Here is a 139,888-nt window from a genome sequence, read left to right as displayed (position 1 = left end):
TAATTTACAGAAATTTCTATGCAAACCTTTCTGAAATGCATTCCTTTTTTTAAAAACTTTTTTATTTTTTACTGTGGTAAAATACACAAAACATAAAATTTACCGTTTTAACACTTTTAGGTGTACAGCCCAGCGGCATTAAGTACATTCACGTTGTTATGCACCATCGCCACCATGCATCTCCAGAACTTTTTTATCATTCCAAAATGAAAATCTATTCCATTCAGTACTAACTCCCCATTCCCCAGTCTCAGTTCCACCATTCTACTTTCTGTCTCTATGATTTGCCCCCTCCAGGTACCTCACCCAAGCGGAATCTTAATATTTATCCTTTTGTGTCTGGGTTGTTCCAGACACACACTTCCTCGAGGTTCATTCATGTTGAAGTAGGCTTCCACCTTTTGGCCACTGTGAAAAATGCTGCTCTGAACCTTTGTTCACATGTGAACAGGGGGCAAACATCTGTTCGAGTCTCTGCTTTCAATTCTTCTGGGAGAAATGCGTTCTTGAGGACATAAGGGATTCATGTTGGAATTTGGTGTTGAAACAAATGCAGCTTCTCTAAGAAAAGCTGCAGCACACCCAGGAGCGTTAGGACCCGCACCTACCTCACACCCCCGCTGTCCAGCCTGCAGGCCCCTGCCCAGTCACCAGTATCCCAGTACTAGAACGGACAGGTAACTTTTGCTTCTTTTTTGTTTTTCCATAATATCTTTTTCTTAAAAAAAAAATGACCCATCACTCATGCGGTTTAAAAAAATAACAGTGGGCTTCCCTGGTGGCGTAGTAGTTGAGAGTCCGCCTGCCGATGCAGGAGACAGGGGTTCGTGCCCCGGTCCAGGAAGATCCCACATGCCGTGCCATGGCCGCGGAGCCTGCGCGTCTGGAACCTGTGCTCCGCAACGGGAGAGGCCACAACAGTGAAAGGCCTGCGTGCCGCAAAAACAAAAACAAAAACAAAAACAAAAAAAAAACAGTAACTTTTTAAAGTGATGGTGTGAACTGTTTGGGGAACATCTGAGCAGGGCGTCCCAGCAAGCTGGGATGGTGCTGTGCTGATCCGTCTCCTTTCCTCCCCACTCTGCTGGCCCCATCCCGCCCCGAGGTCCCATTGACCCCAGCGAATTTTGAAGCATGTGGCACCCCACAGTACCTGTGTCCATCTCTGTGTTCTCAGCACACAGGATGGAGAACGCAGACTGTACCAGCTGCAGCCAGGGCACTTCCCGGGCTGAGGCCCCAAGGCAAGTATTGCACTTCTGGATCCTGACACTGGAGCGCAGGCACCCCTGGGTTGTTTCTGGCAATCCAGCTCTGGGCACACCTCATCACTACTGGGCTCATTGTGTGATTTCACACAACTCCTACTACAGCTGAGCAGGCCCTGTGACAGGGGACCTGGGAGCTTCAGGCGATGCTAATGGCTGAAGACCATCACCCTGGTGCGGTGTCCTGCCCATGTTTGTCATTTAGGGCCACTAAAAATGTATGACATGGCCAGTTGAGGGTAGAGTGCTGTGCACTGCCTCAAGCTTTAAGAACCTTTGCAGGACTGTTGTTGGGTCCAATTTTACAGACAAGGAAACTGAGGTTTGGGGAAGTTGAGCTTATCTCTGGTTACCGGGTCAATAAGTGGTAGAAACTGATCACTCTGGATGCAGGGCCTCAGGCCCACTGTGCTGCTGCCTCCCTGGATCCACACAGGAGGGCCAAAGATGCATCATGCAATCCATGGGGGCTGTCATGCCCCCATAGGCCCAAGAAGACGGCCTGGGGTCAGAGCAAGGAGGAGTCCAGGCAGGGCCTCTACATAGCTGGAGTTGGCTGGCCCTCCCTGGTGGGCAGGGGGCTCTAGCCCTCCCACCTCCCTCCCAGTGAGGCACCTGTGGTCTCAGGAGTGTAATCAACTGGGAACTCATCCTGCATTTTCCCCACAATCATTTATTGAGCCTCTAATAATGATACCCATGTTCTGTGCTGGGCCATGAGCTGTCTCTGAGCCTCACCTCGTCAGGTGGGGGACCAAAAGATGGTCTGGAGGCCGAGGTCAGAGCCAGAGCCACACAGAGCATGGACCACAGTCCAACCATCCAACCACCCCCCAGGTCTGTTCGAGGCCCTGCCCTGGGGGCCGTGTTTCCTGAGGAGTAGCGTGGGCAGTGCAGGGTGACGACGCATCAGCAGCGGGGTGAGAGGTTTACAGGCAGCTCTTGCTCAGGGCCAGGCCTCTCCACAATCGCACGTCACTGTGGGCCTCGAGGCTTCCGGGTGGGTGAGTGGAGAAAAAGCCTGGGTTTGAGGCCCAGGGTGACAGGAATGCAGGGCAGGGAGTAAGTTTTCAGTGCTTTCGAATCACTGTCACTTTGACCCTAATTTACAGAAATTTCTATGCAAACCTTTCTGAAATGCATTCCTTTTTTTAAAAACTTTTTTATTTTTTACTGTGGTAAAATACACAAAACATAAAATTTACCGTTTTAACACTTTTAGGTGTACAGCCCAGCGGCATTAAGTACATTCACGTTGTTATGCACCATCGCCACCATGCATCTCCAGAACTTTTTTATCATTCCAAAATGAAAATCTATTCCATTCAGTACTAACTCCCCATTCCCCAGTCTCAGTTCCACCATTCTACTTTCTGTCTCTATGATTTGCCCCCTCCAGGTACCTCACCCAAGCGGAATCTTAATATTTATCCTTTTGTGTCTGGGTTGTTCCAGACACACACTTCCTCGAGGTTCATTCATGTTGAAGTAGGCTTCCACCTTTTGGCCACTGTGAAAAATGCTGCTCTGAACCTTTGTTCACATGTGAACAGGGGGCAAACATCTGTTCGAGTCTCTGCTTTCAATTCTTCTGGGAGAAATGCGTTCTTGAGGACATAAGGGATTCATGTTGGAATTTGGTGTTGAAACAAATGCAGCTTCTCTAAGAAAAGCTGCAGCACACCCAGGAGCGTTAGGACCCGCACCTACCTCACACCCCCGCTGTCCAGCCTGCAGGCCCCTGCCCAGTCACCAGTATCCCAGTACTAGAACGGACAGGTAACTTTTGCTTCTTTTTTGTTTTTCCATAATATCTTTTTCTTAAAAAAAAAATGACCCATCACTCATGCGGTTTAAAAAAATAACAGTGGGCTTCCCTGGTGGCGTAGTAGTTGAGAGTCCGCCTGCCGATGCAGGAGACAGGGGTTCGTGCCCCGGTCCAGGAAGATCCCACATGCCGTGCCATGGCCGCGGAGCCTGCGCGTCTGGAACCTGTGCTCCGCAACGGGAGAGGCCACAACAGTGAAAGGCCTGCGTGCCGCAAAAACAAAAACAAAAACAAAAACAAAAAAAAAACAGTAACTTTTTAAAGTGATGGTGTGAACTGTTTGGGGAACATCTGAGCAGGGCGTCCCAGCAAGCTGGGATGGTGCTGTGCTGATCCGTCTCCTTTCCTCCCCACTCTGCTGGCCCCATCCCGCCCCGAGGTCCCATTGACCCCAGCGAATTTTGAAGCATGTGGCACCCCACAGTACCTGTGTCCATCTCTGTGTTCTCAGCACACAGGATGGAGAACGCAGACTGTACCAGCTGCAGCCAGGGCACTTCCCGGGCTGAGGCCCCAAGGCAAGTATTGCACTTCTGGATCCTGACACTGGAGCGCAGGCACCCCTGGGTCACTGGGCAGCTTTGCTGACATGTCATTGATTGCTACATCTGGCATGGCCAACGCAGCCAGACTTTTGTCACTGCTAATACAGCCTTGTGGGTTTCTGCAGCCTTGTCTCCCAGCCTGCAACCTGCGTGCAGCCCAGCAGTTTCTGGTATCGCCCTATGGCACTTTCAGTATTGTTTGGATTACCTCCTTCACGTAACCAACCACCTGGACATGGTAGGGTAAAGAGCAACCCCACCAAGGATTGTCATCTCTCATGATTCTGGGGCTCGTGGGGTGCATTCCCATGGCTCTCACTCAGGGTTTCTCTGGGACTGTTGCCAGCGAGGGCTGGAACTGTTTCAAAGTCTTCTTCTCAGGCTCACACATCTGATGGCTGCTGCCAGCTGTCAGCTGGGGCTCCACATGCCGGGGCCACTAAGCCATGTCAGTGACAAGACACCGAGGTCTCTGCCCACTTGGGGCCTCCAGGGTACCAGGTGACAGGCAGCAAGTGAGATGGGCATAATGGTGGTTTTAGTGGGGGTTCCTACACTGTTTCCAAGGTGGGGACGTCCAGCGGCAGGTCTGTAAGACTATCCCTGCCCATCTCAGGCAGCTACCAAGCGGTTCAGAGACTCCAGGGCAGGCGCCACAGCATTCATGCTACCCCATCCAACTGGCTACTGTGGATGGAGCCACTTAACGGTCCACAACGCACTAGATAGTGGGGCACATTTAATTTCTCTGTACTTCTCCAGTCCCCACACCTCCCCCAGTCCCAGGTTTGGGGCCTTTGATGCTGGGTGGTGGCAGCCTCGGGTGTCAGGGGCCCTGGGTCCTGAGTTCGGCAGCAGGCTCAACTCACCTGGGGTGGGCTCCCTCAGCTCAGGGCTTCTAAAGGGAGAGCTGAGTGGCTGGGAAGACAGGAAATGACAGATGTTCCTTGGCTTCTCCGTGATTACACGTCCCTGGCCTGGGGCATGTCAGAATGAGCCCGGAGCCCAGTCCAGGGGGTTCAGAGCAGCATATCTGGGGGACCCAGCTCCTGGGTGCTGATTACCCCAGGCCAGCATGGCCAGGGTCAGCCTTGGCGTCCTTGTCTGAAACATGGAATGTCACCCACCTTGGTGATTGTGACTGAGCAAGGGTACAAAAGCACACAGCACATCTCCTGGCACATGGGGTGTGTGGGTGTGTATGTACAATTGGATATGTGTTTATATGTATTTGTGCATGTGCATATGTGTGTACACGTGTGGAGGCATGTGTGTGTTTATATGTGTGTATGTTGGGCACCCTTGGACATGTGTTTCCTCTCCCCCAACCCTACCCTAGCCTCCGGCTCTGAGCAGTGTGGAGGGGAGGCTGGAACTGGACTGGCCTGCCCTGCACTCACTTTGGCCTTGGACAGGCAGCAGGGAGACCAGTCCTGAGGTAAGCGAGGCTGTGGGCTGTATCCTGTGGCTTCCCAAATCAGATCAGAGGGTCGTCTGATCTTTAGGAAGGTTGCTCTGCAACGAGGACCTTCCTCCACCACGTACTCTGCTCCCTGGAGGGTGTCTTTATGCTGAGCCCTGGGCTTCCCAGTCTGGCCGAGCATGGTTCAGTTGCCCTTGCACTAAAACCCTTGGAAGTTAAGATGGTCATGGCTAAAGGGCCTCCAGAGGAAAGGCACACTTCCTCCCTTTGAAGGGTATCCAGGCAGGCCAGCCTCCCCAGCCTCTGGGCCTGCCACACCCCTCACCACCCTCCTCTACATGATTCATTGTCCCTTCTGTAACAAGGAAAATGACACTTGGTGAGTGTCAGCAACTCACCAAGTTTGCACAGCTCAGAGGTATCACCTTCCACGGGGTATAATCAACATACAATTAACTGCATATGTTTAAAATGTACAATTTGACGTTTCAACATACACATATACACCTGTGAAAGTGTCGCCACTGCCAAGATGATGAGCATAGCTATCACCCCTTGAGGGCTTCTCTGTGTTCCGTTGTAACCCCCACACCACACCTACCCCTCCTTCCAGGCGACATCCCTGTCTGCTTTCTGGCAGCACCTGTTAGTGTACATTTCCTAGAACTCTATGTAAATGAGAAAAAAGTAGGTGCCTTTTTTTTGTCCGTCTTCTTTCACCTGGCACGATTATTTCTAGATTCATCCATGTTGTTCAGAAGTATTCTCTTTTCCCCTCAATGGTTGAAAGATTTGTGTAGAATTGGTATCAATTTTGGTCATTATTTTTCTCAAATATTTTTCAAGCTCACTCCTTTTTTGAGACTCCACATATATATTCTGGTTACACAGATATTATGCTGCTTAAAGTTTCTCCACATCTCACAATTCATTCTCGCTCTTTCATTTTAGATAGCTTCTATTGTCTCTCTAAACTCACTAATTTTTCTTCTACAATATCTAATCTGCCATCAGTCCCTTCCTGTGGGTCTTGATCACACACTTTGTGGTTTTCATCTCTGGAAGTTGGATTTGCATCTTTTTTTTATTCTTCATGTTTCTACTGACCTTTTAAATATAATGCGGGTAACTGCTGCTGCCTTAATGACCTTGTCTTGTCTGGTAATTCTAACATCTGTATCATATGTGGGTCAATTTCAACTCACTGCCTTTTTCTCCTCACTATGGGTTGTGTATTCCTGCCCTCCGTGTCTGGTAATTTTTGGTTGGATGCCAGACACTATAAATCTTACCTTACTGGATGTTGAATATGTTTGTGCTCTTATAATTGTCCTTAGGCATTGTTTAGGGAGGCAGTTAAGTCGTTTGTAAACAGATGGACTTTCCTGTTAAAATTCATCAGTATTAGGTGGGACCTGAGCAGAGCTCACCATGGGGCTAATTATGCCCCACACTGAGGCAAGACCCTTCCAAGTTCTCTAACTCCCTGTGGATCTTGGGGTTTCCAGTCTAGCTGGTGGAAACAGGCATATTCCTTGCCCTGTGTGAGCACCAGGCGATGTTCCCTTTGACCCTCTCACGTAGATCTTTCTCCAGCATTGCAGTTTCCTCACACATGCACTGAGCCATCTCCAAGGGCCCTTGTCAGCTCTCTGCGCTCTCTCTGTGCAGCTCTCTCTCTAGTGCTCTATCCTGTGACCTTCAGCTGCCTTCATGTTCCTGGACTCCCAGCTCTGTCTCCTTACTCAGAGGTCTACCTGAGATCCCCTTCTCTGGGCAGGAAGCTGGGGTGAGAGAGGGATCACTGCACTTGTACCCACCTCTCAGGAGCACCGCGCTTTGCTGCCTGGTGTAAGGTGTCTCTCAACTGTTGTTTCGTATGTTTTATCCATGATTTGGTTGTTTCCAGGGAGAGAGTATCTCCAGTTTCTGTTATTCCATCTTGACCAGAAGGAGGAATCCCTGAGGTGTGATTGCAGCAGACTCCACCTGGCACCAGATGGCTGCATTGGACACACCAAAGCTGAGCGTGGCCTGCATTCCATCTGGCATATTTTGACTGCTGTGTCATGTCTGATTTCCGGAAACTGGAGTTTATCACCTGTGCTATGAGAAAAATGTAGCAAAGCATGCATTTTCTGTTTAGAAATCTTGATATTTCTCCCCATTAAGCTCTTTAAGAACGTGGCAGTAGCCAATACTAAATGTGCACCCTGCACTGGTTTTAGTGTCCCTTAAAGAAAGGTCCAAGGCTTCCTTGGTGGCACAGTGGTTGAGAGTCCGCCTGCCGATGCAGGGGACGCGGGTTCGTGCCCCAGTCCGGGAAGATCCCACATGCCGCGGAGCGGGTGGGCCCGTGAGCCATGGCCGCTGAGCCTGCACGTCTGGAGCCTGTGCTCTGCAAAGGGAGAGGCCACAACAGTGAGAGGGCCGCGTACAGCAAAAAAAAAAAAGGTCCACTCAGAAGAAATCTGACTGCACTGGAAGGCAAGAGCGTAGGAGACTATCACAGGGGCTGGAGTTGGTGCTTGACTCCTGGGGCCTCGCCAGCGCTCAAGGCCACGCACGCACAGAGGTGGCTCATGTTTCTCTTCTGAGCACACTCTGACCGGAGGCCCTTCTGTTGCATGGGTGGCCGAGGGTCAGGCTTCAGGACACCTTTTTGGTTGTGTGTGTTGCAGAGAGGGGAAACTGCATCTCCGCCGATGGTTCTTTATTTTGTTTAGCAAGGGAGGAAGGGAATGTGTGAAGAAGCCACTGGCCGCAGAGCTGAGTGAGTGCCTGTGTCTGGGAGGGTGCGTGGAGATGCCAGCCAGCTCTCCTCAGATACAGTGGGCACTGCACACTCAAGGGGACCCTTTCTCCCTGAGTCACTGCATGACTGGGGACAAGCTCAGTTCTGGCCCCAGTTTTAAGCCAGGGCCTAGAAGCTGCTGCACGGGGGCCAGGGACTCAGCCATGCTCCATCCACCCGCAGACCTCTATGGCCTGCCCGGGGGTCTCCTGCACTGGGTGGTGGCATGACGATGCCCTTCCATGTTCTCCCTTGAGCATCTGTCACCCACGCTGCTCCAAGTGCCAGCGGAGAAGGTGGTTTTCATTCTCCTTTCACGTTTTTTTTTAGAACCTCCTGAACTGCTCCTCTTCAAAACTGCTGGGCAAGAAAAAGATTTTCAGCAAATCCCCCCCAGCCCTCCAACCTTGTGCAAGGCCTGGACTGGCCAACTCAAAGGACCCGGAACACAGCCAGCAGGGAGCCTGGCACCCACCCTTCCACCTCAGTGTCCTTGCGGAGTCTGACAGCCTCAGGTAACCCACCTATTGGCCAGGAATAAGTGACTGCTGCTCCTGGTCCCTGACCTCCTCTGCAGCTCCACTGGGGTTTCAAGTGGAAGATTTTGGGGAATGTCAATCTCCTCCCAGTCTAGTCTCACCTTTGACCCTCTCTGTGCACCTAGACTGACACTTGAAGGTGCCTTTCCTCCACAAAGGTTTCCAGAAGAGGCACCATGTGAGGGCATGAAGTAGCTCCAGTGGTTAGCAGGAAGAGGAATTGGGAACCAAGATCCAGCCTCCTCAGCCTCCAGGTCTCTGGAAAATGACAGGTCACCTGTCAGACAGAATATCGACAGTGATATTGAGGGAGGGTCTCGATGGGGATCCTGCCTCACCTCAGAGCTACATGGTAGGATAGAGTGCCACGGACACCAAAGCACAGTACAGACCAGATTCACTGTGCTCATGGTGGTCGTTGCTACTCGTTTATACATATATTCTGAATTCACTGAGGGGCAGGTAGCTTCACGCTACAGAATTCATTCCTCCCTCTCCTTTTTTTTCTTTCACTCTCTCTTTTTTCTTTCTTTCTTTCCTTGCTTCTTGCCTCCCTTCTTTCCTTCCTTCCTTCCTTCCTTCTTTCTTTCTTTCTCTCTTTCTTTCTCACTCTCTCCCTCCCTCCTTCCCTCTCTCTCTTCCTTCTTTTTTTAATGAAGAAATTTATTTTTAGAATAAAATGCTTTCCACTTGCCATTGCCCCAAAGCCTGCCTAGTCAGGACCCAGCTGAGGCTGACCAGGGTGTTCACTTCACACTCAGCCCCAGCCCCCCTCCTCCATGTTGATTTTCTCCAGAGGGCCCCACCTGGGGGTTAGTCCATGGCCCAGCTGGCATTGACTATGCTCATTTCTCCCTGACAGGAAGACCCCGGCCAGCCCCTCACAGAGCTCAGAGAACTCAACTTTGAGGATGGAGCCAGGAGGGGTGTCCTCAATGCCCCCAGCCCCCATTGCCACCCGGGGGGAGCCAGATGCTGGGCCTAGCAGCTCCTCCCTGGAGCATCCAAGCACAGACCCGGGGAAGCTCCGAGCGCTCCCTGTTGGGCCTGGAGCCCACTGTGGTGACCCTGCCTCCGGGAGCCCTGGCAGCCAGGCCTCTGCGGGGGACGTGGGCTCTGTGAGTGAGCCCAGCAGCGGCACTAAGATCCCTAACCGGGACAGCGGGATAGACAGCCCCTCCTGCAGCGTGGTCGGCGAGCACTTCTCCTGCGAGGACGGCAGCGAGGCGGGCCCAGGCCCCACCATCAAAGGGCTGCACCTGGAGACAGCCCCAGGTGGCAAGGCCCCACGGGAGGAGGCCGATAGCGATATGGGTGAGGGCAGCAGTGAGGAGCCAGACCCCGAGAATAGCCCCTTGAGGGCTGACGCGGATCCAGCCAAGGTAGGCCACCTTCCCGTCCCAGGTGTCAGGGGCTGCAGAGCTCTCCTCTGAGGGTATTTGAGGTTACAGTGCCATCACCCAGGCCTGGTGCCAGTAGCAGGGTGTACACTCAGACACCATGCTCAGAGAAGCCCCTGCTATGGGTTGATGGGCAGGCTCTGGGGAAGGACCACACAGGCAGGGGTCTCCCTGACACATCAGACAATGATCTCACTCCCAAGCCTTAGTTCCATGGCCCCACGGTGGCACAGGGACCCCACCCCAGGGTGGCTGTGGCGGTCCAACTTAGCGGAAACAGCGCTGCCACCACTCTCTGCCAGTGCTTGCTGCCTGCCTTGCAGAGCCCCCATGAGGAAGACAGCATGCTTGTCACCTTATTTTATGAATGGGGAAACCCCAGGGTTTCCCATGGTGTGTGGCAGAGTCAGGAAGGGAGCCCAGACACGCGAGGGGAGCCCCGTGCAGATGGCTCCGGGAAGCAGGCGTGCCCGCCCGTGGGGGCTCGGCCTTGCAAGTAAGCTCATCTGTGTCCCTTTAGCGTTTTGGGCTCTGGGCTCTACACTGGGACTTGTGGGGACACGGAAGTAAAGCCGACAGCCTCGGCTTAGAGAGACCGCCTGTGCATGGGAGAACAGCGGAGGTAAGCTGCAAGTGACTGGGTCCCAAGACAAGCACAAGTGGCATTTGGCCAGGGTCAGACCTGCTGGCTCCTGGTAGAGATGGTATGGACTAACGTGGCCGCATCAAGAGGCAGGCTTCGTGGGCAAAGGGCAGCCATAGGCCTGCACTGTTGAAAGCCAAATTCTCAGCGAGTGGGCTGGGGGCATGTTTTAAGCTAAGTTTTATTATTATTCAGGAATGGTGAAGCCCACAAATCAGGAGATGACTGCCATTTAAAGACAGTATATTACTCATAGTTCCCGAGAGGAGGGGGCACACCACACCATGGGGAACCAGAGGGAAAAGCACCAGGGTAGGGCAGGAGGCAGAGGGAGTGGAAATTGTGAGCAAGAGTCTTTTTTTAATCATGTAATGATTTTATTCTTTTAATTGAAGTATAGTTTATGTACAAATACTATATAAGTTACAGTAGAGTCTTTATTGTGGTTTCTGAGGAAAGGGATAGGTGAGACAGGGTAAGCAGTCTTAAGATTGGCCAGTTTGAATAATTTCAGTGGGTTCTGTGCACAGGGGCTGTCCCTGGATAGCTTGTGTAATTAGGGCAGGGGAATAGGGGAAAGCAAGTATAAAGAAGGTGGTTGGGTGTGGGCTCTGGATGGGTTGGTTTGCACTTGAAAGACATTCTTGCCGGCGAATCCTTTACATCTCTAGGAATCAGCGAACCCTGGGAGGGACAGTCCCTCCAGGGTCAACAAGGCCCCAAAGTTTTGGTATCAGGATAATGCTGGTCTCATGGAATGAGTTAGGAAGTGTTCCTTATTCTTTAATTTTCTGGGAAAAATTTGAGAACAATTGGTATTAATTTCCCAGTGAAGCTATCTGTTTCTGGGCTTTTCTTTGTTGGGAAGTTTTTTATGGCTTATTGAACCTCCTTACTTGTTATCGGTCTGTGCAAATTTTCTATTTCTTCATGACTCAGTCTTGGTAGGTTGTGTGTTTCTAGGAATTTATCTATTTCTTTTAGCTTATCCAATTGTTGGCATTTAATTTTTCAGAGCCGTCTCTTCTGATCCCTTGTATTCAACTTAGTATCAATTGTAATATTTCCTCTTTCATTTTATTTATTTGAGTTCTCTCTCATTTTTTTGGTAAGTCTAGCTAAAGGTTTGTTAATTTTGTTTATCTTTTCAAAAAACAACTCTTAGTTTTGTTGGTTTTTTCCCTTTGTTTTTCTACCCTCTGTTTCATTTATCTCTGTTCTAATCTCTATTACTGACTCCTGTTTAAGTGCGTATTGTCTAATTTCTACAAATCTGTGGATTTTCCAGTTTTCTCTGTGCTGTTGATTTCTAGTTTCATTCTGTTGTGATTGGAAAAGATATTTTATATGATTTCAATCTTCTTGAATTTGTTAATACTTGTTTTGTGGCCTAACACGTGGTTTGACCTGGAGAACGCTCTGTGTGCACTTGAGAAGAATGTATGTTCTGCCGTTGTTATATGGAATATTCTGCATATGTTTGTTAGGTTCATTTGTTCTACAGTATTATTCAAATCCCCTGCTTCCTTATTGATGTTTTGCATGTCCTATCCAGTATTGAAAGTAGAGTACTGACATCTCCTACTATTCTTCTGTTGCTATCTGTTTCTTGCTTCAATTCTGCCAAAGTTTGCTTCATATATTTAGGAGCTCTGAGGTTTGATGAATAAATATTTATAATTGTTATACCTTCTTGGTGAATTGGTCCTTTTAACATTATATAATGTCTTTCTTTGTACTGTGTAATGGTTTTTTAATTTAAAGTCCATTTGTCTGGGGCTTCCCTGGTGGCGCAGTGGTTGACAGTCCACCTGCCGATGCAAGGGACACGGGTTCATGCCCCGGTCCGGGAAGATCCCACATGCATGGAGCAGCTAGGCCTGTGAGTCATGGCTGCTGAGCCTGCACGTCCGGAGCCTGTGCTCCGCAATGGAAGAGGCCACAACAGTGAGAGGCCCGCGTACCACAAAAAAAAGAAAAAAAAAAGGTCATAAAGTTCATTTGTCTGATGTAAATATGGCCACTCGTGATCTCTTTTGTTTACAATTTCCATGAAATATCTGTTTCCATCTTTCACTTTCAGTCTATGTATGTCCTTAAATCTAAAGTGAATTTCTTGTGGGTAGCATATAATTGGATTTTATTTTTAACCTGTTCAATCAATCCATATCTTTTGATTGGGGAGTTTAATTCATTTACATTTAAAGTAATTCCTGGTAGGGAAGGACTTACTATTGCTTTCTTCATTGTTTTCTGTATGTTTTGTAGCTTTTTTGTCCCTATCTTACTGCTTTCCTTTTTTAAGTTTAATTGATTTTTTTGTAATAATATGCTTGATTCCCTTCTCATTGCCTCTTGAGTATATTCTATATATTTTTTCTATTGCAATTACATAAAATAGTTAAAGTTATGGTATTTTACTTTTTTAAAGATCTTCCATCTGCTTTTTATTTTTTATTGGGGTATAATTGCTTTACAATGTTATGTTGGTTTCTGCTGTACAACAAAGTAAATTAGCTATATGTATACATATATTCCCTCCCTCTTGCACCTCTCTCCCACCCACCCCCATCCCACGCATCTAGGTCATCAGAGCACTGAGCAGAGCTCCCTGTGCTATACCACATGTTCCCACTAGCTATCTATTTTACACATGGTAGTGTATTTATGTCAAACCTAATCTCCCAATTCATCCCACCCTCCCCTTCCCCTCCCCTGTGTCCACATGTCCATTCTCTACACCTGTATCTCTATTCCTGCCCTGCAAATAGGTTCATCTGTACCATTTTTCTAGATTCCACGTATATGCGGTAATATTTGATATTAGTTTTTCTCTTTCTGACTTACTCCACTATGTATGACAGACTCTAGGTCCATCCACATCTCTACAAATGACCCAATTTGTTCTTTTTTATGGCTAATATTCCATTGTATAAATATGCCACATCTTCTTTATCCATTCATCTGTCGAAGGACATTTAAGCTGTTTCCACGTCACGGCTATTGTAAATAGTGCCACAATGAATGTTGGGGTACATGTGTCTTTTTGAACTATGGTTTTCTCAGGGTATAAGCCCAGTAGTGGGATTGCTGGGTCATATGGTAGTTCTATTTTTAGTTTTCTAAGGACATTCCATTCTATTCCCCACAGTGGAGGTATCAATTTACATTCCCACCAACAGGGCAAGAGGGCTCCCTTTTCTCCATGCCCTCTCCAGCATTTAGTTTTTGTGACTTTTTGCTGATGGCCATTCTGACTGGTGTGAGGTAATACCTCATTGTAGTTTTGATTTGCATTTTTCTAATAATTAGTGATGTTGAGCATCTTTTCATCTGTATAACATTTTATTTTAAGCTGAACAAAACTTAACTTCAATGATATACAAAAACTCTACTCCTTTACAGCTCCCCCTCCCAGACACTCTATGTTATTGATGTCACAAATTATGTATTTATATATATAGTATGTACTTTCACATAGATTTATAGCTTTTAAATGTTTTTGTCCTTTTTGTGTTATTTTCTGCCAAAATTATGATAGTACAGGCTACTATATTTGTTCATGCATTTACCCTTATTGAAGAACCTTATATTTTTGTACAGCTTCATGTTGCTATCTACCATCTTTTCACAACTTGAAGGACTTACTTTAGCATTTCTTGTATGGCAGGTCTAGTGGTAATGAACTCTTTATCTTCTGTTTATTTGGGAAAGTCTTAATTTCTTCTTCATTTAAAAAATTTTTATTATTATATATTTTTTATTTTATAAATTGGAGTATAGTTGCTTTACAATGTGTTAGTTTATGCTGTACAGCAAAGTGAATCAGCTATATAGATACATATATCCCCTCTTTTTTGGATTTCCTTCTCATTTAGGCCACCACGGAGCACTGAGTAGAGTTCCTTGAGCTATACAGTAGGTTCTCATTAGTTATCTATTTTATACATAGTATCAATAGTGTTTATATGTTAATCACAATCTCCCAATTCATCCCATCCCCCACTTCCCCCTTGGAATCCATATGTTTGTTCTCTACTTCTGTGTCTCTATTTCTGCTTTGTAAATAAGATTGGCTATACCAATTTTTTCAGATTCCACATACATGCATTAATATACGATATTTGTTTTTCTCTTTCTGACTTACTTCGCTCTGTATGACAGTCCCTAGGTCCATCCATGTCTCTACAAATGACCCAGTTTTGCTCCTTTTTATGGCTGAGTAATATTCCATTGCATATATGTACCACATCTTCTATATTCATTCGTCTGTTGATGGACATTTAGGTTGCTTCCATGTCCTGGCTATTGTAAATAGTGCTGCAATGAACATTGGGGAGCATGTATCTTTTTGAATTATGGTTTTCTCTGGGTATGTGCCCAGTAGAGGGATTGCTGGGTCATATGGTAGTTCTATTTTTAGTTTTTTAAGGAATCTCCATACTGTTCTCCATACTGGCTGCATCAATTTACATTGCCACAACAGTGCAAGAGGGTTCCCTTTTCTCCACACCCTCTCCAGCATTTACTGTCTGTAGTTTTTTTTTTCTTCTTCTTTTTGGCTGCTTTGGATTTTCGTTGCTGTACACAGGCTTTCTCTAGTTGCGGCGAGCGGGGCCTACTCTTCATTGAGGTGTGTGGGCTTCTCGCTGTGGTGCCTTCTCTTGTTGTGGAGCATGGACTCTAAGTGCGCAGGCTTCAGTAGTTGTGGCTCACGGGCTCTAGAGTGCAGGCTCAGTAGTTGTGGTGCACAGGCTTAGTTGCTCTGTGGCACATGGGATCTTCCTGGACCAGGGCTCGAACCCATGTCCCCTGCATTGGCAGGTGGATTCTTAACCACTGCGCTACCAGGAAAGTCCTATTGTTTGTAGATTTTTTGATGATAGCCATTCTGACCAGTGTGAGGTGATACCTCATTGTAGTTTTGACTTGCATTTTTCTAATAATTAGTGATGTTGAGCATCCTTTCATGTGTTTGTTGGCCATCTGTATATCTTCTTTGGAGAAATGTCTATTTAGATCTTCTGCCCATTTTTGGACTGGGTTGGTTGCTTTTTTGATATTGAGCTGCATGAGCTGCTTGTATATTTTGGAGATTAATCCTTTGTCAGTTGCTTCATTTGCAGATATTTTCTCCCATTCTGAGGGTTGTCTTTTCGTCTTGTTTATGGTTTCCTTTGCTGTGCAAAAGGTTTAAGTTTCATTAGGTCCCATTTGTTTACTTTTGTTTTTGTTCTCATTACTCTAGGACATGGGTCAAAAAAGGTCTTGCTGCAATTTATGTCAAAGAGTGTTCTTCTTATGTTTTCCTCCAAGAGTTTTATACAGTCTGGCCTTACATTTAGGTCTTTAATCCATTTTGACTTTATTTTTATGTATGTTAGGGAGTGTTCTAATTTCATTCTTTTACATGTAGCTGTCCAGTTTTCCCAGCATCACTTATTGAAGAGGCTATCTCTGCTCCATTGTATATTCTGGCCCCCTTTGTCATAGATTAGGTGACCATAGGTGCGTGGGTTTATCTCTGGGCTTTTGACCCTCTTCCATTGATCTATATTTCTGTTTTTGTGCCAGTACCATCTGTTTTGATGACTGTAGCTTTGTAGTATAGTCTGAAGTCAGGGAGCCTGATTCCTTCAGCTCCAATTTTGTTTCTCAAGATTGCTTTTGCTATCTGAGGTCTTTTGGGTTTCCAAACAAATTGTAAAATTTTTGTTCTTGTTCTGTGAAAAATGCCCTTGGTAATTTGATAGGGATTACATTGAATCTGTAGATTGCTTTGGGTAGTATAGTCATTTTCACAGTGTGGATTCTTTCAATCCGAGAACATGGTATATCTCTCCATCTTCTTGTGTCATCTTTGATTTCTTTCACCAGTATCTTATCGTTTTCTATGTACAGGTCTTTTACCTCCTTAGGTAGGTTTTTTCCTAGGTATTTTATTCTTTTTGTTGCAATGGTAAATGGGATTGTTTCCTTAGTTTCTCTTTCTGATCTTTCATTGTTAGTGTATAGGAATGCAAGAGATTTCTGTGCATTAATTTTGTATCCTGCAACTTTATCAAATTCATTGATTAGGTCTAGTAATTTTCTGGTGGCATCTTTAAGATTTTCTGTGTATAGTATCATGTCATCTGCAAACAGTGACAGTTTTACTTCTTCTTTACCAATTGGGATTCCTTTTATTTCTTTTTCTTCTCTGATTGCCATGGCTAGGACTTCCAAAACTATGTTTGATAATGTTGGCGAGGGTGGGCACCCTTGTCTTGTTCCTGATTTTAGAGGAAATGCTTTCAGTTTTTCACCATTAAGAATAATATTTGCTGTGCATTTGTCATATATGGCCTTTATTATGTTGAGGTAGGTTCCCTCTATGCCCACTTTCTGGAGAGTTTTTATCATAAATGGGTGTTGAATTTTGTCAAAAGCTTTTTCTGCATCTGTTGAGGTGATCATATGGTTTTTATTCTTCAATTTGTTAATATGTGTATCACAGGAATTGATTTGTGTATACTGAAGAATCCTTGCATCCCTGGGATAAATCCCATTTGATCATGGTGTATGAACTTTTTAATGTGTTGTTAGATTCGGTTTGCTAGTATTTAGTTGAGGATTTTTGTGTGTATGTTTGTCAGTGATACTGGCCTGTAATTTTCTTTTTTTGTGATATGTTTATCTGGTTTTGGTATCATCTTCTTCATTTTTGAAAGATGGCTTTGCTGGATACATATTCTTGGTTGACAGTTTTATTTTTCTTTCAGTACTTTAAATATATCATCCCACTCCTCCCACCCCCCCTTTTTTTTATTATAATGTGTCCCAGTGTGGTTCTTTGGATTTATCCCATTTGGAGTTCTGTGAGCTTCTTGAATTCATATGTCCATTTCTTTCCTCATATTTGGGACATTTTTAGCCACTAATTCTTCAAGTATGCTGTACTTGACTCCCAAAATGCATATATTGGTCCCTTGGGTAGTATCCCATAAGTTTCTTAGGCTCTCTTTGCTTTCTTCATTGTTTTTTCTTTTTGTTTCTCTGATTTATGATTTCAAATGACCTAGCTTGAACTTTTCAGTCTAGTTATTGCAATTTTCAGTTCTAGAGTTTCTGTTTGGCTCTTTTTTTTAAAATAGTTTTTATCTCTTTATTGATATTCTGTTCATGCATCACTTTCCTGATTTCACTTAGTTGTCTGTGTTCTTTTTTAGTTCATTGAGCATCTATATGACAGGTATTTAATAGTTTTTACAGGCAGCTCATAGAGCTACGTTTCTTTAGGTTTGGTTTCTGGAATTTTATTTTGTTCCTTTAATCACACTATGTTTCCCTGTTTCTTTGTAAATTTTTGCTGGAATTTGGGCATCTGAAAAACAACCATCTCTCCAGTCTTTGCATGCTGGCTTTGTGCAGGGAAAACCTTAGCCAATCAGGCTGGAATTTCTAAGACCTATTAAAATTTTTCTGATCTCCTGCTCTCCTGGCATCTGCCTGCAGAACATCAGCTCTAACATGCTGCTTGCCTCTGTTTTCCAACTCTGGCGCTGGTCATGACAGCATTCCAAATCAGGCAAGACAGAAACCAGTCCCTCAGGCAGCTTCCAGATGAGCCAAAATTTTGGATGCACAGTTCACTCCTTTGTTTCCATCTTGAGGGAGGAGCCCTAGCCGGGGCGGGGGGGGGGGGCGGTTCTTCCCAGTTGTGCTGTGCTATGCTGCATGGGGGAGGAACACAAAAGGGTGTTCCAAACATGCCAATTTTCATTCTCTATTTGATAGAATCTCTTCTTAGTTTTACAATGCCTTGGAAGCTGTAGCTTCTCAGCTGGTCTCCAGAGTTTCCACAGAGGTATTCTTGTTTGTATATTGTTAACTCATGTGTGGGGGAAGGAGGGCCTATAACTTTCTTTTTTTTTTTAATATATTTTCTTGAAGTATAGTTTATTTACGATGCTGTGTTAATTTCTACTGCACAGCAAAGTGATTCAGTTATATATATACATATATATTTTTAAAATATTCTTTTCCATTATGGTTTATCACAAGATATTGAATATAGTTCCCTGTGCTATACACTAGGACCTTGTTTATCCATTCTATATATAGTAGTTTGCATTTGCTAATCCCAAACTCCCAATTCATCCCTTCCCCCACCTTTGGCAACCACAGGTCTGTTCTCTATGTCTGTGAGCCTGTTTCTGTTTCATAGATAATTTCATTTGTGTCATATTTTAGATTCCACATATAAGCGATATCATATGGGCTTTCTCTGTCTGGCTTACTTCACTTAGTGTGATAATCTCTAGCGCATGTTGCTACAAATGGCATTATTTCATTCTTTTTAATGGCTGAGTAATATTCCATTGTATATATGTACCGCATCTCCTTTATCCATTAATCTTTTGATGGACATTTAGGTTGTTTCCATGTCTTGGCTATTGTAAATAGTGCTGCAATGAACATTGGGGTGCATGTATCTTTTTGAATTATAGTTTTGTCTGAATGTATGCCCAGGAGTGGGATTGCAAAATTATATAGCAACTCTATTTTTAGTTTTTTGAGGGACCTCCATAGTGGCTGCACAAATTTACATTCTCAGTGTAGAAGGTTTCCCTTTTCTCCACACCCTCTCTAGCATTTCTTATTTGTAGACTTTCTAACGATGGCCATTCTGACCAGTGTGAGGTGGTACCTCATTACAGTTTTGATTTGTATTTCTCTAATAATTAGCAATGTGGAGCATCTTTTCATGTGCCTGTTGGGAGGGCCTGTAGCTTTCTAATCTGCCACCTTGCTGATGTCACTCCACAATATATTTTGATGTGGCTATTGCAGCTCCTCTGTAGTTAAAGCCCCGGGAAGATAGAGTTCTCTCTGGGCTGCAGAAGGTTTGGGGGGGTTGGTAGAAACTATTATGTCTTCCCCAGAAACTTCCCTGGAAATTCCATCTGCGAGAACTGAGCCCCACATCCCAGTCCCAGCAGCTTCCTCTGGTCTTTTGGGGCCCCTGGTCATCCCTGGCATACAGCGGGTAGCCTTTGTCATATGCTGCCTCCCCCAAACTCATCTTCCCTAGGTGAGCTATGGCTCTTCTCTTCACAGTGCGCTGAGCCCCAGAAGCTGCTCCACATTGCCCAGGAGCTGCTGCATACTGAGGAGACCTACGTGAAGCGTCTACACCTGCTAGACCAGGTAGCCCTCCTGGCTTGGGCCTGCCTTTGTCCACTTCCAGAGTTTCAGTGGACAGTTTCAGAGGCAAACTTTCTCTCTTAGCATTGGCTAGGGCTTGCAGTTGGAGTATGACTGGCATGAATACTAAAACTTGGACAAATTTAAGTCTCCTCCAGAAAGTCTTAGTTTTTGCTTTCAGAACTTGTGGCTTTGGGGCAATGGTCTCATCCAGTCACCTTGGGGTTTTTTTCTTCTTGGCAGTTAAATTATCTGAGCATGTAAATGGCCTCTGGACATCTTCCTGCACAAATAGTTGGGAAAGTAGTTGGCACTCTCCCTGTCCACCTGGCAACGTGGGGTTTATGAGCACAGGAAGTAAAACTGCAACAGAAACTGGGTTTTGACAGGTGCTTCTTCTGTTTGTAGCTCACAAAGCAAAGAAAGGAAATCAGGACCATCCATTTCCCTTGAAGGGCAGATGGAAGAAAGATGGCCTGTCCCCATCTAGAGGGGACTGTCCCTGCCTCACCCCCCAATTCTTAGCCATAAGTAAGCTTGCTTTAAGACCATAAGGTTCTTTGAGCCAGTTTGATGAAGTGGAAGGTTCACTAAGAAAACATAAGGCAACAGCAGCCTCTCTTGAGCTCCCATACCTGCAGCAGAAGCATGATCGTAACCATCTGCAGTGACCCACACTCAGTGACCACTGCATGGGCTTCTCCGTGCCCAGGTTTTCTGCACCCGACTGATGGAAGCAGGGATCCCTTCGGAAGTCACCACAGGCATCTTCTCTAACATCTCCTCCATCTATTGCTTCCACGGGAAGTTCCTCCTTCCTGAGCTGCAGACACGGATCATGAATGAGTGGTAAGTGCAGCTCATGGTGCCTGGGAAGTGTAGGGACTGGCATCTCCCAGGGAGTCTGGCTCCAATGCCCTTGGTGGTTGAGGGTCATGGTGACACTATTGCAGTGGTTTTGTTGAATACTGTCTGCCAAGCAGCCTCTAAATCTGGGGTTTGTATGCCCAAAAGCCAGGAGACACCTGGGGAGCCTGTCTCATAGTGCCCTGGGCTCTCTTTCTGTAGGGTCCTGGGCCAACCCTGACCCCAAGCCCTCTCAGTGTCTTAGCTTCTTCATCTGCAAATTAAAAGGACTTTAATACCTGCTCAGGGCTTTGTGGAATTTAAATGAGGTTTGCCATCTGCAAACACCAGTGAATAGACAGTGCTTATTGGTTTATCTTCCCTCCTAGTGTATATTGCACCTCTGCTTTAAAAAATGAGATGTTTTTCTTCCTCAGCAGTGTCCCCAGAGGGCTGTCCCTCTGTCCCTCTGCCGCTTCCGTTCATTTGTGGCAGAGGGACTGCCCAGCTGTAAGAAATGATAATAAAACATTACAGGCATGGCCCCCAGCTTGCCATTCTCCATATTATGTGCTTCCCTCTCTGTTCTGGGTGCTGCTGCAGCTTTGCTTTGGGGTCTCTGCTGTCTCCCCTCTTCACTGGCCTGGCTTGAGCCAGTGTGTGGTTCTGTGGTAAGAGAAGAGGCCATTTCCAAGCTGCAGCCAGGCCAGGGAGAACACAGAGGCCAGGGGGCTTGATTGGGGGTTGTCCCTGCACCTGCAAGGCTCAGCAGGGGTCCAGGGCAATTTGTAAATATTTAGAAAGACATGCTCCACCTGCAGAGCAGGTTATACTGTGTCCAAGGCCATGAGGTTAAAGCTCAGGGCTAGATTGGCTTTCTGGCTGATGCAGTGCACACCTGCTAGATATAAGTTTTCTCCTCAAGGCCCTGGAGTGACTGTCAGCACACAGACACTCCTTGTGTAATAAGGGTGCGAGAGTCCAGCAGCTTGCCCATCCGTCTTCACAGGTGGTGGGCCTCTGAGTGCATGTTCCTAGTAATGCTGCCAAGGATGACTTTATGCATATGTCTTTTTTTCTTCTTTTTGATTATTTCTTTAGGATAAATCCCCCACAGTTCTAAGGTCAAAGGTTATATATTTTCTGCTCCTTGAAATTTATTTCCAAATCCCTGTCCAAACCATTCATTATTACATGGTGCTGCTTTCCCATGACATTGCCAGAGTTAGATTGCCCCATTGTTCCTAATCTTTGCTCATATAGAAGAAGTATAATGGGGTTTTCTTGATTCTTTTTGATAACTGTGGCTCATCATTAAAGTGATTCCATTATTACTAACAACTCCTGGTCTTGAGCAATCGTTCTATGACTGCATGGTTGAAGTACTTTACATGATCCTCTAGGTAACACACTATTTTCCATCCCATGTGATACAGAGAAGGAAAGTAAGGCTTAGGGGAGGTGACCAGTTTGCCCACCATCACACAGAGCTGGGAGTCAGGCCATTGTCCCATAGCTCCCTGGTGAAGTCCCTGTCTCACCCTGGCACTTCAGTGGAGCTGTTTGCCTGACGATCTCACTCACTCCCCCACAAAGGGACACAAACCCCCGGCTTGGAGACATCCTGCAGAAGCTGGCCCCATTCCTCAAGATGTATGGTGAATATGTCAAGAACTTTGACCGGGCCGTGGAGCTGGTGAGCACCTGGACCCAGCGCTCACCGGTATTTAAGGACACTGTCCAAGGCATCCAGGTAGGGCGGTCCCACCTCTGCTTCATGGGCACAGTGCTGGCTTTGTGTTTCAACACGGAGAAAATCAGTAAAATTGTGGGATGTGTCCAGATGCTCTATTGATGCTTTGATCCTTAAAATAACTTCCAGGGACAAATCATCATTCTCATTTCATGGGTGAGGAAATCGTGGCTCAAAAAGTTTGTGCAGGGCTTCCCTGGTGGCGCAGTGGTTGAGAGTCCGCCTGCCGATTCAGGGGACACGGGTTCGTGCCCCGGTCCGGGAAGATCCCACATGCCGTGGAGTGGCTGGGCCCGTGAGCCATGGCCGCTGAACCTGCGCGTCCGAAGCCTGTGCTCCGCAACGGGAGAGACCACAACAGTGAGAGGCTCACGTACCGCAAGAAAAAAAAAAAGTTTGTGCGATCTATATCATCAGAAACTATAATTCAATAGGACCTGGATCCAAACTTGCTGGTCTCCCTCCACAGCATCTCTCAATGGCTAGTGGAAGCACTTAGGAAAATGTTGCATTGATCTTTTCTTTCTCTTTTTCTGCAAACAGCCTGTTCACACCTCTGGTTGCTGTTGTCTACTGCCATGTTGGTCTTTTTCTTACTGATTCATGAGGTTTTTATATGTTAAGAATGTAAGCTGTTAACTGTCAAATGTGTTGCAAATTATTTTTCTCCATTGATGTTTTATTTTTTAACTTTATGTATGATTTTGTTTTCCATACAAAATTTTGGGGTTTTAATTAGCCACATTCACCAGTTTTAAATAAAGTAATTCTTTAAAAAATATTTCAAGTATGTGCCACATGCACATACATGCATACATGTGCACACGTAATACATAGGCACATGTGCATATGTGTACATACATATGTGTTCACACATGCATACGTGCACCTACATTCCTCACTGTACCCTGAAGGGTTAATGGGTACAGAGTCCCTCTGTGCTGAGTGTTTGGAGGCCAGGCTCGGATTTGGGGTGGCCCCTTGATAACTTTCTGTGTTTTCCCCAGATCCCACTGTAATCAAGTCACCCATGATTTCTCAGCATAGGGTCCTAGATCCCCCTGCATCTCTCAGCATCCCTGTCCCTCCCCAGAGAGGATAGCTCTGATACTATCAGAGTGTTTCCTTCTCTCCTTTTGCCTGCACTCCTTGCACGCTCACCCCCTCACTTATGTCTGGGTCCTCCCAGCTGTCCCCACAGAACAGTCTCCAATGAGGATGTGTATAAAAAGGCCAGCGCTGGGTCTAGAGCAGGCCTGCCTGGGGTCCAGCTCCTTACTCCATCATTCAACCTCTCCAAACTTCAGTTTCCTCTGCTGTAAGATGCGGTCTGCAGTCATTTGGGTACAGTACTCCAGGCAGCCTCCTGGGGGATCCACATGTGTGTCCAGGGGTGCCCCACACTGCCTCTATCTCCCCCACAGAAGCAGGAGATGTGCGGAAACCTGACGCTGCAGCACCATATGCTGGAGCCCGTGCAGAGGGTCCCCCGCTATGAGCTGCTGCTCAAGGACTATCTGAAGAGGCTCCCAGAGGATGCCCCAGACTGGAAGGATGCAGAGAGTGAGCCAAGCCGGCCACAGGCTGAGGGGCTCCTGGGCGGTGGGAGCTGGGGCCCCTGCTGAAAACCCACACTGAGAGAGACAGAGAGTCAGAGACAGAAAGAGAGAGACAAAGAGGTAGACAGAGACAGAGACAGAGAGACAGAGAGAGCTCCAAGTGACCCCTAAACAAGGAGGTGACTGAGAGTCTGAGTGTAAGGGAAAACCGCCCCTGCCCCCATTGCAGTGCGAGGGGTGGATGATGGTTCTGTGGAGGGGGCTGCTAAGTGTTGGCAGAGCTTAGGCCTCACGGAGGACCTTATGGGGCTGGCAAGGCTGCTCCTGGTGCATGGGCAGCAGCTGGCAGGCAGCATGGGGCAAGGTCTGCACAGGGGAGTGGCATGCCAGCCCCAGCGGACCCCCAGCAAATGGGATGCATCTGCAGGGTCGCATCCCCACACCCAGGGCCAGGTCTCATGAGCAGCCTGGTACAGCCGTGGGAAAGGGCAGGAGCAGGGCAGAACCTGACACTAAGCCTCGTGGGGCGACTACCTGGGTGGAGCCACCAGGCGCCCTGCAGCTTGACTCTGTCTTCTTCCTGCAGGGTCCTTGGAGCTCATCTCCACAGCTGCCAACCACTCCAACGCTGCCATTCGGAAAATGGTGAGTGTGGGCAACCCTGGAAGATGCCCAAGGGACCAGTAGTTTGGGGCAGGGAGGGCAAAGGGTGGGCCAGGCACTGTCAGCATGCATACTTACCCACCTGTCCCCCAGGAAGACAGAGACTCCACTGAGAGCCAGACAGGCCTGTCCCTTACTAGCTTGGTGATTGCTGGTAAGTTATATAGCACTCCATGCCTCAGTTTCCCCATCTGTAAAATGAGGTCACTGACAGAATCTGTTTCATTGGGCTGTTGTAGGGATTAAATCACTCTACATGAAGTGCTCAGAACAGGACCTGGCATAATTTAGTGTTAGCTCTTGGTGTCAGCATCATTAATTTTTCGTTCATTCACTCACTGAAGCTCTGTCAGCTGGGGCTGCTCTAACAAAGTATTGTAGACTGGACAGCTTAAACAGTAGACATTTACTCTCACCATTCCGGAGGTTGGAAGTCCAAGACCAAGGTGCTGGCGGATTTGGTTCCTGGTTTGTAGACAGCCACCTTCTCGCTGTGTCCTCACATAGCAAAAAGAGAGAGCAAGCTCTCTGGTGTCTCTCTTAATAGGGCTCTAATCTCATCATGCCCCCACCCATCCCCCACCCCATGACCATGACCTCATCTGAACTTAATCACCTACCAAAGGCCCCACCTCCAAATACAGCCTGAAGGTGGAGGAGATGGTGTCCACTTGTTGATCTAACGCCCCCGAGTAATAGGCTCTGCCGATGGGGAGGCCTCCTAGCTCATACCAATGCCTTTTGACCCAGTGGGCCCTGTCTTCAGAGGCCCTTGTTTGGCCTGCACACTGCCTGGACATGGTGTAAGAATTTCTAAATCCTTGTCCAGAATTAGAGATCAGGTCATTTCACAGGAGAATCCAAATTCCTGGCTTTACTGGAAAACTCTGAAAACCCCAGGCCCACACTACAACCTGGGACGAGGCGAGGTGCCCCCTAAGTGGGCCAGCTCTCCAGGACGCCACAGTCCCTACCCAGCCCTGGTTGCCTCAGTCCTGAGACCTATTTACTTTCACATGGGCACTGTTGTTTTTTGAGAGGAAAAAGAAAGTGAAATATTTCTTTGACCCCACATCTCTCAAAAAGGAGAAATGAGAGACGGGCCACCTGTTTTGGGGCAGCTCTTGCTATGTGTGGTCCACGTTCTGTGTCCTCATTACCTGCCTGTCCCCGGGATTGGGTCTGGAGCCCCCAGACCAGATGCGCCTGAGGTCAGGCCCACAGTGGGGCACCCATGGCAACCTAAACAGGTGACATTTCACTCTAGATACTTTTAATCTAATCTCCCCTTTTTTTCCTCCCCAAGACTAAATCTAATGGAGGAGAAAGAGCTGCTTCATGGAACTCTGTGGTCATGAGCTCACACAGAGCCCATGGAGGAGCCCCCATGGGCCTACATCTCTGAGGGGCTTGGGGTGGACTCCTGTCCCACAGTAGCATGTCCACTGTGTGGCAGTTCTCGCTCCAAGTCTGGTGAGGCCTCTGTGACAGGCAGGGGGCTCTGGTCAGGTGTGGGGGAAGGCTTATCAATGTGTGCTCATGGGACCCTCTTCATGCTTCTACCTGTCCATCCCTAATCCCCTCAACCTGGACCACCACCCCTGCCTCCCCACCTCCAATCTCCCTGGTCTCTGGTCTGTACTTCTCTACTCAGAGCTTTCTATAGGTTGCTTATTTTGTCACTCCCTGTCCAGAAGCCTCCTGGCCTGCCACTGCCTCACAGGTACACACATAAGCTCTCCTACATGTCCACTGCACGCCCAGCCCCCAGTACACACAAGGCCCTTTGGCCCTGCCTAGCCTGCTCTTCCTCACTCTCCATGCTGGCTCCCATGCCCACATCTACCACCTGTTTCCATACCAGAGGCAGAAGAGCTACCAAACCAGCCTGCTTCCAAGGAGTGCAGGCTAAGATTGGTCAGGTCCAAGGGCAGTGGCTGCTGTAGCATGGTGGATCCATGCTCCTTGTTGCTGGGTTAAGGTTCCTGTAGGCTCAGCTCTGCCTTTTGCTGAGTTCACTCCTTCATTCCTGGCTCAAGCTTCTGGTCAGGGCCTGTGGCCTCTTGGCCCAGAGCTGGAGCAACGAGCTGCCTACCCTCTCCCCTCACACCACAAGGGTGCTGGTTGGCCATATGACCACACAACCAGTCTTGAGAACAGAGGGCGATGACCTGTGGATAGGCAGAGGTCTGGTCTCATCATGGCCCTGGGCCATCTGAGGGTGGAGCAGGAAACCAGGTAAGGCTACCACAAGAGGGGATGACTGTCCAGGGCAAAAGCTGCAGCTGCCCAGCGTATCTCCTCTGACCCAATGCCCTTCACTGTGGAGGCTAAGAGAGCCAGTCCCAGTTCTCTAGCTGAGACATCTCCAGCAACTCACTTGATTTTTCTGTGCCTCAGTTTCTCTGTCTATAGATTGAAGATAGTAATGGCATCAGCCTCTTAAGGCGGGTGCTAGAATTAAATTAATTAATACCCACATTGTGTTTAGAACAGGGTGTGGCACATAGCAATGGTGCTAACTGTTGTTATTATGTATTACTCTCTGCAAGGTGAACCTCTGTTCAAGGCCCGTGTTTTCCCTCCCACCGTTGTCAGCAGGATCGTGGTCCCTCCTTGGTTCTGGACCACACTTGCAGGGCAGGGTTCCACACACCACTGGGTCCCCAGCCCTGGCAGGCCTCCAATGCCTGTGGTGGTGCAGCTGCCTGAGCCCCGTGTCCCTCTCAGGAGAAAATGCACAAGCTCTTGGAGGTATACGAGAGACTGGGTGGGGAGGAGGACATCGTCAACCCTGCGAACGAGCTGATCAAGGAGGGCCACATCCAGAAGCTATCAGCCAAGAACGGCACGACCCAGGACCGCCACCTCTTCCTGGTGAGCCCCCAATCGGTCACACCCAGCCCTGCCCAGTCCTGCCCAGCCCAGCTGCAGAACCACGCCCCTGCCACGCCACACCCATCCCAGCGGCAGAGCCTGGGCCTACCCAGCCACTCAGCCACACCCTCACCCAGCCCAGGCCCAACCAGCTGCAGAGCTCCGCCCCACCACTAAGCCACTCCCCCAGTCCAACCCCCAGCGTGCCCTCACCACTCCCACATTCAGCCCAGCCCCGCCTAGCCCTGCCCACTCTTGCCAGAGCCACGCCCCACCTCCTCCCTGGGGTGCTCCTCTGTGGAGTCAACCGCCCCTCACCCCATACGTGCCCGTCACTATCGCAGTTCAACAGCATGATCCTTTACTGTGTGCCCAAACTGCGGCTCATGGGCCAGAAGTTCAGTGTCCGGGAGAAGATGGACATTTCCGACCTCCAGGTGGGTGAGCCCCTCCCACCGATCTGTTCCCCTGAGAAAGCACAGAGCAGGTGTAGGGACACAGCGCTTTAGCCACCAAAGTACTCACTGCTGTGCAACTGATTGCCTGCCTACTTCTCTGAGCCTTGCTTCTATCCTGACTCAGGCATGGGGGAACATCTCTGAGGGCGCCTTGGCCTAGCATCCTGGGCTGAATGGGCAGGATCCCCTGTCCCTCCACTTGGCCTACCTGCCAGTGCGCTGCCGGCTTCATGTTGGCAGGATGAAGGGCAATGCCAGGACCTGGGCCATCTCCTGTCCCCTGTGAAGTCAGCCCTAAGGGCCCCACTTACAGACTCTAAGGGAAACTTGGGGTGAATGCAGATGGGGTGCCCATCCTGCCTGTTCCCTTGTCCTTGGTCCATGCTCTCTCCACTCCTGCACCAATTTGGAGCCCAGATGAGGTTCTGCAGGCACTTGTACCCAAGGTCCAGATGACCTGTTGTCCCTGCTGTCCCTATTCCTTGCGTCCATTGATGTCTCGTGCTGTGGGGCTGCTGGAGCTGGAGTTAGTCCCCCTCTTCTGTGGGAGAGTGCTTTGAATTAATGGGCACTCCAAAAATACTGGCTAAATCAAAGTATTTCTTTATTCTAAAAAGTGAAGGGTTGCATTAGTGATACAAAAAAAATCCCTTCTGACAGTGGCCAGCCTGTGGGCCACATCCAGCCAAGGGCTGTGGGAGTAGAGTGTTGAGGGGATGAGGGAAGGCTCCCTGTTGCAGACACCTGCAGATAGAAGGTACCTGCCCATGGGGCCTCAGAAACCCCGGCAGGGTAGTGGAGATCCTCCTGGCTCTTCTCCTAAGATTCCCATCCCTGTGTCGGGAGTGCCTGTGGGTACCTTTGTGGGGAAAGGCACTGGGGCTGACTTCCTGGGAAGCCCTGAGAGCAGGCAGATTTGGCCGGCACAGTTCCAAGAACAGTGAATGAGCGGTTCTAGCCCTGCCTGAGCAGGTCGGTGGTCCACCCTCCACCATGGACTGACTCATGGAGTGGCCCGCAGCAACCATGACCCTAAGCCGAGCACTCCCCTGCAGACTCACTGGGTCACCTCTCCCCACCCCTTCTCAGGGAAAGACCTCCAAGTCTGAGAGTGTGAGTCCACAGTTCAGGACCTGCTAAAAGTGACCTACTGTTTTTGTTTTGTCCTTTGTTGTATGCCTTCAGGTGCAGGATGTCGTCAAGTCAAATGCAGCCTACACATTCATCATAACTGGAAAGAAAAGGTCCCTGGAGCTACAAACTCGGTAGGTTTCAGCTGCCTTGGTGTCTGCTGCTGTGTGAATATGTTTGACCTGAAATTTTAGCAGATGGCTTCCTTTTCTAAACTGGATAAACTTTCGATGTGTTTGTGTTCATTTTACTCGCTTATTTGTGGTTTAAAATGTAACAGTACTAAGGGGAAGTCAATGAAAATTAAGCCTCTGCCCACACCCTGTTCCCCACCCCCAGCAGACATTCTTAACCATCTCTGAAGTATTCTTCTGGAATTTCTGTCCCCATACATATGTATCTATTTTTTATTTTATTTATTTATTTTTTAAAATAAATTTATTTATTTATTTTTGGCTGTGTTGGGTCTTTGTTGCTGTGTGCAGGCTTTCTCTAGTTGCAGCGAGCAAGGGCTACTCTTCGTTGTGGTGCGCAGGCTTCTCATTGCGGTGGCTTCTCTTGTTGCAGAGCACGGGCTCTAGGGTGCATGGGCTTCAGTAGTTGTGGCACGCGGGCTCTAGAATGCAGGCTCAGTAGTTGTGGCGCATGGGCTTAGCTGCTCCACGGCATGTGGGATCTTCCCAGACCAGGGCTCGAACCCTTGTCTCCTGCACTGGCAGGTGGATTGTTAACCACTGTGCCACCAGGGAAGCCCTGTATCTATTTTTTAAATCACAGATGACCATTTTCTATCTAGTCTGTTCTGCATCTTGCTTTTTTCATTTAATTTATCAGAAATCATCCCATATATGAGCACCATTTTCTAAAGCAGCATAATTTTCCAATATGATCGTTGGCTGGTTCCCATTGACGGGCACCTAGGTCCTCTGGGGTCTTGCTGTTGCAAATGGTGCTGCAAGCAGTGTCCATGAACCAAGTTTCGTACATATGTGTCGTTACATCCATCTGGTAGACTCCTGAAGTAAAATTGCTGGCCAAAGGGTAGCATGTCCACTTTAAATTTTGGTGGTTGTTGTCACACTACCCTGTAAGATGGTGCGTGACTTGTGGCGGGGCTTGGGAGAGCCCATCTCTCACTTCCACCAATGACGTGAGATCTTTGCAATGACCCATTGTGGCCCACCAAAGTGTTGGTTTACATCCACTGCAGAGGGCTCTGCATACCAAGCTTACCACATCTAGCCACATCTGACTTCATCTGGCCACACCTGACCCCACCTGCACCCACAAGGCCACACTTAACTCCACCTGGCCACACTTGACCTCGCCTGACTGCACCTGGTGGTACTAGCCACAGTGTTCCAGAGCCTTTGGGGCCGCTCTCCCAAGCCGTGAGTTGCACTTCCAGGCAGTGAGCAGCACAGGCATGTACTTCAGGGCTGAGAGGAATCAGGTGGTTTAGAGTCAGTATCCAAGACTAAATGAATAAAATACTCTTTTGGCTTTTATAGGACAGAAGAGGAAAAGAAAGAATGGATTCAGGTGAAGCTCCTAAAGTTTTAAAGTAACCAAATGACCAAATTCTTGAGCGGTATGGCCATTTCATGTTGGAACAAGGGATGGGATGGCCCCGTGTCCCCCCCAGGTATTACCCACCCATCTATCCACCTTGAAGTGATGGGGTGACCAAGTTTATAAGCACCTTCGGACTCCACAAACCTTTGAATCCATTCTCTTATTTGGGGCTCCCCAGTAAACAAATAAACATAAAGGCCTGGAGGTGGACATGCAGGGAGGTGCCCTCACCCTGGGGAAGATCTCCAGTCTGGCAGCTCCAAGGTGGGTCTGTGTTGTCCTTCTCTCCATGGCTGGCAGGAGCGGTGGGTCTTGCAGGACGAGCAGCTTGACTTCCAGGACGGAGCCTGTGCTTCCAAAGACAGGCCAGGCAGTGTCCTGGGGCAGCCAGAGCAGGCTCAGCTCAGAACCAGCCATGGTAGGGACACAGGTCAGGAGGGCCACGTCAGAGTGGAGGCCAAGGCAGTGACCGGGGTTGGCAGACCACCACCAGGCCAAACACTAACCATTAGTGATGGTTAGCCACCATTAGTGGCTCCCAAATTTCATAAGACAGAAATCTGAGTGAGAAGAGAAAAAGGAAATTCAAACAGATATTAGATGGGAATGCTGTTGCAGGAAGTGGAAACATGGCCTCGAATCCATATAAAATGTTCCAAGAGCATCTGCCCGTGGCTTGGAGTACTGCATGTGGGGTGGCACTGGGACCCATGGAGATTGGAGTGGGGACCTGGTCAGTCACTGATCACATCCCTGAGCCTTGTTTCCTCATCTCAGAGGACATGTGAGGCTGTTGGTCAGGGGAAAACGCAATGACCACGGGACCCTTGTCCTCACCCTCCTGGAATGCTCTCTGAGGGGCCTTGCTCTCTGTGGTTTTGTTTCAGGTCATTGAGGCCACCATTGAGAAGCACAAGCAGAACAGCCAGACTTTCAAGGCCTTCAGTGGCTCCTTCGGCCAGGATGAGGATCCCTCCCTCACTCCAGACCCGCCTGTGAGTGCCAGTGTCCCTGGGGCAACCCAGGCCCTTTGCACAAGGACTGGTGTTTGGGGGGGAAGCTGGTCCCCATGCTCTCCTTATGCCCACCTTTATTGAGCATCCATGTGGGGACGCCTGTACCTTATAGCTGGGGTGGTCAGTGATTGGAGAGGAGGGAGGGAAGGACAGGCCTGGATAAAGCTGCTACATGAGGCATTGTCCTATCACATGCACCTAGGGGCTGTGATCTTATCAGCAGGGGTAGCTTGCTCCCCATGGGAAGCTGTCCCCAGGCCTGGGGGGAGCCAGGAAGCAGGATCCCCACCCAGGGCCACATGGGTCCACCCTAGGCCTTGGCCATCCCCTCTGTCTAGGTATAACCAAACATGACTTCACAGTGAGGGTCCCTCACTCCACGCCTCAGGGACATCCCTGAAGCTAAGGGATACCCAGCCCAGCCTGGCTGAGCAGCCCTGAGTCCCAGACATCAGGCCGGGTTGGCCCTCCCTGTGGTCTCACTGGTCTGTGGGCGACAGGCCACCTCATTATCCACTTAATATTTGCATCAAATCTCCATTTTGTCTGCTTTCTGGACTATTTTAGAAGAAAACTTTGTGTTGTCCCCGGGCAAGGAAAGTACTGTCCCCTACTTTGAAAAGAGGTGACCTGGAAACAGAACCCCCCACCCCACCCCATACCTGCCGTTAAGGTTGGTGCAGGGACAGAGCCTGACCATAGAAGGCAGGGCACCGAGCTCTCCACAGATGCCTGAGGAAAGCCAGATGCCAGGGCCACCTCACGTGGTGTGATGCAGCTGGTTAGGCCTGGTGGGCCTCAAGGAGGTTCATACCTGCCTACTGCCCTCCACCCCAGCTGGGAAATGATAACTCTTCTGAGATGCCTTCAGGCCAGGGAGGACAGATTCCCAAAGTCATAGCAAACACCAGACCCCGACAGTCTTCCTCCTGACCCTGTGACCAGACAGAAGGAATGGTGGCATTCCAACGCTGCATTGGATGTCAGCATGTGGCCACAGAACCTCTGCTCATGCCAACTGTCTTGTCCCCTCCAGATGGTGAGCGCCAACTCAGAGGTGCCTGCAGCGGTAGCCACTGGTGGAGGGGGTGCTGCAGGGGTGAGTGACCCCCCCAGCTTTGACAGGGGTGGGAGGTGGAAGTTGGGGTCAGACCAGGGTGACCTGAGGGTGAGGGTTTAGCCTCCCCCTTCCATGTGACCTGGGTCCTCACAGTGATGGCCTCTGGGGCCTGTTGGTGGAGGGCTGGGGCAAGCCTGCTGGGACCCAAATATCCATTTCCTTGGGTGGGTGAAGGTTACACAGCTGAGTTCTTCTGAAGACTTGTGCTCTTTACCACAGGTAAAGTATGCCTGGATGAAATGTGGATCAAGGCGGTACCTGGCCCTCAGGAGGCTCAGTCAATGTGGGCGGAGAAGGCGTGGTCCAGGGTCAGATAGCCTGTGTGCATGTCCCCACCCTGACAGGGCCAGGCCACGGGACTATGCCCGAGTCCCTCCTGCTCTGTCAGTTTGGGAGATTAGTAACAGGGTAAATGTGTGCGCCTCACATGCAATGAGTATCCAGTACAGGGAAGCATCATTATTAACCACTGGGCCTAATAGTCGTGAAGTCTGATGACAATTATAAGCCTAGACTACCAAGGAGCTGCTGTACCCTGCATCCTGAGAGGGGATTCTCCTGGGCATCTTCGCTTTGCCCTATCCCTGAATTTTCCAGGCTCAGAAGGAATGCGTGGAGGCCTGAGCCCCAGCCTGACCCCTAACAGGGGGTTTGCTCCTAAAGGGGAACTTCTTCCATGGGTAGGTCGGTACTGCCCCCACATTCTCTCCACTGGGCCTGCCTCTCCTTCCCTCCCCCTGACTTCTCTTTCTCACATCCCTCATCTGGGCCAGCACTCCCTTGGTGGCAGGTGCTCCCCAGTTGGACAGCAAAGTCTGCCTGAATTTAGCACCAACTTGCAGAGCTCCTTCTTTCCTGGCTACAAGGGCCACCCTGCTGGTCATCACAGCCATTCTGGGTTGGGACTTGTTAGGGTCAACCCATTTTAGGAATAGGAAACGGGCTTGATAGGTGAGGAGACCTGGCCTTTTGCTCAAAGGCCTTGTGGTGGGACTTGACTTTCCTGGGACAGCAGCAGAGGGAGGGACGGATGTCTAGCTCATCACGGGGAGTAAATGTTCCTGTCCTGGCTTAGATTTTTAGTAAGAAAACTAGTCCCCTCCTCCCACACAATCCATGCTGCTGGGTAGCATTGGGCCCCAGCTGAGGCCCCAGAACAGGTGTGCCCAGATGCTCCAGTCCCCTGCTCTGTTACAAGAGCAGAAGCTTTGCCAGGTCACCACACGACCCCTGACCCGACGTGTCTCTGACTGCCAGGCACTGGGAAAACCTTGAGGAGTTTTTGGGCTCCTATGGAGGGATGGAGCATTTCTAGGGCATGATGGGCTTCAGGGACCAAGTGAGAGGAGGGAACCCCCTTATTTGAGTGCTACTGCTGCCACAGGGCGGCACTGCGAGAACCAAAGGGAGTCTGTGCTAACTTGTTTGAACTCAGTCAGGAAATCTGAAGGCAGCATTATCAGCAGGGGAGACATGGTCTTGTCACAGCCCCTCAAACTCCCTGAGGGGCTCCCTGCATTGTGGCTCTGTCTGGCCCTGCCTTCCTTCCAGTCCACCCTCCCTCACCATGCCCTGGCCTCCCTCACTTGGCCATGTCCCAGGGCCTTTGCGCCTGCTATCCCCTCTGTGCAGAATGCCTCAATTATGCCTACTGTGCCCCAAGGCCTCATCTGTGAAGCCCTCGCAGCTGACCCCAGAGTCACTGACAAGTGTTTCTCACATGAAGCAACCCACCATCAGCTTTCTGAATCACCAAACTGTGCGTGTGAGGCTGGCAGTGTGCTATTGGGCTCCTTTCTGGAACGTCTAGGAACATCATGAAAAGCAGCTTACACACTCAAGCTTCATCTGTGTAACTAACTGCCCAGAGAAAAATGACACATGGGGCCTCTTCAGCTTTCCAGTCAGCTCCAGGGTCCCTTGGCCAGGGTCTCTGACAACCTCCATGATGGCCCTTTGCATGAAGCACTGCTTCTCCCTCTCTCTGCAGAGGAGCTGAGCTGGACCCCCTGCAGGGCCCTCTGCTATCCGACCCTTGGCCTGGGGCATGCCGGAAGGCATCAAGGGCTGTGAGCAACCCCCATTCTTTGTAGGGTGAGTCCACAGGCAGGCCTCAGTCCGTGGATGCGGGGTAAAGTAGAAGTGGCTGTGGGCTGTGTGGTCAGGGAGACAGGGCTGAGGAAGATCCAGTGCCAAGGCAGAGACAGAGGAGCAGGAGATGGGGCTGGCACACACGACAGGCAGTGCCCATCGGAGAATGTTCTAGCTGGAAGGGACCTGAAGGTCACATGTTTAATGTTTTAACACGTGGAGTGGGTCCTGACATGAGGCCTTGGGCAGCTCCTCCCCCTCTACCCTCACCCTCCCTTGGGTGGGGAGAAGAGAGAGAGAAACTGTGTCAGGTGTCTGTTGGCCACTCGGGTGCCCCTCCGATTGGTTGCCCAACTCCTTTGACAGGTAAAAAGGTAGCTGAGAGCCCCTGAGGCACAGGGCCTCAGCGCAGTCCAGGGGTCTGCCCAGGCCAGGCTGCAGACTTGCTGCGCATCGATGGCGACGCTCAGCCAGTGGATATGCAGGCCACCCCACCTTCTTCTACCCAGGGGCTCAGGCTTCCAAGGGCTCTGCAGCATCATTGACTTGCCAGATGCTCGGGATCACAATTCAAGTTCAGGCCTCCTTGTCCCAGTCCCTTTATCCACCCCAAGCCAGACCGAGGCCCTACAACAGACAAACACTTGTCAGCAACAGACTTGCAGCTCCAGCCCCAGCACACATGGCCCGGCCATGGTTTTTCTCATTTGTGTTTCTGACAAGCACAGGTTTTGGTGGACCCAGGAGGGCAGCTCAGTGAAGCTCCTGCCATACAGGGCGAGTCCGAGATGTGCTCAGTGGATATTTGTGGAAAGTACCCCAAAGTGGGTTTTAATTCTGACACTAGAAAGAGTGATCTTTGCTACAACATGCCAGATGTAAGCTTTTGGAGAGGAAATGTAAACTCACTCTTGGTGTGCTCATTTGATTTCCTGGTGTTGTCCTCAGACGCACAGTTCCCACTAGGCCCTCTTTCCTAAGAAAAGCTAAACCCAAACCAGGAAGTTTTGCAAGGGAGTCTTGCAGAATCCAAAGACTTCCCCATTCTGCAAAAGTTGTGTCTCTCTTCACGGAAGCACAGAAATGTCAAGGCCTCCCTGGGCTCCAGAGCCACCATGGCAACATATGGACCCTTCCACGATGTCATGAAAGGCCCCATCCCTGCCACCCGTCGTTCAGCATGCACAAACTTAGTGCTGCCCCTCCACCCCAAGCCCAGGACAGGGCTGCCTGTGAAGGGCAGAGGGCCTGGGCTGCACCCACCACAGGGCCAGGCCTAAGACCCGGGCCTACATCCACACCCTTTAGGACCGATGATAACTGTGTGGCTCCATCTTCTGAGGCTGGTTGTCAGGGCCACTGTTTGGGACCCAATTCTTACCTGTATTTTCCTCCTGCTTCCCTGCTTTGTAAGTGAATCTGCTGAAGAGAAAACGTTGAATAAAACAGGCCCTCAGCACAGACCTCCCAGGCCCACGCTTGTGCATTTGGAGCGCTTTGGGTGAAGTCGCTTGGCTGTTACTAGGGAAGCCACGGTTCCACACCTCCCTGGTTAGACTTGGCCCAGGCCTTTCCAATGTCTCCACATCCAAAAAGAAAATCTGAGCCCCTCCCTTTGGTTGACTTATTCTATATCCTCATCCAAAAAGGAAGTATGGTTGGCCAGGAAGACCTGTCCTCAATGTTGCAGGTGGGCTCACCTCAGCCACCTGGTCACCAGCCCTCGGTGTCGGGAAATGCCTGGGGGAGCTGCATCAAGCATGGGCCATGGTGGCTTACAGTCTTCAGCACCGAGGAAGCTGGTACCCAGCCAAGAAAGCTGGTACTCAGACCCTGTCTGATCACCGAACTGCAGCCTAAAAAAAGGAAGCCAGATGGGTCGCTCTTCCAAGCCCCAGCCCCAAGATGCCCGGCTCTAGGAACTGCCCTCTGGTCCCTCTGGCCAGGACAGGGTCCCTGCTGACCTTCAGCACCTGAGCTCTTGGCCACATACCCCTGACCCGCTACAGCCTCTCCTCCATCTTGTGGGCAGCCCTGCCCCTCAGGGATGCCCCAGTAGCCCCCAGGGCCTCTCTGTGTTCTCAGCAGTTGTGCAGCGCTGTTCGCAGGGTCTGGAGAGCCCAGGTTCTGCAGCACATGTAAGTGCTTGAAGGCAAGATGCGGATCCAGCCACCTGCCACTGACCACTCCCACCTCGAGTGCCCTTGGTGTCCTCACCTGGAAAACAGGCATGGCAGGGTCACCATGAAGGTTGGTAGAGGGCTGAGGCTACTGGGCCACAGCAGACCCAGGGATGGCCCCTCCTCTCTCTTCTCATGTCTGAGCCCCAGCAGTCCTGAGAGATGGTCTCAAGGGGAGGAGCCCTGAGTGGGGCAGACAGATGTGCCTCGGGGCTAGAGTGTGGCTGGCAGCCAAGGCCAGGTGACAGGGGTGGCCTCCAGTAAGGCATGTGGCTGTGGGGAGCGTCAGTATTGCTTGTCGGGTCTGTGCCACTCATTTTCCACCCACAGGGCTCTGTGGTCCTGAGCTGCATGGAATAAACCGAGAGGGGGCCCAAGGTTTTCTTACACCCAGTGTCCATGGGGTCAGGGGTCATGAGATGGAGGAGGAGGGTGATGGGGTCTTGGACAGAGCAAGCGTCCCTATCACCCTCAGAGGCACCAGCTGGTCCCAGGGCTCCTCGTACCAGGGGGCCAGCACTGGCCTCACAGTGGTGGGGCCCACAGTAGGGTCTATGAGCAGAGGCAGCAGAGCTTGGAAGCATAGGCCAGAATTAGTGTGCTCAGGCTACTTAACAAAGTGCCACAGACACTTATTCCCTAACAGTTCTGAAGGCTGGAAGTCCAGGATCAAGGTGTTGGTAGGGCTGGTTTCTCCTGAGGCCTGTCGACTTAAAGAAAAACACACAACTTAGAGTTGAGTTTAAGTTTTACTCAGGATCTTACTGAGGACTATAGCCTGGGAGACAGCTCTGAGGAACTGCTTGTAAGAGGGAGGGGAGGAGCCAGTATATATACAAATTTTTTGGCTAGGAAATACATGTAGTCAAGCATACATTTTGGTAAAAGATTCCTGCTATATCACAAAGAGCAGATATCTTAAGCTAATACTTTTAAGTGATTTTCTCTGCATGGGAAGATGCAAGAATCTGGGGTCACTGAAATTCTTTCTGAGATGTGCCTCTATCTTGGGGCCTGTTTCTCCAACACACAGAATGCCTCATCTTGTTTTTTTCATCCTGAATTCCCTCCCGAGTGCACTGTCATGGGTGACTGCAGTGGGTGCATCTTAACCCTTATATAACTGGATGATGAGTGGCACTCTTTGTTCTTTTTTTGTTCACAGGCCTCTCTCCTTGGCTTGTAGATAGCCATCTTCTCCCTGTGTCCTCACATAGTCTTGCCTCTGTGTGTGACCATGTCCTAATCTCCTCTTCTTATAAGGACACCAGTTATATTGGATTAAGGCCCACCCTAGTGACCTCATTCTACCTTAATCACCCCTTTAAAGGCCCTCTCTCCAAATACAGTCACATTCTGAGGTGCTGGGGGTTAGAACTGCAAACTATGACTTTTGGGGGACACAATCAGCCCGTAACAGCCTCCAATGCCCAAGCCCCTCCCTTCTGTCTCCCTCACCCCCAACCAGTGCATCTCTTTCTCCTTAAACTTGCAGAGTTTATATTAAACATATTTTTAGCTTATTTTGTTCAAATTTTTATTAGGGAAGCTTTGGACACACACAAGTAGAAATAACAGACAGCGAGACCCCCCACACCAGCCTGGAGCAACTTCAACTTTGTGCTGTTCATGTTTTATCTGTCTTTCAACCCCTATCCTCACCCCACCCCCATACACTCTTCTTTCTTCTGGAATATTTTAAAACAAATCTCAGACCTCATTTTATTCTGCTCAGAAACACTAATGTTAAACTTATTTTAAGTGTTTCTCTTTTAAACAGAAAAATTGTCTCTGGGCCTCTGTTTCCCCATCTGTGCAGGGGAGAGGTTGAGACAAGCACTTCCAGTAGCCATTCTAGCTCTGACATTCTGGGGAATTTGATACATATCTGTGACATTTCTTAAAATCTTAAGTTTGTGGTGAATTGACTCTGTTTTCTGCTGGGACCCCAGCGCCCCCTACCCACACAGAGAGGAAATGCTAAGGGGCTGGGGTGGTTCAAAGCTAGAAAGCTGTTTCATCAAACGATGGGGCATTTCCTGAGAGCCATGGTAACATGTAAGGGCAATCAGCAAAACCAGTCAGGATTCTTGTGCTGTGATGGGGTTCAGGGCCAGGGGCGGTTCCTCACCCCACTTTACAGATGAGGAAACCAAACTTGGAGAGAAGTGACTTGTGCAGGGTCTCATGGCTGATGAGGGGCAGGGCAAGGGCCTGGGAGCTGTCCCCCAACTTGCACCACTCCTAATCATATGGGGAAACCTAATCAGACAGCGCTACTGAGCCCCCACCCCAGCCTCACCCTGCATGGTCGGTGCCCACTCCCACCTTCACTCCCTCCTGCCTCCTGCTCACCTCCCAAGCCCTTGCATCTGGTGGGGCTGGGGTCCTGGACACGACTGATGTCACTATGGCCAGGGGTAGGCAGCCAGCGTGGACCACATAGGTTCCCTCACCCAGCTCTCAAACCACTGTCCACAGTGCAGAGGGAACACAGTCCTCAATGGGAATGTGAGGCAGGAGGTGGGGGGGTTGGGGGGCTGGTCAGTGAGTGGCTGGTTTGCTTTTCTACGTGTCTATTGGTTTTCTTCCTCTTTCACAAGCTGTTCTCGGTGAACACTTGAGAAAATCCAGATAAGAGAGTCAGATAAGAGTTACTCTACCCCAAACAGCCAATAAGATCATCAGGTGTGCTTCCTTCCAGTCTTTTATTCATGCACGTACTCTTTTTGGTATAAACATTATACGCTACTGTACATTATTTTGCAACTTGCTTGTTTCCCTTAGCAATATAACTTGACACCTTTGAACAGTCTTCCAACATGTCGCCTTGACATCTACCTCCCATGTATGATTTATATACCTGTTCCTTAGTTTTAGACTGCATTAGATTTTTTAAAATTTGTAAATATGTTTAACTAAAAAAGGAATAAATACTTTTTTTTAAAAAAAAGTAAAGTGATAGAATAAAATGAAAACCTCTCTCCCACTGCTGCCTGCCACTCTCCAATTCCTCTTTGCTCCAAGGAGTTTGATGTGGTTCTTGTAAAACTTTTTGAGAAACCTTACACAAAACAGCTTGTTTAAATGTAAAAGAAAACAAACAAACAAAAAAGAAGTAAAAGCATTTTATAGTGTGTTCTTGTGACTAGTCTTAAAGATCTTCTAACCTCTCTGAACACACACCATGTTTCATGACTTCCCGTTGTCTTGCTGAAAGGACTCATCACTGCCCTCTTTTGTGGGAAATTCAGGCAGCATCGGAGGAGATAGAGAGGGGAGTCCAGCCCCTGACCCTGCTCCCACCCCTGGAGAGTGCTCTCACACGTGTTGGGCGGCAACTGCACACCTCTGAGTGCCTGGCATGGAGCAGGGACCATGCTCTGGGGTCCAATAAAGGGCAGAGCATGGAAGCAAGGGCCACCTGGCTGGATGCTGGGTGCAGACACCCCAGTCCTTGGCGTCTGGGCTCCTGTGCAGAGCAGCCACCGTTTCCCCCAGTGTGGGTTCCGGTTGTTATCTTTGCAGACACGCAAAGTCACTGACCTCCGTGGTGGGACAAGTCATTCCAAGCATAGAGTTCCTGTTCCCCTTGGAATCTCACCCCGTGTGACAGCAGGGCAGCTTCTGGGGAGTGAGGCTGGGCAGGGGGCCATGGCCAGGGTGGCTCCTGCTTAATTCCCTTCTGCACGTCCGGCTTTCTTGCCCTGTATGTGCATTGCCTGTGTATCGCACAGCTGCCACTCCACATGCGCTGGGAAGCTGACTGCAGCCGTTTGCCTCCCACAGCTTGAGCCCAGGAGAGGGTCGTCTAAGACCAGACGTGACAAGGAGAAGCAGGGCTGCAGCAGCTGCGGCGAGACCTTCAACTCCATCACCAAAAGGAAGCACCACTGCAAGTTGTGCGGGGCGGTGAGTCCAGGTGGGAGAAGGCCAGCTGCTGGGACCTCCATGTGCTTAGCTCCTCCTCCAAATCTTCTTTCCATGCACACAGACCCTTGGATCTTGGAACTTCTGAGCAAGAAGGCAGGCTCTGGAGGCCCAGCAGGGGCCAGACTTGGGGTCTTTGCCCTGTGGACAAGGCTCCCGACTCCCATGGCTTACAGACAAGCCCTTCCCCTCCACAGGCCGTTACACCTTTCCTTCCAGCCTCCTTCTGGATAGTCTTCTGTCCCTGGGCATTGGGGTCACAGGTGCCCTTGTCTTTGCAGGTCATCTGTGGGAAGTGCTCCGAGTTCAAGGCTGAGAACGGCAGGCAGAGTCGTGTCTGCCGAGAGTGTTTCCTGACCCAGCTGGTGGCCCCCTCGAGCCCCAGCCTCGAGGAGCCCTTGGAGCCCAAGCAGAGCACAGAGGTGGGTGGGCTGGGGCTGGTGAGCCTTCCAGACACAAGACCCCAGAAGCCTTGACAGACTGTGCTCCTAGTGCTGCCGCCTTCCCTGGGACCAGGACTGGTAGGGCTCAGTTGGGTCCATAGGCCACTGAGAGCAGCTAGCAGTTGAATGCCAAATATCACGTGTGTGCGTGTTGGGCTGTTAGGATCCAGTCATGGCCGAGAGCTTGGGAACCATTTGCACTCAGGAGTTAGATGGTGCATTAGTCAGCTCAGGCTGTATAACAAATACCACAGGATGGACAGCTTAAACAACAGAAACTTATTTCTTCATAGTCCTGGAGGATGTGAATGTGTGTGGTGTGTGATGTTATGTGTGAGAGGTGTGTGTGTGTACAGGGAAATCATCCACAGCCGCCATATTCTGGTTCCCTGCTGTTCCACTTTTTCCTACCTTATCTTTATTTCTGTCCTGACCCTTCTTGTGGTCTCACTGCCTAGAAGGTCCAGCCCAATCCCAAGTGGCCTTGCAGTGACCCTGGGGAAGCTCAGGCTGGCCCAGGCCTTGTCCAGTCTGTCTCCCCCTCCTCTCTCCCCCCAGAGCTTCAGCCTTGGTGCTTCCTGGAGAGTGGCTCTTACAAGGGAGACTCCACCTGACTTGTCCTCTGTGTCCCCAGAAGCCAGCCACGGTGGACCCCCCGCCCAGCCTACTCTGTGGCCCCCTGCTGGTGTCGGATGGCGGCACAGCCTGGAGCAAGGTGTGGGCTGCCATCTCTGAGTCGGACTCCCTGGAGTTGGTGCTGCACCTTCGAGGAGGCAGCCAGGTGTGTCCTCTGAACGCTGGGCCACAGTGGGGGTGGGGGTACACCCTGCTCCGGCAGCCCACAGCCTCAAGCCCGTGGCGCCCAGATAGGCCTGGGCCATGCAGCCTGGGCCCAACCCCACGTGGTGGGTGGCTCATGTGACCCTAGGGCCTCAGTTTCCCCGGCTGTCCAGAATCACCCTTCTGCTGCCCACTTGTGGGGCCATTTAGTGATGCCAGGACTCCAGAGGCCGGAGTGCTGACGCTCTTCTCCTTTCCTACAGGATGGCCAGCTGCTGCATGCCATCCCTCTCTCTGGCTGCAGGGTGAGTGTGCCAGACCCCGCAGAGAGGCTGGATGCTGGACACATGTGGCAGCTGCAGCAGGCCCAGCAGTCTTTGTACCTGAGTGCCCCGTCCGCCAAGCTGCAGCAGCAGTGGTTGGAGGCCCTGAGCTCAGCAGCCCACGGGCATCTGGCCCAGGCCAGCCCAGGGGCCCAGCAGCCCCAGGCCCCAGCTGCCCCATGAGCTGAGTCTCTGCCGTGTCTCCTAGCTGAACAGCCACCGTGGCAGGGCCTGTACTCATCTGAGAGGTGGCATCAGGCCACATGCAGGCATGAAGGGAGCCTGGATTGCTGAGGGACCAACAGGCCACATAGCACTTGGCCCTGGAGGGTTCCTCCATGTCAGAGAGGAGAAAAGTGAGGCCCAAACAGGGGCAGCCAATTGCCCAGGGTCACCCAGCACGTCCCTCAAAGACCCGGGCCTCTGCCTGCAGGCCCAGCAGTGTGGCCCAGAGTGGGGCGTGGGGTGACTGTCAAGAAAACTCCCGAGTGGGCAGTGAGGGGTCATCTGCGCCGGAAGACAGAAGGAGCTCATGGGTGGTGCCCAGGGACGCCTGGTGGATGTCTGCAGTCATGCCACCCCTCCTGATGGTTGCCCACCCATCTATACCATCTACATCCATGTGAGCTGAACCATACTGGCCCCCTGGACTCCTCCTCTCTCCTCTTTCCTCTCCCGGGGACTGGGCACACCCTGTGCCACCTCGTAGCTCGCCACCCCATTTGGAGATGCCCAAGGGAGCGAGTGGTGGGTTCCTGAATAGCCATGCTGCAAAACTACAGGGGGACCACACAGGCGTCGTGATTTGTGGCCTGAGATTTGTGCCTGCCTCCCCTGGTCGGTGGTGGACAGTGCTTATCTACATAAATAAATGCTGGCAGCCAACAGGTGGACACAGCCTTGGGGCAGGGTCTCCCCACAGTGGGCCTGGTTGGCTGGAGAATGAGGGTAACAGATGGGCACAGCCGGTCATGACGCCCTGGACCCCAATCCAGGCCTGCAGGGTGCAAGTAACACCCCTGTGGTTGCCCCAGGATGCAGTGGCATTAGACAGGGGGGCCTCAGACAAGGTGCCATGCCTGGAGACCTGCTCTGTGTCCCTGGTCATGCTAGTGAGGTAGACAGGGCCATTTGCCCCTGTAGCAAGTGGAGCCAGACTTAGATACGGGATCGTGGGAGTGCTGGCTACTCACAAAGATGTCAGGAAGGTCTATTTGCACCAGAGCCCCGAGGGCCTTGAGGGAGAGCAGAGGGACCTAGGAACTGATGACTGAGGGGTGTCCAGTCCCTTGGGACCCTCATCCCTCTAACATCCGCAAGGCACCCTGAAGGGATGCCTGTCACTGCCCAGCCATGGGCAGACTTGCAGGGCACATACCTGTGGGCTGAGAGGGTCATTGTGGGAGCCAGAAATGGATGACCGGTCATGGGTGAGGCAGGGGTGGGGCCCAGGCAAGGAGTGACAGGGCACAGGTGAGGTGCTCAGGGCACAGGTGAGTTGGGACCCAGGTGAAGTGGGCAGGGCCCAGGTGAGGTGGTCAGGGTCCAGGTGAGGTAGGACAGGACACGGGTAAAGTAGAGACCCAGGTGAGGTGGGCAGGGCACAGGTGAGCTTAGGCATGAGTCAGCGCTGTCCCCCACATACCCACCCTGCTATGCTTAGATGCTGCTGCAGCTGTATACCTGCTGCATACCTGGGCCTCAGTCCTGCATCTGTGAGAGATCACCACCCTGCAGTGGGTGTTCTGAAGCTGCTTGATACCAGCAACTTGCCCACTGGGAAGGGGAGGCCAGGCCCTTCCAACCGTGCTCTTACTCAAGGAAATACAGCAAAGTCCCTGCCCATGGAGCCAAGGCAGGGACAGCAGGTGTCAGAGGCATTGAAGGGACCTGGAGCCCAGCCGGCCTCTTCCCGCTGGTCCTGCCCCTTCTCCCTTGGAGCTCTGCTCTCTGCCTCATGCACTGACTGAGCGTGGGGCTCAGTGGGGCTCCTTCTGCCTCATGCACTGACTGAGCGTGGGCCTAGTGGGGCTCCTTCTCAGGGTCAACTCTGTAATACTCCAGTCTCACCTAAACCCCAGGATGTTCCCACTTGACAGTTGAGGAAACAGTCACAGAAAGGATGCCCCCAAGAGTCCCACAGTTCCAGACCAAGTGGGCAGCTGGAATTGACCTGCTGGACATGGTGCCACTCTGCTGGGGTCTGAGGGGGCAAGACTGGGCCCCTCATCCAGGGTCCTCACCCGCGGCCCCCACTGTGGGTTCCCGCCCAGGGTCCCCGTGGCTGGTTCCCAGTGAGCTCTCTGTGCCCCAGGGCAGACCTGAGCCTTATCCTCTCCCAGCCAACAGCCTGGGGGGCCCGGCACGCAAGCTTCCACAGTAATTTCAGGAGGGTCCTGTCCTCAGTCAGCACATTGGAAGGCTAGTAAGGTGGGCATTCTGTCCCTAGCAGCTCGGGGTACACCAGGACATTATATTCCATCACGGCCCATATGTCCTGGGGCCAGCTACAAGGGTGAAAGCAGGAGGCGTCCCAAAGGCTGTGGCTGCAGCAGGACCCGGAAAAATGTCCTCGCTGTCCATTTTGGACAGTGCTGGGCCCTGAGAACACAGAGGAAAGGAAATCCCTCTGTTTGGAGTGGCTATTCCCACTGAGACATTGAGAAGATGTGCAGCCACAGGGGAGGAACAGAAGGGGAGTGGGCATGGCAGAGGGTGTGGCAGGAGGTCCCTAGGAGCCCCACTCCCAGCCAGGACACCCTGGGGGAGGGGTTGCAGGAAGGGTGCCTAAGTTGAGTGCAGGGCCACCAAGGCCTGGAGGAGCCAGTGACACACAGCGAGGAGCAGAGGGAGCATGGGGGAGACAAGGCCTGGTCGTGGGGTCTCCACGGAGTCTCATTTGGTGATGCTCCAGGAGGCAAGAGCCACGGGGCAGGCTTGGGGGTCTTAACAGATCCAGTTGGCTGCGATGGAGGCAACCAGAGCAGAGCTGGAGACAGGGCCTGGTGTCTCCAGCAAGTCTCAACACAGACCCCCATGACAGGCATGCTGGAGGCCAGCAGGCATGGTGATATAGGGGAGCCTCTGCCAGCTGTCCCCACGTAGGCATGGACCTGTGTGGCCAGAGCTTCCAGCTTTTCAGGAGATGAAAGAAACTCAGGTGTTCTTGTGAAATATCCTGATAAATGTTAATAACTATTGTGGAGTCTGAAGTCATGGGGTGGGTGGCCGGTGCATGGCCCCAGAAGGCAGTCTGTCCCCAGGGACCCTTCCGGCTGGGGCATCTGGCCTGGCTTCTGGATGCCCCAGTAAGGACTTGAGAAGCAGGCTGCCTGCCTGGAGTCTCCACACCATGTGTTTGGGTGACCCTTGGGCCTGGGCTTCTTCCTACCTGCACACTGCCCACCTCTGTCCACCTTCATCTTGCTCCCATAGCCTGAGGCCTGGGCACTCTGCACTGCCCACCCACAGAGGGTGGAGGCTGGACACACACTGGCTTTCAGCCTCTCCACTGACCTTCCTTTTCTGTCCCTCCTCCTCCTCCTCCCCAAGTCCAGCCTCCAACCCTGCAGGACTGGAGGCCATCCCCTGGACAGAGGGAGAAGGGAGGCCAGTGGGCGGAGCAGGAGGTGGGCCCTGGGGCCTCTGGGGTCCTAAAGAATGCCAGACGGGGCAGGAAAAGGGTCTGAAGTACCCAACTGTCACAGGAGTCAAAGGCCTAAGCTGAGGGTCTTCTGTGCCCCCAGGGGCAGCTCCTCTTCAGCCTGGGGAACACACATTCCCCACTAGGCCCAGGGGGGATGCTGGCCGTGTCCCTCACAGTCCTGGGAAGAGGAAGGAGCCAACATACACAAGGGCCTGCTGCAGCCAGGCACCCAGCCCAGCCATTCGCTGAAAATAATGACAACTCAGGGTGTCTTAGTAGCAGTGAAACTAAGCCCCAGGGAGGGGGAAATACACTTGCCCAAGGTCACACAATGAGTTAGGGACCCAGCCAGGAGTCACTCATTCACTCTTTGTCCATTTCTTCATGCAGCAGGCACTGCTGGCATACCTCCTGTGTGCCAGCCACTTGGATTTCTGGGACTCAGGGGTTGGACTCAGGCCCTGTAGCCTCTGGCCCTGTCACACTTCCAGCCTCATTTTCTCCTGTCCGGCATCCCCGCACTGCTCCTTTCCCACCCCAGGTCACCAGGCTCCAGCCACTGGACCTTCAGAACACACCAGTCTCCTTCCCATCTCAGGGACTTTGCACATGCTGTTCTGTCTGCCTGGGGTTTCTTCCTGCAGGACTTTGCAAGAGTCTGCTCTGTGAACCTCAACAAAGAGCCCTTGCCCCAGTCTTTCTACTTTTTCTTGGGGTATTTGCTCTCTTGTTTAACCTCTGTCTCCTCATCTAGAACAGAAGTTCTGAGAGCAGAATGAAACACCTACAATAGTGCCTGGCACAGAGTATGTGCTCAGTTAATATTTGCCAACAGCTTGGGTGAGAGCTCAGAGACTTTGTTCTTGCCATGCAGCCCCAGAGCACTTTGGGTCTGGAATCCTCTTTTAACAGATGGGGAAATCGAGGCTCAGAGAGAGACAGAGGCTGCCTGAGATCATAAAGGCCCAGTGCTCTCCTGCCTCCTCTGAGGTCCCCAGGTCTCCAGGACATACAGCCAATTCCTCCTCAGATGTCTGGTCCCATTGCAGAAACCAGCACACAAGACCCAAAGGGGCTGCCATGCCCCAAGAAATCAGCAGAGGGGCATTTGGACCCAGGTGGGTCCGCCGTACACCTGTGCCCATCCCTCACCACCCTCCAAGGGGACAGCGGACCACTGTGCACATGGAAGTGGCAGGATCAGCCCCTGAAGTCCCTGCTTACCCTAAGCCTCAGAGCCCAGGCCTTGGGGGGCTCTAGCCCTCATCCCCCAGATGCTCAAAGGGCCTCCCCACCTCCTGGGGTCTGACAGGGCCCTAGAATCCAAGCCCCTGTGAGCAGCTAGTCCAGGTGCTTGGCATCTAGGAAGGAGGGTGGGCTCACCTCCCCAAAAGCCACTGCAATGTTTCTACAGATGAGCTCTCTCTGAATGATCCTTCTGGGAGGCCCAGCTGGCAACAGAGGGTGGCTGCACTATGGATGGACCCCCCCACTGCCCATTCCTTTCAGTCACCTCCCCCTCCTCGCGGGGTCTCCAAGGGGCTCTTCGTGGTCCCAGAGGGCTCCAGGTGGTCACAAGGTGTTCCATGTGGTCTTGAGGGCCCCAGGCAGTCCCTGAGGGACTCCGGGGTTCCTAGGAGGCTCCAGGTGGTCCTGAGGGGTTCCAGGTGTTTCTGAGGGCCCCAGGGATTCTTTAGGGTCTCCAGTTTGTCTCAGGGCGCCCCAGATGGTCCCCAGGGGCTCCAGATGGTCCTTGTGAGGCTCCAGGTGTCTCCTGGGGGCTCCAGGTATTCCTAAGTCCTCCAAGTGATCTGAGGAGCTCCAGATGGTCCCAAGGCAACCAGCTGTGACAAGAGGCCAGGCTGCTCCCTGGTCACATACCCTCCCACACCCACCACTGCCCCCCATTTACAAGAGAGAAAACTGAGAGAGAAAAAGTGCCAGAGAAGTAAGTGGGGCTAGGGCAGGCCATGGGGAGCAGCCAGGTTCCCACCCTACATTCTGCACATTCCATCCTAGAAAGCTGGCCTCCCCCGCCCTCCTGGCCACAAGGCCCACCAGGCCTGGTCTTGCTGACCCAACAAATTTCTGGGCTTGGTGCCCTGCTCACAGGTGCAAAGCTCTGATGGAGGCCCTTGCAGCCCCTGGAAGCCACTGTCCCATGGCACCCGCGCCATCTCGCAGCCTGCAGATTTCTTTCCCTCAAAGCCCAGGTGTGCTCAAGCCGTTGTCTGCTGGGCCTCAGTGGCCCCCCCCCGCCACTGATGGGAGCATACCAGGGATCCCTGAGGATGGTGGCACACCCACATTGCTCTCTCAGCCTTGTCTTACCTTCCTGATGGCCCCTCTGTGCTGTCCCCAAACTGGACTTGGTCCTCTCTGACCAGCAGGATGGCAAACACCAGGTAGTGCCTAGGGAATTTCCTGCCAAGGAGAAGAGCTGGTGGCTTGGGTGGGCCACCTGGCCCCAAGATCCTAGAAAGTGAAGGCTACAGGGGAAGGATTCCAGCTAGCCCTCCTGTGGCACAGGCTCACTGACCAGCTCTCCCGCTTCCTCTGCTGGGGTTGGTCCAAGATGGCCACGTGACCTAAGATAGTCCCCCGCTTGAGGGTGGAGGGGGCCATCCTGGAATGGGATGGAAGGGCCTCCCGGGGAGCCCAAACCAGGATGGGAGAACAGAGGCAGGAAGAAACCCACCTCTGACTTCACCTGAAGCAGCCATGAGAGAATACAGTTCATTTGGAGTCTGATTTCTTCTATGGCCCTGCCCCACCCCCCAGACCCCATCTGCAGGGACCAGCCTGCACCCTCCAAAAAGTCCTGCCTTGACCCCCTCTCTGCAGCAGAATCCAGGCTGGCAGTATCCCTGAGAGGGACAAAAATCTTCCATTTCCTGCCAGGGCCAGGCCTGCCCCGGGAGCCTGGTCCTAAGCACTTCAAAATGCACATGCCACCATCCCATGAATCTCCATCTTGGAGAGGGAGCTCCACTTCCTTGTGCTCTATCAGAACTCAGAAAGCACATTATAGCCCCCCAGAACGACATCTGCCCCCTAGGGGCACTGGAAAACTGACAAAAGAGTAGCCCATCCACTGCAAGGAAAAATATTGGGGTCATTCCCAAAGCACCCCACTTCCCAGAAGTAGGGAGTGGCCATTCCCTGTGTGTGGTCCTAAACCCAGAGCCCTACAGCATTCTCTCCTCTGTGCTTCCGAAACCTCAGAGGAAAGGGCCATTATCTTCACTCCACTCACAGAGGGGGACATTGTAGCTCAGCACCAGGAGTTATGTCTTAAATGGGTTGCCAGTAGGTCACAGGGTGGGGGCAGGCATGTCTTAGGTGGGTCCCCATTGGCTCACAGCAGGGGGCCTGTGTCTTCGGTAGTTTTCTCCCAGCAGCAGATCCTGCTACACGGATTGAATGCAAGGAGTTTATTTGGGAGTCAACACAGGAAGAATAGTAGGGGAATGGAGAATGAGGCAGAGAAGGGAAGAAAGCCCACACAAGTTGGCTTCCTGGGTTGAATGGTATCCCCCACCCTAAATCTATGTCCACCTGGACCCTCAGACTGTGATTTTATTTGCAAATAAGTTATTTGCAGATGTAGTTAGTTAAGATGAGAATAGAGTGGGCTCTAAGTCCTATGACTGGTGTCCTTATAAGAAGAGGAGGGGACACACAGGGAAGGCCTTGTGATGATGGGGGCAGAGATGGGCATGCTGCAGCTATGAATCAAGGAACATCAAGTTCACCCAGAGTGGCCAGCAGCTGGAAAACGCATGGAAGGATCCTTTCCTAGAGCTTCCAGAGGGTGCACAGCCCTGACAACATCTTGATTTCAGAGCCCTGGCCTCCAAAGCTTTGAAAGGATAAACTTCTGTTGTTTTAACCCACTAAATTTGGAAATTTGTACAACAGCTCTAGAAAACTAACACAGATTTTGTACCAGGAAGGGAGATGCTTCTATAACAGATACCTAAAAATGTGGCTGTGGAATTGGGTAATGTATACATGCTGGAAGAGTTTTGAGGCACATGACAGAAAATGCCTAGATTTCCTTGAAGAGATTGTTGGTAGAAATATGGACAATAAAGGCAATTCTGGGGAGAGAGAGGTCAAAATGAAGTGAGGACTCCTGGGCATATAGCTGGAGAAAACCATAATTTGAAAAGATACATGCACCTCAATGTTCATTGCAGCACTATTTACAATAGCCAAGACATGGAAGCAACCTAAATGCCCATCGACAGATGAATGGATAAAGAAGACGTGATCTACACACACACACACACACACACACACACACACACACACACACACACAGGAATATTAGTCAGCCATAAAAAAGAACGAAATAATGCCATTTGCAGCAACATGAATGGACCTAGAGATTGTCATACTGAGTGAAATAAGTCAGACAGAGAAAGACAAATATCATATGTTAATGCTTATATGTGGAATCTAAAAAAAATGATACAAATGAACCTATATACAAAACAGAAATAGACCTACAGACATAGAAAACAAATTTATGGTTACCAAAGGGGAAAGTGGGAGAGAGGGATAAATGAGGAGTTTGGGGTTAACATATACACACTACGATATATAAAATAGATAAACAAAAAGGACCTACTGTACAGCACAGGGAATTATACTCAATATTTTGTAGTAACCTATAAGGGAAAATAATCTGAAAAAAATAGATATATACGTATGTATAATTGAATCACTTTGCTGTATACCTGAAACTAATGCAACATTGTAAATCAACTATACTTCAATAAAAAAAAAAAAGAACCTCCAAAAAAGAAAAGAAAGAAGTGAGGAGAATGTAGAGAAAGTTTCTATTGTCTCAGAGAATACATGTATGGTCATGAACATAATGTTGGTATTAAGTATGAACATGAAAGGTGCTTCTGGTGAGGTCTCAGATGGAAATGAAGAGCCAATTATTGGAAACCGGAGGAAAGGCCATAAAGCAGCAGAAACTTGGCTGAATTGTATTCTAGTGTTGAGTGGAAAGTAGAAATTGTAAGCAATGAACTTGGATATTTAGCTGAGGAAATTTCTAAGCAAAATACGAATGATATGGCCTGGTTTCTCCTTGCTGCTTGTAGTAAAATCTGAGAGGAAAGATATAAATTGCAGAAGGAACTGTTAAGCAAAAGGAACCAGCAGTTGATGATTTGGGAAGTCCTCAACCTGTTAAAATTAGGAAATTCACTGTTCAGAAAGTGTGGTCTAAAGACAGCACCAAAGATGTTGTGGGAGAACCTAGTGTTGAAGAGATTAAATCTGTGACTTGCGGGTATACTCCACCATCCCAGCGGAATGCAGGAAGAGAGGTGGGGCTATTCAGGAAAGATCTGTGGAGCCTCTTACCTGATGGTGTAGCTCCCTGTGAATTATGCAGAAGACCAACAAGGCTTTTGAGACTGTTACATTAGTGGAAACTCTGCCAGTCTAGATTGAGAGGCCCAGAGATGAAGTGAAGAAAGAATGGCTTGGAGGGCAGAGCCATGAATGCAGAGGCAGAGACCAGAGAAGGTGGGATGCAGCTGCTGCCAAAGCGCCAGAGAGCAGGGCCACCTTCATGCACCCAAAGGACAGAGCATCAAGCCACAAAGTGTTATTTGCAGGCCTTGAAATCTACTGGAATGTGCATGTTGGGCTTCAGACTTGCTCTGGACCAGTGACTCCTTCGTTCCTTCCTTCTTCTCCCTTTAGGAATGGGTTAAGACTTTGGGAGATGTTGGGATGGGGTGGATATATTTTGAAAGTGGGACCAAAGTGACTTTTGAGGGGGTCAAAGGGTAGATTATGATGGGTTAAATAGTGTCCCCCACCAAAATTCATGTCGACCTGGAATGTCAGAATGTGACCAAGACAGAAGGTCTTTGCAGATGCAATTAGTTAAGATGAGGTCCTACTGCATTAGGGTGGTCCCTAAATCCAATCACTGGTGTCCTTATAAGAAGAGGGAAAGACTTGCTAAATATTTCTCTATTATTTTGGAGGTATAATATTTCCAGATTATTTTTTCAAGACAGAAGCAGGAAAATTGCAAAATAATTTAATGATTTATTTAACTGATTTATTGGTGTATAATTAATGCACAATAAACTACATATATTTAAAGTGTGTAATAGAAGAAAAAGAAGAGGGAAAGGACACACAGAAATGTGATGGTGGAGGTGGAATTGCAGTGGTGCAGCTACAAACCAAGGAAGGCCAAGGATTCATTCGTCGTTTTATGCTTCCTGATTTGTGATACTTTGTTGTAGTGGCCCCAGGACACTGATACACAGAGTGTGGTATCAAGCAACTTAGGTCTGGAGGCAACTGAAGTTTGGCTGTAGGGGAAGCCTGTGTGCCACTCACCCTGTCCCAGCAGAGACCCCAGGATGACGCCGGGATCGTTTAGACCTGCCATGATGAGGTGAGGGGAAACACTTTCCATGCGAAATCGTAAGGCGTCTCAGTGCAATGGTGTTAGGGAGGACTTGAGTAGGGTTTGGGCTCATGTAAGGCAATTTTGAAGAGGTTCAAAGAAGCAGAGCTGGACTGGATGCTGTTAGGAAGTGGGGTTTGTTCTGTGTTTGAGTATCAATACGTTTTATTAGAAAGTATAAGGAATGAAGGGAAGCACAAGTGGTAGTTGGTAACAAAGCAGCAGCCACTTATATCACCAGGATAGGTACAGCTGATTGTTTCTTTGTCTCAGAGTGACCTTGTCTGATGTTGATGTTCTGTGACCATTTATGTTCAACAGGAGAGCCCCAGGGCCCGGCTTTCTCACTGTATAGAACCAGCACCTCAGAGCTAACCTGCCTGAGGGTCCAGGGGGCTGGGAGCACACCGCACCGTGTAGGGCCACACAGGGAAGCACCAGGTTTGCTCAGGAGGCAGAGGGAGAGGGGGACATGTGGTGAGAGCCTTTACTGTGGTTTCCATGGGAAGGAACGAGTGAGCAGGCTTAGGATTGGCCAGTTTGAATCATTTTAGTGGACCAGGGCACAGAGACTAGCTGTCTGGTACCTGGCCCTGGGGTGACTAGGGCGGGTGGACACTGGTCTGGAGTGTGAGGTGCTTGTGGCGTTAGCTCTGGATGTGTTGGCTTGCATATGAAAGATGTGCTCATGGCAACTGCTTTACTCTCTCTAGGACTTGGAGGCCATCCCTCCAGGGTCAGCCTGGCCTGTGTCAAAGCATCAGAACATAGAAAATAAAAGACATGACTAACACAAGACCCCAGAGGGAGACTCAGGCAGCTGGGAGTTGGGCCTAGGGCCCTGAGTGAGCTTAGCAGAGGAGACATGGTGGGCACAGGCAGCATCTGTCACAGACGACCTGCCCAAAGTCACCACAGCAGTGCCAGGGTTTGAGCTTAAGGTCACTGATGCCAAATTCCACAATCTGATCCACAGCTCAATTTGGTGAGTGGAGAGAAAGGAACAGCAGGAGTTTGCCCAAGGTGTCACCAACATTTTCTACCTGGACCATCTCTCGTTCTCAGATTCCTCAAACAGTTAGTGACACCTGCCCTGTGCTCAGCCTGTGCTGGGCTCTGGGGCCAAGGAGATGAACCAGGTGTGGTTCCTGCACTCCAGGTACAATCTCTCTATTGGGTGGGAGAGAAGGAGTCGCAAGCCTATGGTCTGCCTCAAGCCAGCCTGGGTAGGCAAGGAGTCCTTCCTGGAAGCAGTGGCACCTGAGTGAATTGTGGAAGCACGAGGAGAGCCACAGGGCTGGGTAGACTGCAAGGAAAGTCAGCTTAACTGAGGGCTTTATTCCTGGGCCCTGTGGACCCAAGAGATCACAGAGGTCAGCAGCATGGGGCACAGAGCCAGGCAGGAGCAGGTATTTGATGACTGGATGGAATAAGAGAGGGAGTCAAGGAAGAGCTGGGCAGGGACCTTTTTACCTAATCACCTTTTGAGTCTGGTTTTACGAGGTGGTGGCCATCTCTTAAAGCAAGGGAAGGCAGGACCTCTGCACTCACAGTCCTCTGAAAGCTGAAGGGGCATGTTCCCCACAGAGGGTCACAGTGTTCAGTTGACAGATTGTCTGCTGCACAGGGGCCCCAGTGAGCGCAGAGATACAAAGAGATCCAGCCCGTGCAGCACCCTCAGCGTCTTGGCCTTCACCAGATGGGCTAGCCTTGGCCTCCCCGGGCCCTCCTTGAGCCTCTCAAAGGAGCTGAGAACAAGGTGGTCTCCAGGAGGACCGGGACCATGGGGGTACAGAGGACAGGGGAGAAAAGAGTACAGCAATATCCAAGATCTACATGAGCCTGGAACCACCTGGGCTGAGCTGGGTCTCGATGGGAAGGAAGACTCCTGGGCACAATAATCAGGACTCCACACGTGGGTACGTGAGAGATGACCTTGTCTCTGGTTATAGGCTCTGCCCGCCTGCCCTCAGATAGCATTGTGACAGCCCAAGGCCAGACGAATAGAGTGTACATTCCTCTGAACAGTTCAGAAAATGTGGATGATCATCAAAAACACAGACATTACTTGTATCCCCTGTCAGCACTTAACACCATGCACTAGCGTCCTCCAGTCCTCCTGTGTCTGCATCTGCTCGTGCATGTTTTATCAGAACTCAGGAAGGCCACACCTGCTTTTGGGGTCTGAATCTGACCTGAGCTCTCTAATTTGGCATGGCCCGCCAGTGTGCAGGTGCACATCAGACACCCGAGAAGAGTCTGGCCTAGTGCTTGTGGCCCTCAAATTTGCTGAGGACCCTCCCTATGAAAGGTGAGGTCTGTCTCTACTCGTTGAACCTGAGCCCCATGGCTGCTTGATGAATAGAATCCGCTAGAAGTGACATTCCAGGCCAAGGCCTGGATAAACAGGCAGTTTCCACTCCCTGTCTTAAGGAATGCTTGCTCCTAGAAGACAGCACCATGCCATGAGGAAGCTATAGCAGCCCTGTGGAGAGCTGCCAATGCTCTGGGATGCCTTTCCAGTGGAGTCTCACCGTGGATCAGAGCCAAGGTGCTGAGCCCTGCCTGGACTGCAGACTCATGAGCAGAAATGACTGTTGCTGTTGTAAACAGTATCTGTGGTTATGCAGCCACAGGTTCCTGGAACCCTGGCTCATCGAGTGCCTCTGCCTGGCACAGCGATTGGTCCAGGGATGAACCCATGGTCCAGTGCATCTCTGGGATGAGGTGTTGGGATGCTGAAAGAGTTGCTCCCCTGTTCTGGGATCCTGAGCTTCAAGGACTTCCCTCTGAACCCTGAAGCTGCCAGCAGCCATCTCCTCTGGGTTGACGCTGGGTTTCTATCCTTTGCAGCTGACTAAAGCAGCTACTTAGCAAATGTGTGACTCACAGGCCTGAGCCTCAGTTTCTCACCTGTAAAATGGGGACAGCAAAGCGCTCCTGATGATTACTGGAAAAGCACAGCTGTCAGCACAGGGAGTGAGGAGGTGAGAGCAGGTATATAGCCTGTAGGACTCAGAGGAGCCCCTTCCTGCTCTCTGCTGTCCTGACCCTCCTACTAGCCCTGACTATGGGGCTCACATACTTGGACTTGCACTGTACATCTCATCCTTCCTTTGGCCCTGGTATGAGGAGTGCTAACATGCCCATCTTGGGAAAACTGAGAGGCAAAGAGAGCCAGAATGTCAGGCCCCAGAGGCTGGGCCTTGGGGATGAGCTGCATTGCTAGGGACAGACCCTTTCCCCAGGACTCAGACTCCCCATCTGTGAAATGGGAGCCCTCCAAGCACCTGTCCCAGGCCAGGTCTCTCCAATCTGTCCATGCGGATGGCCTTGGCCAGCCTTCCAGACCTTGTGAGACACCACCCCCTAGGAGGCCCAGGGAATGCCTTCCCACAAGGCATGTGCCAGGCCGCAAGCCTGGGCCTCTGAGGTGCCCTTGAGCCATAGCCTCGGCAGGTGTGGCTTGGGAGGAGGTGGGGAGGAGACAGGAGCCCAGAGAGGGGGCAGGGCTTACCCAAAGTCAACCAGCAGGCTGCAGAAGTAGCTAAAATGCCCTGAACCTGAGGGGTTGATGAGGGCCAAGAGGCCACAGGGTCTGTGTTAGGCAGGGGGAGGCAGGCTCTCATACTTCTGTGACTGGGGACTCAGGCTCCCTCCAAGCTGGCTGCGCAGGTGCATGGCATCAAAGAAGCTTAACTGGCTCATAACCACTAAGCCTCTGGATTGCCCTGGACCCACCTATGTAGTTCTTACCCCAGGCTTACCTAGGAAAACTTCTGGCTGTGAAAACATACCCCTGCCCTCACCCGGCAGGGGCGGGGGTCACAGCCAAACCCTATCATTATGAGTGAGCCCTCAGACCACAGTCATGAGGCATCATCCTAGCTGGCAAATGGCCTTAGATAGGACAGTTCCACTTCTCTGAGCCTCAGCTTCCCCATCTGCTAATGAGGGGCCAGTCCATATCTTTTCTGACAGGTAGAATTCAGAACTGTCCTGTGAATGTGTGTTATCATTTACATGTATCCCACCCTTAAAATCTTTATGAGTTTCCTGCTTTGTGGTGAGAGAACAGATTCATGCTTATTGTAAACAATTCAGACAACTCAGAGAAGAGTCAAGAGGCAGGAAAAACTGACCCATAGTCTGGCTGCCCAGGGGTGGAGGAGGAGCCCTGGAAGCAGCCCATCAGCCTTTGTCCCTCCTGTGCCCCCTGTGTCCTGGCTGCTGAGCAGGCCTGGCATTCAGGAGGGCCTGGTCCTATCTGTTCTGTGAATCCATCACCTGCTTTTGCCCCCCTAGGAAAGCGTATAGCCCATAGGCCTGCCTCCTTCCAGCTTCCTTGCTACATGTCTCCAAGTCATCACTGTGAACCTGTGGGTGGTGGCTTGATGTCACCTAGGGTGATTCACCTGTCTCCATCCTGAAAGCCAAGGAAAGCCTCACTTGTACAGACCTAGGGCCAGGGAGGACATCCCAGTGGTCGGAGCCTGGGCCCTGGTGGGGAGTGGGTTTCCAGCCAGGGGTTCCCTACAGAAGAGGACCAGCTCTTGCTTTCCTGTGGAGCAGCCAGAGGACTAGTGTGTGTGGAGGATGCCAAACAGCCTGGCAGAAGATATTTTGGGGAAAATTCCCTCCGCAAATACCCAGCTCGTTGGAGCTACAAGTTTAGATTACTTTTTAAAATAATCGCTCTTAATTTAAAGACATAATTTTTTTAAAAAAGAGGCAAAGCCCATGAGACCACCCTGCTTCCCTGACTCTTGTTTTGGAATGGAATTTTCTGGATTTGGTCCTTTATGAGAGGTTTTTAGGATAAAAATCTTATTTTTATATTGAGTGGTGGAAAAAATGAAGAACATTTAAAGAAAAACAAAAAGCATTTTACATTTCTAAAGTGATTATCCAACTTGAGGGAAACACACCAATGACCAACGCCTCCCCCCACACCCCGCCACCATGGCCTGTGGATGCTGTGTCAGGACAATCAAGTTGAGGAAGGCTCTCTGGGACAGGCTAAGCCTTGAGGGAAGAGGAGACCCCCAAGCCAGATCTTCATCATCCCCTCAAAGTCTCTGGTAGCATGTGTGTAAGCCCATTTTATAGAGCAGAACACCAAGACCTAGAGCTTCTAGACCCCTCCCCCTTCACGAACCTCCCTGGTTCCTTCCTGCCAGTTCATTTATTCAACAAATGTTTGTTTGTGCTCCCAGATACCAACGCAGATGGGGAAGAGGTAATGGGGTAGGGGCTGGACCCCCAAATGCAGAGAGGCCAAGGCTTCGGTCAGTTCCTCAAGTGTCTCTGCTAGTTCTTCTTGCCTCTTCGCCATTGCCTCCACCAGGGAGCCATATGTCCTGTCTGCTTCACAGGCCTGAGGTCATGCAGCCTGGAACGGCTTTGTCCAGGAAGGGCATTAGGGAGGGCTCCCTTGAGTAGGTGGCCAAGGCCTGAGGGCCAGGAGACACCAGCCTGGCATAGCACAGGCACTGCTCCCAGTCTGGGCCAGGACTTGGAGAGCTGGGGGGCAGATAGGGATGGCAGCAAGTCCAAACACTGGCAGGGCCTGTGTAACCCAGCTTCCAGGAGATGCTCCATCCTTGACCATGTCACAGTCTCCCTCACCTTGGGAGGGTAGCAGGATCTTTTCTACCCTCAGATGAGAATACTAACGCTCAGGTACAGGATGCTTGTCCGAACCGCGATCCCTGACATGGATGGGGGGCGAGGTGGTGGCCCAAGCGGTCTGAGTCTGTGGTAGACTAGTGCCTTCGCCTCCCCGGCCTCAGTTTCCCTCCCTACCCATGGTAGGTGTTTCTGGTGCTCTCCAGGAGCACGCTATTCCAAGAAGCCCCAGAAAAGGTAGATGGGGTGGTCCAGATCAAGGTTCATACTGACTGAGGTTCCACCTCCAGAACCAAACCCAGTGCCTCCCACTGCTTCTGAAGATGTCTTTGACACAAGTGGGTGTTCTGAGGCATAATGAGGTGTAGAGTTTCCTGTAGCATGTGACAGAAGTCTCAGGCCACCACCAGTTCCCTAATGGTACAAACGGAGGCCAGCGCCCCATGCTTGAATACCCAGAACGTGTAACCATGCCACAGATGGCCAAGAAAACATGTTGTCTCATTCTTGTTATGTTATAGACTGTTATGGGCTGAAATGTGTCCTCCCCAAAATTCAAGTGATTAAGTCCTAACCCCCAGTACCTCAGAACATGACCTTATTTTGAAATAGGGTCTTTATAGAGGCAATCAAGTTAAAGTGAGATCATTAGGGTAGCCCTATTCCAATAGGACTGGCATTCCTATAAAAAGGGGAAATTTGGACACAGAGACAGGTATGCACAAAGGGACAAAACAGCTGTATGAAAACTGAAATGATGCTGCCACAAGCCAAGAAACTATCAGAAGCTGGGGAGAGGCATGGAGAAGACCCTTTCTAGTGCCTTCAGGGGGAGCATAGCCCTGCTAGCACCTTGGTCTCAGACTTCTGACCTCCAGAACCCTGAGATTACACATTTTTGTAGTCCTAAAGTACCAGTCTGTGGTACCTCGTTACAGCAGCCCCAGGACGCATACACATACCAGGCCTGGGCCAGAGTGTGGTATTGTAGGCAGCCCGCAGGAAGCTTCCACCAGCTCTATCCTGTAGTTTCAAGGGCGACACCAGACCTCCCCTCCCAGCCCTGCTCATGCACCTATACAGGCAGCTGTCCTGGGTACAGTGGTGTGCACAAAAGACCAGAGCCAATGAGAAGGTCACAAGACCCCAGAGGTAGGCACGGGGCCATGTGGTAGGGAATTCTGGGGTCCCATGTCCCTGAGTGTGGTCTGAAGGGGGCAGATCACAGTGGGCCCTGTGGATCCACCTGGCTTCCTGATGTGGCAGATGGGACATACATGCTTGGTTCACATCAAGGGAAATGAAGAAAGTCATTATGTGTGACCCACAAGTCTGAAGTGAGAATTAGATATTATGGGTTGAAACAACTCTGACCCAGGAAAGGGCAGGGCCCTTATGTATCGCACTGAACATCAGCTTCTACCAGGCTACGAAAGCAAAGGTGGGGAGGGGCTGGCCTGCTGGAACCCTGCTCTATTGTCCCACAAGACACCTACCTCTTCGCTGCCACCTGCCAGGCACTCCAGAGCCAGGCCTGTCCAGCTGGGCCACCTCACAGACTTGCAGGGGTGACCACACTGGACTTCTGGCTATACCTCAAGCTTCCAAAGAATTAAGATCTCAAGGCCTTGCGTCAGTTGTTCTCTCTGTCACTAACTGCCTAATGGTGGATCCCTGGATTTATCTTGGTATTCACTCCTAGTCTAATGTTTGATCCCTGGGTCTGTCTTGGTTTGCACTCCTAGTCTAATAGTGGATCCTTGTGCCTAGGTTGGTCTCCACTATTTAGTCCATTGTTGGATCCCTGGATCTATCTTGGTCTCTACTACCTAGTCTAATGGAGGGTCCCAGGGTCTACCTTGGTCTCCATTCCTAGTCGAATGATGCATTCCTGGATCTATCTTAGCCTGCACTCCTAATCTAATGGTGGATCCCTGTGTCTATATTGGTCTCCACTACTTAGTAATGGGAGATCCCTGGGTCTACCTATGCTAATGGTGCACCCCTGGATCTATCATGGTCTCCACTACCTAGTCTAATGGAGGATCCCTGTATCTATCTTGGTCTGTACTCAAATGTTGGATCCATGTGTCTCTCTTGTTCTCCACTACCTATTATGAGGATGGATCCCTGGATTTATCTTGGTCTGCACTCCTAGTCTAATGATGGAGCCATATGTCTATCTTGGTCACCACTACCTAGTCTAATGGTGGATAAACTCAGCGACCCACCATTAATCTAGAAGTGCAGACCAAGACAGACCCAGGGAGTCTCCATTATACTAGGTAGTGGAGATCAAGATAGATCCAGGGATCCACCATTAGAATAGATAGTGTAGACCAAGACAGACATAAGGATCCATTATTAGACTAGGATTGCAAACGAAGATAGACCCAGGAATCCTCCACTTACGTTCCCTCTGTCTTAGAGCTCCCTCAGTGGTTGCCTGGGCCTGGGCGGGGTGCTGCGCCTGGGCTGGGTGGGGTCCTAGGGAGAGGAAGGGGCGGGCCGCAGCTCTGAGCCTAGCCAGGGGCCCCTTCAGAGGGAGCTGGGTAGGAGGAGCAAGGAGAGGGCAGGCCCCCCGGGTGTGTAAGGCCAGGGCCAGACCCTGGAGGTTTGAATCCTGACCCCCACGACTCGGGGGTCCGCACTAGGACCTACAATATCGACACCCACCACAGAGGGCCTGACCCACAGTGACGCAGATGGGGTTCACATGTGTTACTCACCGAGAACACCTGGTCTGTGGGGGGCCCTGGTGGTCGGAGGCGCAGGGGCAGATGTCAACACCTACGCAAAGCCCTGGAGCGAGACTTCCCGCTCTGCTGGCTTAGCCCCTCGGGGATTTGGGTTCCTGCGGGGTCGGCCCCGCCCTCAACCCTGGATGGGCGTGACCGGGCGGCCCCGCCCCCGCTGGCCCCTGCGCGGCAGTCTGGCCGAACGCCGTGGAGCGCGCAGGGATGCGCGAGGAGGCTACGACCCTCAGCCGCAGGGCGAGGCCTGGGGGGCGCGTGGGGGACGCCACGCCCGCCCCGGGGAACTGCACAGGTGAGGGCCGAGGCCGCAGACCTCGAGCGGGGCTCTGCGCCCATTTCTCAGACGGGGAAGCTGAGGCGCGGGGGGCACAGCCCTCCGCGGGGGCGGTGGGTGCGGCACTGCCGCGGTGAGGCGCACAGTCGGAGGACAAACCTCCCCGACGCTCTCAGTCCGCCCAGCAGGCGCCCCAGCGGAGCTGAAGCCCAGCGGCAAGCGGCCAGAAACCAGGCGGCGGCGTCCAGCTGCCCGCCAACCCTGGTGCGCGCCTCTTCCCAATGGGGGCCGCCTCAGTGCGGGGGATGTCGGTGTGACGGACGTGGGGAAATCGAAACTGGCCTCACCTAGGGAGGTGTTCTGGATCCTCAGCTAGCTCCCCAGCCCCACTTCACAGGCGGGGAAACTGAACCTGGGAGAGGGGAGTGACTGCTCAAGGTCCCGCTGCAGCTGCGGTGAGGCTCCGGGGTCTCCGGAAGGAGGGGTGGGCTGGCTGTTATCTTCAGTGTTTGATTTCGAGATTGTTTTGTAGGGGGTTCACCTTCCTGCCTTGCTCGGATAGGGGGATTGCAGCTGAAGCCCCGGATTCGAATGTCGACCTTGCTCCATGAATGCGTCTAAAATCTAACCCTTTTAGAAACAAAGATAAAGCCAGACCTTGAGCCGCAGATGTTCCTGGAGGCTCACTTTAGGGCACACTGCCCGCTCCCCCTTAAACCTCAGGGTCTTTGCACACCTGTGCCCCAGGCCAGGCGCTGAATTGCACAAGTGGAAGCTGGGCCTGAAAGAGCAGGCTGGCACAGGTCACACACACACACGCACGCACACCCGGGATGCAGCCAGTCATGCTTAAAACAGTGACACCTGCCACCTTGTGGGGGAATGCTGGCTTCCTCTCAGATGGGGAAACAGGCCCAGGGAAGTAAGTCACAAAGCAGAGGCATGTGGCTTGGTGGTGTGGAAGCTAAGACCTGATACTGCCCCTGGTGTGGTGGGGTCGGTTTATTTTCTTTGACTCCCTTGGGCAGCCTGATGCCCAATCCTGAATTTGGTGTTTTGCCCCGTGTGTGAAGAGGACAATGTGTGTGCAAGTTGTACAGCACTGCCTGGGGAGGTGAGTATCCACTGTGAGGTGGAGGGACTTGCCCAAGGTCAGCCAAGGACAGGGAAGGGGAGACCCTGACTACATACAAAAGGCTGTTTGCAGAGGACTCTCCTGGGGGAAAGAGGGTCTCAGAATCCAGTTCTTGCCCTCTGGCCTGCCAAGCCTGGCCCCAGCCCTATTTCTGACCGGCTGCTGTTCAGCCTCCTCCCAGATGTGAGTCCTGTGGGTCCCAGCCTGTGAGTCCTTCCCAGGAATTTAGGGTTGGACCCACACACACACAATGACCTGCGGTGCGTCTCTTTATCTCTGTGCCTCAGTTTCTCCATGTGCTAAGTGGTGGGCCCTGTATACCTGCCCCAGGCTTGTGGACAGGCCAGGGGGAGCCAGGGAGGGCCCAGTGCACCCACCCTTGCATGGTTCTGCTCCAAGGTAATGCTGACTCATCCACTCCTCTGCCCCATGGCCCCAGTCTCTTGGGCTCTGAAATGTGCACCCACCTCTCCTTGTGGGGCAGTGAAGTGATGGGTATGGGGGTCTTTAGAGACAGTTTGGCACAGCAATGGGATGGGTGTTTTTCCTGCAGTCTGTAAAATGGGCACATTATTCTGCTTTTCCTAGAGGAGGTATGAGAGTCCAGTCAGACACAGAGTCCTAGGATTCTCCCCTCATCTCCCATGCACGATGACCGGGGAGAGGCAGGTGGGGAAGGCCAGCTCAGAGCAAGGCCTTAAATCTTTATGGCCTTGCTCTGAATGGCTGACTGGGAGGCCACCCTCCCACTGCCCTTAGGCCCCTGGCCTGTCCCTGGCCCTGTTCCCAGGGCAGCTCCAGCACTCCCTGATGGAGGAGATTGTCCAGGAACACGGCCCTGCCAGAGGAAGACCAGTGGCCAGAGGTGACCCTCCCCCATGCCCCTGAAAGGGGGCAGCAGGAGGACTGCTGGGTGGGTGAGGACGTGCTCTGTGGACAGCCTCTTCGCTTCACTCCTGCCGCCCAGCCACTGGGCCAGCCCTGGGCCCATTTCATGGAGGAGACCAAAGCCCAGAGGGTGTAGGTGGGAATCTAAATGTGGTTTATGTGCCCCTAAGGCCCAGCTCTGGCCTCCCACCATGGTACAGGCAGAGCTGCTGGATGAACGAGGCTCCTTGGAGCCTCGATGTTCTCCCCTGAGAGATTTGGGGGGAATGGGGAAGTGCGCTCTTCCTGGTTTGGAATTTACCTGGTTTGGAATTTACCTGGTTATGTTCTGGAGGAGAATATATATTCTGGGTGTGTGAGCTGACCTGCTGTCAGGGAAGTGCCTGGGAGACCCGGGTCTGGACCATAGCCAAGGGCCAAGCTTGCAGTAGCTCTGAACCCTGCACCTGCCTCAGGACACACGACCTGGGCATGGGCCTTCTGCATGTGGCTGTCCCCACTGCTGCGGTCTTGGGGGGGTCCCACTCTCCATAGAGTACCTCTGTACACGTCACTCTTTAATTTCTCTTTGAGAAATTCCTCCTGAGGGTTCCTCTTTCCACTTGGGGAAACTGAGACTCAGAACTGAGACTCAGAAGCGACTTTATAGTCCCACAGGGACCCAGGCCCATAGTGGGCTGGTCCAGTGGCCTGCTTCCCCCCATCTCCCCACTGTACCTATTGTCCACAGTCACAGCCAGCATAAAAGGTAACTTATTTACCTGGTCTCAGCGGGTGAGGTCAGGGTTTGGGGGCCATGTTGGCTCCAGAAAGGAGGATGGGAGGGATGGTCCTGTGGTCCAAGGTTCCAGATAAAAGATTAACAAGCAAGGATTGTTCTCACCCGCACTGGCCAGGCAGGCTGGGGGAGGCATGGGCTGGGAGGACAGGCTGTCTAGGTCAGGCCATGCATCCCCTGTGTGTTAGAGGTGGGAGAGAGCATTGCCTGGGGCTGGGGAGTGAGCTGGGAGTGTCGGGCGAACACCTGATGGGCAGGTCTGCCTCTCTACTGTCCAGTGAGCCTATAGGGTTTGCTTTTGTTTTGTATCTTGCTTGCATCAAGTCCATTCCCTTTGTTTTTTTCTGTTGTTTTTCCTCTCCTCTGAGATTTATTTGTACATAGTAAAAAAAGATAGTATCATGCAGGGTGCAGAGAAAAAAAATGCACCAGAGGTTGAGGGGTGCAGGGGTCCAGCCAAAGGAAGGCTGGGGAAGTGTAGCATCCAGGGTCTGAGGCGGGCCGCAAGTGGACGGGGCCAGGCAACAGGGCTGGAAGGAAAGGATAGCTGGGGGTGGTCCCCTTTGGGGACCAGTCCTAGGAAGGGTATACAGGGGTAACTGGGTGTCTGTGAGGGTTTTCAGCAGGGGATGGAGGAGGTAGGATTTGCCTCTTAGACACCAAGTGTGGGGAGGGACTGTTGGGGGCCCAGCTAGGGGGTGCAGGGGTCTCCAGGCTGTGGCGGGTGCAGTGAGGAGTGTGAGCAGAGGCTGGGTTTGCAGTGGTTAGGGGATGTGGTCTCTGGAGCCAGCTGGTGGTTTCATGGAATATCCTTAGAAGATGGGTAGACTGAAGCCCTTGTAGTCCCTTGATGCTGTGCCACCTTCCTGCCCCATCTGGGCTACGTGTCACAAGTCCTGTAGAAAGGTCTGGTGGGGGCCCTGCCAGTGTACACCTGGGGCCTTCAGAAGTCTGTGGGCCTCAGTTTCCTCATCTGGAAAATGGGCCCAGCCCAAAGTGTTTGCTGGCCTTCCAGGCCCAGAGAAGGGATGCAGGCCATCCTGTTGGGAGTCTGGCGGGTGGCGGGTAGGGGTGGCAGGTGCAGGTATCCTGGGTGCTGTGGACTTGGGGTGGGGGGTAGGATGAGGTATTGAGCCTCCTCCTAGGCGGCGTTCCTGAGCTCCCAGGCACAGGCTTAAGGTCTCCACCAGGTGGTCCCACTCTTGTCACCCCGGGGGGCAGGTCACCCTATTTTGCAGGCTGGGAAGATGAGTCTGAGCAGGGCAAGGACCAGGTCCAGGAACTGAGACTAGAGGTGGTGGAGCAGGGTCAGACTTGGTGGAGAGGGGCTGGGTGGGGTTTGGGTTCCTAGCAGACCAGGCCCACTTGGCTTCTCTGCCTTCTCCTCTGAGCCTGGTTGGGCTCTTGGATTACTGGGGGTTGAGCTCCTTGCCTCCCACGTAGGGGAAGGTCACTGCAAGGAGGGGGCCATGGGCAAGGCTCATCCTCCCTCTACCTTTCCTTACCAGAGTTATTTCCTCTGACCTTTCATTTTCATTTTTAAAAGAAGAACCGTTCAAACAATACACTTATGCTAAGAGCAGGGGCTCCCTGTCTCTGATGGGCGTGAGACCCCTGTATTGGCTGGCTGGAAACGCAGAGTACGAGGCCTGGGGAGAGAGGCCATGACTGCATTTAAAGCCCTCCATTCCGAGTCTCTCAGAGGCCCCTCCTGTCCCCAGCCATGCAGAGTGCATAGTTAATGGGGCAGTGGCATTTTCGTTGGGCCTGTGCTTCAAATTTTCTCGTACCTTTCCCTTAAGTCTTCAGTTGGATGCACACCATGCAGGCATCTGCAGGTCAGGCTTGTTTCCTTTCTGTGGCGTCGCCTCTCACCCTCCCACCTTGATGAGGCTCCAGGAGACAGGACAGGCTCTGGGCCTCTTGGGGTGAGGGGTTAGTTCTGTCTTTTAAGATGTGTGGCCCCCTTGGGTGGTGAAATAGCGTGCAGTGCTGTGTCACGATGGGCGCCCTTAACCATAGCGGAACCCAGCAGTAGCACAGGATGTGGCTGTTGACAGGCGAGCCCTTTCCCTACGACAGTGGTGGTTTCCTGGCTGGAGCTGGAGCTGGAGCTGCACATCATCTCAGTCAGCCCCTGTCCTGCCCTCTGCAGTATTTACAGGTGGGTCAGAGGACCAGATTGGTGACCTGGTCACCCAGCTGGTTAAGTGTGGTTTACACCCAGACACGTTTGGCTGCAGAACCAGCCTGCTGCCTCTGTTTCTGGAGCTTTTTCTCCTGTCAGTGACTCTCCATGCCAGGGCCGTTAGGTAATGCAGGGTCTGGGCTGTGCTCTGGTTAGGGAGCTGGACAGCCACCCCTCATGGCTTGGCAGGCCAGCTGGGGCATATCAGGCAGTCAGTAGTGACGCTTGAGGCGTTCTCCCCACATTTAAAAATTTTTCAAACATACCACGGAGTTGAAAGAATTTATAACCACACACCCCCCAGCTCTAGCCTACCCATAACTTTTCAGTAGGCCTGCTTCATCATATCTCTTGCCATCTCTTTGTCCCTCCCTCAAGGCATCTTACTTTTTTGATAAAGTCCTAGTTGCATCTTTTTTTTTTTTTTTTTTTTTGCGGTACGCAGGCCTCTCACTGTTGTGGCCTCTCCCGTTGCGGAGCACAGGCTCCGGACGCGCAGGCTCAGCGGCCATGGCTCACGGGCCCAGCCGCTCTGCGGCATGTGGGATCTTCCCGGACCGGGGCACGAACCCGTGTCCTCTGCATCAGCAGGCAGACTCTCAACCACTGCGCTACCAGGGAAGCCCCTAGTTGCATCTTTAAAAGATGAAGACAAGTTTATCCCTTCCTCCTTTCATTCGCCAGGCAGTGGTGCAGGTGCTGGGCAGACAAGTGTCCACAAAGCTCTCACCCTTGCTGATCCCCCCACAGGGGCCTCCCTTCTCTGAGGGCCATATGGGGCCCGGGAGAAAGAAGATGCTTAGCCATGGAAGAATGGAGAAGTAGCAGCTCTAAATTGGGGACTGGGAAGTGTTGGTTGCCCGGTGACCCTGGGGAAGGGGCCACGTGGCTGGCCCGTGGCTACCCTGCTGTGTCTACCCAGTTCCAAAACCCCAGTCCGCTTCCCTGGCTGGAAGAACAAACAGCACATGTCCAAGTCCACGGATCCTGAAAAAGAAAGGTTCTTCCTGGGGGAGTGTTGATCACAGCTTTCAACTGTTAGTTTGTTCATTCATTCATTCATTCATGCATTCATTCATTCCTGCTTTGGCACCTATGGAGACAAAGCGTGGTGATTAATTAAGGGCCTATACTCTGGAATCAAAGTTGGCATCCCTCTGTACTACTGAGTACTAGGGGACCCAAGACCAGTGAGGGTAATCAGGAAATGTCCGATTGGAGGTTCAGGGTGGGTGCTGTGTCCTCCTTGCCCTGTCTCCCTGGGGCTCCCAGCTCAGGCTCCCCCACCCCTTCCTGCCTGCAAGCACCTGCCTGTCCTCTGCTACAGGGCAGGACAGCCTCTCAGGTCCTCCCTGCTGTGCCCTCTGCCCCAGGGGTTATGCACCCCTTTCCCCACACCCTCACCAACCTGGTGGCCTGGTCTTTGTGATCTTGACCAAGCTAAGAAGCCAAAAGTAATAACTTAGGTTTCAAATCTGCATTTCTTTAATTAAAATAAATATTTCCCCTGAATTTTTTTTTTTTTTTTTTACTGTCATTCTTTTAATGATGTTTCAGAACAAAGAAAATGTCACGCAGTTACATGGGGCTTTTGTTTTAGTATAGCGCACAAGAAACATTAATGAACAGAAAATATTTTTACAGCCCCAAAATAGATCACTTACAAATATTTGCCAAGTTCATTCTTATGGGATTCATGTAGTTTTGTACTTAATATAACAGTTTACAGAGATGAAGAAATAGAGCTTTTTTATTAGAAAGACAATAGTACATAATTTAGCCCTTGCTAAAGGTATTCAAGAAGAAAGTGGAGATATTTTTATTTCCAGGTAATTGTCACATACAAGTCTCTATTCTCTACTTCTCCATTCTCTTTGCATCACTGTAGTGTACCTGTCTCCTGATAATGCTCTGTGCATCTTCCCTCCTCTGTATCTATCTGTGCCATGGCTTCTGGTGTCATTTCTTCTGTCCCGCTCTTCACTGGGACTTCACCATGGCCGTCTTCTTATTTCTCTTGGCTTGTAACCACCATGACTTCTGCTTCGGCTTCTCCTACTCCTCTCATCCCTGCTCTGGCTTCTGCTGCCTCTCTCATTTCTTCCAGATCCTCTCTCCTCTGGACTCTGGTTATGGCTTCTGGGCTTTCTGTCAGAATCAGAATGCCTCCATTTGCTCTTCTCCCCAGAACTCTCTTGTTTTAAAAACCTAGGCTTTTCCTTGTTACTGTGACTGCCAGAACGTTCTTCATCAAGTTTTCTCTTCTTAGACTTGTCCGTCTCTTCAGAACCACTGTTGTAATTTCCTGAATGCTTGTTTTTGCCCTCTGTATTTTTTTTTCTTTGTTGTCACTCTCACTGCTGCTTTCTGAAGTGCCACCAGAGGAGGAAGAAGAAGAGGAGGAGGATTTGTTTTTATGTTTTTTGTGTTTACTTCTGCTCTTCTGAAGCTTTTTCTTTTTTCTGTCTTTTCTCTTTTTCTTTTTTTTTCTTCTCAAGTTGATCCAGTTTCCTGAGAAGTTTCTGGTTTTGTTTGGTTGTTAGTGACTTTAAAAATTTGACTTCTGGATCTTCTTCACCCTCACTTGCAACATATTCCTGTGATGGATCATTTGCGGTCAAGTTTCTCCCCAGTACGTTTCATTTCAGTGCAAACCCACTGTTTCTCATCTCCGCTTAGCTCCAAGGGGTGCATCGATGGTCCTGAGCCATCAGTGGGAACTGAACTTGCATTAATTCCAGAAAGACCAAACAAAGGACATTCTCGATCTGTATTGACATGACCCCATTTGTGACATTTAATGCACCTCACATTTCGAACCTGAATACCAAAGGGCTGATCTCTGATGTTCATGTCATCTTTGGCATATTTTTCTCGTGGGGCCCCTTTTTGCCATTCAAATTTGTATTCGGTCTCTCCTTCTGTTTCTTCTTTCTCTTTGTTTTCTTTTTTAGCCCCTGGTGGAGCCTCATACATGAAATTAAGGCCATTTTTCACATGTTCATCTCCCATAAGCAATCTATTATATGATTCTTGTTCTTTAAGATATTGTTGCATTAATTCTTCTTGTTTCTTCTTATCATATGATATTTTCTGTTCTGCCATCCATACTTTTTTGATGTTGGATTTGGAGGCAGGATGAAAGTCCTTCTTGCACATGAAATTGGCGAAGGATTTTCCCATTTTGGAGCCTGAGCTGGGGAAGGCAGCTGCTAGATCTCTCCCCTGAATTTTTTAACAGCTTTATTGAGGTATAATTCATGTGCCATACAATTCACACGTTTAAATTGTACATTTAAAGTGTACAATTTGATGTATATTCACACTTTTTAGTATATTCACAGATATGTGCAACCATCACCACACTCAATTTTAGGACATTTTCATCACCCCAAAAGGAAGCCCTGCATCCCTTAGACCCGTCGAGGTCACCTCCCAACTCCCCCTCTCCCTGGCCCCAGACAACCGCTGATCTGCTTTCTGTCTCTATGGATTTGCCTATTGTAGACATTTCATATGAGTGGAATCGTACAATATGTGGTTTTCTGGTAGCTGGTTTCATTCACTGAGCGTAGTGTTTTGAAGGTTCATCCATGTAGCATGTCAGTTCTTCACTCCTTTTTATTTCCAGAAATATTCCATTGTATGGGTGGACCGTATCTTATTTATCCATTTATCAGTTGATGGACATTTAGGTGGGTTCTACTTTTTGGCTATTATGAATATTGTTGCTGTGAACATTTGTGTACAAGTTTTCATGTAGATGTGTTTTCCTTTCCCTTGGGTATATTGCTAGGAGGGGCATTGCTGCATCTTTTGGAAATACTCTGCGAAACTGTTGGAGAAACTGCAAAGCGGCTGCCCCATTTACATTCCCAGCTGCAGCGTGTGAGGGCTCCAGTTTCTCCACATTCTTGGTACACCAGTTATCATCTGGTTTTTTTTTTATGTGTCTTTTTCATGGCGGATGTGAAAAAGTACCTCCCTGTGCATTTAATTTGCACTTCCCTGAAGCTAATGATGTTGAGCATCTTTTCATGTGCTTATTGGTGGCCACTGGTATATCTTTAGAGAAATGTCTGTTCATATCTTTTGCCCATTTATAAATTGGGTTGTCTTTTTATAATTCAGTATAATAATTTATACATTCTGAATACAGTCCCTTATCCGATAGATGATTTGTAGATATTTTCTCCCACTCTGTAGGTTGTCTTTTCACTTTCTTGATAGTATCCTTTGAAGCACAAATTTTTTCATTTTAATGGAGTCCAGTTTATCTATTTCTTTTGTTGTTTGTCTTTTGGTATCATTGAGAAACCATTGCCTAATCCAAGGTCAGGAAGATTTACTTCTATGTTTTCTTCTAAGAGTTTTTTTTAATAGTTTTATCTGTTATATTGAGGTCTCTGACTCATTTTAAGTTAATTTTGGTATATGATGTAAGGAGAGCTCCAACTTTCTTCTTTTGCAGGTAAGTATTGTTTTCTGGGCACCACTTGTTGAAAAACTATTCTCTTCCCATTCAGTTGTCTTGGCACCCTTGTTGAAAATCAATTGATTGTAAATATGAGTTTATTTCTGGAGTCTAAAGCCTTGCATTGGACTATATGTCTCTCTTTATGCCAGTGCCGCTGTTGTCATCACTGTAGCTTTGTGGTAGAATTTGAAATAAGGAAGTACGAGTCCTCCAACTTTGTTCTTCTTTTTCAAGATTGCTGTTTGTGCTATTCTAGGTCTTTTTGCATTTCCTTATGAACTGTAGGATCAGCTTGTAAATTTCTTCAAAGGTAGCAGCTAGGATCTGTTAGGGGTCATGTTGAATCTGTAGATGAGCAGAGGAGCGTTGCCATCTTAAACCATGTTAGGTCTTCTGACCCATGAGTATGTGATGTATTTCCATTTATTTAGGTCTTCTTTAATTTCTCTCAACAAAGCTTTGTAGTTTTCAGAGTTTAAGTTTTGCACTTCTTTTGTTAAATTTATTCCTAAGTAATTTATTCTTTTTGATGCTCTTGTAAATGGAATTGTCTTATTAATTGCATTTTTAGTTTGCTCATTGCCACTGTACTGAAATAACAATGGATTTTTGTGTGTTGATCTTGTATCCTGCAAACTCGCTGCGCTCATTTATTAGTTCCTGTAGATTTTTAGCAGATTCCTAGGGATTTTCTCGATACAGGATCATGTCATTTAATAGAGAAGTTTTGCTGCTTCCTTTCTGATGCGGATGCTGTTTAATTTTCTTAATTAATTGCTCTGCCCCCTGGTTTGGGGCTATTTCCATATTTTTCTGTTCTAACTTAACCATTTTTTGTGTTGTGATTTTTGTCATGTCTTACATAAGTGCTGTTTATGTAGGAAAGATGCTCTGTTACATGTATGTTGCAAATACCCACACTCCCTTGTTCTGCTGTTAATTAGGAATCTTAAGCTCTGCGTCAGTCCTGTCTGCGGGTGCCCTCTCTATCTGTGGGTGTTGAGCAGGTCAGCCACCACTCCCGGCTTGGTTGCTCATGTGAAAATGACGATAATAACAATTTCTTCCCTGCTGTCCTCTGCAGATGATTGAGTGCTGAGTGAGGTCAGGAATCGGGGTCCTTCTTAACCAGATGTTTCTATCGGACCTGCGTTGCCGTTGTTAGTGTGACACTAAATGATGGACATCTGCAGACAGGGAAGCCTGAATCCTCCCAGATGTGCAGTTTACATGGCAGCCGTGGCCCAGCACACTTCCACCCCTACCACCCTCAGCGTGTCATCCAGCCTTGCTCTGCGTCAGTTTCCCCATCTGTAAGATGGAGATGGATGGTCTTCCTCATATGGCTGAAATACAGTGAAGTATCCATTAGGTGCCCAGCGTTGTTTGTGCTGTTCGAATGTCAGCCCCCCATCTCTGCTAGGTACACAAACCACAAGGACCACCCAGGCTCACACCCCTCCCCCCAGCATTTCAGCCTGGTGAGGCACCCCCCAGGTTCTTGGTAGGGCAGAGCTAGGGGGAGCTTGGCCAATCTCAGTCAAATGCTGTCCCTCAGTGTCACTGCCCACAGCGAGGGTCAAGGAGCCTTAGCCTCCAAGGGCAGAATGCAAGACTGAGGCTGAAGCCTGGCTCTGCCACTGCCCTGTTAACACCCTCACCCTAAGTGGGGTAGGGCCAATGGGGCCATGCAAGGGGTGGCTTGACCTCATTGAGCCTCAGTTTCCCCTCTGGACAGGGCTGGTTGTACACAGACATGTGAAGCACTATCATGGGGTGTGTGAGTGCATGTGTGTGGCCCTCCTGAGTGACAGCTGCTGCCCTTGGGCAGTTCCGGGTGTCCTCTGTCCCCACAGCCTATGTGAAATGGGGTACCATGCATTCCACAGTGGATCCCCCTCATGGGTGCTTCCAGATGGATGTGGATTTTGGAGGACTCTCCAGCCCACTACAGATATTCTGGGTATATATTTTGAAAACAGAGCCCACAAAGTTTGCTGGTGAATTGGTTGTGGATTGAGAAAAAGAGTCCAGGTAGGTTCCGAGTTTGGGGGCTGGAGCAAGTAAAGGATGGAGGGCATAGTGGCTAACATCAAAGTTAGAATGGGGCAGGCCAAGTGATGAGCACGTTGGCCAGTGCAGGAGCTTGCCTGGATGTGGCAGGCCGAGTGGGCTTTTGGACATCTGTACCTGGTGCCCAGGGGACAGTCCTAGCTGGAGGTATCCCATGGAGGACAGGGGAAGGGTTGTCTTGGGTTGGTGTGGAATAATGGGGTCCTTAGCCTTGGCAGTGCCAGCCTCTGTCCGAATCCCCACCACTGCTCCCACCTAGGCCTCGGATGTGTGGAGGGAGTTGGACACAGACGCTGCCTCTGGTCAGTCTCCCTTTTGTCTGAGACTAACTGCTTTATACACTAGTAGTATACAGTGCTCAAAATCAGAAAGTTCCAGAAAAGCAGGAGGAAGAGCCTCTTGCACTCAGGCACCAGGAGGTGTGCTCCAGAACATCGGTAGCAGCTTCATTCCATATTCTTGAACACCGGAAACAACTCACACACCCATCAGCAGGAACAGGGAAGCAAACAAGGGCACCCATACAACAGGACTCAGCTCCACCATAAATATGGACAGCTGCCAACACACGCAGTACGGCACCTCTCCCATCATTGTGCTAAGCAAGGGAAGCCAGACACAAGGGACACGTGATGTATCTGTCACACGTGTGTGTTGAGAAGGTAGGCCCAGAGCCTCCTTGTGTGGTTCCACATCTCTACCCTACAACATAGGAGCTGTGTGACTTCAGGAAATGATTAAACCACCCTGTACCTCAGTTTGCTTTCCTGTCAAACGGGGAGGTATTTTGTGGATTGATGAGTTAATACACGTACAGCGTTTGGAACAGCGTCCAGCACAGTAAATTCTATGTGCCAGCTGTTGGCATTGTTACAATTTTATAAGGACATCATTGTAACACTTTAGGATAGCATTGCTGGCATTCATGTCAGATGTACTTTGATTAACTGTACTGATCCCCACAGCTGGAGATGTGGGTGTAGACAAACATCCTGGTATAGAAATCCTGGCAGCAGATGCATAACTACTTCTTTGGCTAAATTCTCAGATGTATACACAGCATAAAACTCTTAATACACTTTACCAGACTCTGTCCAGAAAGGTTTGGATCTGTGCCCCCACCAGCAAGTCTGAGGGGAGTGGCTCCCAGGCCCTTGCTAACGTCACACATGTTTTTTTTTTTCTCCTTTTTGCCAAGTGGAGGAGTGAAAGATTAGCTCTCATTTGAATTAGTGTTTCTTCGGTTACTATGAGGGCAAGCATTTTCTCATGTCTGTTGGCTACTTGTATCTCGTGATTGCTTGTTCACACACCAGTCCATTCTGCTTTACTTGGATGTTCAGCTTTTATTGATGTGTAAGATCTCTTTATAAATTAAGGGTGTTGAACCTTTGCCCTCTGTTTTCCAAATACCTTTTCCTAATATTTTCATCTGAATTTGTTTGTTTTTCAGTTATTAGGGAGTAACAAAAGTTTTTGTTTTTTACTTTTAATGAAATCACATCTGTTGATCTCTCTCCTTTCTTCCCCCCTTGATTCTGCCTTTTGAGCTGCACTTGGGTAATAATTGTCCTTTTGCTTTTATTGTCTTTAGATGTGTGTTTCTTTTATCAACACCATGGTCTTCAGAGCATCTAGATTTCACTTAATGTAGGGATTAGCTCCACTTCTGTTCCCAAGCCACTAGTCACACGGACGCCACTTCCAATTGTCCGGGTGGCTGTGTGACCTTCTCCAGAGCATCGTGTGGTCATTGGGTCAATGATGCCTGTCCCAGATGAGGGCTCCTGACAAGCCCCTGCCCTCCAGGGTGAGGTCCTCACTCTGTCTCTCCTCCCTTCTCTCCTAGGCATGTGTGTGCAAGTGCAGCCGCCCCTGCAGGGCACCTTCCAAGTACTTCATGGGAACGGTACTTCTGTGGGGACTGTCATCGTGTTCCACTGCCCCTCGGGCCACCAGATGGTTGGGTCTGGCCTCCTCACCTGTGTCTGGAAGGGGAGCATTGCTGAGTGGTCTTCAGAGACCCCCATGTGCAAGAGTGAGGCCCATTCCCTGTGAGCTGCACCCAGCTCAGCAGCGACCCCTGGTGGGGGGTTGCTGATTTTGTCACATGGATGGTGTGGGTGTCCACAGAGAAAGTTCCATGGGCCTCTGTGTAGGGTCCTGTTCCCAGTGCTGGTGGTCCCTTGGGGCTCCGTGTCAGCAGTGTAGACTCAAATCCTAGCAGCTGCTCCAAATTCTAGCTCTGCCACTGACTCGGCCTGTCATCTCCAAGAGTTACTTGTGCCGTCTGAGCTAGTACTTCATCTGTTAAGCAGAAAACTACGTTCTTTCATACACACATGCAGCAAACATTAATAGGATGTTTCGTGTGCCAAGAATTCTAGAACTGGGGAATAGGATTGCTTGGCCATGGGGCCCCAGTCTGGGGGAGGAGATGGTTTTCTAGTTGTATTTGTTATACAGGGTGTTAAAGGATAATACCCAGCAAGCATTTTCCAAAGTGAGGATACATATATTGTGTTAATGTGTACTGTGCATTGAAAAGGGCTCTATAGTCAATATAATTTTGGAAAAGCCTGGGTTAATAGACTGCAGGACTTCTCAGAGCCTTTATAATACTCATGTGGTGGTTGAATCTCTGAGAAGGAGAGTATCTGTTAGGATTAGACTCCAAGAGATAGAAAACCCAAGATAATGGGGGTTACCAAAATAATGGGGGCTATGAGAGCTTTCTCTTGCCCCTGGCCCTCAGGATGGGCAGTCCTAGGCTTGTATGGCACCCCATGGTGGGGACCCAAGTCCTTCCCATGTTATGGCTCTGTTAGGCATGATCTCAACTGCATGATCCAGCCAGTTGTTACAGGATTAGTTGCAGGGCAAGGAAGGCTCTTAGAAGTTGTCCCACACTCCTCCACCCTGTTCACCACTGGCCAGAGTATGATCATGTGACCACATGTAGCTGCAAGGGAAGCTGTGAGATGTAGTCTTCAGTCTGGACGGCCAGTGTCCAGCTAGGGCTGGGGGACTAGGGACTGGGGAGCGTGATCAGTGTCCACTACAGGGGAGAGTATGCAGTGTTGTTCAAATTAGGATCCTGGGCCTTGATTCCTAAGAACATCATTTAGAACCTGATAGAAGTAGTTCTTGGTACATAGCTAGTTCTTGGTCGCACAGCTGATAATGTGCCAAAGGCCCTTTGACCCCAAACACTGGCATTTTTCTTGCTTTTGCACCTTCCTGGAAAGTGACCCGAGAAAGCACCTAGGCCCCCATAGGGTTTTACCCACTTGAGGCATTGTGAAAATAGACTGTGTGTTGTCTGCTGTCTTCTGGTCTCAGGGGCCCAGTCTGCAGTGGGTGGGAGCCAAGGGGACTATCATCACTGAACTCGCTGTCAGAGCTTCCCCCAGTGTGCCAGCAAAAACTCCTACACACCCTCCAAAACCCTGCTCAAACACCCCCTTCTTGGGGGGCAATCTTGCCTGATAGCCCCACTCCCTACAACAATTTGCACAGACCTTCACCTCAGCTGCCAGCGCCTCCCTGCCTCCCCCATGGAACAGGGCTCCCTGAGGGCAGGCTGGGCCCAAGAGCTGGACTTGTCTCACTCGCAGCTGTGCCTCCCTATGAAACCTTCGGCTTCAAGGTGGCTGTGATCTCCTCCATCGTCAGCTGTGCCATCATCATGCTCATGTCCATGGCCTTCCTCACCTGCTGCCTCATGAAGTGTGTGAAGAGGAGTGAGCAGCGGCGATCCAACAGGTACAGTGACCTGGCACTGCCGCAGGGCACCTGCAAGTCACTCCAAGACTCCTGGGCGTGTCAGGGAGCGGGGCTGCTGGGATCTTGGCATCTTGCTGTTCACAGAGCATTGAGGCCGTGGAGGGCACATGGCTCACTCGCTTGGTCTTCCATAAGACAGGTGACAGGTACACAGGGGATTGCCTCATTCTGCAGACTGCACACACGCACTATATGCTCTGCTCTGTGTGGACGTGAAGGGCTGACTGCACGACGGTTAACTAGGGCCTGCAGGTGGAGTCTGGCCCACCTCTACTTTTCTTCACGGAAACCTACCCTTTTATTCTTTTTGCTATTTTTAAAATTGCGGTAAAATATTTACAATATAAAAGTTACCATTTTAACCATCTTTAAGTGCACAATTCAGGATCATTAGTTACGCTCACAGTGTTGCGCCACCGTCAGCTTGATTCATCTCAAGAACTTTCCACTGCCTGTCTTTGTAAGTATAGTTTTCCTGACATTTACTCATCATCCATGACTGCTTTCTCCCTACAGCAGCAGAGCTGAGTAATTGCTCAGGAACTGTATGGCCCTAAAATACTATCGGCCTTGCAGAGGCTTGCAGGCGGTGTCCTGGACACACATGCACCTGAATGTCCTTCCCCCATCTCTCTCCAGGGTGGCCCAGCTGTGGTTCCAGCTGAGAGGCGAGGACTTAGAGACAGTACAGGCCGCCTGCCTCGGCCTCAAGGGCCTCAACAACAAACGCAGCATCAGTGGCGAGTCCAGGATCCAGCTCATCCAGGCTCACGACAACCACAGCTTCACCACGTGGGCATGGGCAGAGCAACGGGGCGGTGGGGCGGTGGTGAGGGCAGGGAGGCCCCAGCATGCTGCGAGCCCAGGCTCACCAGGGCCTCAACTCCCATCCCTAACACAGGGGCTGATGGTCCTTCTAGTACCCGTGTCTGACCCTGCACCCTAGTGCCTAAAGTTGCCCTCCACCCTGTTTCTTTATCTTGTCACCCCTTGTCTAGAGAAGGAAGCTTCTGGACACGAGTATTATCCTTCACCAGGACCCACGGTGCCCTGTCAACTTGGTCTCTCCTCCCATCTCCCTCCCTGCTCCTCTGTCTCTCAGTTTCTATCTCTTCTTGTCTCTCTTTAAAAACACACACACACACTTTTTATGAACCAATACAAGGACATTTCTTACATACTTTTTTTTGACTCAAGGAGTCTAATCTTGGCTTAACACGGACTGCAGATAGAACATCTCTCAGGGTTGTTACTAGCTTTGAGTGAGCACCCTCTGACCCCAGGATCACAGGGCTGCCCGGTTTCTGGGCTCCTTAAATGGGGCAGGATATTTGTCTTTGGCAGCATTGCCTTTTGCGGACTCTAGGCCAGTGGTCCCCTACAGACACCGTGTTCTGGACTGTCTTGACATTCCCTCATGACTGCACTCAGGCAGTGTTTCTCATGTGGGTGCCCCATGGGCGGTGCTGGTGTGAATCACAGGTATGGGTCAGGTTGTCGCCCTGCAGGCACGAGGACTGGGTGCTCTTGGCTGAGATGAGTCCGTTGTCAGGTGATGAAGAAGGGACTCTGCTAAGGGTTACTCTGCTGCCCCCATGACGTCTGACCTGTGGCCTTAGCATCCAGGGATGCTCCAGCCAGAATCGGTCTGGGGTTTACAGAATAATGATTTTAATTCTGTTGCGATTCTGTTATTCCCTCTATGAGGAATGAAAATGAGTTCTGTTTTTTCCTTCCTTTCCTTCTCATTTTGTTTTGTTGTTTTTGTATCACTCTGAACTCATAGGTAATCTTTTCTCAAACTTTATTATGGGGAAATTTCACGAATACACAGAAGCAGAGGGAATAGTGTAACGGGTTTCTTGTCCCCGTCTGCTAACCTCAGGGGTCACCGTTCCCCTGCCTCATCTGGACCCATGCTTCCTATGGGCTCCAGTCCTTTCTTGGTTGGAGCCCTGTTGTGGTGCGTCCTGATCATGCCCTTTATTCTCCAAGTGCCTCCTCTCTGCACAGATGTTCTGGCCCATTTAGTGCTTTCTCTGCCCCGCCCTGGCGTCGCAGAGGCAGTCTGCTCATTTCCTCAGCCTGTCCCCACAGGAACCTCCCAGGGAACCAAGTGCTTGCCCCCGGCCTGACGCCTCGCTGTGTGACAACTGCTCATGCCTTGTTTTCCTCCCTTGTACAGTGAGGATTATGGCAGGGCTCACATCCTGGCCCTGTTGAGGTGATACAAGTCAATGGCCTTGACTGGGCCCAGAGTACAGATTCAGTGAGTGCCAGCCATTGTTGTTAATTCTGCTCTTGATCCTGGTGTGCACGTGAGGAAACTGAGGCGCTGGAGGTGGTGGCCTGTGCAGGCGTGGCGAGGGTCTGTCTGGTCCCATGTCCACACTCAATGCACCGGGCCTAGCTGACTCCTGGAGTGGCGAGGCCTGTGGGAAGGAATTGGTTTCCTACCTCCTTCCCTTGAGCTTTTGACACACATTAGGCCTAGGTCACGATGGCCATGGCAGAAATGCCGCCTTGCGCCCTTTCCACCTGACTTGACGTGTCATTGTGTTGCCATGGTGGTCTGAGGCCCCTGGAGCTATGCTCCAGATACTTCACCTGCTGTGCTCAGGTTTGGGTAAATGCTTGTGCTTAGAGCTGTTTTTCTTTTTTGAGATGACATTTTGGGGCAATCCTAGGAACAGACTGTTTAGGCCAAGTAGTCCGAATATTTTTATTACCAAATTCTTTCTCCAGGAACCTGGCACTAGTTGAGCCATTTTTACACCTATACTGTCACTGAGTGTTAATGATTTGTTTTCCCTCGCTTACTTAGCAGGGGTGAGTTACATAGGTGGTTTTCATCAGCATTTCTTTAACATTGAGAAAGAGTGTTTTCTCCATACCTTTGCTTAGCAGTTGCATTGCTGGTTTTAGTCACTTTCACTTTGCTCTGCTGAATCTCCTGCTGATGTCTTTTCTCATAAATAGTGGAAGCTCTGTGTACATTATGGAAGAGACCCTTACCTGTCAGTTGGCTGCAAGCACTTTCCTTTTTGTTTCAGTTATGTTGGGGTGGTCTTGCTAGTGCACATCCTTTTCATATAGTCACGTTTCCTTGGCAGGTTTGGAATTTTCTGCATTGCCCGCTGCCCTGTGGCACCCTCTCCCCATTATAGACCTGTGACACGCTGTCTTGTGTCTCAGTTGGGAAACCCCAGTGGAATAGGGGAAGGAATTGCTGCCTCTCAGGATGTGCCATCCTAGGCAAGGCCCAGATACCCCAGGTCTCCCACTGATTGGTAGTGAAATCGTCTTTAGTAAGGTGAGGTTTGCCCCTTGACCTTACTTTTATTTCATAAACACTTCCCAGCACTCACATTATGCCAGGCACTGTTCTTGGCTTTTCCAAATATTACCTGTTCTAACCATGGGAGTGGGCACTATTTTTATCCCATTTTAAGAAACTTGTCTAGAATCACATAACTACTAAGCATGAAGCTAGGTTTGAACTCAGGCTCTGTGGCTCCAAAGTCCATGGACTTGCTCACTAAGCTGACTTTCCTCTCCACTAATTAATTGATTCATTCACATATTCATTGAACCAACAGATAATTTAAGTCCTACTACTGCCTAGAGCTTTTCTGAGAACTAGGTGTGGGTGGCAACATAGATCTGGGAAAGCGTCCTGGAAGAAGTGATGCCTGAGGTGAACAGATTAGGAGAGCCTATACTGGGGGGGAAGGAGAAAGACAGCATCTTAAGGGGAGGAAGCAGCCAGGCAGCCTCAGGAAGTAAAGTCCAGTGTAAACGGGAGATGGGAGCAGGGCCAGGTGGACAAGGGTGGGGCCAGGGTTTTCTCAGCCTGGAGAATGGGTGGGTTTGTGGCTTGGGGGCTAGGGGAGGCCACTAGGGAACTGAAGATATGGAAGGTGGGAGATCTGGTCCCAGACTCAGACGAGAGCCTGGCAAGTGCGAGGGTGTCCTCCAGAATGTTCCTGGGGCCCCAGTGTCCCTTCTCTGCCTAGGGCATCCTGGTGCACATAGTTTACACACACTCTGAATAAGCTCCCTTCCTCTACAAAGCCCCAGGAAGCCCCTTCCCACCCTTGGAAGGTGGGTGTGATGCTCCTTGAGTCATCCCCCTTGTATGAGTGAGGGGCCTGAGGCCCAGGGAGGGGCACCGATGGAGGGGCCTCCTTGGGTGCAAGGCAAGAGGAAACGGGCGCCCTCACTTAGGGGCAGCAGTCTATCCCAGGCCTGCTGAAGATCAGGGCCAGGGTACCCTGCATGGTGGCAGAGTTGGGGTTAAATGGGGCCCCCGCTCTGCCCCCAGGCTCACACCTCCTCTTCCTGCAGAGACCTTGGCGAGGGGACCAGAGAGCTGGCCAGCATGGCCCGAGGCATTGACAAGGACCCCTGGACCCCCAGTGGTCCCACCAGCTCACCACGTGCCCAGGTGATGGTGCATACAGCGAACCCAGGGCAGATGCTGCCTGCCTCCAGGCCAACTGTGGGAATGCTCAGACAGCCTGCAGCCTATGTCCCGGGGTGACTAAGGTGGAGGCCAGAGCCCACAGTGGGAGGGCCAGGCTGACCCCACCAGCCGGCCACTGCATCTCAACATGTGTCCAGCTCAAGACTGGTCAGTGAAATCAGCTTCCGGGTTTAGGGATTCCCTCGGGGCACTGAGCTGGGGACCCTATTTGGGGGGTGTCTGTCCCAGGGGAGCCCAGCTGTAGCGGTTTTTATAGATAGGCTTCCTTGAAACCACTGCTGAGGTTCACAGAACCAGCTGCAGCCTCCCTCTAGTCAGGTTCCTTTGAAGAGACCGGGGGGCATTTTAAGCCCATCTAGTTTTGCATAGCAGAGTGGGAAGGTGGCAGCAGGTTTCTCAACAATTACAGCTGGCTGCTTTGTATCCATAAGCAGGGACCCAGCTGGGGTGCTGCATCTGTTATCTGTAAAGTTGTGGTAAGGGGTATGAAATAAACAATACTTTGAAAATCAGCAAAGGTAAAAATCACTGTCTCAATTTTCAGTCCCTGCATAACAAAAATCTCAAGTGTAGTAGCATAAAACTATAGTTCCTTCTTATTACAGCTCGGGGTTCCAGGTTTGCCGGGCTCTACTGGGCAGTGCTCACTGGGGCTTCTCCCTTGTGGTTGTGGGCAGCTGGCGGCATGCACTGGGTCATATCCAAGGCTGGCGGGGTTGCTGCCAGGTGTCAGCCGAGACCTCATGGGGTGGTGGCCGCCTCAAGTGGCCTGGACCTCCTCACATCATGGCATTCCACAGTGAGAGTCCCGAGTGCAAATCTTACCTGTCAGGGCCTCAGAAGTCACCCTGGGTCACTACTGCTGCATTCCATTGAACGAGGGGAGGCAGCTGGACTCTACTTCTCTCCTGGGCCAGTTGAAATCTGACTTCCAGCCTTCTGAGATTTGGGGTGTGATCTCTGGCCATTGAGAAACCTCACTGATGTTTGCCCTCTGAACTTTCCTGCTTCCTGGAGGCCCTGCAGCCACGTTGGGGCCATGAGGAGTGGAGCCTGACAAAGAAGAGCTGGTGGTCCTCGGGAGCCTGTGCTACCCTGAAGCCACGTTTGTCATGGTTTCCATCACTAACAAATACATCTTGATACAGGCCACACAGGACAGTCCATCTGTCCTCTGATTCACTTGGGAAGCCCCCAGCAGGGGGCACTTGGGTGGTTTCACATTTTCAGCTGCCACATTGGTACCAACATCCTTTCTGTTCTGGGATACTTTTCCATCAGGTGAGTTCCAGAGTGGAACTGTGAGGCCAGAGGGAGTGTGTGGTGCTCCGGTCGGTGGTGGGGAGGTCACGTGTGCGGACACTGGGTGGGTAAGCTCAGACCCAGCCCTCAACCAGACAATGCAGCATTCACGCTGTGGGGTCCCTGGTAGACTCAGGCCCTCTCCAGCTTTTCTGGGAGTGGCAAGCAGTGGCCCTCAACTATATGCCTCCAAGGCGCCTGTGGGCTCAACTTTATGCGGCCAGGCAGGGGTGGAAGTTTCACCCCGATCCTGCAGGGTGTGATCTCGATGCGTGTGGATGCTGTCAGAAACCGCTAGGCTCCTTACGGGGCTTCAGCAACACTGGGCAAGACTCTGAGTTCCTGTCATAAGTGCTAACTCCACCAGGCCCTCTCCATGCCCTTATCAGAATGAGGTGATGGGAGGCTTGCCATGAGGGTTTGGGGGTGCCTTCAACAGGAGGTGCGTGTTTTGTCCCAGGTACCTAACCTTGGGCTACTGGAGCAGAGGACAGGAGGATTGGGGTGAAGTGGTGCAAAGGGGATGGCCCCATCCTGCTCCAGCTCCCAATAGCTGAGAGTTACAGGGAAAGGTGTCCAGATGGCCACAAGGTGCTACAGGGGCAGGAAGGAAGGGACATGGTGACCAGCTGGAAAGGGTGCAGGCTGGACATCAAAGCCATTGCTTAGGAGAGCTGTGGGGCATGAGGCCTCTGTGGTGCAGCATGCTGGGCCCTGACCCCATCTATACCATGGCCAGGAGTCTCAGCTGGATTGGGAGACATGCCTGCCAAGGAGCAGGAAGAGAGCTACGTTCTCTCACAGGCATTTCAGAGCAGAGGGACTTCACTCAGCACCAGAGAAGGGGGAGGGGGAGCCAGCCCCAAATCTCCCCTAAAACCAATTCCAGCTTTACTAGGAAGAGAGAGGCGTGAACACCTTTTCTTGCTGTTTCTCAAAATGCCAAGCTTACCCCCACCGATGGGCCTTAGCACCTGCTGTGCCCCCTCCCTTGCAGGCCACATGACTCACTCCCACACTTGACTTCTTAGCTCAAGAAACATTAACCACTGTTGTTATATCATTCAGGATAGGCGAGACTGTGCTGCTGAAACAAACAGCTCCTGTTTCAGTCAGCTCAGGCAGCTGTAACAAATAGCACAGGCTGGGCAATGTAAACAATAGAGATTTATATCACACAGTTCTGGAGGCTGGAAGTCCTAGATCAAAGTGCTGGCTGATTTGTTTTCTGGTGAGGGCTTTCTTACTGGCTTGCAGATGGCCACCTTCTTGCTATGTCCTCACATGGTCTTGGAGCATTACAGAGAGAGGGAGAGGGAAAGAGTGCTCTCTGGTGTCTCTTCTCAGGAGGACACTAATCCTATGAGATCAGAACCCCACCCTTAGGACCTCATTTTACTCTAACTACCTCCTTAAATGCCCATCTCCGAATAGAGCCACACTGGAAGTTAGGGCTTCTTCAATATATGGACTGGGGGGAACACAGTCCATAACAACCCCCTAAGTCTCAGGGGCTCAAACAACATCATTTATTCCTTGTTCACATTGTGTGTCCAGTTCAATCAGCAGGGGCTCTGCTCAGTGGAGTCGTAGGGCCTCACCAGTGGAGCAGCCCCTTTCCAACTTGCACCTCCACAGTCTCCAGGAAGGGGAAGGGATGCTGGAGCCTCTTCGACCAGCAATGCAATCCTCTGGCCTGGAGGGGACATACCTCACTTCTGTGCAAGACACATCAACCAGACTGACCTCAGGGGCCAGGAGAGTGACTCTCCTGAGTGTGCAGAAGGAGAGGGAACAGGCAGGTGAGAACAACACCAGGACTACCATATCATCCTGCATCAGCTCTTTCACATACAGTGCTGGCGAGTCCCATGGTTTTCAATTGCTATGACAGCTAATTTATCAGAGAAATACCAGTCAGACCTAAAAATTGGAACAGTGCCATTCTTGGCCCCAGAAGTAGCTGTGCAGAATCAGGCTAAGATGTCACACGGGAGACTTCATTACCCAGCAGTTGGGGCACAGCATTTGGGAAAAAATTGTACCTCATGTGTCATTTCCTCAACAATGTGGTTACCTATGTGTCCCATTTATCCACTGCTGGATAGTGAGTCATCCCAACACTCAGTGGCTTTAAACTGTGGCCACCATGTTGTCATCTCTCCTGGTTCTGTGGGTTCTTGCGAGCATGCCTCCCCCACAGCTGCAGTTAGCAGAGTCCAGGGCTGGAATCTTCTAGAGGCGACCACTCACACAGCTAATAGTTGAAACTAGTTGTCTGGGACCTCAGCTGGGGCTCTAGGTGGAAACACCACATGTAGCCTGAGTATTCTTCAAGCGTGGTGGCTGGGATTCAAGGGTAGACATCCCAGAAACAGGAAGTAGGGGCTGTTGGTTTCCTATGGCCTGGGCCCAGACTATTGCCATGCAGTCCAAGATTTAGATATGCTCACACTTCTTGAAGTCAGTGTGCCAGAGAAGAACTCTCCATTCTACCTCTCTCCCTCGCCTTCCCCAGGCCCAAAACCCCAGCCCCACTTTCTCTCAGACCCCATAACCAATCCTGCAGCAGTCCTTTTGGTTCAGCCTCCAAATTCAACCGGAACACACCCCATCTCTAACCTCCACAACCACCACTCTGGTTCTAGCCTCCTCCTCTCACCTGAACCATTCCAGTAGTCTCCTCCTGGTTGCCCCTTGGTCTCCCTTCCTCCATTCAAGCCCCATCCTCCTGGCCCCAGAGTCAGTTCCCATACAGCTACCAAAGGGTTACTTTTATTTTTTTTAATTGTGATAAAAAATACATAACATAAAATTTACTATCTTAGCCATTTTTTTTTTTTTTGAGGTACGCGGGCCCCTCACTGTTGTGGCCTCTCCCGTTGCGGAGCACAGGCTCAGGACGCGCAGGCTCAGTGGCCATGGCTCACGGGCCTAGCCGCTCCACGGCATGTGGGATCCTCCCAGACTGGGGCACGAACCCGTGTCCCCTGCATCGGCAGGCGGACTCTCAACCACTGCGCCACCAGGGAAGCCCCTATCTTAGCCATTTTTAAGTGTAAAGTTCAGTGGCATTAAGCACATTCACGTTGTTGTGCTACTATCACCACCATCCATACCCAGAACTTTTTCATCTTCCCAAACAGAAACTCTGTTCCCATTAAACAATAACTCCTCCACCCCTCCCTCAACCCCTGGCACCCGCCGTTTGACTACTCTAGGTACCCCAGATACGTGGAATCACACATTATTTGTCCTTTTGTGACTAGCTTATTTTGAGGTAGGAGGTAGACAGCCCCTGGGCTGAGCAGCTGGGGTTTGTCAAGTGGAGTAAATTGGAGCTTTGTTTTCCTTGACACTCCAAGGACAAAGTTAATGGCAGGAGCTGGGCTCTGCTGAGTAAAGAGATAAGATAACCACATGTATCACTCCTGAGGGCAAGGAAACCTCCCCAACTGCACAGGCACAGGAAGGCTCCTTGGGGGTTAAAAAGGGAGGGGGCGTTATCCAATAATAGGTGTTGTCAAACCTTCCTTTAGCCTTTGTGCTGGAATCCATCTTGGCAAAAAGATGTGCATTCATATCAGGAAGGTCCCTAAGGTCAGATGTGGTAAAAGAAGCGAGATAATTGGCCAGAGGAGAACAAAGACCCAGAAGAACTGCCCCTGTATAAATGATTTAACCACCTCTTTACTTTGCTCCTCCTCATTAGGGGGGATGCCCACGCCCTTTTTCTCCAGGTGTATATTTCTGCTTTGCTTCTGTCTAAATAAACTGCTTCTCTGTGTCTATCCCACATGTTGTGCTGTGTCTCTAATAATAAACTTTGTACCTGTTTTTGCACTTTTTGCCTCCTTGAAACATTCTTGCTTTCAAACAGGGGCAAGAGCTAGGGCAACTTTGCTTCTAGCCTCTAGCCCCTGGTGGACTGGTGGCTAGGATTCTTGTTTTCATCCAGGCTACTCAGGTTCAATTCCTGGGCAGGGAAATAAGATCCTGTTTCAAGACCACTCACTGCTGTCTCTCTGAGAACAATTTCATTCAGTCTTTTGTGTTCTGAGTGAGACCAAGAAGTACCCTGTGGGGCTCCTGGGCACAGAAGCCTTTTTGTCCTCCATTTCTTGTAGGCAAGACCCCAGCCTCCATTACCTTTCCTGAGTTCCAAAGGGCAGATTCAGACAGTTGCTAATCAAAGAAGGAGCAGCCAAGAAACCACCTGAGGCAAGATTAGACCAGAGTAAACCCAACAAGATTAAGGAGCTCTAGGGCTTCCCTGGTGGCGTAGTGGTTGGGAGTCCGCCTGCCGATACCGGGGACACGGGTTCGTGTCCCGGTCCGGGAAGATCCCATCATGCAGCGGAGCGGCTGGGGCCCGTGAGCCATGGCCGCTGAGGCTGCGCGTTCGGAGCCTGTGCTCCGCAACGGGAGAGGCCACAACAGTGAGAGGCCCACGTACCGCAAAAAAAAAAAAAAAAAAAATTAAGGAGATCTACCACCTGAGATGAGATTAAGGGAGTGCAAGCCCCGTACACACCCTAATCTTGTCCAGCAACCCTACCCTTGAACTATTACTATAAAACCCTTCATCAAATCCTCCCAGGTTGGGACACATAGTTTTTTGAGGCAGGAGCCCCTTTGTCCCTCTTTGCCTGGCAAAGCAATAAAGCTATTCTTTTCTACTTCACCCAAAACTCTGTCTCCAAGATTCGATTCAGCACTGGTGCAGAGAGGCCAAGCTTTCGGCATCATTAGCACCCAATTTCCAATGTGGTAGGGTGTTTCCCCACACATCCAACAAGCAATTCTCCAGACACTGAAACAAGAGGGAAGGGGGCAGAGCACAACCTTTGAAAGAATGACATAGCTCGAGAACATGACAAACTGAATAGAACCAAATGGGTCCAAGATGGTGGATAAGTCGACTTCCACTAGACCTTGAGCCTCAGTATATGCTCACTGTAACACATCAGCAAGCTAAATGACACATCCACAGGTGCCATGACAGTTCCAAGATCGACCATAAGGATCAAAAAGTGGGCAGTGGCCCAATTCCTGGAAATCCCCACCCCTTCCCCAAAATAGCTGGAATACTCCTCCCACTCATTAGCCTATGAAATTACCCACCCCTATAAAAACTGAGAGCCCCATATCCTGGTGCCTTTCTCACCTTCTGAGATGGCCCACACTCTGTGGAGTATGTTTCTCTCTAAATAAATCTACTTCTTACCTAACACTTTGTCTCTCACTGAATTCTTTCTGCCATGAGATATCAAGAACCTGAGCTTCATTAAGTCCTGAAACCAGGTGTGTGATATTGGTTGGAAGACCGAGGGTTTTGGCCGGGTTCGAGCCCCAGCCACGTGGGTTCAAGTCCCAATCTGAGGTGCACGGTTTCAACACAAGCTGGGGTTTCTACAATTCAACTCAATTCTGACATTATCTACCCAGAGATAGCATCAGATTCCACAGGTTAAGGGCTGTCCCACAAGACTGCCCCCCCTCCTTAAGATGCCAATCACAAATCCTGGCTGTCACCTGTGCTTCTGACCAATTGGCTATAATTCAGAGGTTCCAATGACCTCCTCCTTGGGTTCACTTAATTTGCTAGAGTAACAGAACTCAGAGAAACATTTTACTTACTAGTTTACCAGTTTATTATAAAAGGACATAACTCAGGAACAGCCAGTTGGAAAAGATGCGTGGGGCAAGGTATGAGGAAAGTGGTGTGGAGCTTCTGTCTGTCCCCTCTCTGGGTGCACTACTCTTCCCACACCTCCATGAGTTCACCAACACATGGAAGCTCTCTAGACCCCATCCTTTTGGGGGTTTTAGGAGGCTTCATTACATAGGCAAGATTGATTAAATCATTGGCCATTGGTTTTTTTGTGTGTGTGTGGTACATGGGCTTCTCACTGTTGTGGCCTCTCCCGTTGCGGAGCACAGGCTCCGGACCCACAGGCTCAGCGGCCATGGCTCACGGGGCCAGCAGCTCCGCGGCATGTGGGATCCTCCCGGACTGGGGCACGAACCCGCGTCCCCTGCATTAGCAGGCGGACTCTCAACCACTGCGCCACCAGGGAAGCCCGGCCATTGGTTATTGATTCTACCTCTAGCCCCTCTGCCAGTCCAGGTAAGGGGGTGGGACTGAAAGTTCCAACCCTCTAATCACAGTATTAGTTCCTCTGGCAATCAACCTTCATCCTCAGGTGACCTAGGGACTTTCCAAAAGTTGCCTCATTAACATAAGACACATTTTTCTCTCTTACTGAAACCAAGCAGGACCCTGTGGGGCTCCTGGGCACAAAAGTCCTTCTATGCCCCCCACTTCTTGCTTACAGGAAATAGGCTTCATTCAGCCTCCATGACCTTCCCTGAGTTCCAAAGGGCAGGTTCAAACAGTTGCTAATCAGGGAAAGGAGGGGATGTGGAGACAAGGGAGGAGCAGTCAAGAAACAGTGGTCCTGGTTCCCCTCTAGGGATATACATAACAATATCTTTGAGCTGCTTTGCAGGTACTGAAACCCCCATCACATGGGAGAAGTAAACTGTATGCTGCCCACAAGCAGGTAGACCCCAGGCCGGTTAGAACCAGAAGGTTGATGATGCTGACTCCCAACTGCCTCACCACCAACCAATCGGAAGAATGTCCTCAAGATGATCACGCTCTCCTCTTTGAACCATTACTATAAAACTCACTGTCCCGTCCAGGTTGGGACACAGTTTTGAGGGCATTAGCCTGCTGTGGCCCCCTTTTCGTGGCAAAACAATAAAGCTATTCTTTTCCTTTTTTTTTTAACATCTTTATTGGAGTATAATTGCTTTACAATGGTGTGTTAGTTGCTGCTGTATAACAAAGTGAATCAGCTATACGTATACATATATCCCCATATCCCCTCCCTCTTGTGTCTCCCTCCCATTCTTCCTATCCCACCCCTCTAGGTGGTCACAAAGCACTGAGCTGATCTCCCTTTGCTATGCGGCTGCTGCCCACTAGCTATTTTATATTTGGTAGTGTATATATGTCCATGCCACTCTCTCACTTCGTCCCAGCTTACCCTTCCCCCTCCCCGTGTCTCCAAGTCCATTGTTTACATCTGCGTCTTTATTCCTGTCCTGCCCCTAGGTTCTTCAGACGCATTTATTTTTTTTTTAGATTCCATATGTATGTGTTAGCATACGGTATTTGTTTTTCTCTTTCTGACTTACTTCACTCTGTATGACAGACTCTAGGTGCATCTGCCTCACTACAAACTACTCATTTTCATTTCTTTTTATGGCTGAGTAATATTCCATTGTATATATGTGCCACATCTTCTTTATCCATTCATCTGTTGATGGACACTTAGGTTGCTTCCATGTCCTGGCGATTGTAAATAGAGCTGCAATGAACATTGTGTACATGTATTTTTTGAACTATGGTTTTCTCAGGGTATATGCCCAGTAGTGGGATTGCTGGGTCGTATGGTAGTTCTATTTTTAGTTTTTTAAGGAACCTCCATACTGTTCTCCATAGTGGCTGTATCAATTTACATTCCCACCAACAAGCTATTCTTTTCTAATTCACCCAAAACTGTTTCTGCGATTCAATTTGGTACCAGGGTACAGAGACCGAATTTTGGCTACCTTACCACTTAGGAAATTTTAAGCGTTTTAGAAACTGGAATGAAGACCAAGTATATATTTCTCATTATAAATTGTAATATCACACTTAGGATAATGTATTTAAGGTTCATCCATCTTGTAGCATGTGTCAGAATTTCCTTCCTTTTTATGGCTGCATAGTATTCCATTTTATGTATATGCCACGTTTGGTTATCTATCTATCCCTCGATGGACACTTGGGTTGCTTCCACCTTTTGGCTACAGTGAATAATGCTGCTTTGAACAGGGGTGTGCAAACATCTCTTTGAGACCCTGCTTTCAATACTTTTGTGTGTACAGGGGGTTATTTTTAGAACATATAAATCACAGCAGATCTCCATTCCCCGACCCCGCCTCCCCAGCTCATAACCCTCATGTTGTCAGCTCCCAGCTGCCTGGCCTGTATTACCCTGTGTGACCTGCCTGTCACCACCTGACCTCACCCTTCTGCTTGAAACAATAATCATCATTTATTATCTCTCTCAGTTTCAGGTGAGGCTTGGCAGGGTGGCTGTGTCTCTGGATCTCTCTTGAGGCTGCTGTCAGATGTTGGACAGGCTTTCTGCTGAAGGCTTGACTGGAGCCAGGGACTCCCTCATGGCAAGTTGATGCTGGCTGTTGGCTGGGGGTCCAGCTCCTCCCTATACTCCTCAGCACTGCTTGGGCATCCTCATGACATGGCAGCTGGCTCGCCCAGAGACAGTGATCCAGGAGAGAAAGGCAGGAACCACAATCCCCTTTACGACCCAGCCAAAGAAGTCACACACCATCACCTCCACCACATTTCACCAGTCACAAAGACTGGCCTGATTTGCTGCGGAGAAGACTGCACAGGGGTGTGACCCAGAGTGTTGCAGCAGCTCTTTTGCCCCTTTTCCATCTGCTCATCCCTGTTTTCCTCAGACCTTAATCAGAAAGATGAGATCACTAGGCAACATGTAACACAGCTCCTGAGTTTTGCTTTACTGGATGTACACAATGCCTAGTCTAATGTGTTCATTCCTGGATTAAAAGGAGTAAGAATGAAGAATTACGTAGTTAAAGAATGACTCTCTACCTCTATCTTACCCTTGGTACATTTGCAAGGCAGACCACATGGGCAAGGGAACATCCAATTCTAGGGGGACCATGTGAGCAAGACAGCATCCAAAGGAAGATCAGGAGAAGCCAGCAGGTCTGCACGCAATGGAAAAATGACGATGAATCTGACCTCTTACATTAATGATTCACTGAGATCGTTTCCCCTTGTTCCCTTTAAAAGTTGTCATGGCTGAGCAGAATCTTTGGAATTGGGCTCCAGACAAGAGTTCACCTTCTCTCCAGATTGCTGGCTTTTCAGAATAAAGCACCTTTTCTTTCTATCGACACTTGGTCCTCAATTATTGACTTTTGAGCAGTGAGCAGCCAAACCTGAGTTCTGTAACAATGTGAGGGGCCACCTTGGAGGCTGGCAGCCTCCCCAGGCAGCCTCTAGCCTCCTGCTCTTCACAACACTCAGCACCTGCACTCAGAGGTGTTCTGCTGCTATTGATGGAAGCTCCATGGGATCAGGGCTCCTCTGCTCTCCCAGTGACAGTCTACCTCTTGGTTGGGCTCATGGTGGGTGTTTAGGAGATATTTACTAAATAAATTAATGATTGAATGAATGAATTGTGCCCCTTGGCCATATGAGAACGTGGGAGGAGAATGCCCTTGCACCTCTGCAGTGTTCAGGCCCTTTATCACCCACCCCAACCCTTCGCATGGTCAGCTCTACCCAGGCAGGCTGCTTCTCAGCCCACAGGCACGCTGCATTCCTCCTGCCTCTGGCCTGTGCTTGCCGCTTTATTCAGCTCATCTAGTTAGGCTCTAAGTGCATTTACAGAGCACCTGCTGTAAGTCTGGCACTGTGACCAAAGTAGATGTGGCCCTGCCTTTGGGAACTGACATTCTAGTTGGGAGATGGGCAGCAGGAAGTGCCTGGGGGGACAGGATGGGGAGCCTGTGGTGGTGCCCTGTGGTGAGGTGTTCCCACGGCTTGGCCCACAGAAGGTCTGATCAGGATCTTGGATTTGTGCCAGTTGTACCCATGGAACACAATGTTCTTATTATGAGTGAAATTGAGCAGCTCCTTAGGCATTTCCTCTTTCTCTGAGTATATGAATGTTGACTGCTTTCTTTCTGATTTCTAGGAGCTCTTTATTAATTAGGGAGATGAGCTGCTAACATGTCCCAGTTTCTTGTTTGCTTTTTGACTTTGCCTACATGTTGGAGGGGAGGGCAGTCCTGAGGAGATCAGGCAAGTGGCAAGTGCAGACACCACGTGGGAAGAGCTCTCCCTGCCTGATTTAAACTTGTATTTACTTTCTGATCACATAAAGCATGCCAGGATTACAAAATTCTACGGAAGCAAAAGTCAGAAGTGAAAGCAGTGGGGGTGGGGGTGAGGGTCAGGGCCAGTGCATCCCGGATGTTAAGGGACAGGTGGGGAGCAACGTCAGTTCGCACCAGTAAGTCCACACAGGGAGATGTTTCCCTCTGCATGTGAGACCCACAGTGTTCAGCAGACTGGGGAGGGTCCCCAGGAGGCCCGCCCTCCCACCTCAGATGGCCCAACTTCCTGAGTGTTCACTTTCCATCCGAATCGTGCAGTGGCAGTGGGGCAGTGGGCAAGGAGGGAGACATTGCACACACTCCCCGCCCCATCTGGGGAGGGGAGTGCCCAGGGCCCACCCATTGACCCTTTGAGCGTCTGCTGCCACTCACAGGGTGGGGATCCCCTGCCCTAGCTTGCCTGGCATGCACATCCCAGGGGGCACAGGGCCTGTCTACCAGGGAGTGGGGTCCCTCTAGAAAATCCTGCACTTTGGAGGCCCTGGCATTGCTGAACAGGGGCAAGGTCCAGAAATCTGCTGCTCTGAGCCTCAGTTTCCCTATCTGTCCCTTGGTGGGAGTGGCATGGAATGTTGGCCACCCAGGAAGGAGTCTGGCCTAGGAGCCCCCCTTCCTCACTGTGTCCTCTGTCCATCTAGACCCCACACTTATGCCACTGACATTACTCCTAGAGAGTGAAAGGAACTAAGAGAAGTAAATGCTAGGAGCTGTTGACTTTTAAAAAACACACAGCCTCAAAGTTGCCAGTTATGTTTTATTCAGGGACCCTAGTGAGGACTATAGCCCTGGAGACAGCCTCTCAGGTAGCTCTGAGGAACTGTTCTGTGAATAAAAAATGTTGCCTGCTGTATCAGTAAACATAAAAGGATGTTGCAGTGGGCTTCCCTGGTGGCGCAGTGGTTGAGAGTCCGCCTGCCGATGCAGGGGATACGGGTTCGTGCCCCGGTCCAGGAAGATCCCATATGCCGCGGAGCATCTGGGCCCGTGAGCCATGGCCGCTGAGCCTGCGCGTCCGGAGCCTGTGCTCCACAACGGGAGACGCCACAACAGTGAGAGGCCCGAGTACCACACACACAAAAAAAGGATGTTGCAGTCATCAGCCACTACCACTGCCCCCTATGAAGAGCGCTGAGGGAATTCAGGATGCAGACAAATGGACTGCCCCTTACTCCCCAAACCCTCAGCCACTGCAGCCAACCCCAGCAGTGCACAGTCAGGGGACTCAGGATGGGAAAGAAAAGGATACTGGCCATAGATAGGTAAGGTGCATATCAAAGGGATGATTTCAATGAGCCCAGACTCTTGCATCTTCCCATACAAAGAAAAGTACTAAATTCATCAACTTGAGATACCTGGTTTTCTTTAACAAACAGTAATCTTTTTTTTTTAACATAAATTTTATTTATTTATTTTGGGGCTGCTGCGCACAGGTTTTCTCTAGTTGCTGTGAGTGGGGTCTATTCATTGCGGTCCACAGGCTTCTCATTGCACTGGCTTCTCGTTGCCGAGCACAGGCTCTAGGTGCAGGGGTTTCAGTAGCTGTGGCGTGCGGGCTTCAGTAGTTGTGGCGTGCGGGCTCAGTAGTATGGACTCTAGAGAGCAGGCTCAGTAGTTGTGGTGCACAGGCTTAGTTGCTCCGCTACATGTGGGATCTTCCTGGACCAGGGCTCGAACCTGTGTCCCTGAATTGGCAGGCGGATTCTTAACCACAGCGCCACCAGGGAAGTCTTATACAGTAATCTTTTGATGTCCCAACTACCTGGTCCTTGTTGCAAAACTCCTATATATCCTGGCGCCTCCCTTACCTATTTGGAGCAGTCCCTCAGAGCTATCTGAGAGGCTACCTCCCAGGCTTGAAATCCTCAGAAAGTCTACCAAATAAAACATAATTCTCAACTTTTAGGTTGTGCATTTTTTCCAGTTGACAGGAGCCAGGATACACAAGAGTTTTTGCTGAAGAAAAAAACCACAAAGAAACCCCAAAAAACCCATGTAGTCGAGTATCAAAAGATTACTAATCACAAAAACAGACATGTCAAGCTAATGATCATAGTGCTTTTCTGTTTGGGAAGATACAAGAATCTGGGCTTCTTGAAATTATTCCTTAGATATGCATCTCATCTATCTGGGGTCTGTATCCTGTTTTTCTCCATCCTGAATTCCCCCCAAGGGGGGTGCTGCAGTGCCTAATGGCTTAATAGTGGGTAACATTTATGTTTACTGGGATGTCACAGGCAACACTTTTTGTCTGCAGAGTCATGACCCAGCATGAGGGATGCAGAGTAATGGGGGTGGGGGTGTGAGGCCAGTTCCACTGGTGGGCAGGAGGCCCCCTCCAGGAGGGCGGCCGTGGGACCTCGAGCAGGTCTGGACTTCCCCTAGTGCACCCCCAGGTCATGCTATACAGCCCTCCTGCCCCAGGTTGGCACTGCCCGTGTTGTCCCACGGACTGGGGTAGGACCCGGCTGGGCTTTTCCGGTAAGGCGGGCCAGACTCACTTTCAGTGTTCGGAGCGGGGATGCTTCCCGCGGTGACCACCACGACTCGGCCCAAGAGTTTTGGGGTTTCCATCCGACAGCTGCACCCATCCTCCAGTTCCTTCATGGGGTGGAGGGGTCGGCGCACGGGCACGGTGGACTGTGCCCGGAAGCGCTCATCCAGGTCCGGACCCTGGCCGCCCCGTGAGGCCAAGACTGAACGGGTCCAAAGTGGGTAAAGGCCAGGACGGAGAACATAGCGTATAAACGAGGCTGCGCCAGAGACCCGGGTGAGGCTCGGGTGAGGGGCGGGACTCAGAGTTGCGCGGCGACGTACCTGGGGCCGGGGGGGGCGGGGCTAGAACGGGGGCGGCATTTAGAGTGGTCGCGGCGACGCCATCGACGCAGGCGGGGGCGGGGCCGCGTGGAAAAGGGCAGGGCTCAGGGATCTGGTGGTGACGTAGCCCAGGACAGCGGCGGCGGAACTCAGTGAGAGGTGGAGCTGAGAGCTCCCCTTGCGGGCGGGAGCTAGGCTCAAGGCTTAAGGCTTCTGGACGCCCAGTAACTGATGAGGACCGGGCTCAGCGAGGGGCGGGGCTCAAGAGCTGTGGCAGCAACAGAGCTAATGTCCACGAGGGTGGGGCTCAGTGAGGGCGTGGTTTAGAGCTCTCGCAGTGACAAAGCCGATTCCCCGGGCGCTCGGAAGGCCGGGCCCAGTGAGGGGAGGGGCTAAGGGCTCGGCAGCGTTCGTAGCCCACGCGTTAGGAAGCGGGGCTCGAGCGAGGGATGGGGATTTAGAGCCCTCGAGGCGACGCAGCGGACGCTACGGACTGGGCCCATCGGGAAGGGGCGGGCTCAGTGAGGGCGGGGTTAGGGCTTTTCCGCGACGATGCCGGGGGCGGGGCTCACAGGGAAAGAGCGGGCGGTCGTCCCAGGGGTCGACGGGCTGCGGCCGGACAGCCAGGCTGACTGACAGCGGCAGGGGGACTGGCCGGGCCAGCTGGGTGCACGGCGTGCCGCCGCCATGACAGGTGAGAGCGGTCCGGGGTCGTGCCTGCCATACGGGGACGGGCGCGCGGCCACGGTGGCTCATAGGGTCCGGGTGTCCCGATGCCACACCGGGGGCCGCTCCTCGCGGCGGCGAGTGACCTTGCCCGTGACTAAGTGTCCTGTCGACGAGACGACGGTAGGCCGGCTCGCGGCCCGGGGCCGGCTTCTTGGGGGGCGAGGCCACTCCGGGTCCTGGAGGGTTCTTGGGGGCGGGGGCCATGGACAAGCCCTGGAGAGTTCTGTTGGGCAAGGCCACGTCATGCCCTGGAGGCTTCTGAGCGTTGGGGGCCCCACCTTGGAGGGGTCTGGACGGCGAGGCCAGGTGAGGCCCTAGAGGGTTCTGGGGGACAGAGGCTGGGCCTGGGATGGTTCTGAGACCAGGTCAGGCCATGGAAGAAGGTTCTAGTGGGTGGGGGCCACGTCGTGGGTGGTTCCGGGAGGGCAGCGGCTAGTGCAAGTCTGTAGGTGGGGAGATGCTGCATGGGCGGGTGGGGGAGGTAGGGTTGAGGCCTGACAGTGGGAGGTGAAAATAAAAGTGATTCTACTGTGCTTCTATCAGGAAATATAGACACTCCGTCCTCACAGCTACCTGAGAAGAATGCCCAACAGGTGGTGCATACCTGGGCAGTGTGTGATACCCATGGGACTCTGTGGTGCCTCCCAGGCTGCACCCCTTGCCCAGCGACAGGCCCAGGGGAATTGTGGATACCGATTCGGTCCCCGAAGGCTTTGTGCCCCATACTGAACTGCCCCAGTCCCTCCTTCTTTTCCCTGGATGGGTGCTCCAGCCCAGTCATCCGCCAAGGGCCTCTCTGGAGTGGGGACCCGCCCACCACCTTCCTGACCCTAACTGAACAGGGTGACCCTTCCCTATGGACCTTTCCCTGTAGGAGAAGCTCCATGAGAGAGACAGGCTGGTGACAGAGCCCATGACAGCATGGTCAGGCTGCTTCATGAGGTAGAAGTTACCTAGGGGTGGCCCACGGGGCCAGGAAGGCCCCAGAAGTCCCTGTTCTCTCCCCAGAACTCACTGGAGTTCCAGCCTGAGTCCTGCACACAAATAGGATTTCATGGGCAGGAACCTGGTGATTTCCAGGACACCAGTGTCCCAGCCTTAGCCAGAAGAGACCCCAGCTGCTGTGCATTCCCCTGTCATCTCTCTGAATCTTTTTATCTGTGGCTGCTGTTTCTGAGTAGAGTTGACCCTTTGAGGTTTCAAATGTGAGGGTCCATTTATATGTGGATTTTTTTCGATACATACTATAGTACTACATGACCTCAGGTTGGCTGAATCCTTGGTTGCAAAATTATGGATATGGAGGGCTGACTATAAAGTAATGTGTGGATTTTCGACTGCTCAGGGATCTGTGCCCCCAACCACTGCATTGTTCCAGGGTCTGTTGTACCTATTGTGCACCTGGTCTTACATCAGGTGCTTCCCATTCAGAACCGCTGTATGGGGAAAAGTGGAATATCTCTGTGTGGATGAGGAAATAAAGTGTCAGGTTGGGCAGGTGCCCCAGACTGCTAGGGCAGTCAGTGGCAGAGCCAGGACTAGACCCTGCCCAGGCCCACCAATCCCCTTTCTCCCTGCCATCTCTGTGTCCTGGGCCTCTAGAGACCTCTTCCCTCAGAGCCCTTCATTTTTGTTATGGGGAACTGGGGCCCAGAGAGCACAGGCCTGGGAGGGTCAAATGGGCAGGCTCGCAAGGCTGCGGGCCTCAAGTTCCTGGCTCACTGTCTCCATGCACCAACAGGAAACTGCCTCGTGTTGGTTCTGGGGCCTCTACAAAGGGTTGCAGAGTGAGTGTGTGGGACCTGATGCGTCTGCTCAGGGCCAGCACTGGCCGAGTGTCACTGCAGCAACTGCTGTTGCTGCAGAACCAGTCCCTGCCTTGTGGTGTGCTGGGGAGTGCGCCATCTCAACTCCATGCCTGAGGCCAGGTTGGGCACTGGGACAGGAGGGGATTCTGGGAGATTCAATTTGGGAGGGGAGGTTGAGGTCCAAGCATCTGGACTTTGGTTTGGTGGGGCGGCAGGGGAGCTCAGGAAGGTCTCTTGGCGGGAGGGCAGTGAGCATGAGTTAGCCAGGCGGAAACCACAGGGACAGGTATTCTTGTGCCAAGGGCGGGAATCCTGGGCAGTACACTGCAGTTGGGGGTTGCTGTGCAGGAATGGCTCAGGGGCCTGGGAGGCCCGGTGAGGGCAAGTGAGGCCAGCTCCCACAGGGCCTCTATTGCCAAGCCAGGCTAACAGGTTGGCGGGGGGGGGCGGGGTTGTCCATGGTTGTGGTGCTGCCAGGAGGGCAAGATGATGGGGGAGGTAGGGCTTAGCAGAGGTTGCTGGTGAAGGTCTGGTGAATTTTATGCCAGCGCATTCCTCTCCCTTTGTCCTGTAAAAACTGTCTGGGACTGTTTATCAGCACTTGGGACCAAAGTGGTTTCCTTTTTTGTGCTTTCTCATGCCTCTGAATGGCTGCTTGGGTGTGGTTTGTGTGCACAGCGCACAGCAGAGCCCAGAGCTTTGGCCCCCAGGCTATGCCATCCGTGCCTGGCAGCTGCAGGCAATGGAGGCCCCACCTGGCTAGCAGCCTGCAGGGTAGGAGGAGCCACTGCAAGATGCTGGCCACCATCCACTGACAGCCCTTGCCCTTGAGCCTTGGACCTACGTCCATTCATTCCCAAACTCTTTAGTGAGTGCTTAGTGTGTGCTGGCACTATGCACAGGTGCACACACTGGTAGTGCTGGGCAAGACAGCCTATGGCTTGGCCAGGAACAGACATGATGCAGCTAATTGCATAGTTAATTAGTAGGTTGATTAGAGAGGCAGAAAATTTAGATGTCAAGAATTGGCCCCAACACTGTGAGGTGCCTGGGTCCTGACCTCGATACATCACTCCCTAGCTGGTTGAGGTCTTAGGCAGGTCTCAGATAAGCCTATTCGTTGTGCTTCAGTTTCTTCTTCTGAAAATGGGGGTGGTAGTCATGCTTGTGTAGCAGAGCTGATGGAAGAATGACGATTATCTGTATGCCTAGAGCCCACAGAATGCCCAAGCTTGGGGCACACTCCATGAACTATGGCCAATATTAACTCTTTAATCAGAGAGGTTGTAGGTGCTGAAGCCAGGTGACCAGGAGGGTCCGGCCCTGTGGTGGTGGCAGGTCTCTCTGCATCCCTGTCCATGGCTTCTTCACCAAATTGGAGCTGCTGACAAGTCCATTTTCAAGGTTGACTTTCAGAGGCTCGGAGAATCAGAAGATAGAAATTCATATTCTGGGGGAGAAAAGACCATCCAGGAGGAGGAGAGAGAGATGAGAGAGACAGTCTGTTGAGTTGGCCCCATGGAAGAAATCAGGGAGGAGGCCCCACTTGTTCCACCTCAATGACCCTATTTTAAAAAGATCAACCTTATTGAGGTAGTATTTACTTACAAATACACTCATTTTTAGTGAATAATTCTATAAGTTTTGACTAATGAATGCACCCATGGAACAACCAGCCCAGGCCTAAGCAAGACAGAACATTTCTATCACTCTAGAAAGTTCCTTCATGCTCCTTTCCAGGGAACCCCACCCAATCCAAGAATTCATCTGCTTTCTGTGACTCTCATTTTCTTTCTTTAAAATTCAGCTACGGAATTTCCAAATAGGATTTCTTTTTAATTAATAGATTTTATTTTTAGAACATATTTAGTTTATAGAAAATTGAGCAGATAGCACAGAGGGTCCCCACACCCCATTTCCTGTATTATTAACATCTTGCATTTGTGTGGTATGTTTGTTGCACTTAATGAACCAATATTGACAGAATATTAATAACTTTAGGTATTACTAAATAAAGTTCTTGTGTCGTATATTGCATGAGTTTTGAAAAATTTGTAATGTCCTGTGTCCGCTGTTACAGTATCATACAAGTAGTTTTACCTGGCTAAAAATCTGTGCTCTACATATTTATCCCTCCCTCTTCCCTAACCCTTGGCAACCACTGATCTTTTGACTGTTCTCCATAGTTTTGCATTTTCTGGAATATCATATACTTGGGATCATATAGTATATAGCCTTTTCAAATTGGCTTCTTTAACCTTTAGCAAAATGCATTTAAGTTTCCTCCATGTCTTTTTGTGACTTCATAGGTCTTTTTGTGACTTCATAGGTCTTTTTAACACTGAATTATATTCCGTTGTAACTTACTAAGCTGAACCACAGTTTAACATATTATCCATTCACCTTTATATGTATGTATGTGGTAAAATATACAGAACATAAAATTTTACCATTTTAACCATTTCAGTGGCATTAAATACATGCACGGTGTTGTGAAGCTGTCACCACTATGCATTTCCAGAACTTTTCATCATCCCAAAGAGAAACTCTGTGCCCATTAAACAATAACTCCCCTTTCTCCCCTACCCTCAGCTCCTGGTAATCACTATTCTACTTTCTGTCTTTAGAATTTGCTTATTTTAGATAGTTCATGTAAGTGGAATCATACAACGTTTGTCCTTTTGTGTCTGACTTATTTCACTTAGCATAATGTTTTCACAGTCATCCATGTTGTCAAATGCACGTACTAAAATTCTGTCCCTTTTACGGTTGTATAATATTCCGTTGTATGTATACCACATTTTGTCTCTCTATTCATCTGTCTGTGGACACTTGGGTTGTTTTTACCTTTTGGCTTTTGTGAATAATGCTAGTCTGAACTTGGTGTGCACATACCTGTTTGAGTCTCTGCTTTCAGTTCTTTTGAGGAATGAAATTGCTGAAGTATTTGTTTAACTTGTTGAGGAATAGCTATACTGTTTTCCATGGTGGCCGTACCATTTTACATGCCCACCAGTAATGCATGAGAGTTCCAATTTCTCCTCATCCTCATATTCATATTCCCTCTCTCTCCATGTATTTATTCTACCTTAATGTGTATGAAGTGGTATCTCATTGTAGTTTGATTTGCATTTCCCTAATGACTAGTGTTGTTGAGCATCTTTTCATATGCTTAGTAGTCATTTGTACATCTTCTTTGGAGAAATATCTATGCAAGTCTTTTGCTCATTTTTGTATTGGTTACTTTATAGGATTTTTTGTTGTTGTTGTGTTATAGGAGTTCTTTTTATCTCCTCTCTCTGTATATATTAATGCCTAATCAGATACATGCTTTGCAAATACTTCTCCCATTCTGTGGGTCGTCTTCACTCTTTTTTTTTCCCACTCAAAGTAGGGTTTATTTCTGGACTTTCTAGTCTATTACATTGTTCTATATGTCTGTTCTTATGTTGGTACCACAGTTTTGATTCTTGTAGCTTTGTGGTAAATTTTGAAATCAGGAAGTATGAGTCATCCACATTCTTTCCTTTTTCAGGATAGTTTTGGCCATAAAAGTCCTTTGAGATTCCATATGAATTTTAGGATGAAAAACAAAAAACATTTATTGGGGTTTGGATAGGGATTACACTGAATTCCTAGATCACTTTGGGTAGTATTGTCATCCTCACAATATTAAGTCTTCCAACCCATGAACATGGGATGTGTCTTTCCATTTATTTGTGTCTTTTAAAATTTCTTTCAGCAATGTTTTGTAGATTCAGTGTCCAAGTCTTCCACATCCTTGGGTAAATATAATCTAAGTATTTTATTCCTTTTTTTAAGTTTTTAAATTGACATATAGTTAATTTGCAGTGTGTGTTAGTTTCAAGTGTACAGCAAAGTGATTTAGTTATGCTCATACGCGGGCCTCACTGCTGTGGCATCTCCCGTTGCGGAGCACAGGCTTCGGACGCGCAGGATCAGCGGCCATGGCTCACGGGCCCAGCCGCTCTGCGGCACATGGGATCTTCCCGCACCCGGGGCACAAACCTGTGTCCCCTGCTTCGGCAGGCCTCCTCTCAACCACTGTGCCACCAGGGAAGCTCCCTACGTATATATTTTTTCAGATTCTTTTACGTTATTCGTTGTTACACGGTATTGAGTATAGTTTCCTGTGCTATGCAGTGGGTCCTTGTTGTTCATCTGTTTTATATTTGGTAGTGTGTATATGTTAATCCCAGACTCCTAATTTATCTCCCCCATTCCCTTTGCTAACCATAAGTTTTCTATGTCTGTGAGTCTATTTCTCTGTTGTAAATGAGCTCATTTGTGTCATTTTTTTAGATTCCACATATAACTGTGATATCTCATGATATTTGTCTTTCTCTGTCTGACTTACTTCACTTAATATGATAATTTCTAGGTCCAACCATATTGCTGCAAATGGCATTATTTCATTCTTTTTATGGTTGAGTAATATTGTATTGTGTATGTATATATACCACGTCTTGTATATCCATTCATCTGTCAGTGGACATTTAGCTTGCTTCCATGTCTTGGCTTTTTGTAAATAGTGCTGCTATGAACATTGGGGTGCAAACTAGAGTTTTCTCCGGATATATGCTCAGGAGTAGGATTGCAGGATCATATGGTAACTTTATTTTTAGAGTTTGAGAAGGATTGGTATTAGTTCTTTAAATGTTTGGTAGAATTCACCAGTGAAGCCATCTGATTCTGGGCTTATATTTGTTGAGACCATTTTAACTACTGATTGAATCTCCTTATTAGTAATAAGTCCTTTCAGATTTTCTGTTTCTTCATCATTCAGCTTCGGTAGATTGTGTGTTTTTAGGAATTTGTCCATTTTATCTAGGTTGTCCAATTTGTTGGTATAAATGTCCACAGTATTCTTTTATAATCCTTTTTATTTCTGTAAAATTCATAGTAATATTTCTGATATTAGTAATTTGAATCTCCTCTCTTTTTTTCTTTGTTAATCTAGCTAAAGGTTAGCCAATTTTATTGATTTTTCTGGAACCAACTTTTGGTTTTGTTTTTCTATTGTTTTTCTATTTCATTTATCTTCACTCTAATCTTTATCATTTCCATCCTTCTACGAGCTTTGGGTTTAGTCTGCTTTTCCTTTTCTAGTTCCTTAAGATGTAACATTAGGTTATTGATTTGAGATCTTCTATTTTAGTATGTGCATTTACAGCTGTAAATTTTCCTTTCAGTACTGCTTTCACTGCATCCCTTAAATTTTGGTATGCTGTATTTTTATTTTCATTTTTCTCAAGGTATTTTCTGATTTCTCTTGTGATTTTCTCTTTGATGCATTTGTTGTTTAATGTCCACATAATTGTGAATTTTCCAGTTTTCCTACTGTTATTGATTTCTAGCTTTATTCCATGTGATCAGAAAAGATCCTTTTATTATGTCAATCCTTTAAAATATATTAAGACACATTTTGTGGTTAACTGTGTTTTGTGGTCTATTTTGGATAATGTTCGCTGTGCACTTGAGAAGAGTGTATATTCTGCTACTGTTGGGTGGAGTGTTGTGTCTATGTCTGTTAGGTATCATTAGTTTATGGGGCTGTTCACATCCTCTATTGCCTTATTGATATTCTGTCTGGTTATTCTATTATTGAAAGTGGTCTGTTGAAGTCTCCAGCTATTATCATAAAGCTTTCTATTTCTCCCTTCAATTCTGCCAATGTTTGCTTTAAATATTTTGGGGCTCTGATATTTGGTGCATATATGTTCTAATTTCTTGGTGATTGATCACTTTATTAATATATAATGTACTTCTTTGTCTCATAACAGCTTTTGCCTTAAAGTCTGTTTTTTCCTCATATTAGTATAGCAATGTAAATTCTCTTTTGGTTACTATTTGTATGGAATATCTTGTTCCATTCTTTCACCTTCAACCTTTTTCTGTCTTTAGACCTAAAGTGAGTCTTTTGAATACGGTATATAGTTAAATCATGTTTTTTAAATCCTGAGAGGAAAAAATTCTGTTTCTCTTCTACTCTTACATACAGCACTTATATTTCTCAATACTTCTGACACTTCTGGTTATGGAATGTGTGGGTTTTTCCCCCTACCAAGCAATTTTCCAGTTCTTTGGTGGACACCAACTGGGAGTCCTATAATTTAATTCAATTCTGACACCATCTATCCAGAGATAGTGTCAGATCCCATGGGTTAACTTTAGGCTCAGTCCCACGAGATTACCCCCACTTGAGATGCCAATAATGAATCCAGGTTGTCACCTGTGCTTCTAACTGACTGGCTATAAATCAGAGTTCCCATGACCCTCTCCTTGTGACCCTATTTGCTAGAATAGTTCCCAGAACTCAGGAAAACACTATTGCCAGTTTGTTACAAAGGGTATTTCAAGGATACAAATGAGCATCCGGATGGAAAAGATGCATAGGGCAAAGCATGTGAGAAGCAAAGCATGGAAGCTCCATGCTCCTCCCAGACAGGCCATCCTCTCAGCACCTCCACATATTCAGTAACTTAGAGTGCTCCAAACCCCATTTTGGGGGGATTTTATGCAGGCTTCCTTAGGTAGGCATGACTGATTAAATCATTGACTACTGGTGATTGATTGAACCTCCAGCCCCTCTCCCCTCCCCAGACATTGCAGGGGGAAGTGAGATGGGGAGGGCTGAAAGTTCCACCCCTCGAATTACGTGGTCGGTTCCACTGGCAATCAGCTCCCACCCTGTGGTTATTTAGGGGCTTTCCCAAAATCACCTCATTAATACAAAGTCAGATGAGGTTGGAAGGGGCTTGTTATGAGGTACAAGATATCCTTTCACCTTCACAGCTCTCATCACTTAGGAAATTCCTTGGGTTTTAGAAACTGTGTGCCAGGAATTGGGACAAAGATCAAATATATATTTCTTATTATAAATCATGATACTACAAATCCACTTTCCTAATCTATGTCTTTTGATTAGAGAGTTTAATCCATTTACATTTAAAGTAATTACTGATAAGGGATAACTTGTTTCTGCCTTTTTGCTATTTGTTTTCTGTATGTCTCATAGCTTTTTTTCCTTCATTTCTTCCCGTCTTTTGTGTTGATTTTCTGTAGTAAGTAACACATTTTGATTTCCTTTTGTGTATATTCTATGGACATTTTCTTTGTGGTTACTATGAGGATTACACATAATACCCTAAAGTTACAGCTATCTAATTTGAATTGATACCAACTTAACTTCAGTCACATACAAAAACTCTCCTCCTATACAGCTCTGCCTACCCCCCATCCCCTGGGTCCACCAGGAAACAGGACAAGCTGCCACAGGTAGGTAAGGTGGTGCACTTGTTCAGGCAGCTAGTGCTGCAGGAACTTGGGACCCTCCCTCAGAGATTTCTTTGTCAACTGCCCACCAACCTCTCCCCACCCCTTGCCTTTAAAGACTTGTCATTCTAAGGGACATTCTTAATGGGAAAGATAGTGCAACAGTGATGCTTTAATGGTGATTCTGAAAGAAAAAACAAAAGAAAAGGCATTCCGCAGCCTCCTGGGCAGCAAGCATGCTGGTCTGCTGTTGGTGGCAGCTTCTCAAGGCCTTGCAGATACACTGTGTCTGGTGGCCATGCCAGCACAGGCCACTCCAAACAACAACAGCGATTGTAGGAGCTTCGAGATTGGGCCTTCTCCAGGCTGCCCGTGCCCTTCCTCGGGCCTGGCTATTTCCAGAGGGCACTGAGGGGGCCCAACAGACAGCAGATTCTTCGCCCTTCTGAGTTTTTTTGCGATAAGCTCTCAGGCATAAAAGATAGGAGCCAGAGGCTCTGCTCTGCTTTTGAGCACTCTGAACCTTTATCACTGCACCCACCCACCCCACTTTCTGGCAAGGGTGTTGGCGTGACATGGGGGAACTCTGGGCTGTGCGTGAGCTGGGATGTCAGCAGTTGTCCAGATGCTTACAGCTGGTACACCTCTCGGTGGGCATGGGGACCTTGCTGCGAGGGGTCCCTGCCATGGCTGCATCATGGTGTGTGGGTCTCGCCACCCCCTTTTTGGGCTGAGCTGGCTCATTCCCTCTGTGTTCTATGCTTCTGTTTCAGCGCAGACCTACTGTGACCGCCTGGTCCAGGACATGCCTTTCCTCACAGGCCTTGGGCGCCTGAGTGAGCAGCAGGTGGACAGGATTATCCTCCAGCTGAACCGCTACTACCCCCAGATACTCAGCAACAAGGATGCAGAAAAGGTGCCAAGGAACCTGAGGCTGCTTTCCCATCCCTTTCCTCTCTGGGCTGGGAGAAGCGGGGGGCAGGACAGCTTGGAGGTGAAAACCTGTCTCCTTAGGGTGACCTTGGGCCCAGAACATCAGCTCTTTGAGCCTTAGTCTCTTTATATGTCATCAAGCCTTCTGGCCCCTTCCAGAAATGCTGGGAGGATCACAGGAGACATGTGATAACATGCCACAACATGAGACAAACCTGGGAGGGGGAACAGGGGGAGTGCTGGGATCAGGGATACCATACAGGCCCTACCCAGTGCCATAGGGCTCTTCACTCTGAATCTTCCAAAAGTTCAAAGTGGGCAAACGTTTGGGTGTAATCTGGCCCATCCTATTCAGGGACACTTGGTGAGAGTGGGTGCTCCTTGCTCGCCCCACCCACTTCTCTGGCTCCCCTGTGGGGCTGGGGGTGGGTGCTAGAGACCAGCCGGGGCTTTGGGGTGCAGGACCTGCCTCCCATCTGGGTGACTGAGCGAGCTCTTCTCCTCTTGGACCTGAGCTTCCTGCCTTGGCACAGGGTAACAGTTTCACTTGCAGGGCTATTTGGAGGGTTGGGGGCTCTCCTAGGGACAGGTGAGATTGATCCTCAACAGAACTAGAATCAACACGGACCCTGCTACTGGCCCAGATGCTTCTTAAGTTACAGAAGTAGTACAGTGAGTTAAAAAGTAGGGGCTCAAATTTATATCTTGTAATTAAAAGTCGAAAAAAAAAAAAGTCGAATACACATTCATTGTAAAAACACAATTTGAAAAGCTCAGCTGTTTACATGAGAAAAAGGAAACTCCTCCACACACAAAACTACAGTTCCTTTCCTCATAGGTACCCATGGCTTCTGCTGCACGTCTATCTGCCTTTGCTTTGCAGTTTCTGTACCTTTGTGGTTTGACTCTAGTTCCTTGTAGCATGGTACACCACCACCAGGTGGCAGCACCGAGCCATGGCCTCCAGGTTCTGGGGGTCAATGCCAAGTACCCTGTCCGTTGACCTTTACAACCACATATTTTTCAGTCAATCACATCAAAAAAGCCACCTTTTTTTCTCCTTAACCCTTGATTTATTTTTTAAAACTTGAATCACATTCCTGTAGAGTGTAAACTAGAAATTATCATTACCTCAGAGATTCCCTGTAATGACCCTACCATGTGGGTTTATTATTCCCTTTTTACAAATGGGAAAACCAAGTCAGCAAGCCACTAAGTTTCCACACTTGGAATAATGTCACCACCATCTTTCTTGCTGACGTGTCCTGGCCTCCAGTGGGAGTGCAAGGCTTAGTGGCCATGCAGCACAGTCTTGGGTGCCACATGGGAGTGCATGAGGCTGTGGTAGCAATTGCTACCTTCCCGTGCATGTTCCAAGCACTTAGATGGTATCACAGCCATTGAGGAAGCTGGGGCTGGGTGCTGAGCTCAGAGTGCTCCAGCCTGACCTTGTCTTGTGCCCCTTCCTCCTCCAGTTCCGGAACCCCAAGGTATCTCTGCGAGTGCGTCTCTGCGACCTCTTGGGCCACCTGCAGCGGAGTGGTGAGCGGGACTGCCAGGAGTTCTACCGGGCCCTGTACATCCATGCCCAGCCCCTGCACAGCTGCCTGCCCAGCCGGCACGCCCTGCGTAAGTGCGTGTCCCAGTCCCCAGGGCTTGGCATCTTCTTGTTCAGCCCTTCACCAGAGACTGCCCTCTGGTTGCATCTTGTGTGGCCCTCAGAGTATTTCAGACAATATAGATGTTTCTGTCTCCACGTCTCCCTCTCTCTGTCTCTGTCTCTCTGTCCCTCTGTCTCCCTTTTTCTTGTGCCAGTTTTTACACAAAAGGTAGCATCTCTTGCATGCAGCTCTGCCCTTCTCTCTGTAATCTAATGAATCTGGGAACCCTTACACTTCTGATCAGAAATAGCTCACGGCTGTAGGCTGTACCAGCCTTGAGTGAACTGACCCCCCCAACCCCCACGACGCAGGTTGTGTCCACTTTCGCACAGGTAGATCCTCATGGCATGGCTGTTTCTGTAGAACAGTTTCTGACACAGATGGCTGGTCCAAGACACATGTGTTTTGGTTTAGAGGGTCTGGCCTGTGGGCCCGGGAGGCTTGTGAGCCCCGAGGGGTCCTCTGAGCTGCCAGGTTGGGTGCAGGGAAGGTACAAGCGGGGATGGCAGCTCAGTCCTGAGGCCTCTGCACCCAGGTCCCCAGGAGGAGTGGCTACTGTCCCTCAGTCCTCAGATGAGAGGCTGGAGGCCAGGAGGGAAGAGGTGGCTCGCCTCAGGCCACTCGGCTGGACCTGGGGCTAGTGTCCCTGCTCCCAAGGACAGGCTGGCAGGACTGGGCCCTGAGCTCCAGCATGGGACGGTCCTGTCACCACAGGTCAGGACCACACAGCCTGCCTGGAGTCAAGTACCTACCAGGGTGCCCTCAGGGCTGTCTGGCAGCTGGCTGGTTAGGGGGAGCCCCAGTGGGGTCTGGGGAAAGAGAAAGAGCGCCCTGCCCTCACATCAACATCATCAGACTTTGGACAGGCAGGTGTTTGTGCTGTGTTTGGTGCCTTGTGGTTGCCAGGGAACAATGAACCCCCTACTCCATGGTCCTCAAGTTCTCATGAAGTGGACAAAAGGAGAAGACACAAAACTGTGCAGGGTTCCTTCCCTGGCGCTGACTTCCCCCAAACACAGCCTGGAGGGCTTAGCACCGGCACAACCTGAGGGGCCTGGGTGGTCTGGGGGAGGGGGCTCGACAGCCCCCTTGGTTTCCCGAGGGCGGGGCAACCACCTTACCCTCTGGCCCACCCACGACTAACTACACCCTGTGATTTTGTTTCCAGAGAACTCAGATTGCACAGAGCTAGACTCGGGCACCGCAGGCCGTGAGCTCAGTGACAGGGGTAACCGCCTCCCATGTTCCTTCTCTCTGTTCCCCCACCCAAGGCTCCATCTCTGCCTTGGGGGCTTCTCCATTCCAAGTCGGGTTCCGTTCCTGGCTTCCTGTTGGACAGACCCCCTCAGGGTGCTCACTGGGTGTGTCCCTGCCCAGCTGACCCCAGCACAGGGTGTGAGCCTGTCCCTCGAGGCCTCTGGACCCCTTCCGCCCTCCTGGGCTCGGGAAGCTGCTCACGTGCATTTCTCCCCAGGACCCGTGGCCTTCCTGACCTGTCTCGGCCTGGCCGCAGGGCTGGCACTCCTCGTCTACTGCTGCCCCCCAGGTGGGTGCTGCCTGGCCAAGCCTCAGCCCAGTCCTCTCCAGACCATGGGGCAGAGCCCTGCCGGATGGACGGAGGCCTACACCTGAGGCCCCCTACTTGTGGCCCAGCGTGGCAGTCCTGCGGTTCCTTTCCTGCCATGCTGACCTTGTTGAGGTCCTGTGTGGGGAGCCAGTGCCAAGCAGGCCCACTCGGCATGGGGACCCCACATCACTCAGGTGTGGGGCTGGCGATGCCATGAGGCTGAGAGAAGGCACCTTCTCGATGGGTTCTGAGACCCCCTTGTCTTCCAGACCCCAAGGTGCTGCCAGGGGCCAGGCGTGTCCTGGGCTTCTCCCCTGTCATCGTCGACAGGCACGTCAGCCGCTTCCTGCTGGCCTTCCTCACAGATGACCTGGGGGGGCTCTGACCGATCCTATCCCTGCCCACCTTGGCTGCTTGCTGCCCTGGGGCTGGCTGGCTTTTCTAAGTGTTTATTTCTCACTGTGTATAACTTATGTAACAAGCACTTTACCTTCACTGTACAAAGGTGCTCAACAATATTAAATGTTTGAGTCTTATTCCTTCTCTCAGGAGTGTTTTCTAGATGATTCCAACACAAGGCATGACAGCATGTATAACTGGGGCTGACCCTGTGGGCTCTTGGCTTCCCGAGTCCAACCCAAGACCCAGGTCCTGCTCAGGCCGCCTTCTCAGACCCCTGTGGGCCTGGGCCTCACCCCTCCATGTGGGCTACCTGCCCCAGATGACCCCTCCTGTGTCCCCCAGTGCCCACCTCCAGATATCCCCTGCCACGTGTTCCCCTTCCCTCCCTCCCTGGCCACCTTCCACTACTTCTCTCCAGAACTCCCTACCTTGAACCCCTCCTGCCATCCCCTGCCTGGGTGTTGTAGGTCCCCACACCTGCCCCTGCCCATCTTCCCTCCTTCCGCAGCCCTCAGCCTCAGGTGGCGAGGACGAGGATGGACAGGGCGCACTGGGCTGCTCTGTTACCCGAGCCCTGGCCCATGGAGGGGCGCCAACCAAATGCCTCATGATACCTAGTGCCAGCATGTGTTAATTCGATTCCTCTTGGCAGCCCCAGGAGGTGGGCTGCTGTCCCTGATTTCCTGATGAAGAATCTAAGACTGAAAGGAGAGATCACTCAGCCAGGAAAGGGGGGGGACCCAGTGCATGAGGGGCTCCACCACCATCTTCATTCCCTTCCTGTGACATGTCCCAAGGAGATACCCCTCCCCTATCATCCCCCTTGTCTCTGTCCAGTCACCAGAGCCAACACCCTGATCCTGGGCCCTCGAGACCCCTCATACTACCACTATCTTGGAAATGGAGCCCCTCCCCCCGGGAGGTGATGACCCGCGCTTGGCGGGTCTGGGGAGGGTTCAGTTGACACAGATATGGTCAGAGCCTAGAAATGAACACAAAGTCTTGTCCCTGATCCCAGGTGGAGAGGAGGCTGAGACAGAAAAAAAAGAGTCCACAAAAACTTCTAGAACTTTTAGAGATGAAAAATGTAATTGTGCCATCTGAAGTCTTGGGCTCTGGCTCCTCACGCCCTCCCCCAACAGCCTGGGGTTTGGCCATACCCAGCACCTTGTCCTCAGAGCTGAGCCCCTGTATTTGTCTTGGGGACATGGGCCTGTCCCCTTGACCAGGGTGTTTGTACCTATTTGTTTCACCTGCCAGCCTCCGGCTCAGGATCTTGTCATGGGAATGTCCCTCGTGGACACAAGAGGGTGAGTGTACACGTCCAAGAGTGTGCTCTGCCTTTGGCTCTGGGGGCCCTGTGAGCCACATCCCCAGTGCCTACTACCCTCCTGCAGGCTGTGGTTGTCTGGCACCTGTCTTTTATGTGGATCCCTGTCACCACCCTCATTACTGATGAGGGAGCGGAAGCTCAGAGCCCAGGACCACACAGCTGCCAAGAGTGCCCTCCCCACACACGTACACATGCACACACAGGCATACAAACATACGTGCACACATACACGAAAAGTGTGCACATGTACACGTGCACAGTGCTCAGATACACACGTGCACCGCACTAGGCATGGGCTCCCAGGGCCTGGGCCTGGCCCCTGATGGGCTCCTCTCCCCATTGCCCCCACCCTGTCAGCTCCTCCCTCTCCAGCCTCTTTGGGGAAACAGAAGTATGTTTGTCAACCCAAGAATCATCATGAGCTTGCATTTTCCATAGGGGGTTTCCGGAGGAACCCACAGCCTGACTCCAGGAATGACGCTACCATTGGGGCCCCAGGAGGGGTTCCGCTCCCAGGTTTTAGTCTCTCAGAGCATGTGGGGAGGAAACAAGATGGAAGGCAGAGGAATCAGCTTCAGGACATGGTCTCTGGCTGATTCATTCAGCCAGCTCGTGGGCTAGTTCGCTCATTTGCATGCCCAGCCATTAAAGTGAGGGCCAGGGCAAGAGAGAGCCAGGCATAGGAGCTCTCCTTTCTGCCCTGAAGCCTGGGACAGTGCAGCTTCCCACTTGCTCCTCCACCTCTGCACTGCAGGCTGTGGGTGTGTGTCTCCAAATTCTGAGCCTTAGTTTACCCATCTGTAAAAAGGGACACAACCTTGGGACCCCTCCTTGAGCATGGATATCCTGAGCTGGATAGCACTGTTCCAAGTACTGTTCTCTGGAAATTGCTTCATGAATTTACCACTTTGCTGGAAGGCATAGCTAATGCATGTTCTCTCTGGGACAGACTCCTGTTGGGTGAAAGGAGTGCAGTTGTCTGTGCTCAGTGGGGAGGACACAAGTGCCACCCTGAGCTGAATGGGCTGAACGGATCCCCCACTGGCTGCGCACCACGTGAAGGTTCCTCTTGATCTTGTTCAGGGTCCAGGGTTAGGGATGCTGTGAACGTGCCCACTCCCTTCCAGCCTCCTCAGGGCTGTGAATGTGCACCGCACCCCAGGTCTCTTGCAGACAGTTCCCCATGTAAACTGGCTCTTATTGCTGCAGAGACACTGGAGGCCACCTTCCCGATTGGCCAGCCAGACCAGGGGACTAGTCCCTGCACCTGCTCTGGACTCTGAGCTCAGAAGGTGGCAGGGGTTCTCGAGGTCAGCAGACCCCTGAGGCCCAGCCCAGTATGTCCTGTCCAGTCTGCAGCCCCCCCATCCATTGTGAGCGAGCAGGATTCTGATTCTGAGGGTAATTGCTTCGTGGGCAGATGCCTGGGGTATTCTTGTTTTTCGGTTTTTGTTTTTGTTTCTCGCGGTACGCGGGCCTCTCACTGCTGTGGCCTCTCCCGTTGCGGAGGACAGGCTCCAGACACGCAGGCTCAGCAGCCATGGCTCACGGGCCCAGCCGCTCCGCAGCATGTGGGATCTTCCCGGACCGGGGCACGAACCCGTGGCCCCTGCATCGGCAGGCAGACTCTCAACCACTCCGCCACCCGGGAAGGCCGCCTGGGGGATTCTTGTTTTTCGGTTTTTGTTTTTGTTTCTCGCGGTACGCGGGCCTCTCACTGCTGTGGCCTCTCCCGTTGCGGAGGACAGGCTCCAGACACGCAGGCTCAGCAGCCATGGCTCACGGGCCCAGCCGCTCCGCAGCATGTGGGATCTTCCCGGACCGGGGCACGAACCCGTGGCCCCTGCATCGGCAGGCAGACTCTCACCCACTGCGCCACCAGGGAAGCCCGCCTGGGGTATTCTTGATGCTTGTCCTGCTCTCTGACAGACACGCTTGGGTAAAAGTGACACATGCCTGGTGAAAGTGACAGACACAACTAGGTAAAGGGCACTACTGGGTGAAGGTGACAGACGCCTGACTGTAGGTGATAGAGACATCTGGGTAAAAGTAAATGAGGCCACTGTGTGAAGGGTGCAGGCAGAGCAAACACTGAATAAGCCAGTGCCTTGATCTCAGCCTTCCAACCCCCTGAAATAAATGTTTATACAGCACCCAGTCTGTGGCCTTTGTTATAGCAGCCCCGAACTAAGACAGCACCTTTGAGGGAACATCCCAGAGACAGGCCCCGCAGGCCTATGGCAGGGAAGTCCTGGGTACTGTCCACCCCCCAAGACCTGTGAGACCCTGTGGCAGGGTTCCATCCCCTGAGTGGGGGGCGGTGAGTGCCTGTCCCAGGTCTCAGGACCCGTCTGGTGAGCTGTGATAGTCCAGGACACCTATTCCCTTGGCTCGAGCTGGGCTACTTCTTGTGACTGCTGACTTTCTCCTTCCATCCATGACCTACCAAGGCCTTGCCCTGGAGGTCCAAATCAGCCCCCGAGCTCAGGCTGTTCTTGGACCCTTCTGTGGATCCCCGCCTCAACGGCCCCTTCCCCGACTGTGCCTGGACTCCGTGCCTGCAGCTGAAGTCTGCGACAACAGCCCAGACCAGCAGCCAGGCCCCTCTGCCATCTGCCTGCCCCTGGCTGGTTGCTGCCATACAATGCCTCCACTCCTGGGCTGGGACTGAGGGAGGTAGAACAATGGGGCATCCATGTCTAGGCACAGTACCTCCCCACGTGAGGCCATGCCCTGCCAACCACCTTGTCAGTGACCATGACCTGGAATGAAGTAAGTCCATCAGGGTGTGAAAGGCACCATGGGCCATAGTCTCCCCTGCTGGCCCCCTGACCCTCTGTCCCCCGTCCCCACCTCCATACCTCAACAACTGGAACTGCCCATGATCCATGCCTCTGCACCTTTGCACATGCTATTCCCTCAGCAGGAACACTCTTTACTAACCATCCGCCCTCCACCCCCCATCTACTCAACCTGGGTCTTTGGTAAAATGCCATCTCCATCAGGAAAGTCCCCCAAAAACTCTAGTAAGAAAAGAGTAGTTCCTCATCCTGGCTATCACAGTGCTGGGATGACTGTCCCATCTCCAGTCTGCCTGGGGTGGGGAAGAACCCCCATGTGTAGGGAGAGGAATGAGGGAGGGTGTGAGGAGTATGGGAGGGACGGAAGTGATGCGGGCATTTGGGAGAAGTGTGTCTGTGAAGAAGGAGGTGTGTGTGTGAAGAGTAGTGGACCTGTGATGGAGGGAGTTAGGGCCCTAGATACTCTTGCCAGAGTGATGTGGTTCAGGCCGGGTGAGGTCACAGGCTGGTGTTTGCAGAACCAGAAATGCAACTGCAATTTGCACAATGCAGGGTTTCCCTCTGGGGAGAGGGCACAGGGTTCAGGTGTGGGTGCTGACACTGTTGGAATCCGGGGTTGTTATATCCAGTTCCCCCCAGGTCAGTGCTCTGTGGACTATCTCAGAGAAGATACTGCTCACCCTGTGACCCCAAAACCTCTGCATAAACCCTAGGCCTGACCAAGCGCTGGGTCAGGTCCCTGCTGTATGGGCTCTGGGACCCCAGTCTTGTAGACTGGATGGGGATTTGGGAGCACAGAGCAGGGGACCTTCCTCATCGCTGGCCACGTGGCAGCTGGGACCTCAATTCTTATTCCACCTGGAGGCAGGACTGGAGCCCCATCTCTCCTCTGAGGACACCAAGGGCTGGGGCAGGGCCTAGGGGGCATTGCTGCCATGGGGCATCTCCCCTGGGCCACACACAGGTCCAGCAGCTTATCTTAGTTTCCCATGAAATAAATACTTGAGAGAAAGGGAAGAAAAATGTTAAAACATTCAGCTCCTTGATTTTTATAAATAATGTGGTGAGAAAAGAGGAACTAAGTTCAATTAAAGGCAGGTGGGAGAGAAGGTGCCTGAGAGAGAGGGGAGGGAAATGGGTAGGTGGGTGTGGCAGGTGTGGGAAGGAGGAATGACCCAATCCTGCAGCAAAAGTCCACCTTCTTGGTCCACTGGCCCCCATCCCATCCTGGCCTACCTTCCTCAGAGCTCCCTGACTTACCCTGTCCTCCTCCCACCCAGGTCAAGTGGGCCATGGCCTTGAAGGATGGACAGTGGGGATGGAGAGTCAGGGAAGGAGAACCTGTAGAGTGAAATGGACCTAGAATACTCCCAGGGTTTGAGCCAGGCAGGAATAAACTGTGGTGTCCTTGGACACATGCAGGGGACATGAGAAATGAGACAAGCACAAGGGTTCCCAGAGGGACAGAGGGGTCCTGTTTGGGCTTCCACTGGCACAGAGCTACTTCCTCATCTGGAGACTCTGCCAGGGGTGACCTGGGGATGACTCATCTATCCCTACCCCTATCTATCATCTATCTGTCTATCTATCTATCTATCATCATCTACCCATCTGTCCATCAATCTATCATCTTTTTGTCATCCATCCATCCATCAGTCATCATCTATCTTTTACAGTAAGAGGGTTAAGCACACAGTCCCCCCAGAGCTTGCTCAACAAGCTCTGCATGACTTCCCCCTCCCCTGCACTGACCACCCCACACTCCTTCAAGGCCAGCCCCAGCTCATGTGGCCTCAGGGCTCGTGCACCACAGCCTGTCTTTTCCTGGGGCTCCCTCCCAGTCCTGGGTCCCAGAGCATCGGTCTTGAGAGCTCCCCAGCTCTTGACTTCCCCGTGTGTCCCTTTGTGGAGTCCCCCAACTTGGCACGTATGTTTCCTTGCTTCTTACTCCTTAAGGGTCTCTGCCATCCCCAGGGAGGGCAGAGAAGTGTCCCCGGGTGGGGCAGCTGCATGGTAGGGCAGAGGGGGTAGTTAACAAGCTGTGGATGTGTTAGGGTGTCAGAGGACTCCCTGAGGGTTGTCACACCCCCCTGGGTCTGGCTTGGCCCTGACTCGCTCTCTGGGCCTCGGTTTTCTGTCCATCCCTTGGCCACTGTGACACATGCACAGGGCTCGGAACTCGAGGAGGAGTGAATCTATTGCAGATGTTTACTAAGTACCTACTGTATGTCAGACACAGTGCTGGGGACATAGGCTTTGGGTGGTTGCAACCAGTGGGAGAGCCAGGTCAGACCAAATAGAAGTGCAAGTATGAGTAGGGGCCCACCTCCTCCCCCAGCTCAGGCAGAGCTCCCTCAGCCTTCAGGGAGATGGTGGGCAGGACCCTCCTTCTCAGGGAGCAGCCCTGGTCTTGGGCCAGACGGTGCAGGGGTAGTCAGGGCTCAGATATGGGCCCCAGGGGGACACTGTGGGCAGTGACGCTAGCCAATGGCACCAAAGGCAGAGTAAACCCAAATGGCCCACCATGACAGCGACCAGCAGTGGTGGTCAGGAGGGCCAGTGGGGAAGACCTCAGGGCACAGCCCTGACCCTAGAGAGCAGCAGCACATGCCATGGACCTAAGACAGGAATACATCTGGAGTGAGGGTCAGGGGGCCGGAACTGTAGAGGCAGGAGCCTGGGTGCTGGTGGGGGGGCGGTCATGTGTACCTGTTGGCGGAGCAGCTGGGGTAGGGGCTGTAGGGGGCTGGGATGCACAGACCCACCCACTGTCATGCCCTGTCCCCAATGCCCCTAGCACCCGTGGAGGCCAGCCTGGCTTGGTGACCTGGGACCAAGTCCAGCCATCTGGGGCTTAACCTCTCTGGCCACATCTGGGCCAGCTTCCTGTCCTGGCCAAAGGAGGAACTAGGCCATCTGTTGGCCACGTCCATGGTCCACACAGGCTGGCATCCATCTGGTGTGGCTGCCAGCCAGCCCGCACCACAAGCCACAGACTGCTTCAGCCTATACCAGGCACGTGGTGCTGGGCAGCATCCACTTGTGCTGGGCCCTGGGCAGGGCTGGACCTGGGGGCATGGACCCGGACACCATCCTGGACCCACCATGAGGGCCAGGTGGTAGGGAAGGTTCACAGCCAGGAGCCTGACCTCTGCTGCTTCCTGGCAATAACAAGACAGCCAAGGTAAGATGTGCTCATAGTGAGCGGCAGGAGAGGTGGTCCTCTGTACCACTTGCTCCCAGGGCCCAGCCACCTGCACGCCTCTGCATCTGAGCCCTCTGGCTGGGGTGGCCCCAGGTTCATTGGATCCTCTGGGAAATGTGTCCACCCACTGCCTACCTGCTGGTCTTGCTTCTTCATGGACCTCATCCCATATGTGGATCACCTTTAAAAACCGTCTTTATGGGACATTCAGACACTCAGAAGAGCAGAGAGCTGGCCCCGCGGCCCCAGCTCTGCAGCCACTAGCACTTTCAATCTTATTTCATCCATTTCCCTGTTTTTTCCTGGATTATTTATTTAAAGTAAAGACCAGGATTAGATCACCTCACCCAGAAGCACTCCTGTTTGTCAATCACTTTGTGCAGAGTTGAATTTTCAGCCCCACGGAAGAGTCTGTGGGGTCACCTGAATGTCTTAAGGGAACAAGGTGTTGGAGCTCCCCCAGGCTCAAAGTGGAGAGGGCAAGAGAAGTGATGGGGGAGGGGCCTTGGGAGCTCCTGGGGGCTGCATCCCCACCCAGGGCTCCAGTTGCTTGGAGGGGATTCTCAGGTATCTCACCTAGAGAGGACCAAGTAAGAGCATTGTTGCCTCAAGGAGATGAGGGGGTGGGGCCAGCAGGAGTCAGAAAGGAGGTGACAAGGAGACAGAGAGTGAGGTCTCAGGCCCTAGAGGCCACAGGGTGGACTGAGGGAGCTGGAGGGCCCAGCCAGGTGAGATGTGGCCCCAAGGTGCCCCCGAGACAGCACCTGGCCCTTGTTGGTGCCTCTGCAGGGTCGAGGCTTGCTCAGCACCAGCCCCACTCTCCTCAGTCCCCTCGGCCTGAGTGAGCAGCAGTGTCCAGCACCACCACAAGGTGAGCCAGTACTGTGGGTGCAGAAGGGACCTGTGTGGGCATGCAAACTGCAGGAAATGTGGGAGTGCTGGAACTTTCCATGAGGGTCTGGTCAGGGGTCACCGGTCCCCGAGGACACATGGGGGTGATGTCTGGAGATGCCAACAGAGGCTGCTCCCCACAAAGGTCACAGGCTTGTGGGGAGAGAGAGAGGAGGCCTGCACAGGCTGGTGCTCTGAGGGGCATGGTGCACAGCACCCAGGCCTGGGGGAGGGGAGGATGCCACTGGGAGCCACACGAGGGGGAGCATCAGCTTTACTGGTTACTTGCACTTAGAAAAGTGGGGGCTCAGACCGCCAAGGAGGGGTAGGGCCCTGCCGAGTCACTGCTGGTAGAGGGTGCGAGGCCTGAGTCAGTGGCCACGGTGGGGGTCCCACAGGGTCGCTGGTGGTCTACAGTCCTGGGTCAGGAAGTGCAGAGGTCATGGGTCACTCAGGGTGGGCAGCACACAAGGCCAGGACACTGCTGCACTGGCAGAGGGCAGGCGCCTCCTCATCCCTCTGGAAATGTCCTGAGACGGCGCCAGCCTCTTGCCCCCCCATCCTTGGGCCTGCTGCATGTCCACGGCAGCGACGACCCTTGCTGAGGACTCTACAGTTCTGTCTTCTGGGCATCACTGCGCCATGCTCCAGGAGGAGGAGCAGCTGAGGATGGGGCAGGCCCTGTGCTGGCCGGAGTGGCCTGACCGTGGGTGGCTTGCTTGGATGCAGTCCAGCGGGGCCAGCCTGGGCTATGGCGGTTTGGGGGAATGCACGCACAGGAGGGTGGGCCTCAAGGGCAAGGCGCCTCCTGGGTTTAGGCAGCTGCGGCCAGGCACGATCCGGGGGCATCTGCAAAGAAGGGAGAGGAGAGGCATGAGGGTCGCCAAGGCCAGAGGGGCCTCCAGTTCTGTTCTGGTGACCCTGCCTCAGTATTGTGTCTGGCAACCAGCCCACAAATGTTGGGGTCACTCCGACTCCGGAATCAGACAGCCCAATTCTGACCTGGGAGAGCCCCAGTTTCCCCTTCTGGGTCACTGTCAGGATTTAAAAGCCTGGTCCCAGCACGCTCTGATAGGGGCCCTCTGAGAGCATGGGCCGGCGGGTGGACATGTGCCGTGGGGCCCACAAGGTCTCCTTGCCAGGCTGGTGCTTGGGGAGAGTCAGGACTGTGTCTGGGGCACACAAGCAGGTGATTAATAAGTGGCCCAGTCATCATGCAATGAGTGAGAGAGCAGGCTGGCATCCAGAGGCCTCCACGGGGCACAGACTTAACAACAAACTGGTACCAGCAGCTGGGCAGTGAATCGGATGCTATTGGTGGGGCCAATAGCAATGGCATGGGCAAGTGGAGGCCAGATGCTCACAATGGGGCCACACAAAGGCCCTGCTCCCAGCATCTTACGGCATTGTCCACTTGGTCAATGTGTAAGGCTTTCTAGTATGCCCCTGACACACAGGTGCTTGCTGTGTAGGGATGGTCTCCTGTCCACTCTGCTGTGCTAGTGGATGGACAGTTGTCTGTTTGTGGCACTTACCTCTCCTCTGGGGCAGGTCCGAGGACTGCTGGACCCAAGGGTGGGTGGACCTGTGTTGTGCAGCCCTGGCCAGGGCTCCAGACTCTGGACACATGACACATGCCAGACCCACTGACCTTCTGCATCTGCCCTCATGACAATCAGGTTGCCTGTGTCTGAGGCCCTATAGTAGGGGCTTGCTGAGTGTGTTATGAGGGTCACTCCACTCCCTTGTGGCTCCTGCTCCCAAGTGGGGTGACCCTCGGCAGGCGCTGGGTCTCTCTGAGCGAGGACAGTGGGCTGAGTGTGGTGTGGGGTTGCACACGGCCAGGGGCGCCCACCCTGCAAGGCCCAGGTGAGGGCAGATGCAGTCACAGGGGCTCTGCATGAAAGACCCTGAGTCCCCCATGCTGGGTTGGTGACCCAGTGGGGTGAGTGGGTGGGCTCGTGGTAGAGGCACGTGTAGACCCTGCCGGGGCCGGCCCTGACAGCTCACCCGAACCCCTACTGCCGAGGTGCCATGTCCATCGTGGGCTTCTGGACGCCAAAGGCAGTGATGAAGATGTTGACCACGACGATGATGAAGACCAGGCCGGTGGCCAGATTGTTGAGGAAGTCCAGCTTGGCATGCTTGGCAGGGTTGTTGAGGTCATACCTGACTGTGGGCGAGAGGGAGCAGACACTGCCCAGGGCTGTGCAACACCAAGGGGCCCTCTTCTGTCCCCCAGAGAGAGACATGGCTGCCTTAATACATTACAGACAATGGGCTCTGGCCTGGGCAGTCTGGTATCTGTGGCCTGACCACTGCATTCCCCCTTGTTCAGTGAACAGAAGCTCAGAGGGGCCTGCTGCCTGGTCACGAAGTGGAAGGCATGGAGGCCCAAGGCCCAGGCTTGGATTTTAAGGCACAATGTGCACAAGCAAGCACCTTTCTGAGTGCTGGTGCATGATAATCTAGCCATCCTCACACCTACCCAAGGCTGTCCTTATGTCCACCTTCTAGGCAAGCAAACAGAGGTCCAAGAGGTCGTGTAACCTGCCTGAGGTCACACAGCCAGGCAGCGGTTGTGGGGAGCCCAAAGCTCTTGCTGCTCTTAGCCCTGACCCTCACCTTGGGGGCAGGACTACCACCTAGTCCCTACGGACCGCCATAAGGTCTAGAGGGTACACAGTAGGTGCCCAGTACATATCAACTCTTAGCACATGTTATGACATTTTCCTGTGTCCTCAGCTTGGGTGAGTGGAAAGATGGAGACATGGGGTCCCTCTGGGGGCCACGGTGGGAGCTACATTTTGGACCACGTGCCTAGTGAGAAGGGCCAGGGCTCCCGTGCAGCTCTGTGAGGGCCTGGAAAACACTCAGTGGGGTAAGTGACGCATCCCAAGGTGCGTGCAGGCAGAATCAGCTGACCGTGGGGCAGGGGTACCCCAGGGCCCTCCCACTGCTGGGGCCCCCTGCCCAGGCACGCACCAAGGAAGATGAGCAGCACGCCCACACCGATCTGCAGCATGAGGGAGACGGAGATGAGGACCACCAGGGGGATGAAGAAGGCGAATCCAGGGCCCTGCTCGATGACAGCCTTCAGCTGGGAGGCGTTGGCCAACAGCAGTGCGATGTCCAGCATGCTCTCGGCCGCACTCTTCTTATTGGCATAATGGTTCATGTTGATGGGCTGGTTCCTGCCCCAGCGGGGTGGCTGCAGGGAGGGGGGCGGTCAGCCTGGGCTCTGCGGCAGGGGGCTGCAGGCCTGGGCCCACCCTGGTGTCCCCCCCTTTGAGCCTGGTCTCCTTCCCAGGGATGTGGGGGTTGATCGGATCAGCAGGTGAGGGCCCAGATAAGGGCTCGAAAGGGAAGTGCTTATTAATAGAACAAGAGGCCCAGAGAAGGCTGTGCAGCCCCTGCAAGACCCACCCTAGGAATCAAGTCCTGGAAGAGAAAGGAAACAAAACACAACCTTAGCACACACTCTGGTTTTAGATGGGAAAATGCCGCCAACTGTCTGCCTGCCATGGGCGGGGCTGTCTGGCAGCCTTCCCTGCATGCCCCTGCCTGCCCTCCTCTCCAGGAGGTGATTGGTGCCAGGGCGGGAAGTGACATGACGGCATCTGGATTCCAGATCCCTGCATACTCGCCCAGACCTGAAACAAGTCTTCCTGGGATGGCCGATCCACCCAGGCCATCTCCCAGCTGTGCAGGCACACAGCAGGTGCTCAACAGATGCCTCAGCATTTTACAATGCAACTGAGCTTAGCTTCTTCCTTAATTTTTATTAAAAAAATTTTTTAAACCACTTTACTGAGGTGTGATTGACACACAAAAACTGTACATAATAAACGTGAACAACTTGAAGAGTTTGGAGCTAAGTGTGTACCGTGACACCATCACCACATCCAGGCCACCACACATCCAGAGTCTTCTCCTGACCCTTTATTATTAGTATTTGTGATAATACTAATATCACCCTTAGAGTGCTGTACTGGTCACGACATGCTGCACAGTGGATCTCCAGGGCTCATTCTGCCTTCATGTTCACGTTGATAAAACAGGAACACAAGTTCTGATAACTTCCCTCACTTCTGCCTGAGAACATCCCCAGTCCTCAAGGCCAGGGCCCCTGTCCCTCCCAAGGGCCCTCCATGCCCCAGGGCCCCACCCAGAGCTGACTCCCCCTGTAGGATAGGCTCTTCTGTCCCAGGGCAGGAGCGGGGAGGGTAGTTAGGCAGGAGAAGGTCTGCCTCCGAGGCTGGAGTCCAGGCCACAAAGACCCCTCCCAGGACTGGAGTTTACCTCTTGGGGCGGCTGTTTCACTTGAAGCCAGCTCTAAGCTGCCAGGCCTCCTCTTTGTATCCAGCCCATCTGCTCTCCTCAAGCTGCCCCTGGCCAGGCCCCTCCCCAACCTCCCAGGACAAATCTGTACCCCTCAGCCCTGGCCGCTTGTCCACAGGAATCCCTGAGCCACTAGGCCTCCTAGGGCCATTCAGATCTTGTTTCTAGAGTCATGGAAGAGGCAGGGATGGGAGGTGGGGGTTCTGGGGAGGGCAAGCCTCTACTTTCTGCAGCTGGACATACTTCACAGAACTACAGAAGGGCGGGGTCTTCATTTTTACATTATGTCTTTCAAAGTTAACCTAGAATAACATGCCCAGGAGGGAGGACAGGAACGTAGGCGGCTCTGCTATGTCCTGCTTTCCCTCAGTGTCAGTTGTTCTTAAGTAGCAAATCTACTTGGTTTAAAATTCTAGACCCAAGAGCCCCCAGGGAAAGCCTCCTCCACTGGACCCAGGGCCCTGGCCTGCTCTTTGGGAAATTCCATGTGCAGCCTGAGGTCTCCCCTTTCTTTCTTCAACTCCCCCCTTTGCCTCTCCATGCCAGGCCTACAGTTGCACTCACATCTGGGTGGGCCACACCCCTAGACCAAGAACACCCAAGGCACACCACTCCTCCCCAGGGTCTGTGCCCTCCCCCGCAAAAGCACCAGGCTGTCTCCCAGCTCTGCTCTTGCAAAGCGGCCCATCTGGCCATGCTTCACCATTTGTGTGCTCCTCTGGGTGTGGGCATCCTGGAGACACTGGCCCGCTGGCCATGTGCCCCTATGTTTCATAAACCAGAAGTGCCAAAATGTCTTCCACACACACGTAAGTACCCAATACACATCTACACACAAGCACAATACATATATGTGTGTAAGCACACACAAACATGTATACACAGTACACATGCACAAACACAGATGAGCACACATGCAGACGCATGTATACATAACATGTATACACACATATACAATACATATGTATATATGCATTAACAAACACACATACACACACATATGTACACATCCAGGCTAACTGTGGAGGCTTCTGAGGAGGAGGGAGAATTCCTTTTTATTCTTGAGCTCTCTTGAACTGTTGAAATATTTTATGCCCATGCAGCCACATGCACATTCAAATACAGAATGACACCATCAGCAGCAGTGCCCCCAGCACAGGGCGCCTGTGCCCCGCTGTCCTCCATCTTGGGTGCCCAGGGCACAGCCCATCATCTTACTCACCCTTTAGCTAGGTGCTTTGCTCCAGGGAGTCCCCCTGTCCTCACGCCCCACTTACCGAGGGTAAACTGAGGCTATATGGGGAGGAACCTTGTCCAAAGCCAATAGCAAGTGAGGGTTGCACTGGGATTTGAACCCAGGTCCCAGGGCTCAGAAGCCCTGAGAGCTGACACGACAGTCCCCTTGGGGCCTGCAGTGGGGGTCTGGGGTCTGGGTCATCTGTGAGCCTGAGTGCTCAGAAGTCCCCAGCCCCTGGCTCTAGCTGAGTGACCTCAGGACAGCCAGGCCCCTCTGGGGTTCAGTCTCCCATGTGTGCAACAGGGCCACGGAACAAACATGCCAGGAGGTTCTGGGGGGTCTGGCCACTGTCTCAGGGTCCCAGTTAGGAAGCAAGGGCCCCAGGCCATGTGCCCCTCATGATACAGGGCACTTCCTGCCCATACGGCCATCTGCTTCCTGTTCAACCTGTGCAGTGATAAGGAGCGCTGGCCAGAGGCTGCAGGCCGGGGGGCTGGTGGGGGGAGCTCTGGTCAAGCTCCAGCTCACTATAGCCTGGCAGTGTAGCCTTGACAACACGCTCCCCCTCACTGGGCCTCAGTTTCCCCATTTGTACACCCCAGGCCACAGTCTGGGAAGCTCTACAACCTACCAAGTGCCCCCACTAACAATGAGAAAGAGCACTGTTCTCCCATTCTATAGAGTGGGAGACTAAGGCTCAGGGGGGCTCACCCAGGGCTACTGTGAGGGAGGGGCAGATCAGAATTTGAACCAGCCTATCCACCTCAAAGCTTAGGGCCATGCAGGACATGGCACAGCTTCATGTCCACCCTGGTCAGAGAGCCCAGGAGGTTTGTGTGGTAGGGGCTTGGGTGGGGAGGAGGCTGCAGGGCTGATCCGCTTCTCCCATGCCTGACCTTGTGTCCTAGGCCTTCTGCGGAGGGGCTTTGAGCTGTGGAGGGAGCTCTGGGCCCTAGAGGTGACTGCTGCACAGGTGAATCCCAGGGAGGCTGCTATCTTGAGAAGGTCACTGGGGCTGGGGGGGGGGCGGTCAGAGCCCACCTCTCACAGGTGCAGAGCTCTATGGGCCTGGACAGGCCACCTGGCCACCCAGCTGCCAGAAGCCATGCTGGGACCCTCTCACGGAGACCCCTGCCCATGACCTGGGCAGTGCAGGGAACAAATACCCAGTTTAATGTGTCCCTAGGGCCAAGAGGACTTCCCTGAAACCTCAACGGCATCCCAGAAGCTGAGTAAGCTTGGGGCTGCCAGACATTTTCCCCTAAAAGCCAGGAAGGAGCCTGTGGGGAGGGAGCTGACTTTGGCAGATGCCCACAGGGCTGGCTCCTTGAGCCCACTTTCTGTGGACAGAGGGTCTCATCCCAGCCATTGGTAGGCAGCTTGCAAGGACCCAGGCCACCTGGCCCAGGGTCACACTGCTGGGCAACCTCAGCTTGGACAGGGAGAGGAGTTGGGACAGAAGCAGGATTCAAAGCAGGTCTGTGGTACTCAGAGAACCCAGTTTCAGCACAATGCATCCTCCAGTACACCCTGGGCTTGGATGGGCTGCCCATGGCCTACAGCTGGGCCCAGGAGGTCTGGCCCACCCCCAGCCTCCTGTCTGTACACTCTCTGCTCCCCTGGGAGACAAGGGCAGGCCAGGGCTGTGGCCCACTGAACCCCTGCAGGACCCCTCAGGGTTTTGGTTATGGACTTCCTCCAATCCTGCCTGCCCCAATTCTGCCACTGACTCCAAACCCCATGTACAAGTATGGAACAAGGAGCCCACATGGGAATTCCTGCCCACGCTCCCAGAGCCCAATTTCATATCTGTAGAACCAAGCCCCCAATAAATCTATGAGGTTCATCAGCTATCCTGGGAGGAGCTGGGGTGTGGGCCTTCCATCAGCACCTATCCTTTATCATCTCCATATCCTGCCACACCACAGACCAACAGAATGACTGGTCTGTGCCTCAGTTTCCTCATCTATAAAATGGGCACATAAAGGGGAGTGAATGAAGGGCTCAGAGGCCCAGTGGCTGGTCAGAGCACAGCTGGTGCAGGGCAGGACTGGATGTTCCTCTTCCTCACCACCCAGGCCTCACCACTTTGAAAGGTTGCCTCCAAAATGAACTGTACCAATTTGTGATTAATTCCACTTAAAAAATCCATAACAAGGAAGAGAAAGTACTAGCCCCAGAAATGCATGAGCTGAGTAGGTCCAGCTCCAGATGCTGGGCTATTGCAGCCACTGCTGCATAAGGCCCCTCCCCTTGGGCTCAGTGGGCAACAGGGGATGTGCGGGCTCTGGGGTCCTTGCCTCTGGCTGGGACCTCAGAACTGACTGAGTAGGATATGTTGGGGCCTGGGGTGTCCCTTGTCTGACCCACTAGTGCGGGGCATAAGCTGTTATTGTGGCCACCCACCGGACTCAGCATGAAACCGCCTGCTCCAGGTCACACTGGCTTACTCCTGCACTGTCCCCATACCGTCCGCACACAGCCAGCCCCGAGATGTCTCTTGCTCCATGTCTGAGTGCATGGCAGGAAGTTTCCTGGGGTGGGGGGCGGGGGGGTTCCCTGCTGCAGCTGGGCTGGGTTGGGCAGTCCCGCTTCCTGTGGACTCAGCAATGGCTAGCAGTAACCCCGCAGCCATATCAGGGCTGCCTTTTGGAACGTGGCCAAGACCCCACCAGCCTCGGGATCTGCCAGGAGAGCAGAAATGAGAAAAAGAGCAAACTTGGGACTTCCCTGGAGGTCCAGCGATTAAAACTCCATGCTTCCAATGCAGGGGGTATGGGTTCGATCCCTGGTCGGGGAACTAAGATCCCATATGTCGTGCAGTGCAGCCAAAAAAAAAGTTTAAGAGAAAAGGAGCAAACTTCCCCCAGCAGAGGCTGTGCACATACCCCTCCCTCCCAGGACTTGGCTTCCAAGCCCAAATGTGGCCCCAGGAGCCTCACTGCACCCTGTCCTGCCACCTCCCTGCTGTGTCCTCAGCTGGCTGTGGTCCCAGAGTCTGCTGCAGGGTCCAACGCAGCTGCCCCCTGAGATAAATCCCCGGGCATGACACAGTCAAGGACCACATTTATTTTCACAATAAAATTGATGTTTACTATTCCTGCTGCTGCCAGCCGAAAGTGAGTTGACTTAGTGAAGACTCCAACTCACTCCTGTGGGGCATCTGAGTGGACGGGCCTTGTGTGGAGGCCATAGGGATATGGGGCACGTGGAGCGGGACATCTGCAGAGCTCCCCCACCACCCTGGCCCGACAGGGCTCATCTGCCCATGGATTACACATATAACTCTTCCCTGAGCCCAGCCACCCTGGGAGGTGAGTGATCCTGCCCCACTTCACAGAGGAGGAAACTGAGGTTCAGAGAGGGTCTGCACTTGCCCAAGGCTGCATGGCAGGGCGTCTCGAGACTGATGGGGGCTCTGGGCCTGGGCCTCCCACTCAGTCCTCTTGCAGCCAAGGACATACTGGTGACCCAGCCCACACACCCTGCTGTCTGGGGCTCTTGCTTAAGTGGGGACACATCTGAAGATCCTGGGGTTTGCCCCTCCTCCCAGCAAGCCTTTCTAGTCCTCCTCAAGCAGGAGCTTGGGCCTCAGATTCAGGCAGGGACCGCCAGGAGAGAAGGCTGTGGAAAAGCCAGGTGAGGTGCAGGGGGAGGGCCATGCCTGTCCACAGGGATTGCACCTGAGGGAAGGTGCTGCCCTTACCAAACCCTGCCTGGGCTTCATCTTTGAGAGAGGGTCTTGTGTGGCAGGCAGGAATGTTAACAATGCTGTGTGCCCAGTTTCCTACAGCACTTCACACGCATTAGCCCATTTATCCTCACCATAACCCTCTGAGGGAGGTACTACTCTCACCCCATTTCACAAATGAGAAACTGAGACACAGAGTGATGTGCTCAAGAACACAGTGAGGCAGGTCCTGAGGGTGGGAAGGGGAAGGCAGAGGCTGGAGAGCAGTGTTGGGTGGGCCTGGGCCCCAGGCAGGGTGAGCAGAGCAGCCTTCAGTACTGACCATCTCTCCCAGAGCCTCCCTGCCTGTGACTGGAGCCACCCTGGAAGAATGTGTTCACTATCACATGAGCTTCCAGCCCCTCCATGGCCTCCATAGCTGGCAAGGTCTGACCTCCCATACGACCTCCAGCTCCCCAGCTCCAATGTATTGATACTTGGTGGTCCAGCCCCTGGGCCTTTCTCTTACTGTTCTCCCTGCCTGGGATGCCTTTCCCAGGCATACCTGTACCCCATTCCAGTGCCAATGTCCCCACTGGTCAGGAAGCCTTCCTGACCCCACTCCCACCTGCCTTCAGAACCAACCCCTGGGAGTTCAGCACTTTGGCCGTGGCTTCTCCGTCTGGACCGGTCTCAGCTCTCAGACTGAGTGGTACAGGGCTGCAGCAACTGCAACTGGTCCCAAAGCCAATGAACGCAGTGATCCCTGAGCACACCCATCCTGCCTGCTGAGGGCCCGTTCCCCCAGTCCAAGGCCTTGCTTGCCCCACATGTTCTCCCCCCATCCCCTAAACGTGGCCTGTTACTACAACATCGCCTAGGACTGCTCACCCACACCTGAGCAGGGCCGGTCTCTGCCTCAGTCAGGCGCACATGGCCACCGTCCCTACCCCCAACCCCAGGGGGTCAGAAACTGAAAGAATGTCCAAAGTCAACAAGTTGGGAGGGCGGTGCTCAGGACTGCGCCATAAACAGAGGCCCTGGGGAAGTGCTAGTCCAAGGCAAAGCCAGTTAGGAACCGCTACTCTGGCCCTGCCAGTGGGACAGGACCCCAGGGTGGGAGGGTACCAGCTGTAATATGGGACCACTGCCAGGGCCTGCCCCATGCCCACAGTGCTTCCAGGCCAGCAGGGCAGGCTCTGAATAGAGCCTCTCGTGCGGGTGGAGAGAGGAGAGGGGGCCACAGCGGCACCAAGTTCCCCATCAGGGCACGCACAAGATTGTGCGGTCTCCGTGGACACCGTGGGTGACGTAACTGTCTGCCCGCTGCTGGCCTGGGGCCCAGAAGCCGAGATCCACTCCGCCCAGTCCGGGCGCGCATCGAGCCGGTGGAGAGGCAAAGTTGGAGTGTGGTGTGGGAGCCAGGAAGGCAGGGGCCCGCGGGAAGTGGCGGGGGGAGGAGAGAAGGTGGCGCCCAGGCCCCTCGGCTGTGCAGCTCGGTGTGGGCGCTACCTGCCCCAGGCCACGTCCGGCATTTTGCCAGCCGCCCCCGCCCCCGCTCACTTTCCGGGGTGGCTGGAGCCTCAGGGCCACCGCTGGGGCCCCCGACCGCGCGGGTAGGGGGCGGAACGCACGGGGCGTGGCGACCACCGCCACCCTCATTAAAGACGCGGCGCGCAGCTGGTCGGCGCCCATAGGTCCCTAGGGGCCGCTGGCGCCGGGCTCAGAGAGGGCGGGCATCGGCCAAGGTCGCAGAACCCCACGGGGGTAGGGGTGCTTACCGACGCGTCCGGGGAGCCAAGCGAGCCCGGGCGCACGTCGCCATTGAGCTCATACTCCTCGGGTCGCGAGTCCATGGCGCGGCGCTGGGGCAGCCTTGCTCCGGGCCTCAGGGCGGCCGGCGCCTCAGCCTTTGAGACCCTGCTGCGCACCCGCGCCCCCTCCCGTCGGCCCGCCCCCCGGCCCGCCCAGCGCACGCCACCGCCCTCAGACTCCGCCCCCAGACCGGGTCTGGAGGCCTGGCTGGCTGGACTTAGACTGCCGCTCTCCTTCCCAGTGTGGGCGGCAAGGGCCGCGGGATCCCGCGCTGCGTTTCGGCACTCTTAGGCCCCGGACCTCGCGTGTTCGTGGTAAAGTACGTCGCCCTCTGTGCTCCTGTCGTGGACACTTTTAATCCATAAAACGAGGACAAGAACCGGCCTTTCCCCGGCCTCTTCGCTAACTGCCGAACGCGCTGTGAAGGCGAAAGGGCGCTCCCGCGGGTGTGGGTTTTATTTTGTTTTTTTTTAATGGGGTGAGGCTCACCCCGGGGGCCCCACTGCAGGTCTCGCCAACACATCGTCCGCCCCGCACCCGGAACCTGAGTCAACGAGTCGTGTGGGTCTCACACCCTCTGAGCCTCGGCCTTCTCGTCTAGGAAATGGGGGCAGGAAGGCCTCCCACGCACTCACGAGGGGAGGGAGGGGGGAGGCAGAGAGCGGATCACCACAGGTTGGGCCCGCTTTGTGTGCCAGTGCCCGCCGTTGCCTCTCATGAAGCAGCCTCTGTGTCTTCAGGCAGGACCCCCTTGTTTGGGGTGGCACCCTGTGTGTGCCCGTGCCAGCCGTTGGGGGTGGCCTGAGCGTGTTGGTTCCTCCAGCCCTTGGCTCTGTCGGCCAGGACGCGGGCCTCTCCCAGAAGCCAGGCAGGTACGAAGGGGCCAGGCATTATCTCCCCTGGCAGGTATGCAAAAGTACAGGCCTCTATGTTCTCCTGTCCTGACCCTGACCCGGCTCCCAGGCCCACCTGCTTTTCACTCCTAGTCGAGCCGCCCTCCCCCTCTCCACCCCTGCCCCTTTTCCGCCGTCTGTCACGGTGTCTGCTGATGTCTTCAGCAGAGTGGCTCAGGCAGGTGGCTTGACCTCTGTGCGTCAGCTTCCCTGCCTGCGAGGGAGACCAAGGCCATGTGGGCATGACCTTCTCCCTCCACATAAACCAAAGACCAGAGAGGGTAAGCAGCAGTGCCCAAGGTCAGGAGATAGTGAGTTACATTGGCCTGGAGCTGGAGGTTCATTCATTCATCCTGTAACCACAGAGTGCCTGCTGTATGCCATGCCCTGTTCTAGGTGCTGTGGGCTGGAACAGGACTTCTGGGGCAAATGGGAGGTGGCGTGGGACAGCCCTGCGTGGGGCCAGGTGCATCACTTTTTGTCTTACAGCCCTGGGAAGCAGGTGTTACCCCCTCACATGATGGGAGGAAACTGAGGCACAGCTGGGAAGAGACCCAGGAGGGCCATGCTCAGAACTGGGGAGATTGTGCAGTCCTGTAAGAGTGGACTGGATGCTCTCCCAGCTATTCTACCCAGCCAGCAGGTGGGTACCCATGGGCGTTGTAACCTATTGCCTGTCTAACCTGTGATTGCCCTCCACACTGGACCCTCCTTGTTTCCCCCTGCCCAGAGCCTCACCCCCGCTGCTAGAGGGAGTTTTGAAAGTGGAATAGAAGGCATGGAAAATGCAAGTCACCCTGGAGATTTATCAGAAAAAGGAATCTTCCGCTAAACCCTGCACCAGATCCTCCTCCTGACCTGCTGGCATGTCCAAACCATTTGTGGTGGGGGACAGGCTGGGGGCTGTGGGGTGCCCACAGCACTGGCTGAACCCAGCTGGGCGCTCGCCCGCTGTATGCTGTGGCTGGTTTCCTTCTCTGTTCAATGAGGTGTTTAGATTTGGTTCCTCAGTGCTCTGCCCATGGTGGGGGCCTAGTGTCTAGGGTCTGTATGGGCTGCCCTGAGAGCTTGTCCTAACCTTAGCCCTGAAGTCCTGCAGCCCACAGTTCAGACCAATAGCCCTCCCTTTTGTGCAGGTGTGAGCAGGGCCTGCCCAGTCGCAGCACCCCTGAGGGCCCAATGCATCCCAATGGGACATCAGTTCTGCCCACACACAGCTGTCCCATGAAGGAGGAACTGCTGCTGGCCCACTTCATAGCTAAGGAAACTGAGGCTCACAGAGGTGGCTACTGCCTCAGTCCTAGTTCAGAAAGCCACCATGAGTGGGGACACAGCAGTGCCTGGGGGTCTGATCAGGCCTGGGCATGGTGGCCATTACAAGTAGTAGTTACTGTTATTCTCACATAACCCACAGCTAACTATTCATGAGCAGCTGGAAATCCAGAATTTTTAAGTTGGTATTATTCATACAAAAGCACTAGCCTCTCTGCCCTAGGGGCAGTGCTGGCTCCTGGAGGGGCCAGGGAGAGGGCAGCCAGGAGAGAGGGCTCTGAGGTTGCAGGGGAGGCCCCAGGTGTGGGGGTGGGGCAGGTGAAGAGAGGTGGGAGGAGAGGGCTTTGTTCCTGCCTGTTTGCTGAGTGAGAGGGTTTCTGTGGGTGTCATAGGGGTCTCTCGTGTGGGCCACATGGCAGCTCTGTGCAGAGGTTCATTATTCCCTCTGTCCAAAAGGCGGAAGCCAGGAAAGATCGTGGTGGAATAATTGGGTGTTTAGACCTGGGTTTGTAACTGTGCTCTGTACTGACCACCAAGGGACCCAGGCAGGCACTTCACCTTCCCAGGGTAGACCTGTGGGGGGCTTGGTCAGCCCTGGGCAGGGTCTCATTCTCCAGGTGTGCCTGTCCTCAGGGAGGGACTTCCCTTGTCTGCTTTGTCATTTTCATTTGCCTATGCTGTGTCTGTTTACCAGATTGTTCCCAGGACAGACTGAAAGGGGCAGTGCCTACCGTGTGTCCCCACATCTACCTGGTTTCAAATTCTAATGCTGGAGAGACCAGCATGACTGTCCAAGGCCGGTTCCCAGATGCTGACCATGAGGCTTGGGTCCATGGGGAAGTGACCATTGGGTAATGTCCCAGGAGATGGGGTGGGCTGGGGAGGGACAGGGCCAGCAGCTGTGCTCCAGCAGAGAGACACACGTGATAGAGAGGCTGCATGTGCAGGAAACGTACATGTGCAGACACACACACGCAGCGTGATGCTGAGGTCACCTGCCCCTTCGGAGCTGTGTGACTGGGGATACATTTACTGTCTGTAAAGTGGGGATGCTGCGAAGATGAATTGACCCAGCCCAGGTGAAGCCCAGACCAGCTCCCGGCAGTGCGGGTGATGGTGGCCTTGACCTAAGCCCCCTCCTCATGCTGCCACCTTGAGCAGGTGCTGAAATCCTGCTGGCCAGTGATAGCCAAGGGCCACATCACCCAGAACAGGCCCCAGAGTCTGGTGGCTCTTAGGGCGGTGGCTTCATGCCCTGGGTGAGACAGAGAGCAGGATGCCTGACCCACTTCACTCCTCATCAGGAGGAATGGGAGTCTCATGGCTAGAAGGGCCTGGGCCCCACTTCACCCAACACACCACCAGGAGGGGGATGAACATTCCCTGTGCCCCCGAATTACTGTGGGGAGATCACGACTGTGTCACCTGGGATCTGGGAAGATGTGCATTCAGATAGACCACATGAATGGGAACCTTCGAAAGTGGCTGAATCCCTGGCCCTTTTCCATTCATGAGAGGCAAGGAGGCAGAGATGGCATTTCCATTTTACAGAGAGAGAGAGACCGAGGTTGGAAACGTGGTGTGGCATGTCTGAGGTGCCCCAGGCTGAGTGAAGCAGGCCTGTGCTCAACCCTACCCCGGGAGGCTGGCTTTGCAGCTATAGCTCCTGTCTCTGCCAGGGCCCAAGCTGGCCCACACATGCCCACCACCAGGGAGAGCGGGAGGAGGAGGACAGCCTGGGGCAATGGGCACTCCCTGGGAGCTGGTGGCCCGCCTGCCTGCCACCCACCTGAGGGGAACCATCTCATGGCAGTGGGGTGGGCCTAGGATTCTGCATTTCCTACAGGCACTTCCAGGCACCGCTGCTCCCACCAGTTCAGTGCACAGAGCCGGGAGGCAGGGCAGGGCTGCCACCTCATTTCCAGAAGGACAGAGGAAGGAGGCCAGGCCTGTGAGGAGGTTCTGTGTCATCACCCCCATTTTAAAGATGGGGATGGGGAGGCACTGGCCAAGGTCATGCAGACATGCCTGGGTCAAGCATGGTAATGGACTAGGTAGCATGAGATAGGCACCCAGGCAGGCATATGCACCACCTCACTTGATCCTCTAGTGAGACATGACATGCCCAAAGTCACACAGTAAGGCCCTCAACCCCAAAACAAAGTGAGTTCCTCCCATGAGGTTGTCGCTGAGTTGTGCTCATCATGTTCTGGACTGTCATGTAGCTATCGACAGAGCGAGTGAGAGGCAGGTCAGCTGGCTTGGAGGTGCCCACCCAGTACTGTGGAGAGAGAACAGTGAGATGCAGCTTCCTCTGTGGAGCCCTGATCCACCCATCTATCCTGCCTGTCTGTGCATTGGTCTCTTCCCAGTCCCCAAGGGGCTGACTCCACTTGCCATCTATGGGTATCTATGCCCAGCAAAGTCCTTGTCCCCAGGAGCAGGGCAAAGGTGGCAGGGACAGTGGTCATCCCTACTATTGGTTCTTCCCTTCTCTCTTAGTCACAGGCTCCTGATTTTTAGGTCAGCAAATGGCTTCCCAGAATAGGGGTCTCTCCTGCATTCCTTAGCCTCTCCTGCATCGAAGTGTGGCCGTGTGGCTACATTCTGGCAATGGAAGGGGTGTGTAACATTAGGGAAAGGACCTTAAACAGAGGGCGTATGCCATTTTTTATTATTTCTGCCTTTGCATTGGCTGGAATGTGGCTGTAATGGCTGGAGCTCCAGCAGCTATATTGGACCATGAGACTTTGGGCATGGTAGTCTCACACAGCAGAACCAAAGACAGAAGGAGCCTGTGTCCCCAGTGCTTGGATCACAGGCCTTCCCTAGGCTGCCTACCTCAATACTTCTTTTTTTCTTTTTACATCTTTATTGGAGTATAATTGCTTTACAATGGTGTGTTACTTTCTGCTTTATAATTCCAATTTTCCCAGCACAACTTATTGAAGAGGCTGTCCTTTCAATACTTCTTAAATGTGGAAAAAAAAAAACTATCTTGTTTTAGGGTACTGTAATTTTGTTCTTTTTCCTGATACAGCTGATCTCAGTCCTAGTTTTTATATGTTATATTTTTCATTGATAAATAGGTATTTTTTTCTATAAACACAAGACATATAACAGATTAAAACACTCATCCCTCCCCACAATCCTATTTTGAAAAAGTAAATCAGATTATATCACTGACCAGCTTAAGTCCCTCTGAAGCCTTCTGATGAAAATCCTGACTCCTGGAACCTGTACAACTGAAACCCCTACACCCTCCCCCCTCCTCACCCTGCCCATTGCCCTTCAGTGTGTTCCTTGGACTCATCTCTACTTCAGGGCTTTTGCACTCCCCATATTCCCAACCTGAAGATCCTACCCCCAGGTCTCCATGTGGCCAGCTTCTTCATAACCTCTGATTGTAGACCACCTGTCTGCAGTAGCCCCTGGCCTCCCTTACCCCGTGCCCTGGGTCAGCTCCTGAAAGCACCATGCTTGCTGTTTGTGTGTTGACTGCCCCCTCCCCCACAACCACAGACGCAAAACCCCACGTACTGCTAACCCTCAGCCCACACCTGGTGGCTGCCCGGGGCATGCCCTGGCCATGTGCGCTTTGTCCAGTCTCCAGGAGTCCCTCAGCCTAGCCATGCTTTGCAAACCACTAATGATGGAGCTCCATATTCTTGGCTCTGACACTGACCGTTGACTCAGACCACGAAGCCACTGGACCACAGGTGAGCGTGGGAGTGAGGACAGGTGTCTGGAGCTCTGCTGGGGTAGGTGGCTTGTGGTTTGGCAAAGAGGTGTCTGCTGGCAGGTCAGGTCTAGTCTAAGTACCCCTCTTCCTTTCCCGAAGGTCGATTGCTAGCCTTGGCCTGTCCAGGGAGCCAGCTGGGCAAAAGGCCCAGACTCAGGCCACGAGGAGGTCCTGTGGACAGGCGATGGCTCCTCCATAGTAAACTGGGTCTGAAACCTCCACACAGGTGCTCAGAGAAAAGTTGCTGAGGGACTGGTGGGGCCCGCACATACCCAGTCCCAAGCCCCCCGCCTTCCTGCCTTTCCCGGCCCAGGGTCAGTCTCTTCATTATCCAAGTCTGGGGGCTGCCTCCTCCAGGAAACCTCCAGATGCCCCTGAGGGCATGCTTTCTGCATCCCCAGGTCTTTCCCACCACCTTCCACGACCCCCACCCCCACTGAGGCTCTTGAGGCTCAGGCTGGGGGCTGTCTCCTTTAGCACCCACGGCTTCCCACAGGTTGTGGACAAGTGGAGAGAGACACTGCCACTGAGAAGCCAAGGATAGAACTAGCAGGCGTTGCTAAGGGACCCTGGTATGGGGCTTTGGTGTGCACTATCTCACTATGAACCCCTTCGGCATGTGGGGAAACTAAGGCTCTAAGAGCTGAGATTTGAACCCAGGTCTCCTGAGTCCACCCCACCTACCCCAGATGGGTGTTGAGAGCTACCGCGAGGCTGGGGTGAGTCCTGCAGGAGCACTCAGCCATCTCAGGCCCTTTCCTGTCTACCCTGGAGAAGCGTGGCCCACCTCAGATCTCAGGCTGACCCATGGCTTCACTTTCCTTAGGGAGACCCCTGCAAATGCCCTAGGAGCCACAACAGGGTGGGGGCTTTGAGCCCAGGCGTAGATCTCTCCTGCTCTGAGGTGGGGAGGGGACAGTGGTTGGCCCCTGTGCCTGCTGGACATCATGCAGTGCCATCCAAAGGGGTATCCTTGTTCTGATCCTGGTTAGGCCAGCATCAGAACTGCTGAGGGACATTACTTGCCGCCCACCCCCTGCATTTCTACCCAGGTCCCAGGGAGGCTGGTGTGGCTGCTTTGGGGACCCCACTCTGAGCCCCAACGTTGGAATTTGAGTCAAGTGGATTTGACTGAGGGGTGCAGAGGGGAAAAGACCCCACTTCTGAGCACCTGCCATGGTCCTGCCACAGATGCACTCACTGATTGCCCCTCAGCATGGGGCATGTGTCTTCTGCTGTGGAAAAATTGACTCCTCAGTGTAGCATGTTAGAAATGACTATACTGCAAAGGCACCATTTTTAGTTATTTTACTTGCATAAATCCGTGAAGAAAAAAGTCCTAAAGAGGGATCCTGTATAGGTTCCAGGGTCAGCCGACACAGTTTTCATGCTGGCTGGGTTCCCGATGACCAGGTGATGTCCTGTCATTGGTCATTTCTCACAGCTGATGAGAAGATTTGGGCCAACAGATAGCAAGGCTGCCTTCATCCTGGTAAAGCCTATGTTGTCAAAAAGCAGGGGTTCCCAGAGGACCTTGTTTGCTAAGAACAACTGTAGGGCAACGAGGTGAGGGAGCAGGATGGTTTCACTTTAACTTGCTCGTTACCCTCTGGCTGCTGCTTGCCTGCTGTAATGCCTGGGCTGTGCTTCTCAGTCTGAAAATGTTGGTCCCCACAGCCTCTTCTTTCAAGTCTCTCTTGAATCCTGTTTGGTTGGCTAACCCCTGGTTCTTTCCTTGCTTTCAGCTAAGGCTGATGAGAAGAATTTGGAAGCTGAGATATTCCACTTCAATTCCACAACTGCTACCTCCCATCTAAGGGAGAGGGTGTGGAGGTTTGAGGGGTGAATTGGCTTGCCCAAGGAAAGGACCCTTGTCCCTTCAGGAGCAGGTAGGAAGCAGGTGTGTCCTCCTGGTCTGACATGGAGTGGGATGGGAGCTGGCTGACCCCAGGGGCTGGTTCTGGGGCCACCACTGCTTGGGGGCCGAACCACCAGACCACTGGGGCCTCCAGCTGAATATTCAAGGCAGGTCCAAGAGCCAGGCCCTGCATGTGACCCACTGGCCTCTCTGTGGGGCCAGCTGCCTGTCTAGCCCGTGGATATTGTCTGCACTGTGCAGATGCTAAAAACTCCGGGGTGTCTCCCCACAACGTCCATCTCCTGTTGCTGGCTCTTATGGTGTCCGGGCTGGCAGGCCTGTTGCTGGGCAGAGGCTGGGCAGAATACAACCAGCTCTCATTAAAGACATCTCATAAGTTGATGGAAACCCATCCAGCACAAAGGGGCATTTATTGGGTTGGATGGTGTGTCTCTGTCTGAATGCAGGGAGGAGAGAAATAGCCTTTCACAGAGTGCCAGCAGGGCTGGGCTGTCCTGCTCTGAGGGTGTCAGTTTTCCAGCTCTTTCTCCAAGCTGTGCAACCTGTCTCTTTTTATGTGAGTTACTCACCCTGTCCTGGGCAGGGGACTCGCTGATCCCTCTCCTGCTAAAACTGTTAGAGAGAGAGGGAAAAAGGGGGAGCGGGAGCAAGAGAGGAGAGAGAGACTGGAAACGTGAAAACACAGGTTGAGTTTCCATAGGGATGCTCTGCCTCAATGGTTCTCTATGATGGGAATGACGTGCATTTATGTCTTACCTGAAACCCTCTCAGTAAGATGAAATCAGACGGTGTCATGCCCCAGGAAGTGACTGTTGCGTTTTTGAAAACGGCTGTCATTCCCAATTTGCACAGCTTTGCTTGTGCTACTCCTTCTGCCTGTAACGTTCCTCCAAAAATGCACAATTAAGCAACAGTTAAGTCTTATTTGACACCTGTACATAATTTTAAAAAATGTAATGTGCTAAAGCCAATGCTAGTAATGTTCTGGAGAGGTTAAGAAGTAGCTCAGTTACTAGTAATAGAGGTCTAAAATTCAAAGACTGGATTTATTTTACTCGCACCTTGAAACAAGCCTGGAGACAGGAAATCTAAGGCTGGCATGGCTCCTCCACAGTATTATTATTTTTTTTCTGCTGTAATATGCTTATTTTGTGCCCCCCAAAAAACTACACCATAGCTTACTCCAGACATCTGTAGGAGAGTTCAGTCTTGCCTGCATATAATACAATGAGATAGAGACTTCACACAGTTTCACAAAACCCACAGAGTAGCTGGGATATGCAACAGTGCAGTGTCAGCTCAGCAGGAGGGAGTGGGGGAGATCTTTCTTTTCTGCCTTGCATAGTGTGGAGCTTCCATCCTCAAAATAGCCTCATGGCCCAAGATGGCTGCTGGAGATCCAACCATCACAATAAAAAGCAGGCATGGGGGCAAAAAGGGCTCATTTCCAGTTATCCCCTCTTAAGGAGCTTTCCAGATGACTCACTCAGTAATTCTGCTTACGTCTCATTAGCTACCCATAGATACAGGGTGGGATGGGCAAATTGCCCCCCATACTCTAGAATCAAATCAGGTCTCACTTCCTGAGGGACATGCAGTGGGTGATCTGTGGTGTCTTCTGCAGGCCGGCACACCTGTAAGTACAGCTGGTGGAGAGGTACATTGGCTGATTTCTTCTGGAAGGCAAACTTTTAAATACATATCAAGAGGGAGTAAAATATGCATCCCCTCCTGTGTGTCTCAAGTCTGTGATTTTATCTTTGGGAAGCAAAGGGAAAAACACAATGCACATGCATGAATATACTCATGGTCACACATTCACTAAACGACAATTCTGAAATACCTCCTTGGAGATATTGCAGCTTTGGTTCCAGACCACTGCAATAAAATGAACATCTCAATGAGTGAGTCACACAAAGTTTTTGGTTTCCCAGAGCAAATTCAAGCTATGTTTATACTATACTGTAGTCTATTAAGTGTGCAATAGCATTATGTCTAAAAAAACAATGTGCATACCTTAATTTTAAAATACTTTATTGCTAAAAAATGCTAACTATCATCTGATGCAGGGTTGCCACAAACCTTCAATTTGTGAAAAATGCAGTATCTACAAAGTGCAATAAAGCAAAGCACTGTAAAAACAAGTTATGCCTGTAACCTAAATTTCCAGCAGGTAAAACACATGAGAATGCTGTTATATTCACTTGGTGGGATATTCTGTCATCACTGTAAATGTTACTCATGAAGGACATATAGTAACAAAAAGAGCGTTTACAATGTAACTTCAGAGAAAAGACAGGATATCAAAATGTGCCTTGTGATTATCACTGGTTACCGTGCATTTGCAGGAGGCAGGGAACAGAGAGACAGGGTGGCCTTTAGGGTAAGGTTTTCTTTTTAAACTTCCCCAAACCTTGTTTTACACATACACACACATGCACACATTCTTTATATAAAATAATAAAAACATTTAAATAAACAATAAAAATTTATATAAATAATATAATTAAATAATAAAATGTAATGTATTATATAATGAATATATTGAATAAAATATATAATTAGTTAATATAATAATATAATGTGTTCATTTCAGAAAATTTAGAAAATGAAGGTAAGAGAAAAAAAGGAGAATGATTCTATCATGCAGGAATAACAGCTTCTCCTAGTTTGATGTTGTATCATCAGTCACAGCCATCGGGAATATTAGGAGGTGTAGGAGGGTGAGGGTGTACGTCTTGCTCTTGCACCTGTGGGTTGGATGGGGCTCAGCCTCAGCTTCAGGTGTGGTCCAGGTGTGCTCCACATGTCTCCCATTCTCCTGGGACATGCTCCTCTCCTGTTGGGAGTCCGGAGCTCCCAGATTGGCAAGAAGAGCATGCAAGTCCTCTGAAGGTTTAGGATTGGAATCGGCTACTGATGCTGCTGCCAGAGCAAGCCATTTGGCCAAGCCCAAGATCAACATGGTGGGAAAGTGTCCTCCACTCACATTTGAAGGGGAGGTGTGTGGATACATGCCCATTTATAATCCAAATTACCCCAGACCTATAGCCTTTCATACCTTTTCTATGCTTTTTTTATAAAGACATGTTCTTTACACAACAGAATCATTCTACTTATGTTATTTTGTTGCTTAATTATGTTACAAACACAACTTTCCATGTCATAAAAATTCTTCTGCAACATATGACTGCATACAATTCTATTTTAATGTCATCTTATGCCTTATTCAACTTTATGGAATTTATGTCCCCCCACCTTTTTCTTCTGCTTCTAAAAGCAATACTGCAATAATCATCCTCTCCTGGTACCTAAACCTTTGCACATACGCATGACTTTTTTA

The 139,888-nt window shown here is 51.5% G+C and overlaps 5 protein-coding genes across 24 annotated transcripts in view; 3 read left to right on the top strand and 2 right to left on the bottom strand.

Moving 5' to 3' along the window:
- The window catches only part of FGD3 (FYVE, RhoGEF and PH domain containing 3), a 46,875-nt gene extending 3,619 nt beyond the window's left edge, over positions 1–43,256 (top strand). The window contains exons 2-19 of one of the 6 annotated variants that reach the window (XM_024741338.1): positions 8,189–8,373; positions 8,523–8,651; positions 9,260–9,779; positions 19,540–19,629; positions 20,339–20,475; positions 22,069–22,225; positions 23,650–23,788; positions 24,371–24,429; positions 27,178–27,324; positions 27,669–27,761; positions 28,968–29,047; positions 30,425–30,455; positions 31,376–31,483; positions 32,541–32,603; positions 40,685–40,807; positions 41,107–41,247; positions 41,906–42,049; positions 42,312–43,256. In XM_024741338.1, the coding sequence (XP_024597106.1) occupies positions 9,309–9,779; positions 19,540–19,629; positions 20,339–20,475; positions 22,069–22,225; positions 23,650–23,788; positions 24,371–24,429; positions 27,178–27,324; positions 27,669–27,761; positions 28,968–29,047; positions 30,425–30,455; positions 31,376–31,483; positions 32,541–32,603; positions 40,685–40,807; positions 41,107–41,247; positions 41,906–42,049; positions 42,312–42,554 (2,226 nt within the window). In that variant the 5' untranslated portion in view covers positions 8,189–8,373; positions 8,523–8,651; positions 9,260–9,308 and the 3' untranslated portion in view covers positions 42,555–43,256. Of the gene's footprint in view, positions 1–8,188; positions 8,374–8,522; positions 8,652–9,259; positions 9,780–19,539; positions 19,630–20,338; positions 20,476–22,068; positions 22,226–23,649; positions 23,789–24,370; positions 24,430–27,177; positions 27,325–27,668; positions 27,762–28,967; positions 29,048–30,424; positions 30,456–31,375; positions 31,484–32,540; positions 32,604–32,843; positions 33,216–40,684; positions 40,808–41,106; positions 41,248–41,826; positions 42,050–42,311 lie in introns of those variants that run through there. The other 5 variants (XM_024741337.1, XM_024741335.1, XM_024741339.1 and 2 more) reach the window with 5 other exon arrangements.
- Positions 43,257–61,018: 17,762 nt separating this feature from the next.
- Positions 61,019–81,465, top strand: SUSD3 (sushi domain containing 3). Of its 9 annotated transcripts, none has more exons than XM_024741364.1 (5): positions 61,028–61,147; positions 74,518–74,577; positions 76,286–76,433; positions 77,094–77,246; positions 80,802–81,465. In XM_024741364.1, the coding sequence occupies exons 1-5, from the start codon at positions 61,060–61,062 to the stop codon at positions 80,995–80,997; spliced, it is 645 nt and encodes a 214-aa protein (XP_024597132.1). In that variant the 5' UTR covers positions 61,028–61,059; the 3' UTR covers positions 80,998–81,465. The 9 variants fall into 9 exon arrangements, with proteins under 9 accessions (XP_024597133.1, XP_024597132.1, XP_024597128.1 ...); XM_024741360.1 differs by having other exon boundaries at positions 74,518–74,706; XM_024741363.1 differs by lacking the exon at positions 61,028–61,147 and adding an exon at positions 61,249–61,584 and having other exon boundaries at positions 74,518–74,706.
- Positions 66,106–71,669, bottom strand: LOC112397244 (corepressor interacting with RBPJ 1-like). Its single transcript, XM_024741359.1, is given in 4 exon segments — positions 66,106–68,441; positions 68,444–68,609; positions 68,611–68,794; positions 68,796–71,669. Coding segments are annotated over 4 exon segments (1,188 nt in total). The 5' UTR covers positions 69,302–71,669; the 3' UTR covers positions 66,106–68,109.
- A 13,826-nt stretch (positions 81,466–95,291) lies between the features above and the next one.
- CARD19 (caspase recruitment domain family member 19) lies at positions 95,292–109,607 on the top strand. Of its 6 annotated transcripts, XM_024741346.1 has the most exons (6): positions 95,324–95,764; positions 105,677–105,819; positions 107,312–107,465; positions 108,666–108,725; positions 108,972–109,043; positions 109,334–109,607. In XM_024741346.1, the coding sequence occupies exons 1-6, from the start codon at positions 95,758–95,760 to the stop codon at positions 109,447–109,449; spliced, it is 552 nt and encodes a 183-aa protein (XP_024597114.1). In that variant the 5' UTR covers positions 95,324–95,757; the 3' UTR covers positions 109,450–109,607. The 6 variants fall into 6 exon arrangements, with proteins under 6 accessions (XP_024597112.1, XP_024597111.1, XP_024597113.1 ...); XM_024741344.1 differs by having other exon boundaries at positions 95,292–95,764; positions 105,682–105,819; positions 108,666–109,043; XM_024741343.1 differs by having other exon boundaries at positions 95,303–95,764; positions 108,666–109,043.
- An 8,345-nt stretch (positions 109,608–117,952) lies between these two features.
- On the bottom strand, positions 117,953–128,892 carry NINJ1 (ninjurin 1). Of its 2 annotated transcripts, XM_024741352.1 has the most exons (5): positions 128,726–128,892; positions 121,123–121,137; positions 120,682–120,907; positions 119,707–119,869; positions 117,953–118,545 (listed from the first exon to the last, which is right to left on the bottom strand). In XM_024741352.1, the coding sequence occupies exons 1-4, from the start codon at positions 128,798–128,800 to the stop codon at positions 119,715–119,717; spliced, it is 471 nt and encodes a 156-aa protein (XP_024597120.1). In that variant the 5' UTR covers positions 128,801–128,892; the 3' UTR covers positions 117,953–118,545; positions 119,707–119,714. The 2 variants fall into 2 exon arrangements, with proteins under 2 accessions (XP_024597120.1, XP_024597121.1); XM_024741353.1 differs by lacking the exon at positions 121,123–121,137.
- Positions 128,893–139,888: the final 10,996 nt, after the last annotated feature.

This window comes from Neophocaena asiaeorientalis, unplaced genomic scaffold (genome assembly GCF_003031525.2).
Source record: "Neophocaena asiaeorientalis asiaeorientalis breed wild unplaced genomic scaffold, Neophocaena_asiaeorientalis_V1.1 scaffold558, whole genome shotgun sequence".
Taxonomy (NCBI): domain Eukaryota; kingdom Metazoa; phylum Chordata; class Mammalia; order Artiodactyla; family Phocoenidae; genus Neophocaena; species Neophocaena asiaeorientalis.
The sequence above is the reverse complement of the archived record's forward strand: the minus strand, read 5'-3'. Positions and strand labels throughout refer to the sequence as shown.

Excerpts from the sequence above, each read along its gene's own strand:
- SUSD3 (XM_024741368.1), top strand. The coding sequence starts at position 71,813 with ATGTGCAGTTTACATGGCAGCCGTGGCCCAGCACACTTCCACCCCTAC. Across the intron at positions 71,952-74,517 it reads CCTCATATGGCTGAAATACA|GCATGTGTGTGCAAGTGCAG; the intron begins GTGAAGTATCCA and ends CTTCTCTCCTAG. Across the intron at positions 77,247-80,801 it reads GACAACCACAGCTTCACCAC|AGACCTTGGCGAGGGGACCA; the intron begins GTGGGCATGGGC and ends CTCTTCCTGCAG.
- CARD19 (XM_024741343.1), top strand. Across the intron at positions 105,820-107,311 it reads GCAACAAGGATGCAGAAAAG|TTCCGGAACCCCAAGGTATC; the intron begins GTGCCAAGGAAC and ends TTCCTCCTCCAG. Across the intron at positions 109,044-109,333 it reads CGTCTACTGCTGCCCCCCAG|ACCCCAAGGTGCTGCCAGGG; the intron begins GTGGGTGCTGCC and ends CTTGTCTTCCAG.
- NINJ1 (XM_024741352.1), bottom strand. The coding sequence starts at position 128,800 with ATGGACTCGCGACCCGAGGAGTATGAGCTCAATGGCGACGTGCGCCCG. Across the intron at positions 119,870-120,681 it reads CGTGCTGCTCATCTTCCTTG|TCAGGTATGACCTCAACAAC; the intron begins GTGCGTGCCTGG and ends TCTCGCCCACAG.